The sequence below is a fragment of the Tympanuchus pallidicinctus genome, unplaced genomic scaffold (assembly GCF_026119805.1).
Source record: "Tympanuchus pallidicinctus isolate F22 unplaced genomic scaffold, pur_lepc_1.0 scaffold8, whole genome shotgun sequence".
Taxonomy (NCBI): domain Eukaryota; kingdom Metazoa; phylum Chordata; class Aves; order Galliformes; family Phasianidae; genus Tympanuchus; species Tympanuchus pallidicinctus.
This window is the reverse complement of record NW_026294802.1, coordinates 18,567,809-18,711,987: the sequence shown is the minus strand read 5'-3', so window position 1 is coordinate 18,711,987 and position 144,179 is coordinate 18,567,809. Positions and strand designations below refer to the sequence as shown.

General features: G+C 40.3%; 2 protein-coding genes across 5 annotated transcripts; one reads left to right on the top strand and one right to left on the bottom strand.

Moving 5' to 3' along the window:
• Window positions 1-28,202: 28,202 nt before the first annotated feature.
• On the top strand, window positions 28,203-61,416 carry ELK3 (ETS transcription factor ELK3). 3 transcript variants are annotated; one of them, XM_052667332.1, is made up of 5 exons: window positions 28,203-28,619; window positions 46,266-46,474; window positions 54,232-55,026; window positions 57,522-57,644; window positions 59,799-61,416. In XM_052667332.1, exons 2-5 carry the CDS (start codon window positions 46,268-46,270, stop codon window positions 59,895-59,897), a joined length of 1,224 nt encoding a protein of 407 aa, XP_052523292.1. In that variant the 5' UTR covers window positions 28,203-28,619; window positions 46,266-46,267; the 3' UTR covers window positions 59,898-61,416. The 3 variants fall into 3 exon arrangements, with proteins under 3 accessions (XP_052523292.1, XP_052523294.1, XP_052523293.1); XM_052667333.1 differs by lacking the exon at window positions 28,203-28,619 and adding an exon at window positions 45,615-45,724; XM_052667334.1 differs by lacking the exon at window positions 46,266-46,474.
• A 2,800-nt stretch (window positions 61,417-64,216) lies between these two features.
• CDK17 (cyclin dependent kinase 17) lies at window positions 64,217-141,825 on the bottom strand. 2 transcript variants are annotated; one of them, XM_052667330.1, is made up of 18 exons: window positions 141,473-141,825; window positions 118,853-119,001; window positions 114,530-114,568; window positions 105,851-106,015; window positions 99,133-99,266; window positions 83,600-83,725; window positions 80,228-80,284; window positions 78,253-78,367; window positions 77,632-77,726; window positions 75,849-75,911; window positions 73,385-73,508; window positions 71,961-72,081; window positions 71,408-71,505; window positions 71,002-71,107; window positions 70,250-70,292; window positions 68,931-69,021; window positions 68,104-68,181; window positions 64,217-67,882 (listed from the first exon to the last, which is right to left on the bottom strand). In XM_052667330.1, the coding sequence occupies exons 2-18, from the start codon at window positions 118,968-118,970 to the stop codon at window positions 67,845-67,847; spliced, it is 1,611 nt and encodes a 536-aa protein (XP_052523290.1). In that variant the 5' UTR covers window positions 118,971-119,001; window positions 141,473-141,825; the 3' UTR covers window positions 64,217-67,844. The 2 variants fall into 2 exon arrangements, with proteins under 2 accessions (XP_052523290.1, XP_052523291.1); XM_052667331.1 differs by lacking the exon at window positions 114,530-114,568 and having other exon boundaries at window positions 141,473-141,823.
• Window positions 141,826-144,179: the final 2,354 nt, after the last annotated feature.

Sequence of the window (144,179 nt, the reverse complement as noted above, 5' to 3'; positions counted from 1 at the left end):
AGAAGGATATCACTTCCATGTGCCAATACCCTGCCCAGTCCAGCCATAACCAAGTCTTCCTGATGGCAGCCAAGTGATGCCATGTACATATCACAGTTCTGGATGGATGTATTTAGTATTAAGTAGTTGAGTATTTCACAGGAAACTGTGACTGAATTTGCAAACTATAATGGCAGAAAGAGTGTTTTAAGAATATATTTCTCTGGTTACACAAAAAAGATGACTGAGAATTCAGAAAGATAGTAGGTGTCTATAAGAAAAGAAGTCAGCCATAAATCTTGTACTGAAGTATGTGCAAAAATATTCCTAGCATCCTCACTGTGTTATTATTAGATGTCCCTTAATTCACATTTGTGGATATGTGCAATGCTGGTTATTTTGTTTGGACTGTTTATCTACTACATAGCTATTGCACAAGTAACAGAAAAAAAAAATCCCTACTTTTCCTTATGGATGCCTCTCTGGAGAAACAAACAATTATATTTTCCAATTCAGCACATGTTGTTGTGTACATCCCAAAGATTTATACTCTGGCCATGTTTTTATTGGATGCACTGATTCATTTGGCTTGGATGCTGCTCTCTGTATAAAAAAGCATTTTGTATTTTGATGTCCTGATGGTGGCAGTAGGAGATTTTACAACAGAGTTCACAGAAAACAGTGATCCAGCAGTAAACAGCCTCATTGTGTCTTGCAGAGGAAAAGCTGCCTGAGACATCATACTGTTATTTATTTTGTTCTCTCCATCCAAACACGACCCAAGTGACACACACTTATTTACGCACGCCAGGTAAACAACTGTGAGTCATGAACTACTCAGGAAGCCCTGGTAGAAGTGAACTACTGCCTGAAGCATACAGAAATTTCCCTCTGTAAAGTTTTCTTGCAGAGAAAGGAAGGTGCTTAAAGCCTAGGAAGAGCACTGCAGACAGGGAACCCCCGTATGTGCTCTCTGTGCTCTGCAGCTCCCTTCAGGCAGCAGAATCCACCAGACAGCAACTCTCCATGAGTACTTCCCCACTTATGTAAAGATGTTCACCCTGCCCCTCCTTGTGGAACGGTGCGTGTTTCATCCCAGGTGATCAGAGGATGTTTGTAGGTGAAAGCAGCTGGGCACACATGGGATTGTTGTGGGAGGCAGCAGCAAACCTGCAATGCTGTGGATGTGCAGCACCAAGTGTGAACTTTCCCAATGTCCTTGACTGCTGTGCACAGCTAACTGCTGTGAGAATGAAGCCTTTTTTCCCTCTGCCTCCTCTTGCCCTGAGTTCTGGCACAGTTTCCAACCTCACTGACTTTCCCCCCTGTACTGCTTCCCATTGGGAACAGGAGATGGCTGGGTCAGCCCCATGACCAGGATGGATGTCCCCAGCAGCACAACCAGTGCCTGGATGTGGTGGTGACCTCGAGTCCTGGCATGCCACCAGTAGAGCAATGGAAGTCTCAGTCATGCAGACCTAGTGGTACAAACATGCCTGTGATGCAATTGAAAATGGATTAAAAGGGCAAAAAAAGCAGGTACAGGTACAAACATGCCATAAAGGGACACAGGTAGGTAGATGTGTGGTTGCTGCTTCTGCTGTCCTCTCCTTCATTGAGTCTGTGTCTCACATAGCAGCTGTGCTAACCAGGGGTGATTAACGAGACACTTAAGCAGCTCAGCAAGTCTGCTAGACTTTTTGTCTTTAAAAATTAAACTGTGGTAATTAAAAGTGGCTATAGGTCTTTAAGAGAGATTAGATAGAAAAAAAAAAAAAAAAAGTCTCTTTCCACTGAATTGCCAGAGACTCCTTAAAAATTATGTTACAGGAAATGAATGCCTGGAAGCCAAGTAGAATGGATATATTCACTGCCTGTGTCGCAGTCTGCTGCACGAATCCTTGGGAAGAGAAGTTATGAATGCTGACAGCCTGATCCTTATCCTGTGCTTGCCCAGTGTAAAGGAGGAGCAGACCCACAGAGAGCTCAGGGAGCTAAACCCACTCTAAAACCAATTTGTGTGAGCCCTGAAGCCCCATCCTGCCCTTACCCAGCCTGCTGAGCTGAAACCAGTAACACTGTTATTGCAGCTCTTGTTAAAAAAGAGGTCTTGGACAAAACTAAGATAGTACCATAAAGGACACCAAAAAAATGTAGCAGGACCGGAATTACTGGGAATACACACCAGCTATTGTTTCACCGACTGAAATCATAAACCCGTATTAAGGCTATCAGAAAATGAATTTGGAGCATTAAAAATGTATAAAGCTTTTTGAGTCCCTAGAAAGATCATTACTAGGCAACATATTGCTGCAGTTCCCGTCACAAGGCGCTGAGAAGGCACAGACCCGGCTCGTATCAGCCGCGCTCCCTCCGCCCTCTCAGCGCAGAAGAGGGGGCCCATTGAGCACGGCGGTGCCATAAAGTGCCTTTGTGCGAGGAGCTCTTGGCTGCCTTAAGGAGCATCGAGTCAGCGGGAGGTTGCTGGGGCACACAGGTGGCAGGTCTGAAGTCTGCCGTTGTCGGCATCCCTCTGGCTGAACTGCAGATAGCCCGGTTGTTTGCCACATTTGCTAATAATAGTGCGGCTGTGACCTTGCCCTTAATGTGAGTTAGCACTCTTTCCCTCTGTTTAGCAGGTTGAATCTGACTGAAAGCGCCCCACAGGAACACTTCACGTGAACAGGTTTCATAACAATTCTTTGAATCTGAAACGGGTTAGCATTCATAGGTAATGCTACCGACTCCGTGCCGTGTGACTGCCCTTTTTATGGCGCATGCAGTTTTCTGTGTTGCTGCTGGGTGTTATTGTGACAAAGGCACCCAAAGGAACAGCGGGCTCCTCCAGGCTCTGCCTTTCTCTTTCAGCCACTACATCGAATGTGACACTTTCTCTGCTACTTCTGTAGTTCTGAATAAGTAGAATAATACACCACCTCTCAGAAGTATTAAAAGCTCAGTTCCTTGTATTGATGAAGTGCTTCGTGTTTTCAAGAGAAGGTGCAATGTACTGTAAATGCAGTTTATTAGTAGCTATTACTCTTGAAAATAAAAGTGGATTTTTATTTGGCAGGTCTCATATGGAGAGGAACATTCATGTCAGACGTGTCCTGTGTCAGTAACAGATGGGAGAAAGAAGAACCAAGACCCAAACTGTCAGGATTGCTACCGAATCCACACACAAATGTACTGGCAGAGGTCAGCATTAGGTCTAAGCTCTGCTAAAAGTTACATAGGATTCATTAAGCTGTTGCCCTTTCAACAAGATTTATTGCCAAATGTCTGTTTTATTTCTAATGTCCTTATATCCTCAGCTTTATATTGCATCAGTTGTTTAAATATTTGAGTGCATTCAGGAGCAGCAATTTCATCTCTCCAGCATAAAAACGTTGCAGCTGGCAGTGGCTCAGGGCCAGTAACAGGATGTTAGCAGCCCTGTGTTCAGTGTTTCTCTGCCCCAGCAATCTGGATTGTGTTTTTCTAAATTTATTTGATCATGGCATTCATGAAAATTACAAATTAGTGTCAGCAAGTAGGAGCTGACATGGCCTCAGCATATCTTTGCCATAGCTCTCTGTTCAGCTCTGTTCTGGTGCTGATGGTGCAGCATAGAAACTACAGAAACTGAGAGAGCTGAAGGAGGACGACAAACCTTGTGGAGCTTGAGACCAGAATGAAACCCCATGAAGTTTCCTTTAATGGCAGGAATGTGAAACATTAATACTTCAGTGCTGTAGTAACTAACGAACAGATGAGATTTTCATAAAATCCACAAGCATTTAAGAACAAATTTAATTACAGCCCAGCATTGCAATTCGTGTCAGTTTAACCTCCCCAGATTGCCCAAACTTACTGATTGCCTTCATTTATTCTTCATGGCAAGTTACTCTTGAATGAAACTGTAAGATACGGTCCTTAGATGTATGCAGCATTAGTGATTGAAGACTGATACACAGCAGCAAAATGATGCTGTTTAAACCTGCAGAACTAATTTCACACAAACACACACCACATCAATCTGTGTTTTTTAACCACTTTAAAAAGTGACTCGCTCCTGCACTGGGGAAAATATTAGTCATCATCGTGGCTTTTAGCAACACCAAAAGAAAAGGACAACAAAAAAATTAGCATCGCGCCACGAGCCATCCACAGCCTACTTTTGCTAGGATGGCATCCTAAATGTGCCCCAGGAGGCGGCAGGAAAACGTGAAGTTGCCTCAGTGATGCCATTTACAGGAGCTACCTCAGAGAGTGCAAGTCCAGACGAAGCTCGCATAGCTAACCTGAGGAGAGCAAAAGAGATCAATAGGATCAGCTTTCACCTGCGCTTTCAGCATGAGAGCTTACAGGAAATTAAGTGGAATTTAATGTAACGCCATAATATCATACTGATATTTAATTGCATAGTAATATAAGACATAAAGCATTCCCCAAAGTTTATCTTGCTAGTTAATTTGGTTAATTAGGTATTTAGCACTTGCTCGCCCATCTCCCATTTCCTCATCTCTGAAAGAAATGTTGATCAATTTGTTCATTATTGGCTCCTGCTATGGAATAATTCACTCTCCTTTGTCAGTATCAGAGTATATGTCTGGAAAAGAAAAAGGTGAAATAAAAGATTGAAGACACAAAGAGAGGATTTTAACAGAAAATTACAAGCTAAAATTGTAACACTTGCAGAGACCAGTGCCCTTCATTAGTGTGATGGGCAAAATAAATCCCTCTATTGGTGTGCTGCCCCATCTTTGAACATGTGCTGGGACAGCTTGAGCAGTTCTTACCCACACCCATGGGTGTCAGGTGCTGCTGCTTCCTCAGCACCTCAAATGCCTTTTAGCCACCCTCTCTCCCTCCCCCCCCCAAGAAGTCACCATCCTCACAGGTGCTTTGCTTTGGGACCAAAAATTTTGAAATGAAAATCCTAGCGAAGTTTGACACAATATTTATCAGAAGAGCAGAAAAATTAGGAAGAATGAGGATTCATACAGTTGGATTTCCTGAAGGAGTTCCTTATCCTGGACAGAAATTCTACCCAAACAGATGCTGAGGTCTTTTTATGCTAATCTCAGATTTCCAGATCTTTGAAAGGTATGGCTGACTGTGCATCACCATCTCACATGGCCTCCTCTATGGAAGATCTGCCCGTTCTGTGACAAGGTGCAGTGCCACCAATAGCTGATGGGAACTAGACCTGCTGCTTTGCTCTGTATGGTGCTCTTGGTCTCTGTCCCATCAATGCCTCTACTGGGGAAAAGTCACCTGAGGGGATTCAGAGAACCACAGAATTATCGGAGTTGGAAGGGACCCATAAGGATCATGAAGTCCAACTCTTGGAGAGACAGAAAATTCACTGTGCTGTTGTGTACTGCACACAGAATCACAGAATTGCAGGGATTAAAAGGGACCTCAAGAGATCATTAAATCCAACCACCTGCTAAAGCAGATTCCCTACAATAGATCTAGATGGGTCTTGAATATCTCTGTAGAAGCACACTCTACAACCTCTGTGGGCAACCTGTTCCAGTGCTCTATCACCCTTACCATAAAAATAAGTTCTTCCGCGTGTTTATAGAGAACTTCCTATGCATAAGATCAGTGCTTCTCAAATGTTGCCCAATAATTCTTGTGAGGGTGGTCACATGGCCATCAGGTGGAAAACGGAAAACACTGCAAAAATCAGTTCAACACCACAATCATTTTTGTAAGTTGCTACAGAATGTAAGCCCTGCAAACGATGTCCACTCAGCTAACAGTGGGCAGCAGATTCTGGAGCTGCAAGCAAAATATTTCTAAAACCTGATCTGGGATTTTGCCTCAAATTTCATCTGCTTGTGTTGCACTAAAAGGCTCATAAAATGGCAGAAAGAAGAGACCGCAGAAACCACAACCAAAGCTGGTAAAGGAGTGCTTGTTGCAGGCAGCAAGTATGGACGTTGTGTGAGCTTCATAAGCACAACGTGCCACCTGTCTGATCTTCCTTGAGAACACCGGTCCTGCTATCAAGCAAAGACGTGAAAAAGACATTGCTATGTTGTTCCAGTGGCAGCTCAAGCTGTGAACAGCAACACTGCTTTTTCTTTTCCTTAAAAGACCACAATATATTGTTGCTGAAGTGTAAAAATCTGTTGTAGCTTAGTTGTGGCCTCTCTAGGGAGTCTTGGAACAAGACAAAAATGACTCCTCTGTCCACACAGGGCTGAGCGAAAACACACGACTGAACATTTGGAAGCTGATTCTGACCTCAGGGAGGAAACTCCAAGCTGTGTTTAGCTTTGTGCTCGTTTTCAGTTTTCTCAGTAGGACATCCACATCACAGACTCCTCCTGCAAGAACCCCATTCAGCCATGCTCCACCTCTGCTGTGGAGTGGAGCATCACTGCAGCAGCTATGGATGGACAGTCCCCAGTGCTGGGTCCGTGGCCCCTTCCATACAATCAAGCAAGAGGAACAGCAGCCTCAAAAAGTCTGTCTTCCTTCTCCTCTAGCTCCTGTAACTAAACTTTTGAATAGGCAATGGGATTCTATTGCTTGAGCCTGTCTGTATATTCCCAAAGAGCTATTTAAGGAATGCTGAGCTGAAGAAATGAAATTTGTCTTTGGTTTCCACCCGCAAAGCCTGCAGTGGTTCCTGTCTCTTATGTGAGTAAGGAGTATGGTTAAAGTCCCATTCCTGTGGACTTCCTCCTATTGGTAGTAACATCATTACTCAACGAGGATGCAAATAGATGAGAGGCAGTGGCCTCAAGTAGTGCCAGGGGAGGTTCAGGTTGGTTATAAGAAAACATTTCTTCTCAAAAATAGTGGTGCTTCACTGGCACAGGCTGCAGGAGGTGGTGAGGTCACCATCCCTGGAGGTGTTCCAGAACTGTGTGGATGTGGCAATGAGAGACATGGTCAGTGGGCATGGTGGGGATGGTCTGATGGTTGGACTGGACGAACCTTAATGATTCTATGATTCTATGATTCAAATGTTCAAGGAATGTACCATCATAGACAGAAAGCAGTGACCTGCTCCAGGAAGGGCTATCCTGTCTGCGGACCTGGAACTGTATTTTGCTTGGTGACAGGAGCTGAGATGAGCATTGGCATGATGTGGCTGTGCTGCCTTGGTCGAGAAGCAGAGAACCAAGCAAGCAAAATTGCTATGGAGGGGAATGCTTTGGCTATGAAGGGGTATTTTTGCACCTACAACAAACTGCAGCTACTGAATGAATTGCTGCTAAATTGTTAAAGATGCTCTGACACTGAGTCCAAAAGTCCAGTCTGCAGGTTTGCAATTTTCTCAGCAGTTACGAAGTGAAGTTAAATTTTAGCAGTCATGAATATTTGGGTTATTCAGAAGCATTTGGGAGACTAAATAGAACAAAAAATAATAAATGTTTAGATCTTACAAGCAGTATTTTTGGAGATGACATTGGTGTAGGCAGACATTATCAAGAACTGGGAGATAGGGCTGAATTTTTGTGCTGTGTATTCCTTGTTCACTCATTGAGTTCAGGCTAAAGGGAAGGCCATTTCCTGCTCTTTCTCTTCACCTCAGAGTGTCTCACAGAGAACGTATGCCCAGAACTCCTGCGACTTTCTGCAGGATAGGACTGGATAGAGATGATCTGACAGAGGTTGTCCACCAGCATTTCAAGTGTTGCCTCTGCACCACAACCTGGCTCGCAGGAATCCAGCAGTGAGCACGATGTGCCCGAGGCTGGGTTTTGCCACCGACAGACCTCTTGGTAGCAAAGCCTTTGCACAAGCAGTTGTAAAACAAAAAGGAAACAGATTTTAGATGTCCCTGAAGGAGAGGGTTTTATGGAAACAGCAGAAGCATACAATGCTCTCATTATGTTTAGGCCCTTTTATCTGTGCAAACTTTATTTTGTTTCCCAGTGGTTAGAGATAAAATCTAATCAGAATTGGCCTGCTGCTGTATTTGTTAAAATAAAATTTAGATCTCCAAAAGGTAGTAGACAAAAATATTTTCACTGTCTGTTTCATGAGAGTAAAGTACTCAGAAGTAAGAGGAAGAAACACAATAGACTAAACCAAAGCTGACGACTGGGAGAAAAGAAGCACTGTAAAGACAAAATGTGCTCATGTTCTGCTGTGTTGACTCGTTTGTCTGTCAGAATCCGTGGTTCTCAGATACGAAAATGTCAGATTGAAGGGTTTATAAATCACAGTTTAAAGGGTCTCCTTCGTCTGCCGTGTGATGAATCAAATGCTGTTTAAGCACTAGCTTGTGGCAAAAGGTTAAAACTTGCAGCACTCCGACAGCTGTATCATTATATGTATCAAGAGAAAAAAAATGTGCAGAAGAGCACTTACACTGAATCTGACACTTTGGCAGGGGCAGTTCTTCTATCATAAGGAGATGAAATCCTTGCACGTTATTATTTTTGATGTTTGACGGGAGCTGAATTATTCAGGATTAGGAAACATACCACTGAGCAGTTCTGCAGGTCTGAGTGCCTTTTCACAGTTATAATGTCCTAATTGTTCTTCAAAATCTGCTGTTAGGGAGGGTCGCACTGACTGAATGCTCTGTCTAATCTAAAATGGCCCATGCGAACATTTCCTGTAGCTTGCAAACAAAACGAGGAGGGAAAAAAAAAGGCCAAGAGGAGAAACAAAGGAGAAGGAGAAAAGCATGAGAGAAATTTGTTTGTATTTTTAATTGACTTGCTGCTTTTGATGATTACTTCTTGAGAAAAAAAAAAAGTAAAATGGGGATATGAGGGATATCCTCCTGTGCTTATTTCTAATATGCTTCAGAAACATATGCTGAGGATTCAAGCATCTGTTTCTGCAACAGAGATGTACTATAAAACAAACTGATGATGTCTTTGTGGCAGAAGAGGTTAAGTCAAAGCCTATTAAAATCAATTTTAAAATGCCCACGGTTTTCAGTGGATGAGGTACAAAGTAAGAGATGGGGAACCAGATCTCTCTGCCCATCTCTATCACAGTCCCTGGGTGAGACCATCAGCTAATTTACCTTTTGTACCTCAATTTCCCTACTCCCCTAAGTCCTCTAAAGTGCCTACCCAAAGGTAGAATCAAGCTTAATGGCTTATAAGGTGATTGGAAAGGCTTAGAAAGTGCTATAGAACTGCAAGGTATTCCTGGTACCTAGTAAATGTTTTCATTTAAGGCTGGTTAAACACTTAATGTTTAAGATATGAGGGGCTGCTGAACTTAAGTGTTAATAAAAGGTTCCCATAGATTAGGTTTTCTCCTGGGGGTCTACTTTGAACTTCATTCCTGTGTTTATTTAGCTGTGCCTATGTGTGCGTATTGCCCCGCATGTAGCAAAGGGCCAGGAGGACTGAGTCCCTCCCTGAGGAAGCTCTGACAGAGGATCTGTGCAAATGTGCTTCCTCTTCCTTTCACTCCCCAACCTTAAGGTCAGAGGATCTGGAAAATCCTCCTCCACCCTGTGACTTGATCTGACGATTGTAATAGTACCGCGGTTCCCCCTCGCCTTCCGCTCCCCACCCTTCCCTCTCGCAGCCTGGTAACCCTTTCAAGCCTTTCCCATGTTGGGAACACAACCCTGGCCCCAAGCAGGGGGGAAGGGGCACTCAGTGCTTGTGTTGATATGACTGAGCAGCCCCAGTGTTGCGCTGTTTCTGTGACCCTTCCAGGCCAAGACAACACGTGAAAACGGCGTCTCAACAACTATGCTGGGGCGTTGCTTCCTGCTGCCAGACAGACAGACAAGCCTCGAAAACACTTGTTATTAACTCAGTTGAAAAGAGTTAACTGCTTATTTATTTATTTATTTTCATGCTTAATCTCTGACATTTGGATTCAGGTCAGCCAAGTCAGGAATTCCTGCCTTTGGCTTCTAGCTCCACCGTAGCGTGAGGGGCCCCTGTGGTGGCTGAAGGCACTGGCACCAGTAGCAGCAGCACGGCTGGGAGGACACCGATGGAGTGCTCCTGTTCTGGGTGGAGCTCTGCCATCTGGAGGATTTTCCACTGTTCCTGGCACTGCCCTTAAACAATCGCTTTGAGGACTCTCTGAAAAGTCTTCAGGGAGGCCAGAGGGGCTCACAGGAAAAAGGGACAGTTGGCTAGAGGAGTGTCTCCATTTCCGCTGCACGTTTTCCGAGCTGGAAGCCAGGTGAAGCCCTGAGTGTTCCCATTGCTTTGAGCATCCATCAGTCCCAACAGGGCAGCCAGCTTTCCATTGCATGTGGCTCTGCCCACTGCCTTGCTGTCTCAGCACACAGAGTCAGCAGCTGTATTTCTCCTCAGGGAAGGTGAAAGCCACCGCACCCCATGCATGGTTCACAGTGCGGCCCACCTCACTGTTGTAGAAAACATGCATGCATGAGGCTTCCTTGGGTTTTTCCTTGGGCTGGAGATTTCTTAAGGAAGAAAAAAAAAAAAGAAAAAAAGAAAAAAGCAGTGTCATTTGGAGTTGCTTTGATTTGCCTTTTGGCTCCTGAACCTTTTTAGTCACACCAGAGTGACATTTTGTTGCACTCCTCAGAGCAAGAAAGTGACTCTGTTTTCAGTAGAAGATGTGATTTCCACAACAAAGGGCGATGGTGACAACACCCATCTATGGGCAGGCAGTAAAACCACCAGAGAGATCTGCGTGCTGGCCACGGCCTGTAGGCCCACACTGTGGCTCTAGATGGAGACCGTACCTCTCCAATGGTGTTCTTGGACTTGCTAACAGAGCGAGACTGAAACATGATGTATTCCCCTTCCCACCTCCCCCAAGCTGAACAAGCTTTCAGATCGTGAAATCCCAGCACTTCACTACATCTGAAAAAGACAAGGTGGAAAAAGGATCATGGTGAAGGCCTGGAGCTGTGAGGGAGTCCCTGGGGGATCCTCTCTGCTGGTCCTCCTGCAGGTTCCTGCAGACTGGCAGGCAGTGGCCTCCTGGAATCACTTATAAGGATATTTCTGATTCCCTCGGCTGCCATCTTTAATGCAGTGCCAGCAAAATAGGAAACCCAGCTTTCTTGCAGAGGTGAGAAGGGTCTCACTGTCCCAGTGGCATGGAGATGTCCAGTGCTGGGGGAGGAGAGGAGCGGCCATCAGTGGAGAGAGGGGAAAGCAGCAGCCAAGCAGTCCCTCTTGCCCCAGCTCCCAGACACCTTGCCTCTGGAGGAGTGGGTTGATGTCCCTCCTCTCACTGCATTTGGCTGCAGGAAGAGGTCTTATGGCAGCAATGTGATCCTCACCAAAGGATTCATGCTGCAGATTTGCTGGATGGCCAGGTGGCTTTTCCTGCACGGCTGTTCTGCCAGAAGCTATGGCACAGGAAAGGATGCTGGGGCCAGCATGACATTGGACCCTGCTTGGCACATCTCTAATGGCATCTTCTGCAGCTCTGTGGCCCATTTCATCCAGCAGAGTATCATGTAGGAAGAGACAGGAGAGGCCACAGTGCTGACCCACCTGCTGCTTTGGCCGGTGGGCTGGCAGTCGGCCTGGCAGTCAGCCTGGCAATTTCAGAGTCTCCCAAACTCCCTGTGGACCTGAAAGCACACACAGAGTCCTGACTACTTTATTCCCAAATTATTTTTAAAGAAGCATTTGGGACAGTTAGCATTTGTTGCTTTTGTATGCAATTAGTTATTTCTGGTGTCATGCATAGACTTTGCCTCTCTGGAAGGAGCAGAAAGTAATCCCTGAAGAGACCATGCAGCATGAGCTTCCATTTCCCCATTCAGTCTAGACTGAGTAAAACATTTTAGGTCCTATCAGTGTTTGTGGTCTGCAGTAAAAAAGCTAGGACAGATACAGGTTAGTCAAGTTCTTCTGCAGAATGATTTATTACATACACATAGGCCAGGGGCTGAGCACTGCAGTAATTCGTCTGACCCACAGAATAAGTACTTTCCAACATTAGCATTGACCCAGGCGAATTACACAGAGATGCCTGCATAATTATGCCTCTTTGAAAGGCCTTTCAGTAAACATACGTGTATGTATAAAGTGCCTTTCATTTAAAGAACACAAAGTGTTTTGGGTCTTATTCCACTCCATTTACTCTAAGGCCCTATTACCCTTCTGTGGAAGGGAAAATACACCGGGCTTCAGCCTCAGGGAAACCACAGATGTTTGTACCCTGCAAAATATGTTTCTGGGTGCCTACACTAACATTTGTGGAGGTAATCACTAAATGAGTTACCATGGGGCCACAAGCTTGGCTATAAATACATGCACAAATTTCATGTTTCCTGGAGCAGGAACTGCTATTTTTTTGTGTACAGCACCTGACACAATGAAGTCTTGACCTGGTTAAGGTTCCTGTGCTGTCCTGCAGAGAAATAGTAAATAAAATTGTAATAATGAAGTTTTCTCCATCCCTTCTGCACTGTGTTATTGCTGAGGTGTTTTTGCTTAGTGGGTCTAATTAGCAAACTTGTGGAGCTGATACTGAAGGAAAAGGATTTGGAAGAATTCATATTTTTGCCACTTATGAATCCTGTCTACTTTAAAACAGATCACATATTTCTCGAAATTTTCTAAGAAACAAAACCATGTTTTTTTACAATAGTAATGAATTCTGTGCAGTGCAAAAGGTCATATAAAAAGCAGCAGGAGGACAGGATGTTGGGATAAAACGCTGAGCAGATTTACTTCCTAAATTAACGTTTTTTCCCTCTGTTTTTCCCACTCTCCCTGGGACTTCGTGGAATAACAGCGTCTTGTGCTAGACAAAGGAAATGAAAGAGCATTAAGTACAGGTATACTGCAAACATGGTAGGCAAAATACTGGGACATTTCTTAAGAAAACCAACAGAAGAGCTCAACAAGGAATGCAGATTTAAGTGGAAACATGCAATTCAGCTTATCGGCAGCTTTACATTTTATTCACTGCCAAAAGACATATGTATTGGGAAGACATTAAGTAGACAAGTATATGTAAAAGCTGTCAAATATAATCAACAAGTACGAACTCACTGAATTTATGAGAAACTCGTGTACATTTATCCATACAAGTATGAAGCAGGGTTATTATACCTGGCTACATATTTCATGATTCTGTAGAGACCAGACTGACTTCAACCTTACTGCAGTGTCATCACAGCTGAACTTAAATTTGTCTGGTGTATGTGCCTGAAAATGAAAGCTCTGATAACGAGGCAATCCAACGGATGAATGAAAGGTTGGTTTAATAAATGCAAGGCTCACAAGTTCAGTCATCTGATATGTTTGGAAGAAGTTCTAATTAAAGGCAAGTGCAGCTCATGATTTGTTTGTATAAGACATTTGACTCATTGAGAGAAATCTGTGGCAAAGCACAAGGTGTCACTTTGAATACCTCACTAAGTTTACAGGAAAGGCACTTATATTTGCTGTTTTGTATTACTGGCTGGGCCTTTCTGCCTATTCCGAGGTTTAAAGAGGACTCTGCTCTCAGGTGTCCCAGCCAGCAGGGGTAAAGGGATACCCTGACAGCAAGTCTTCTTGCCCCCATCCTATCCTCTTGACAATTGGCAGTGGTGGGAGTGAGTTGTCTTACTGGCCTTCTGGGCAATACAGGAGGGGACCAGCACCACTCCTTGCCTTTCCCTGAGGAGATGTATAAAACAAACTCTTGACATCTCTGCTCATTTTTCTCTTTTAGCCTCTTGTTGAAGCTTGTTGTGTGGGAACTACATGGGACTCTGTTTTTAATTTCTTGCCTCACTGTCACACTTGCTGGGCGCACCCATTCATCCTCAGGTTCCTGTGGGAAAAAAGGAGGATTATGTTACCTGTTTTCTATTTCAGGCAGAGTTTCAGAGTCCCGTCCTGTTCCTAGTCCCCAGTATCCTGCAGTGCTCTGCGAGGATAATCTCTTGCAGAAGGGGAAATGCAGAGAAGGCTCCGATAGCAGCAGCACTCTTTCCTTCCGTCTCTCTCCATCTCTCTGTGTCTCTCTGCCTGCATCCCCTCAATTTTCATCTGCCGAAAGGAAAAAAAAGATAAGATTTGCCCTGTTTTCCTTTCCAACAGGAACTGGAAGATTACCAAGAGAGCTGGGAAGATGTAAAAAGAATAAATATAATTAAGAAAAAAAGAGAAAGAGCTGCAAGATAGAGAAGTATGCAGCTAACAAGAATGAGAAAGAGTGAAGAAGAGGGAGGTACAGAAAAGAAATCACAGTCCCAAGTATCTGAGTAGATGAAGCCTCCACTGTCATGTGCATTTCCTGGACTGGCACATCTGTGCAAAAGCATTTTGTGTTCCGAAACACTAATTTCACACAGGAGCTCCTGAAAGCATCACAAAACCTAAGCTTGAGAAAGCCTCTCTATGAAATGTGCTGGAATAGCTATCTCCAAGTTATGATTTAGGAGACAGTGAGAAAAAGTCAGCAGTAGTAGACTACAGTGTTTCCACATTGTACCTCCTAATGGGATAACTTAAAGCTTAGAAGATCTATGAGCTGTGCATACAAGTCACCTCCTCCTTTGCTTTTTCTTTATCATCTTCCTTCCAACCTTCCTCTTAGTCCTGTGGGTCAAAAGGGCACAACTTCCTGTCTGCCTCCTAAACCCTCTGTCTCTTCTTTTCTGAAACAGGAATGAGTTGCAGATGAATTTTATTTTGCAGATAGCTGAACATGAAAATATTTGTAATAAATAGGAACAGAATTTGAGTGCTTTTATAAAGGAAAAAAAAAAAGTAAGCAAAGCGATTCCCTCAGACTACTTGCAAAAAAAGAAACAGATGTGAAAAAAAAAATCTAAATGTGAATATAAAATAAAATCCAGACCTTTAAAAGCAATTTTATTTTTTGCAAAGAAAGCCAGACTCATTGATATACCCAGATATCTCCTCAAAACATGGAAAACACACATTTGAAAAGGGAAAAATAAAGGGAAAATACAGCACCATAGGTCTGAGAAGATCAGAGAAAAGGAGCAATAGAACTGCAGAAGCCAAAAAAGTGCTAATACAGCTTGAAAAGAACAACTAAAATAATTCTAGCTGGCAAAATGAGATATCTGCATCACAGCTAAAAAAAAGGCAAAGAAGGCACTTTAAAGATGCTCTATTATCTTCCACAAGATTTGCCATGCTAAGTTCTGACGATAATGAGGCCATAGTATAAATTTTCTTCAGCTGATCATCATGTTACTTAAAAGGATGTTTGTTTGTTTTTTATAAGTCAGAGATGAAGGCCTCTTTGAGGTTTTCAGATATTAACACCACATACACCTCACCTAAGTATGTTTCTTCCAGGCTGAAAGTTTTAGGAAAATGTGCAGCTGATCTGCTGAGCATAAAATTTCTTCTAATGAGATCTATAAAGTAATCAGTTTAATGTGGATAACAGAAACTGTTCCATTCTTGCTGTTTGGAGGAAGAGCATAATAAAAGCCACACCTGAAAACCCACATAGAGAAAAACATGTGATTAGAAAACATTCATATCTGATGAGCACTTCACACAAACACCTCCAATTTTTATTCCCAGTAGCAAATTAATCTTCACGCTCAGTGAACTTCAATGTTCAAAATGTAGTCTCACTCAAAAAATCCCAAATATGTATCTGGATAAAACCTGTTACTTGTTATCTGATTTTTCTTCTTCTTCGCAATTGTAAGACTTATAAGAGGTTGTGCTGCTGGAGATTCTAATTCTTCAATGCATTTGGCTTATAACACATGAGATGTCAACTGCTGAAATATCGGGATGAATATGTGGCAGCAGCTTTGATTTTTTTGGCAGTGATTTCACTGGTGTCCTTGACAAAAAAAGGCTGAGTCCTTTGGTTAGGACATCACTGCAAGGTCTTGATGAAATTATTTCAGCAACAACGACAGCCCAAAGCAACGACTTCTAAACTTTCTTCAGTTCACACCTTGAACATCATCAAATTTCAACAACTCCTAATGTTGGCAGCAGAGGCGTACTGTTATCTTACATAACAATAGCACAGTCAGTACACAGCCGTGTTGTACATAATTGTAAATGTTAGTGAACAGAGTTCCTATTGTCTGTCTAAGGCCATAAGCAGCTATATTTGAAGGTGTAACTCCTACTTTGGGATATTAATATAAGATGTAAGTTATCAGATCTAGCTGAACACGTTTTTAAATCCTCTGAATATTGTTTTCCCTTTCTCTTCTCTCTTTTCCTTTTGCTTTACAGCCTTTCTGAGCAGACCTTTTTCATGCTACACACAAGAAAACTGGACATATTAAACAGTTTTCGTGCCCTTTCCATCTTTGGCATTTTCTCTTCTATGTCCTGGAAGAATCCCATCTTCCTCTCAGTTACCTCTTTAAGTCTTGTATGAAGTCTAGTGCATAACTTATGTAGCAGTTGTGTGATGATATCTTACCACCACCAGAGATCGACTCCCCCTTCCCACTCTTCTAAGCAGTGTAATTGGAAAGGTTAGCATATAACCCTAGAAGCCCTAACTTAGTTTCCCAGGACTCCTTCTATTCCTGATGTACGTACAAATACCTATTTTCAGGCAGATGACCTTTTCCCACAGACCAAAGGAGATTGACAATACAGTAATTTCCAAATCTCTGCAAAATAATAGATCCTCTTGAAAGTAAGAAATATTTTCCCCATTCAGAAAATACCTCGAAATAGCCAAGTTCTCCACTCCTGAATCAGAGGACCATTACCAACAACTCTCACCAGTTCCTGGCACTCCTCCTATGAGACTCACAACATCACACTTCTTTCTTTCACCTCACTCAGTGATTGTGCAGAGCTCTGAAGAGAGGTGATGGGGAAAAAAAGCATTTTGGAAATGAGACACATACTCTGTTTTGGTACAGCTCTATGGAAATTAAAGAGTTTTGTAAGCAGAAAAACTCATTAAAAAAGACAGAAATGCTACAATTCCAGTTTTGTTTTGTGCACAGGGGTCTCCAAATGGGCAAAACCTGCACTTACCTTAAGACAAGCTGGCAAAGCTGTACAGAAGCAAGACAGAGGTTATTTTTCCTGGGAGAAAGACAGGCATCATAGAAGTTGCTGTTTCCTCTACTATACTACACATCCTCATGGGCATCTGTTTCTAGATTATTAAATTAATCTTCAGCCTGTTACTAATTTTTGTTTCTTCACAAACATAAACTCCCTTGACAGCTGTTCTGCTCAACTGAGGAGACTGTCGGACCCCAAAGGAAGGTTTTTGCATGTGGCAAAGAAATAGAAGTGGAGACTCTGGAACATGCAAGGGTAGATGCAGCCCTGCTCTAAATATGACTGATGGTCATGATTTAGTGATGTGACCCGTGAGTGTGTGCAGTGTATCAGGCTATGATAATTGGGGAAGCACGAGGAAGAGGAAGGAAACCTTTCCAGCATCATGGTAAATGTCCAACTTGGCTTGCTCCCACAGGAGACCCAAGAAATGATTCTAGCTTTGCTGCTTTCAGAATTAGACAGAGCACTCATCTTTTTGATGTGTCTTTCTCCCAGTAAAATCCTCATAGAAACAAAAATGAGGATTTGAAAAAAATCTTTTCAAACGGAAAAGCAGCTTTAATTTCTGGGACTGAGAAATAATCAAATAAAACCAGCTGCCTACTCATAACTCCACTTGTACTGATGTAAGTTTGGGAGCACAAAGGTTTGTACTTGTCCTAGAGGAAGCAATGAGCCTTCAGTGTGTAGGTAATGGGGGAAGCTAGTTCAGAGAGCCCCTGGCCTCAGCACTGTCAGTCTGGCTGTGCAACAAGAGAACCCTCTGGAGACTAGAGCAAGCTGTTCACTAAACTACTTATTTCTCTATTTTGTTTTTTCTATAAAACTCAGCTGAGACTTTCTTATCTAATAGAGTTGATCAGAAGGGTAACTGATAAATTAGAGTAAAATACACATTTCTTTTGTTTTCCGTGAATTTTCACCTTGTTTTTATCAAACACTGTTCTTGTTAAAATCAGTAGCACGTGTAATTTTACACAGAATTTTTCAAAAAAGGAAGACTCTTGCAACCTCTGGGGGAAGGTATCAAACAGTCCTGCATTGCTTTTGAGGTTAATCCATGGAGTATCACAGAGTTATCTACATCTTCTGAAATATCTATATTATTATATAGATATTATATAATATCTATCTATATCTTCTGAAATAAGGTCTCATGATGCTCCAATAAACAAACTAAGATTGTCTGGAGAACCAGAAAGACCAAAGAGGAGAGAGATGAGGAAGAAGAAACAAAAAAGCCTGTTTGATAATCTGTGTTATACTGGATAGTATGACTGGATAATGTAACAGCTCAGTCTTTCCTTGTAGCCTCGTGTGTGTGTCGAACAAGGAGAGAATTTATGTTTCTGTGGTGCTGTGCAAAAAAAGCCCCCAAGTTCTTGTAGAAGAGCTAATGAAGTCTGGCTTCACGCTGCTTTACATATTGTGACTGAGTTTTCTGGTTCCTAGTAAATGCAAACTACAACTGCCTCTAATCTCAGGATTTTTAAAGTTCTTAATAGCTCACCACGTGGACTCATGGGTGTCCGTGGCTTGTTGAGTCCAGTAATGCATCCTCCTAATCTAGCATGGTTTTCTTTCTAGGAGCTGATATTCATGGAATATTCACGGAACTTAGTGTTGGACTTTCAAGATAATTTCTGTCAATTTGGTTGAAATGGGAAAGCTGAATTATTAAGGAGAAATGGCAGGCATTTCCATGCAAACTTGTTAAAACCTATGAATCAACAGAGAGATATTCAGGCCATCAACTTAAGGTGTATGATCACAAAACCTTATTTCTTTAAGAAAATGTACCAAAGTTATTTCTCTCTTTTTGGGATTGGAAAGTCAGCGTTTCCTTCTGTAAAACCAATAAGAGTCTGACATTTTTCATAATTAGATCAGTGAAATTTCTGAGTACTACCAATGAGTTCAGCACAAGTCTGTTCATTTAGACATAAGGGAGCTCGAGCAGAACAGGAACTGGAGTCAAATCTGTTAACCACAGAAACAGAATTCTCTAACACAATCATAATTGATTGTCACATGCAAAAGTATAGTTCCCACTGCTATCTGTGGTCTTGTCATTTGCTTGGAAAACTATCGCCCTGATAATTTACAGTATCATTATATTAGTTTTAAACATGCGGATTTTTTGAGACCACTCATTGCTGCGTACTGACCTTGCACTAAATTATTTGTAATAAAATAAATAGTTTTTATAGAAATAGAGGTCAAGCAAGAACTTTATAATGTAAACAAATAAATGCAATTAAATATAATAAAGGATAAATTAATATATACTTAACCAATTTGATAATCAGTAAAGGCACAATTTTTAAATAAATAATTTTGTTGACCACATCCCTATTTTGCTCTTCATACTATTAACTTCCTATAGTCTAAACATTTCTCTCTATTCTATTTATCTGTTCTATTTGTCATGAAAGATAAAGAAATCAGTGAAATACATGTTATCAGAAAAGGTGAAGAGGAAATTAAAAAGCTGGTAACTATAAGAAACTTTTAACTCAAATCTCATCCATGCATAAATTGTGTTGTACTCTGTTTTTCTAAAGATAATTTTTAAAACATCTGCTTTGTATTTGCTATTTCAATAAATTGTCTGAAACATCTACAAAAGACCCTGTCTTTTTACATTATTTGAATTTGACATCTCTGTGCATCATTTATTATTTTACATTCTTAACTTCATTTGAAATGAATAATTGGTCATAGTCGACAAGATTACAGAATAATTCTCTTCAGTGCTGACCACCATCATGCCTTGATGCTACTGCAGGAGAAGGACTGCTAAATGGTCTAAACAAGAAGCATACACATGTATACATATGCATTCATATGCATGTAGGGTTATAAAACAGGCTTTGGACATTCCTTGGTGTAACACAGTGGGGAAAGACTACCCTGACTTGTCAGGAATATGTTCCATTGACATTAACTAAGCTTTTAAAGTTTTAATCCTTTTCTTGTTGTAAGTATTGACTTGTTTAGAATGAATTAAGGCATTGGGACTCAGATCAAAGGCCCTTACTAATTTTCTTATTTATTACTGGGAGTCAAGAAATCTATCCTGTACAATTCCTACAAGGATGCAGACAGAGTCGGGACAGACAGGCAAGTGAGAAGTGGGAACTAATGAATATTGCTCTGGTGTCAGACAGGTAAAGTACTCCCCCCTTCCTGTTAATTCAATCTGAACAATGAAGAGAAAAACCCAACCCACCCTTGTCTTGTTTGACTTAGACATGAACCCTTGATAAGGCTCTGGAAAACAAGAAAGTTTGTAGTAGATTTTAGCTACCTTTGGCTGAGTAACTCGTATGTCATAAAAATATGAAAATAGTGGTGTACTTCTGCAACCAGTGTAGACTCAGCTTGATATGCTGTAGATAACAGAGAATGACTGAGATAAAGAATAATACAACATTCTTACTTGAATATTACATACTTTACACTTCTCTACAGAAAGGATATCCCAGCAGGAAGGAGAAAGGTGGAGCACAATCCCTGTAGCATTTCTTGTTCTGCATTGTACAAAACTTTGTAGGGACACAGGAAGAGGATACGGAAGTCTCTGCAGGAAAACGGAGAAAAGTTCAAACGTAAACAGCATCCAAAAAATTTACCAACAGTGCAAAAATGTTTAAAGCCACTCACATTACAGTTCTCTATACATCCTCATGTATATGTATTTTTGCAATTTCTTAAGATCTTAATGTGAATTAAACAAGCCATATTCTGTGGACTAAAGTAAGTGACAATCTGGGAGAACATTCTTCTTGTAGCAGAATAAGCAAGCGTAGGACTAATAAATTTACACTGCAATCTCTATGAGACTTTGAAGAAACTTGGTATTAAAACATCATCCTAAAAACCACTTGCACAATAGATGCTCCATTGAAATCTCCTGAAGTCAAAGGAAACTTGCTGTAACCTCAACACCTTTTGAACATGGATGGGAAGCCTTTAGCAAAGCCCAAGAATGTGCTTAAATCTATTATTGCATGCAGCTGGAATGTGGATGAGAGCAGTCTGGAGCAGCTGTGCTTCACCAGATGATGCAAATGGTGGGCTACAGCCATGTTAGCTATCCTCATAACATCATTGCTCACATTTGTTTTTGTCTTAAGCACAAAAGTGAGAGCCCATGGTTATCTCTTCAGGGTTTGTTTAAGAAGGGTGGGCTTAGACTTGTGTTTATGTCTGGATATCAGAAGCCTACTGCTTGTGTCAAAAAAGGTTTTAATGTAAATATGGCAGCTGTTGATAGCAGCCAGATAACTGCACGTGACAAAAAGACAGAACAATATTTATACAACTCTAGTTTTTGCTGCATATTGGTAGCCTTCTTAGGATGACACTGTCACTAGTACGTGGTAAAGGGGGAGCATACAAGCAAATACACGTCAGATTTTCAATGTACTTGTTGTGTATGCTTAGGGTACGGGCACGAGAGCTGTCCTGAACTAATACATAGCAAACTGGTATAAGAAAGATTCATGGACTGGGAGTTTTTAGAATAAAATCCCACCATAGACATCTTTCCAACCCCGTTCCCTGAGTTGTTTTGCCCAGCAAGAAGACAGCTGTTATGGCACACTTCACCAACACAGATCAGGTGCTCCAAAACAGTGTATTAAATGTGTTCCGAGCAAGCTGTTGTACATATGATCTACAGTCACATAATTCTAAGTAAACAACGTATCAGCCTATGATTAATCAGTATTCTGCGGTGGGGAGGAGGAGGTGAATAAGGGTAGGTTGGGTAGGGTTATAGAAATTCCAGGAAAGCTAAGTTAGGGTAGGAAAGGTTATATGACCTGTCTTGTCAACGCATCTGTAGTGAGCTGGGGTCACGTGTCCTGGGGATGTCTCCAGGTGGCTGAAGGGAGCTCTGAAAGCTGCCCTCCATTGTCCTGGTTTGATAACATTTTTACATGTGATTTGCCATAATGAGCAAGGAGGACCCAACTGTTAGAAAGTATGCAAACTAAGATATGAGCAAGGGTATGAGTAACGCGACCTCTGCAGAACAGCAGAGAAAAGTCTGCTGGTTTCTTAAGACCTCATTTACAGTTCCCAAAAGCATGAAGGCTTGTTTGTATGCTAATTAATCATCACACGGTTTTATGGTCTCCATGTTTTTACCAAAGGCAGTACTTTCTCTTTTCCTTGACAACTTCTGGTCATAGTTTAGGCCCTTGACATCAGCACTAGGATGCATGTGGTTGGGCATAGATAATGTGAATGGAGGTGCTTGGAGGTGAGTGGAGTGACAGAAGCATTGCTACAGCCTTATCCGACCTGCACTGCACTTGTTTTCAACAAGAGCATGGCTACCAGACCTACACCCCATCCTGTTCTCCAGTCTTGCATGATTTCTCCCCTTCTTCTTGAGCCATACTCCACAACATTAGACAAGAAAATCCATATTTTAGCTGTACTGAAGGAAAAATATGAAGCTAAAGGGGCATCTGTGTCTCCTACCTTGAAGAACCTCTTTGGGAAGCTGCACAAGCTGGGAAGGCTTCCTATTGTTCCTGTTGAGCACCTCCAGACTACTCATGGCAGGAACCTAACTACATTCTTTTAAATGTTTTTCTATCCTTTATTGCACATCAAGAAAAATGAGTGTACAAGGACATGTAGGGTAGAAGTATTAACACATATTCATTTTTTAAATTGTTTTGTGTAATGTGACTGAAAAAATTTCACTTGCTTGCAAGCAATATTGTGCTTATGCTAATGGAAATCACGTCCCATAAGAAACACATAATGTATATACTTCATGGTCTGCACCAGTGTCTGCCTAGGGGATAATTTTGGCTGTAAAAACTCAAAGATATTTGGAAGATTTATTTGCTTTTCTGAAGCGTCTTTTCTATGAGTTTTATAATTGTGGTGATTGAGTATGAGAACAGGGAAGGCTTTAAAACAATGTTGATTACTTTATTAGAAAATGCACATGACCAAGACCATGGATAATTAACTTTGTTACTACAAACATGACAATACAATCATTGGAACATCATCATCAAACACACGGTAATTAAAAGAGAAACAAACACTGTCACTTGTACCTGACTGAACACTGTTGAGGAGAAATGTCTCCCCAGGCACGGGCCATACAAGGAAACACAAAAGTTTATAAGGTCACATATTGAAGACAAAATCTGCACATCATTTGCCATCAAAAGCTTTCAGAATTAGTGTGGGCTGAACAGAAGCAGCAGTGAGTTGTGTTCCTCTGGATCAAAACCGCTGAAGAACAGTAAAAGCTGTTCAATTATATTCAGGTGCTATGGTGATACTGGGCAGCAGCAATGCCTTGGTTAAGTTATATTTAGAGATTAAGTTAGAGTAAAATAGACAGATGGAAGACAGAAGAAAAAAAGGGATAAAATACAACTAAACTTTTAGCTCAGACCTTTAGTTAATTAGCCTGGGAAAAAACCTGCAGTAGAACATATTGAAAGATTTAAGAGACACACAGTGACCTCGCAATTAGTTAATCTCTGCAGCCAGATTTGACCATGGGGATATTCAGAGATTCATGGAATCCTCTTTCCCTGTTTTCAGGGACTGCTGACTTAGGTGCCATGGACTCCTCCAACACACCACGGCATGACATTCCTGAAATGACAAAAAATCATAGGCAATTACATTGCACACAGGAGGTAATTCCATATAAATCTTTCACTAAGAAAGCAAACCTAATGAAATAGCAGATGTGATGCTTGTAATCTAAACATGTTGGGTCATGTGCTCTCTTCCACGGCAACATACAGGGAACACAAAACATTCAGGGAAGAAAAAATGTGCCAGAGGAAAAGGAATGTAAAAGCAGTAATTTCCCCAAACTCTCCTTCCTGATCCAGCACCACAGCCTTCTTGGGCTGGGAAGAGAACAGGACGAACACCTCAGGGTCTCAAAACATCATTCTCTAAAGACTGAAGGCAGACTTCTAATTGCAGCCCAGCAGAAATGCTCATTCACAGCCTCTGCCATGAGGGACTGGAAGGTGCTCCCAGAGGAAGCAGAAGTCCCCAGGGACTCCTTGGTCGAGGTCTGCACAGGATATTTGCTTCATTGTGTGAAGAAGCATTTAGCCTGTCTCCTGCCACTGACAGGAAACTTTTTAGGCTGAAACTTGCAGAATTTGCTCCAGAAAATGTGGCACGAGATTTTTGGTGTAGGGAATCTGCTTTGGCAGGGGGGTTGGACTCAATGATCTCTGGAGGTCCCTTCCAACCCCTACAATTCTGTGATTCTGCGATTTTCAACCATTTGATGCTGACATGCAATTGTGTTTTTTCCCCCTCTAATCAGATCCAATTTTCAACAGCACGCAGTTTTGTCATTGTCTGCTGTTTAACCCTTTTCTAAAGGTTGCAGTTTTACCTAAGACAGCTCAGCAAAGCCCTGGAAGAAAGAACATTTGAAAGGGAACAATGTAAGTCCATTCTTTTGAGTTTCCAAGGGCTTACAGTCAGCATTACACCCTGGAGGTAGCGCTGTACAGTACTGCAGACAGTGCTCTGCTTGCCAGTGAAGCTGTCTGGAAGATGAGATAAAACCGAGGACCTGGCCATTCTGTGAGCAGAATGGATCCTCTGGGACTTTTTGCAGTATTGAAGTTGTTGGCTCTGAAGCCTGTGTTTGTCCAGCTACGGGGAAGTGTGAAAGAGGAAAGCCAAACCTGCAGGAAGAACGTTCATCAATACTGATGCAACATTTGTAAGGCGTATAAACAGAGTGTTGTGAAGGGCAATCCGAAATCCTGCACAAATTAGGCTGTTGTTCCAACTCTGGTGATCCATTTCTGTACACTCGCTTTCCAAAACCCCCTGGGAATCTCCTTGAAACTGGGCAGGTGGTTCCTCAAGCCAGAACTACGAGGAAATAAGCAAGAACGGTCACTACTGTTTCTGCCTCACAACTTGTGGTGCTATCAGAAACACAGATATAAATCTGAAAGCTCTTCACAGAGCCTGCAATCCGGAAAAAAACACAAAGTGTTTAGAGAGGGCAATATAATATATACGTGCATTGAATACACTTGCAGTTAAATTAGTAAATGAAATGACCATTATTTCCATCTACTTTCAACTTCATTTTTGATAATTACACACAACTGTAAACACAGATGTACTTTCAAAGAAAAAGGTGCGCTGCAAAGTGACCTTGTAATTACTTAGATTAAACTAATGTGGGCTCAAGACTGAGCGAATTTACACTAAAGCCTTGGCCAACACAGACATGAACCTCAGCCTGAAGAGCTTAAATGGAGCTCTACAGAGCAGCAAATCTGCCTATATTTTTTTCTTTCTTTGCTTTAGATAGGTTAATTATAGAAGCACATGAGATTTGTGAACAGTGTAAAAATACAGCAGAAATTACCTGAAAGGACCAAAAAAGCCTGGTTTCTTAATTGATGTAATCTAATGAAAATGAGGCAGAATTGCAGTCACTATGCTTAGGAATGCTTTGGGGCATATTTTTTTCTGCAAAAAGCCAGCTTTATAAACAAGGGCTCCTTCACAGACTGTACAATTGCAGGATGAACAGACCACAGGGACAGCTTGGGTCCACATGTTTGTTCAGGGCTGATCTGAACCCATCAAATTAGGACCCTGAGCTGTGGTGCTGTGCCTTCCTAGAGGAAGAAGAGCTATCTCCAGCCACTCCTCACTCCTTCTGAGTGTGACAGCTGTTGTCTGGACCAACTTTGAGTGACAAATAACAGTTGTGATGTTAAACCCCCAAATCTTCACAGCTTGAAGAATTCTAAAGCTCTTCAGGCTTTAGAATTGACAGTTGTAACATGTGCTGATGGGTGGCATAGGCAGAAACAAGTTGACTGGAGTCCCTACCAAACACATAACTAGCATTTTTATGACTACATCAACCAACAGGCTTCCTGAATGGAACTGCTTTTGTAGAACAAAAGAGCTCCTACACAGTACAAACCTGCAATTTTCTTCATTCATCATCTTGTATTCTCACATCAGCCAATTCTTAAGGACAGCCATAAGTCCGCATTAATTGAGCTAGGCAGGTATCATGGATGAGAGAATTTTAATAGCAACTCTGTAAAACACAGTATTTTTATCAAGTGCATAGATGCAGCTTCAAAAAAATATTTTCCAGATGACATCCATATTACAAGAATCAGTGGCCAAAAAGTTCGCATCTTCTTCCACCTTCAGCAGAGCTTTCTGAATTCTTCATGTTTCCAGCATATCCCAGTGGCTTCTTTCAGTTGAACAGCATCCTCACTTTCCTCACCATCCCCCGGGTGGTACGAAGCTCTCAGATGGTTCCTGCCTAGCCCTGAGCATGGCACCTTCATTTGGGTCTCAGCTTCTCTACATGGACAAAGAGGGACGAGTGCTGCAGACAGATTCCTAGGGCTCACAGTAAATAAAAAGAACATGTTTATTTGTCAGCTTTCTTTTTAGGGACGTAACATTATTTCTGTAAAAGAAAAGAAGTCACTGACTTGGTTCGAAGAAGTAATACCGGCTGTGAGAGTTTATTATCTTGGATCTCCATACTGCCAGTACTGGCCAAAGAAACTTCAAAATGTCTCTGCTTCTTCTCTGATTCACAATATCAGTGAAGGATGAATGCAGAAGATGAAGGTAGGCACCCCCAGCTGTCGGTGCAGCACTGAGTTACTGGTGCTGTGAAAGCCTCTTTGGCTGCCTTGCTGATGGAAATCGGGTCTGCAGTTGCACTCCCCAAAGGAAGGCTGATTCCTGTACCCTGATGACCTCAACACCTAATGCAAGGACTTAGTCCATTGCATGTTTTAATCTAAGTAATGTGCTCCCTAAAGTTAAATGTTCCAATGTTTCTTTGGGAAACAGGAAGCGAGCAGATTCCACATCTGTATTCTAAGATTCAGAGTGACATCTAAAAGGGCATTATTTAAAGAAAATCATAAAGCAACATCATATGGTGTGCTGGTAGGATGTTATGCTTGGTCCCCCATGCCATGTTAGAAGACAAGAAGGGAGAACCCAGCAACTTCCCTAGAGCCCATTTGCTCTCTGCCAGCTGTTGGAGTGCTGTTGACTCATGACTAGTGGCCAACAGTGGCAATCCTTGTTAGTTTCATCAGAACATGGAGCATACTTTTGTTCCCAGTGACACTGTCTGTAACATCGCCACAGGGCAGTAAAAAATCAGCATAGCTTCTGTGTTGTTTCATGTTGAGAACATTTTTGAGCTGTGATTAGTGTTTGAACGATAAATGGTGTAACTGTTAAAGAACAGCCTAGTACTTACTGATGGTAACACATTCTGTATTTAGTAGCATCACTGCATTTTACACCCTGCAGTCAGAAAGCATGTCCCTCATTTGGAGAATTTCCATATAAATTTAGAAACGGATAGTGTAATCATAGAATCAATAAATCTCCTAAGTTTGGAAAAGAGCACTTACATTATCCAGACCAACCATCAGCCCATTCCCACCATGCCCACTAACCATGTCCCTCAGAGCCATGTCTACACTGGTCTTGAGCCCCTCCAGGGTCCACCACCCTCCCTGGGCAGCCTATTCCAATCCCTGAACCTTCCCTGATGCAATATGAGGCCATTCCCTTGTGTTCTGTCACTGTTACGTGGCAGAAAAGGCTGACCGCCGTCTCACCATAACCTCCTTGCAGATCGCTGTTGAGGGCAATCAACTCTCCCCTGAGCCTCCTCTTCTCCAGACCAAACTAGTTCCCCAGTTCCCTCAGCCGCTCCCATCAGACTTGTGCTCCAGACACCTCACAGCTGTGTCGCCCTTCTCTGGACAACACTTCAGGGCCTCCTTGTTTTTCTTGCACTGAGGAACCCAGAACTGAATGCAGTATTCAATAATGCAGATATACGAGATAGGAGAGAAGCCACATAAAGATATAAACGCCTTGGGCAACACGTTCATTCTAACAAATCCAAACACACGGTTGAGAACCGAGGTCTGAAAGTCACCGGTCAAAGCTTAAATCCCGCTCAGTGCCTTTCTGCTGGTCTGTGCTATCTGAAGCGGGAACGCTCTGCTCAGATTCGATGATTTGAGCAGCCCTTGACTTTTAGCGCGTACTTTTCCTCGATTTTGCGCCACATCGTTCTGCCGCCTTCTGTACTTCAGTACCAATTTGAGGTCCACCCCGGGGACATCCACGCACGGCCCCAAGCTCCGCATCCGGACACCGCGATGCCACCTGCGGGGCCGCTCCGGGGCCGCCCCCCGCCGCCGGGCCGGGCCGAGGCTCCTCCCCGGGGGTGTAGCACAGGAAGAGGTGGAGGTCGGGGGAGCTCCTCGTGAGTGCTCGGAGTTCCCGTTAGTGCCGTGCTATGTGTGTGTCTTATGTTACAGCCATGCCGCACATCAGTGGCCAGAGCGAGGGGAGAGGGGAGGAAAAGCCTGTTTACACAGACTGCAAACCGCCTGGGGAATAATGCAGGAAAGGAAGTGAGCCGGCTCTCTGTCTGACTGCTCCGACTTCCTGCTCACACAGACACACACACACACACACACACACACACACACACCCCGACCGAAAAAAAAAAAAAAAAAAAAAAAAACGGGGAAAAAAATCAGGATCTCATTACAACAGCAACAGAGCGTTTGCAGAAGGCTGTCAGCATGGGAAAGCGGGGGGTTTTACCCGGCTCCCTCTGAACACCGCGAGGCAGCGGGAGGGACCCGCACGCTCTGGGTAGGTACAGCGCCGCAGCGCCGGGACAACAACCGCAAAGTTTCGGGGGTCTGCGGGGAGAGCGCGGGTCCGGGCGGAGGGCGGGAGGGGGCGGCGAGGAGCCCCGCGCGGATCGGGCTGCTGCCCCGGGTCGGGCGCTGTGAGTGAGGGGAGCGGGGAGCGCCGCCTCGGGGGCTCCGCGGAGCCGGAGGCTGTCCCTGGGGTAGGCGAGCCCCGAGCTCCCCGCGGCTCATCGCGTCCCCCCGGCCTCACGGCTCCGCTCCCCCAGGCAGCGTCGCCCTGGCGGCGGCGGGGCGGTGTCACGGCGGATATGGGGCGCCGGAGGGGTCCCCCGGAGCCTCCGTGAGGGCGAAGGAGGCCGGACGGGGGATTGCGGGGGGAAAGGCTGCAGCGGGAACTGCACGAGGGGCTTTAAAAAAAAAAAGTGTCGGGAGAGTTTCTGGCTCGTCTGGAAACAGCAAGACTAATTGCCATGCGCTTCCGGTTTGAAACTGGCAGCAGACAACATCTTGAAAATGAGTCACTGCTGCTCACAAAGAAACTCTGTGGTTTTCTCCCTCTCAGGTTTATGTATTTGCTCTTTTTACAGTTTCCTTTGTAGTCCTCTGCGTTCTGCCGGCCCTCCCCCTCCCGCTCTGTCCCGAGACCCCTTGGCCGCCGTCGGTAGTTTCCACCACCAGCCTAAAAACACTGCTAATGTTTGTGAGGAGAAAGAGAGAGAGAGAGGGAGAGAAAGGGAGAGAAAGTGGAGAGTTGTTTTTGGATCTGGCTGTGCTGAAGGTTAGAGGGACTCTGATGCTGCAGGGGGAAAAAGTTCCCTGAATTTTCCACTGGCTGCAGGAAGAGAGCCCATTTAGTCATGGCTAAGTAATGTCTGCACACACACCAACTAATCTCATTAGGAGTTTCCGTTCCCTAACACAGGAGGGTTTTGTGAAGCCCTGACAGCCCTTCTAGCGTTGCAGTTGAAAGGGAGACAAGTTACATCTTTATTTACTCAGGGGCGCAGTGCTGAGACAAGTATGCACGGTGCGGCGTCTTTTCAGTCATGGGGACTTGAAAAGTCAGTGGTTGCGTCCCATTTCAAGCAGAAGGTTGTGGTTTGTGTTGTATTTTGCTCTTACAGACTTCCCGATCAGTTTGGATTGGATGCGATGCAGTAAATGCTTGCAGAAGGTGTAGTGCAAGAAGTGGGATCCGTGCAATGCAGCTCAAGACAGACACACTCTGCATCCATGACAGTCAGTGTGGTTGTGAAAAGACACTCCTGTGCCCAGGTGCTGAGGCCTGAGCACGTCTGAACTGAGCATTCAGTCCTATAAGATCACCCTATGGGCACTTTGCATGTTGCATTGTCAGGGTGTATTTATTTTGTACACATCGCTTTTGAGTCGGTGCTTTGCGTAATTAGTTTGTGGTCATTTATTTCCATGGTAGTTATGAAAAAGTGCCTGTGTTCAGAATTAGAAAGGATTTTGATATGTCCCAGTGATCTTCAGTTTTAGCCTTTCGGGGGGGTGGGGAATGGTCTGGAGCAAACAGAAAATGGAGTCTCGCTTGTGTTTTTTTTTCCTTCATGTCCAAAAAATGTGACTAAAATTGCAAGTAATAGGAAATAATACTCAACTACTTAATTGAATTATCATGTGATACCATTAAACCTAGCAAGTGTTGTGCGAAGAAGCCGTGGCTGGATGGAGAATAATTGCTGTGCACCACGTGTTTACCTTTGAGGATCTTCAGTGTTTCCTGTACTTTCTGTATCCAAGCTGCACAAAACAGTTCTTCATTACTGTTGCTATATGGAGCAGTTCTATTAGTAGATTGGTGTCACAGCTTTCAGACTTGGATGCCTCTTGGTTTCATGGTTAAGCAGGGAAAAATTTAAAAAGAATACATGAAACAGAAAACGCCTAAACTCTTCCAGGTGAATGCAGTCATTGGGCAGTGAGGGCTGTGTTCTGGTTTTTTTTGTTTGTTTGTTTATTTCTTCTGTAAGGTTTTTGAGAGGGAGAGAGGAGCATTAATGGGCAGAATATTAAAAGTAATTTTGGGGTATGTGATGGAGCAGTCAGCAGACAGCACCAAGACTTCTAGTGAAGAGGCTTTGCTTGAAATACTGCCTCTGTAATAGGCACGTTTATTGTCCACTGCTGTGTTAAATGTTGGTGGGATTTCTGTGTGCCGTCTGCTGAATCAGTGTGGATGAACCACTCACATTTGTCCAGACAGATAGGAAATTTATGTAGTGTTCATATACAGTATTCACTCAGCATACGTTCTGTTCAGAAGAGAAAAAAATCCCAATATCCAATAGAGCATGATGGTTTTTGACTCAAATAATTCAAGTGCCGTAGAAGTTTTTCACTAAAAGTATGATTTTATTCTTTCCCTGTTTTAATTTATGAAGTCTATCATGTGTGAAAGGATTACATGCTGCTGGCTTAGGGGTGAGATAGGGGTGTCATAATTGCTTATATCTCAGTTTTCTCATCACCTCTGTGAGTTGTTCCTAAGAATAAAAACTGACAGGCCTTTATCGTTTTAGATACCACCAACTCTTATATGCAGCAGCTAAAACAGGCACAGGGGGAGAAACTCAGCACGGCTTTCCTTGTAACTGTGTTTACAAAACACAACGCACACGGATGCTTTCATATGCAGGAATAAAACTTTGCCTTTACCTATGATCAATTCTCACTGCTTACTGGTGTCCCTATTACTTAATATTTTGTTCAGCTTAAATAATGAAAACAAATCAGGTGTCTCACTCTGAAGGCCAAAGAATTCCCCTTTGCTGTGTTCTAGGTCTGATGGTCTAAACTTCACTTTCTTATAACGTTGTTCTTGGGACAGAGGCCAACTTCAGGGTGTGTTACAGTCAAGGTATTCCTGTAGGAAAGTATTACTGATGGAGTGACAGTATGACAGAAGCTGAAACCTGCTTTTATTAACAAATCTGTTTCAGAGGACTTGCTGTAGAAGGGAGGTCTCCTGGCAGGTTCACCAAAGTGCACTGGAGCTCAAGGCTTGCCCTGCAGGCCATACTCTTACATGTACTCATAGTGCTTATGGACACAGGGTTTCCGCAGCTGCATAACGAGTGTGAATCTTAGCTTTAGGAGTGCAATTACATGACATTAAGTTGCTTCAGCAAATCAAAGGAAAAAAGTAATGTTGAAATGAAAAGACATTTGGCCACTGAAGATTGGAGAGAGTGGAATGGGACTGGGAGAACCAAGGTCTGGCTGTTTGTGATGTGTGTATATGGTGCACCATGGTGACCTCGTGCAAAGTCTGTATGTTCGTGTAGTTGCAGTTATCTCTGTTTGGTGGCTCCAGTGTGCAGTGCGTCCAAAGGCAGCTTTTTGCATCCCTCGTAGAGCTGTGAGTCTGATTACAGGAAGGGACACTGATTATAGGATGTGTCGAGCCCGGGCTGGTTTCAAAGGGTGCTGTTGGTTTTGAGCTGCTGTCTTTGTAACCACACCCAATGGTTCCTGCAGAGGCTGTCACTTCTGGGCCCTTGGAAGCCATCCTGTGCCGTACATGCGAGGGGTGATTCGTCACGACTCTCCCCTCCGTGCTGTCCGCAAGAGGGAATCTTGCAGTCTTGAATCATGAGGCAGATGTTTACTTGGTGTGCGGCTTCTGAAGTGAATCAACTAATATTCTGGAAGCTGTTGAGAGCTCTTGAAAGACTGAATGTATCTGTTCTCATGTTGAAGTGTTTTGTTGAGTAAGGAATGATTAAAGAGTTAGTCATGATGTTCAGGAGAATATCAAGGTGTGGGTACAGGAAGGCCAGCTCACTGCTCTGCAAGGCGCCAGGCCACGTGTCTGCAGACAAAGCAGATGGAGCACAGAGTGCTCCCCGTCTCTGTGCTCCCTGCAAAGAAAGTGCACCATTGTCTTTACACCTTTTGTAAGCTGCTTGTGGATTTAGATATACCAGCAATCAGACCACAGTTCAGGTTCTGAAGGGTTTGCTTTCAAGAGTGGATTTTAACCCGCGAGCTTTTGGAGGGAGAGTTGCTTCCTTTCTAATAGCAAAAACTAAATAAAATTCCTGCTGTAAGCATTGGCACAGAAATATATTGATATGAAAATATCACATGCCAGTTAATTCAGCACCGATTGATAACTCTGCAGGCATTCTGCATGTTTAATTTTACATGGATACTGTGGTGGTTTCTGCAATACCAAGAAGTGCTCTGGAACTGCCGGTGTGTCTGATCAATGTAATTCATGGTCACTATCTCACAGGTTACTGAATAACTAAATATTCAGGTCATTGTTTCAAGTTATATTATACTTACGAACACTGCACCGAATTCTGTAATGCCATTAGCAAATGCAGCTCCACTGAAACTTTTTCTCTTCTCTGGTGTTACGGTTAGCAGCACCACCTCTGCCTTTGCCCTGTGGCAACCGTTGTGGTGGTTTGGGGATCTGCAGTTGTCTTTGAGCAGTGGAGTGGGGCAGTCTGTAGCAATGCCTTGGTGCCTGCATTCTGCCCCTCCTTTGGGAGGAGTCTGCTGATGCCTACATGCATGAACTGCGTGTTGGAAACTGCTCACCTGCAGGGATCACACCTATGAACTTCCAAGATGAATGTCTATAAACCATGTGAAGAAAGTTTCCTAAACTCTGACACATTCTCTTCCTACATGTGGGGAGTTAGATACAGCTTAGACCATTCAGGAGAAGAATTTCTGTAGGAAGCCACAGGCTGTGTTTTGGTTCTTTAAAGCACTTAGATGTGTCTTTATTTTTGAGTGTGTGAGTGTTTCCTTGAATGCACATTGCAAGTATTGATATGCATTGCTAAGCTGGGCCTTGAGTGTCACTAGGGCATTAGTGTTTGGCTCCTGCTAGCTTTGTGCCATTTGCCTGCTCTGAGCAAGTCCTTCTGCTCTGTCATAGCCTTGCTTTAAATTTGGCAGTGTCTACATGTACTAAGCATGCAAATGATGCAAATGATGCTGCCTGCTCTGTGAGATTTCCCCCAGACTCATTTCAGAATCATTTAAGTCATGTCTGAGTTTCTGCTTGCCAATTTACTCTGCTGTCATTGAAGACTGAAAATGTAGCTGGGATAATCTTATACTGATTACTACACATATTTGCAAACAACACTTAGTTTCTTCAGCTTTAAAGGATACTTTTTATATTTTAAATCTTGTGGATCCTAACTGAATCAATGGTGTGGGGTGCAATTTTTCCTCTTCTCATTCTCTCCCTATTTTAACTGTCTTTAAATTATATAGTGAATCATTTGATTGTAATTTTTTTGATTCTTACTAGTCATTCCAAATTGGTAAGGGCTTTCTAAGCACTAACCTAAGTATTAAATCCTGATAGGGTGATTTTACCAGATGGGTCTTCCTCCAAAAATGCTGGTGAAGCAAAGAAATCCATGTAAAATAACACTTCTGCAGTTGTACCGATAAGAATAGACTTGTGTTATAGAACTCATGGAATCATAGAATGGCCTGGGTTGAAAAGGACCACAATGATCATTTAGTTTCAACCCCCTTGCTATATGCAGGGTTGCCAACCACCAGAGACCACGCTGCCCAGAGCCACATCCAGCCTGGCCTTGAATGCCTCCAGGGATGGGGCATCCACAGCCTCCTTGGGCAACCTGTTCCAGTGCTTCAACACATGTAAAGAACTCATCTAAAGAATCAAAATGTCTACAGTTGAAGGTCCTCCTGTATGTTTCCCACTGTCATCTTGCAGAACAGTTTACAGCTCATCTGGAAAACATTTCTATTACACACCCGTTTGCCTCTAATGTGGTGACAGCACCTCTTCACTGTGTCTCTGTCTCCCTCTTTGTCTTTTTTTTTTTTGTAGCAAATTGAGCAGATATATTTCACTGTGAGCTTTTGGGGAAGGATGCTAATGAGAGTTATAGTTGTAAATGCTTATCTTGTGGTAACGTTGAGTGGCCTCTGTTGTATCAATACATGGTACAGCATAAACAAAAAGTTTAGAGACTCGAGCACTACTATTATCTCTTCTCAGCAATTTACGGTAATTCACGAGAAGAAATAATCTTTAAAAAGCACTTTAAGAGCAGATTCCTATTGGTGCTGTTAGCAATATCTGGAGAAAGTTGTCTGTGTTCAGAGCATTTCTTTTGTGATATGCTAATATGGCTGAGATGGGAATTGGGATTAACATAGAAGCCCATGAAGCCTGGTGACTCAGCCAGTGTGGTTTGGTGCACTCTGCGGGTGTCATGTGGGGCTGGTACAGGCAGTGTGTCTGTCCTGCCCTCCTTGCTCCCAACAGCACTTTCATTTGGAGGCTCTCTGGTGCACATACGTCCACCAAAGAGTATCAAAGCTGGACTGGTTCCTGCTCTTTCCTGGGAGCGGGATGCATTAAAACAGGTGCAGTCTGGTCCAAATTGAGGAGGGGGGATATCATCTTTATTTAAATGTGAACTCTCATCCTGGAATCAGTGTGCAGGTCAAAATCGTGGCTGTTGTTGGTTCTCCAGAGCAGCAGAGACACAAACAGACCAGTTGGTTTATTGATGTCATTTCTAAACACAGGCAGTCTAGGCTGTCCTTCTGAAGTTTGCTGTAGTTATTGAAATACTCTCTTGTTTCCCTCGCTCCTCCATAGCTTGCCACACCATGGCAGTTAGTTCAGATAGACAGGACATGGACAGTACAGGAGGCCAGCAGCGAAACCTTCTGTTGGCTGACATCTCATGTATTCTAAGGTACATTCTGTTGGGTATTCCAGTGGCTGATGGGTGATGATAGGGGAAGTGTGTGGGTGTGACCTTCAAGTTCTTGCTGGTGTTCAAGACAAGTGAGTAATCTTAGAAGCTAAAATAGTCTTTCAATTGGGTTTCAGTTTAGCTTAGTGCATGGTAAACATGCATAACAGAATTTTGATTAGCACTGAGAAGGGAGGAGATTACCAGATTATTGAGATTTTGACATGTAAGAGAAATTCTTAATTTGTGTTCTCATTATGAGACCTTTCAGAATTAATACCACTTAAAATGAAAAATAATAAGCCTTTACTGGCATTGCAACTAGTTGCTCATTAGTTATGATTAAGGAACTTGCACTGTGGCTCGTGCTCTGTGAACTGTTAAGATAGTGCTATTTGGAAAGGGATTGTCTGGGTGAAATGTCTGTATATGCACATATGTTACCATCTGCCCAGTTGCATGACACCGCTTTCAGTATAATGCTGTGACTGAATCCTCTTGCAATGTGAGAATGTATGGGCGAGCTGGTTATGTTACTGACTAGTTCAGTGACTCTTGTGCTAATCCTGTGCGTTCTGACAACTCAGTGCACATAGGAAGGGGAGCTCTGGCTGTAACCTTGCTGAGCTGCGGGTCTTGCAGAGACGTCCAGCTGCCTCAGTGAGCCTGAGCAGAGCTTGCATTTCCTTTCATTTTGACCAGCCTCCCCTGTCAGCACAGCATTATGACATGCTTGTCCAAATGTCAGAAAAATCCATTAATAGGGGAAGATGATTTAAAAAAACTGAAATATAAAATCTTTTAAAAGCACCTTGTGATCCAGCTGATAATATTAATACACCATCTAATATGTTACAGCCACTATAACTCACAGAGCATTTGGTCTGCTGTTGCAGCACTGGAAATTTTGGTACTTTGGTTTAAGATAGGAGTACTGACAAGGAAAAAGCATTCAGGAATGATCATGGCTTGGGATGCCAAGTAGACTTCTGGGATAGCTGCTGTTCCCGAAGGCTGCATCATCTTAGGGACATGGTTAGTGGGCATGGTGCTGGTGGGCTGACAGTTGGACGAGGTGCTCTAGTAGTCTTTTCCAGTCTTAGTGATATTATGATTCTATCAACCCTCTTGTTTTAGCTGTTTTTTCTTGCTGTTTTTCATTGTTTCTCTGTACGTATTGTCTCTGAATTTATCAAAGAGACTTCAGAAATTTTATATTGGACAGTCCAGTAACCGTGGGCTGCATCCTACCAATTTCAGCTGAAATCTAAGAGGAAGTCCTGTGGGGAAAATAAACACATAGAGCTGGCTTTGGAACCAGAAGTCCCTCTGATTGCAGCGTAGTGTGTTGCCAGCGTGCCACAGATGTGCGCCACATGAGGAGACAGAAAGCAATGCGAGGAGCCTGCACTCATTTTACATCTTTCCCAAGGTGCATGGCTGGGGCCACTGTAGATTTATGTTGTTCTGTTTTTGGCTAGCTTCACAAATAGTTGAGCAGGTTGTTTTTCAAGCCTTTCATTGGGAGGCTGCTAGCCTAGCAGTATTTCCTCCTGCTGTGGGCTTCTGCTCAGTCTGATTCAAATAGTTTCTTGTATCCTTATATAAGGAACTGGAGAACTGCATCCTTGTGGAGACTCTGCAAACAGCCCTGTTTTAGGGGCGGCATCATCACACCTCCTTGGCAGGCGACCAGTCCTTCCTGGTATTATTGTGTAGGCAGTGGAACTGAACTCCTTTGGATGCCCGCCTCAGCTTCCTTTGATTAATTAAGAAAATGAAAAACTGAAAAACACTGTATTTCCAAATATGCCTACTAGAACCATTTCTAGATGTGTGTTACAACACCAGTGCTTTCTTTTCTGCAGTGTCACTTATGTTAGCATGTTGTATTTTGCTGGGTCTCGCCGCTGTCTCTCGTGTTGCTCTTAGCTGCAGGACTCTGTTTATTTTTTTTAAATGTACTGAGGATGTAGCAGTGGGAATTCTTGCTTGAGTAGGAGACCCCATAACTTGCTACACTTTACTGTCAATAATCTCTTAAACTATCACATAGAAAGGACTATTACACAGGAGTGGTAGAGCAGGCATAGGTTGTATGGCTTTGCTGAGGACATCACCAGCAAAACCCTTTGCTTTTCTGGCACATCTTTAGACCAGTTTGGATTGATGTGGCAGTATTACTGTAGTGCAGATCGGAACTTCTGTGCTGGGGCACTCTCCATCTTTTTCTAACGTTTCCACTGGGTGGTGCTGCAGGAATTCCTATTTTTTTTTTCTTTTTCTTTTTTTTTCAGTTGAATCTGCATTTCCCAGAAAGACGCCTCTAAAGTATAATAGGAGGAAGTCCTGATTTAGAAAGTTTTTGCAGTTTCAACACAATAGATGAACTTAGAGGATGCTCTGGCAGGAAATGTCCTGGTTGCTGGATGTGGAAAATTGACCAGCGCTCTGTCTCATGCACCCAGCCAGGTCCCTCAAGTGCCTTGGATGCAGATCATACTTTTGGTTTGATTTATTAACCTTTAACAGAGAAAGTTCTGCATCATGTTAAAACAGGTATATTTACACACTTAGATGTGAGCTTATTTTTTCCAGGCCAATTAAATTAGCAGCAGGATCTCCTTGGATGATGAATAGTTGAAAACTTCCTAAGTAAACAAACCGATATTTGTTTTTCCTCCTTTCTGGCAGAATCATCGACTTTTCACCAACCACATCCTATTTATCACTCTGGAGGCATCTCTGTTGAGAAACAAAGTGTGAGGACTGACTCAGGCTTTTGCCTTGTGCTTTCAAATGTTTCTTAGCAGAAGTTTGGACAGATTTGGCAGCGCTCCGTAACCTCCCATGGTATATGTGTTGCTCTGCAGACTGATCTTCAATGGATTCTTGATTTCTTGATTATTCTGGGCTTGTTCAAACTGGAGAAAAGAAAGCTGTGGGGTGACCTAATTGCAGGTACCTTTCAGTACCTAAAGGGAGCCTATAAAGAGGAGGGGAGTGAACTCTTGGAAAGGGTAGATAGCAGCAGGGCAAGGGGAAACGGTTTTAAGTTGAAGGAGGGAAGATTTAGGTTGGATGTCAAGGGGAAGTTCTTTACAGAGAGAGTGGTGAGGTGCTGGAACAGGCTGCCCAGAGAGGTTATGGAAGCCCTGTCCCTGGAGGTGTTCAAGGCCAGGTTGGATGGGGCCCTGGGCAACCTGGTCTAGTATGAAATGGGGAGGTTGGTGGCCCTTTTCCTTTCTCTTTTTTTTTTTTTCTTTTTTTCTCTTTTTTTTTTTTTTTCCTCTTTTTTTTTTTTTCTTCTCTTTTTTTTTTTTTTTCTTCTCTTTTTTTTTTTACTCTGCTTTTCTTTTCTTTTCTTTTCTTTTCTTTTCTTTTCTTTTCTTTTCTTTTCTTTTCTTTTCTTTTCTTTTCTTTTCTTTTCTTTTCTTTTCTTTTCTTTTCTCTCCTCTCCTCTCCTCTCCTCTCCTCTCCTCTCCTCTCCTCTCCTCTCCTCTCCTCTCCTCTCCTCTCCTCTCCTCTCCTCTCCTCTCCTCTCCTCTCCTCTCCTCTCCTCTCCTCTCCTCTCCTCTCCTCTCCTCTCCTCTCCTCTCCTCTCCTCTCCTCTCCTCTCCTCTCCTCTCCTCTCCTCTCCTCTCCTCTCCTCTCCTCTCCTCTCCTCTCCTCTCCTCTCCTCTCCTCTTTTTCTTCTCTCTTTTTTTTTTTTTTTTAGAAACTAAAATGTAAAGGGAAAAAGTCAGCGTAGAGCATTTGTAAGGATTTCAGACTTCCATACAAATACTAATTGTAGAGCAATGTGTAAAATATATATGGCTGAAGCAGCTAGAGGTGGCCTTACTCAGTGGTTTTATTCCCTAAACACATTATTTCGTCTTTGATATGAGCCCTTGAGGAATTGAATTATTTTGGTAATTTCTAATGAAGTTTTTTAAAACTCACTTAACTGCTTATAAATATTACCACATTTTAAAAATGAGAATAGATTAGCAACATCTCAATTTCTAATACTGGAAATTAGAAATTGAAAAAGAGAGTGGGCATGTTCTTTCACATGTTGTTGCAGTCCTCTCAAGGGTTAAAATGAACCTGAGACAGTTAGAAAAATAAAACCAGAGCTGCTATTACAAACTGGGACAGATGTAGGAGGCCAGGTTTCCTGTGGCCCATTTTCCAGTTTCCTGGCTGCAACCTGCAGAAATAAAGGAAGCTGAATGCGAACGTGAATGAGAACCTAACAATGCCCCACGTCGCACTGCTCCAAAAAATGTTCTGCTCGCCAGAATTAGGGTACAAAAGCAGTAAATGGATGCACAAAAAATATACACGCGTTTCCTGGACTGGTTGAGAATGAAAAATTCGGCATTTGTTATGGAGAAATGCTGCGTGCTTGCAGGAGCACTGACTTCCCTGTGAGAGCAGTGTAAATGGAGGTGTGTGCCTGCTATGGCCGAGTGTAAGAAAAGGAGCTGGATCTTCCACAGCTGCTTTGGCTGCAGAAGGAAAAGGCTGTGTTTTTCAGACATCAAGTGACATTCATTTCCGTGCCCTGAGTCTGCGTCTTAATCCTTTTCACATACACGTCTGATCACCAGCTCTCTGTGACTACCTAAAGTGCATAATGCTGGCTGACACCTTCCTCATTTAATTGATCCCCAACTGAATTTTTTCTGCCCCTAGGCTCCCCTTGCCCCCTCTCCCACCCATCCATCCCCCCTCTACCCCAAGTGCCGTGCCCTGCTTTATGGCTTGGAGCACCAGGTGTATTCTGCGAGCCCTCTGAAGTCCCAAGGAGCTGGTTATGATCCTCATGCTTGGAGTGATCTCTGGTTTTAGGCTTCAGAGCTTGTTTGTATAGATTGTCCAGGATCAGCAGAATGTCTCTTAGGCCGCAGAGGAGCTAAATGTTGAGTGGGGATAAAGGATTTCAGTTAGGAGGCCTGGCATGTCTGGGGGGAGTGAAGGACGAGTGTGCAGCTGTAACGTGCTCTTTCTTCATGTGGAAGCTGAGGAACTGTGCAGGTATCCATAATGTTACAGGGCTGCTTTCTGGCTTCCTTGCCTTCATCTAGCTTTTCTTATGCAATAGTCTTACAAAACTTAATGCTTCAAAGAGCATTCTGCTTATCTCACTGCTCATGTCATTAATCTGATAGGGAACTCCTTTAGCTAGCTTTGTCTCTGAGCCTCCTGGTTTTCTGATGCCTGAAGATGGCTTGCATATTTGTTTAACTTTTTCCCAGTAGATAAATGACTTATTTTTAAGCCTTAATGCCACCTTACTGACATCTTATCCCATAGAATTTGATGTGTCTTGTCATGGTCAGGAAGTAGCAACGCAGCCCATCAGCACGCACATTTCTTTTGTATATCTGAACCATTTCTAGTGTGACTTAAAGTTTTTACCGTTCTTGCTGGTACTGGTAGAAGCCAGTCTCCTTACACTGAGCAGAGAGGCAGGCTTTGGCTTCCCTCGCTCCCACCTATCACTGTGTAGGAAAATGAGATCTTGGGTAGGATGCCCTGTGGATGCCTGCCCTTCAGGGAGGCCTTTCAGTGCTGACTTTGTTGCTGCTCCAAGTTCATGCATATCAGTCAGGAAACTGAGGAGTTTGTTTGAAACAAATAGGGGCAGTGTTGGCAGCACAGGTATGTCGAGTTGCCTTCTTCACACACCGGTCCTGAACGTAACATCTGACACACAGAGCTCACGTTGTGGCACACTGGCTGTGCGGTCGGTAGGATTCGTACAGGGGTACATTGGAAAGCACGCACCTTAGGAATGCAGACAGGGTGTTAACATGGTTGGCTGTCACCGTTGCCTGAGAAATGGATTTTCAGACCTGAAACATCCTTTGGACGTTGTATGCACTTCCAAGTGTAATTCGTTTCAGCTCAGCCTCTGATTTTGTTTGCATCAGTGATAGTGAAACGGACGACAAAGTAAAATTACCATACTATTACAAGTCCAGCAGATTTTGTTTCCTGAGCCTCAAATTCACTGTGTAAATATTCAAAAAAGAGCAAAGTTGCAAAACCACGGTAAAAATAACATGAAGAAATAAATTCTGACTCTGTTGTCTATATGAGGTTAGTCTTTCCGTGGCACAGAATGTATGTTTCTGTTCCATAGGTTGCCTGTTTCATTCTGTACCATAAATGAACGCCACTAAATAACTGCTATTTAAAAACTATTTTTCTTTTAGCCCATGTAAACTCAGTGTATAATTCCATGTATTATTTTCTGCCCAGCATTCAAATCCTGTACAGAGCACAGAAGTAAGAGGATTATTTATTGTTACATTTCAATACTAATAGTTGAATGAAATATGAAATAAATGCCTCATAGGAAGTGACCACTTTCCTATACACATTATGCATATTAAGGAGAAATAGTGGATTCCTTTTCAATCAGTAGAAGTTCAAAAGAAGTAAAAAATATGTAAATGATGCACAAAGTTTTCTGAAGATTTCTGATTCTTCCCAGTTACAATTTATAATAGCTTAGTGGTTAAATTACATGGCCTGTAATGCTTCTTTCAGATAATTCTACTAATCCACCACTCAAATCGGGTGCACGTGCACTGTGGGGCCATGTTGTCCTCCTAGGAGGAGAATGAATAATTTGTGAAACCCAAAAATGGTGCCCAGAAAGAAAGGCGAGTTTCATATTGTGGTTGAGCTGATTGGAAATCAAGAATTTTGGACCATTTGAAGAAGAGGATGAGAGTTTTTATTAATCCCCTACAAATTGTTTTAGGGAATGAAAGCAGGGCACCAACATTAACACCAGTTTACTACCTAGAAGGTAGTTCATTTGAAATGCCAAAGCCTCTTTTGTCATAATATTTAAGGTTTTACATCATCATTTATGCTGACCACAGAGTTTCCATTTAAGGTGGTTACAGCTGGGAATATTCAGTGCTCAGCACTTCAGAACTGATGGCATCAAGTTGGATGCTTGGAAGAAAAGGGGCATATGAGTAATGATGATCTGAAAATGTAATTTACCTGATTTGCTTCATGCAGGAATTATGCATATATAGTTGCTGTAAGCTTGTGAGCAATATGGGAAGCTTTACATAGGAACTCTGTAGCAGACAGGGGTTGGAGTGCATTGCTGCACTGAGCTCTTTTAATCTCACTTCAGTATGCACAAGCTTGGCTTGTATCTAAGAGCAGACTTACACAGGTACCAATTATGCACACAGATACCAAATTTTTAGGTGTACAGGTTCTGTATGAAGTCTATTCAGAGCCATAAGCATGGAGACCTGACTCACAACTTTCAGTGGGCAGAAGATAAGGCAAACAGGTTGGTGAGGAGCTGACTAAATTGATGCCCTGGATCCAGCACCTGGATTGCCCCCAGAGGTCACGCATGCTTCCCAGGTGGTTGAAGAACTGATCAGGACCCACCTTTTCCTTTAACAATGGTTGCAGTCACCTTTTATAGATGTTGCTCATTGGAAGAAGCCTCTCCTTTGTTACCAGGATGGTAGCACTGAGTGGGTGCCTGTGTAGGAGGTTCTGCTCACACAGCCTTGTGCTGATCCGCCCACAGCTGAGTCACCCTGAGGCCCACACTTGGTGAATACAGAGGAATCCAAAACTGTTTACATTTAGAGAGGAGATAAGCATCAAGAAATAGGCTCATAATGGCAAGTGTAGTGCAGTGTTAGCTGTAGGTTACCCAGTGAGGTTACCTTCTTAGCCAGAGGTGAGTGGGGATGAGAGAATCTGCAGCAAAGTATGCTTTACTGTGAGATCAGTGCCACCTGAACTCTCTGAAGAGACATGATTGCTGATGTGATTTGATGTGAAGAAGATGTGATTAATAGTCTGGAAGGGAAGGATCGCATCTCTGAGGACTGTTTTGAGTAATGTCATGGAGGTGGAGCTGTCGGTGATTGTATAACTCTCCCATCTTTAATTTCCTCAGTAGCAAAAAAGCCTGGGCAGGCTCTTTTCAGCAGTGGCCAGCGACAGGACAAGGGATGATGGACACAAGCTGGTACATGGGAAGTTCCATATGATGCTCAGAAAGAGCCTCTTTCCAGTGAGGGTGACCGAGCGCTGGAACAGACTGCCCAGAGAGGTTGTGGAGGCTCCATCTCTGGAGATACTAAAGATCTGCCTGGATGCTTTCATGTGTAAAGTATTGTAGGGAACTTGCTTCAGTGGGGGTGGTTGATGATCTCCAGAGGTCCCTACCATCCCCTTCCATTCTGTGACATTACTTACGCAAGTCTGTAGCCTAGGACACTTGTAAGCATTTTTAAAAAAATTTTAAAGGAAGTTATTTACCACTACCAACAATTTTCTGGAGTAAAAAAAAAAAAAAGAAAAGTTCTATTTATGATTTCTTGTTCAAGTAAGGCAGTATGATTCGAGCTGAAATGATGCAAGTATCTCTGTGTAATATATAGTGTATAGAAACTGATCGTTTTAGAGTCATGTGTCTGCATATACCTACCATGTATGGTAATATACATATTTTTAATTAATATTTAAAGCTTTATAATGTATGTGTGTGCCAGATGAATAGGGCCACTTTAATAATTATGACATTAGAGATGAATGATCTATAAAGGATGCACTTAACACTTGCACAGATGGTGTAATTTAGAAGAACTTAATACTAAAGGTTGTAAAGCAAATATGTAACTTCCAGGTATATTTCTAGCTGAATTCTAGCTGAATATATCTTTCTTGCCTTACCCTGGCTATAAAGTGATAAAAATAATTCAACAAAGCAAATGTAAACTCTTTGAAAGTGCCAAAGCAGCCATAAGAGGCAGTTTTGTTTCAAGAATACCTAACAGCCCTGTGAGGCTTTGCTATCTTGTGAAGGTGCTGTGAAGTTGTGTTACGCAGCTGGCTGTTGTAGATGTTTGTCCTTCTGTCATTCCCACTGCATTCTCAGTCATGTAGAGAAATGAGGCTTTTGTAAAGATAGTAACACCATAATTAATTCTGCAAAACCTTGTTTGGCCAGTGGAAATTGTTTGGAGCAAAACTCCAAATTCTGTTTTTCTGCAACACTGCGACCTTTTCGAGTATCTTTACCTTGTTTTTACCAAGTGAAGCGTATGTCATTTATTTTCCTTTTCAACTAGTGCGTGGTGAAGACAAGCATACAGCAGCATCTAGTGAGTTAGCGAGAGAAATAAAGGGTTTCTCTAGCTCTGGGGCAGACTGAAGAGGGAAAGCAGTCCCCTGCTGCACTGCTGCCTGCAGGGATAGCTGGAGGTCTCCTGCCCTCTGGTGGTCAGCACACCAAAGGCAAGGTGAGGCAGGGATCCTGATATGTGAGGGTAATATACTGGGAGCCAAAATGAACAGGGAGATTAAAAATCAAGAGTTTGTTTCGATACAGACAAAAATGTCTGTTGTTACACAAAGTTAAGTAATAACTGACCCCATTCACAGTGGCGTGAATTGACCCAGTAGTGCTGGCATCTCTGAATCTGCATTAGTTAGAGATAATGTAGAGTCATAGAGTGGTTGGAAGGGACCTTAAATATCATCTGGTTCCAGTCCTCTGCCATGAGCAAGGACACCTCCCACCAAGGTCCCATCCACCCTGGCCTTGAGAACCTCCAGGGATGGGGAATCTACGACGTTCCAGTGCCTTACCACCCTTATAGTTAAGGACTTCGTCCTTATACTTGATCAGAACCTGTCCTTTTTCTGTTTAAAACTGTTACTCCTTGTACTATCACTGCTCTCTGATAAAGAGTCCCTCTCCAGCTTTGCTGTAGGCTCTTTAGGTACTGGAAGGCCACAGTGAGGTCTCCTTGGAGTTTTCTATGCTTCAGGCTGAGCAACCCCAACTCTTTCAGCCTGTGTTCATAGGGGTACTCCAGCCCTCTGATCATCCTTATTGCTTTCCTCTGGACCCACTCGAACAAGTCCATGTCCTCCACATGCTGCAAGCCCCAGAGCTGAACAGTGTTCCCAGTAGGGCCTTATGATGGCAGATTAGAGGAGGAGAATCAGCATCCCCCACATATCCGAATTAAAAGTCAGAAGCGGCCAAGAAAAAATGATTTAAGATAGTATTAAACGTGCTGAGGCTGCCAGTGTTGTTGAAAGTGAGGGGAAATATTTTCTAGCTCTATAGTTCAAAAAGCCAGTTGCAGCTATATCTTTATTGCAATAATAAGTTGTCTTCAGTGCTAAGAGGCTCAGGTTCAGTTGTATATGTGCCTGTGCTGAACTAGGATTTATTTATTCTTACATTTATTCTTCTCTTGCAGTGCCTGAAAAAAACTTTCATCATGCCTGCAGAATAGGTTGTAGCTTTAGAGCTGACAGGAACAGCAACAACCATTTGAGGCACTGCAACAAGCAAAAGGTGTAAAGGCTGTGTGAAATAGGGAAGGTAGGCTGTGGTGGGAAGGGGAAGTGTGGTTTCTGGTCCTCAAAACAAAGGAACTTCTCCATGTTTTCCTCATCTTTCTGTTCTTCTTGGATGGGGGAACATCCAAGTTTAGTCTACCTGTCATGACAGTAAGTAGCAGTTTTGCAGTTGCTTCCAGCATGGGTTATATAAAATCTGTTCTGTTTGTTTGTTGTACATTCCTTTCAAAGGTAGCTGCATGCACTATGGTGTAGACCTTGACTGAAGATGACCCTGTACCATCTAAACTAAGTGGGCAATGCTTTGCTGAGTATTTGCTATATTCTTATATGTCTCATCATAGCAGTGCAAAAAATACCGAAACGGGAGTTTGAGACTTGCTGGTCTTACGGAAGTTTGGTTGTGAACAGTGTGGTTTCCTTTGCTAAATTATGTCAGATGATTCTTACCCATAGCTTATCACTGAACTGAGTGTTGGCTGAAACACCTGCTCCCAAATGTTTTTCACACCGTTGCTCTCCTTTGTCCCTTGTAGGTATGGAGAGTGCAATCACACTGTGGCAGTTCCTTTTGCAGTTGCTGCTAGACCAGAAACATGAGCACCTGATTTGCTGGACGTCTAATGATGGCGAATTCAAGCTACTCAAGGCAGAAGAAGTGGCTAAGCTGTGGGGACTCAGAAAAAACAAAACTAATATGAACTATGACAAGCTGAGCCGAGCGCTCAGATACTATTATGACAAGGTAAATTTTGTTCTTCTCATGCAGACTAAGAAAGTAGAAACACTACCGTTTAACGTTTCAACCCTGTTGTGGACACTTTTTAAAGTTCTCCTAATTAGTTTTTACAGCAGACACTACTTCCAGAGGCAATTGTGGAGGTAAGAAGGCAGCCAAGATGGACAGGAAAGCACTGCATGCCCATTTCCGGGGGCAGGGGTGGGGCAAGGTTTTGATTTAGGCTTACACTTACTGAAGCTTTCGTATGCTTCTCTGTTTGGCTACCTGATATTTTCTGTAGGTTTTGACAGTAATAAAATAACTGTTGATAACAGAGAGCTGTTTGATTACTGTAGCCTGCACAGGATCTTCAGAATGCAGGGAGGTGGTAGAAAGCAGTGATGATCCAGTGCAGCAGGTACTGGCAGCTATGCCAGCAGGTACCCCCTATGCTAGAGCAAGGAAAGAACACACAGACAACCCAACAGCATAGAGGGTGGGCATGAGTTTTCAAAGTTTTTGTGGGGCACAACTTTCAGAACCTGGATGCTGTTGGCCTTTGCTTTAACTTGCTTGAGCTTTGTAGTAGATTTTCTGTTTTATAATTGTATTGGATCATAATAATGTTAATCTGGGAACACAGCATTGAAAAACATTTAGAAATATTTTGACAGAGCAGCATTACCTTGCAAGAATCTCTCTGTAGCTCATCAGTTATTAATGCTAAGCATTTCCAAGGGTTGGGAATTTTTCCACTATATTATTTTAGGACACAATCCACATTAGCTTCCGCAGTAGTCAATCTTATATGTTGTTGTTATTTAATTAGCATTAATATATGTGAATGAGCAGTGATGTGGTGTTTAACTGGATGAAAGTGCAGAGTAAGAGTAGCAAACAGAAAGACAAGCAACCGATCAGATGGTGGGTGTCAGAGCAGGGCATATGTGTCAGGTAGCAGTTTCATGCTGAGCTCATTACAGTTGAAGACTACGCTTGCAGTAGGATGTTAGATTCACTCTGACTTGTGAATTTATCTTCAGGATATCTGAACTCAAAATAACGGGGTGTATGCTTCATTGTCTAATTTATTTGCCCTTGCAAAACCTGTTGAATTTTGCCCCTTCTTCATGCTGACAAAAAGGCTCAGAAATACATCTGTGGAGGTTTGATAGAACTAATCAGACCCTAAGGAGTCAGCATTGTTCAGGCAGCATCCTTGTAACTGGCAAGCTGTGTTTATTTGCCCCTCTCAGAAGCTGGTGACAGATGGGTGGTGTAGGCACATCCATTTTCAGCCTGTTTTTAAAAAACTGAATTCTGGAAGAAAAACTTGACCATACTAATCTGGAAGTATTTAGATCAACCAGCTTGCTTCTGATTTTCAGGGATTGTGACCATGCTTGTAATCTAGAAGAAGTCAGTAGAGGGTACTGTTGGCTGGCACGTGTGAAAATCAAACTTGTGCAGAATAGTGGGAGTTGGGAAGATGACTCTCACTCTCTTGAAACCATCCTTCACTTGGACGTTTAGTCCTTGGTCTTACTCTTTGACAGCAGCATGTGGCAACAGAATGCAAAGATGAGAACAGGGAATAAGCAGAATTTGTGTTAGATTGCTGCAACAGAAAGATGTTTGAAGGCAGTCTGAGATGTGGCAGGGTAATAAAAAGACAGAATTACAGAGCACAACTTTTGAGCTGCTAAAATAACTAGCATATTCACCTTATGCAATTTCAGATTTTACCAAATTCAAGGAGTTCACAAATTGTTTCCAACCTTTTTTTGGATGACATTTTATTGTTTCTATTAATATTAAATCATTTTGGAATTATTTCCCCTTAAATGGGTGCTTTTAGTAATATGTCTGAATTTTTGTTTTTTACTGTTCCTTGTATTCTTGAAGATTACATTAAAAAGAAGAACCATTAGAATTTTGTGTATTAGAAAGGAATGCTTCACAGCCATGCTTAGTGGTCTGTTCTCATCTTGGTTTAGAGAAAGGACAGTGAGGTGAGATTATATGGTGAGTAAAACTGATGCTCAACACAGTTATGGCATGTGTGCTACCTGCAGTGGTAGGGGAGCTTGATGCTGCAGGACTGAACTCAGAATACTTTTCTCATGCATTATTTGTAGTGCACTAAATCTTGGAGGCACAGTGTGACTGGGCAGCCAGTCCAGCACAGCAACCAAAACCCATTGGGATTGCAAATTAACTTTGTGCAATTTTCTGACCAGCCTTTTTGTTCCTCACGTTGGAATTTGAAAGACTGTATGAAACTGTAGGAATTTTTTAGATGCAGATTTAGAGCTCTAAGTATGACAGTAAAATGTTTTTAGTATTCTGTCTGCCAGAAGTCAGATTTTTCCACTTAACATCTTTCAAAGGTGGCCTGGCTTAGAAGGCACAAAGGGATTCAGGACACCGCAGCGGCTGTTCCAAGCAGCTGCTATGATGAATTCCCCTTCACAAAGTGCTAAAAAGGCTTCTGCTCAGCATGGGGAAATTCGCTTCACTATTTGACTCCGGCCTCTCCAATTATAAACTTAACTGGGATCAGTGGGGACAGAGAGCCTGCTGGTGGATGAGCAGCACATGCAAAGTACAAATACACCATTGTTGACTGAGCAGGCACTGCTTGAAAATAGGGGACAAGATATTTGTAGCACTCGTCCTCTAAGATCTCTCTGATCTCTTCAAATCAAAGGAATGTAATGGCTCTTTACTTGAGCCTCCCTTTCTCCTTATTCTGTTTCTGGTTGCTTGCTCGCTGCCACCCCCTTCATGCACACACCTTTGTCATCTCTACTGTCTCCACTACTCACCATCTGCCAGAGAAGTGGCTGTATGGTCTTCAGCATGGTATGGTTGTTGCTCACTGTTCTTACTGCTGCTTTCTTGACCTATGTGCTCTCCTCCATTTGCTAATTTTATCTAGGTGTAGCACAGGGATTTGGGCCATTTTTTTCAGTTCTGCAGCCCAGTGGAGTTCATAGCTCCTTGGTGGAGAGAAGGATAAGCTCTTCTTTCTCCATATATTATGGCCTTGTGTATCTACAGGGTCTTCTCCACCTTGAACTCCAATGATGTGGCAGCATGTGAGTTTGAGGCAAGTGCATTTGATCTTTGAGAGGTGATGGTGGCCCATGGGCTGGGCCTTCCTTTCTTGGGCCACCCTCTGCTGCTGTATGCGGCTGACACCAAGTGAGTTTGTCTTTGAAATTATTCACTGTGGAGAAATAAAAGCTGATCACTGGATAAGTGGGGGTTTATAAGCTCTGCCATTGTGCTTGGGGGGAACGCTTGCTTGTTAAAATTCATCATCTGATTCATCTGAAGTTAAAAGTAAATTAATTCCAGTGCTGGAGAAAAATAACACAATTAGGGCAAGTTCCTTAGCTTGGCTTTGAAGCAGATGATGTGCTGTTGAGGCTGATGGCTGGGTTTATGTTAAATTCACATATAAAACACCCCAGGAAATGTATGGTGTGGCATGTCTCTGTTTGCTGCTGAGATTCTGATTGCTAAAGGTTTGTAGATAATCTGAAGACTTTCCATTTCCTGCTTCATTTGTTACCCAAATTTCCCTTCACTCTTTGTGTTTAATGCATTTCCTGTGTTGCCTTAACAGAGCAATACACAGATGACAAATAGCACTAAGGGAAGGAATCCTGCACAACCTACAATCGAGCATGTTCGGTTCCCAAGCAGAGTACTTTTTCTTGGTGTGTAGAAACAAAATCCCAATTTAAGAAGGATTAGTACTTTTATTATTGTTGAAGTTGCCCAGTTGCTTTCTTTTTTGCTGATAACTGAAATGATGGATACTTTTTGGGATTCTCTATAGAGGTTTCCAGACTGCTAAAGTTCCCAATGAATATTTCAAGATGACACCATGTGATAAAAGTTTTGAGGGCCAAATCCAGGGAACTGCATCCAGATATCCACATTAATAGGATGTTAGAGTTGTGGAAGTCACGTCTTCAGAAGTTAGGCAATGCAGAAGTCATAGTTCCCTGCATAATGTTTGCATGAGTTATGCTGCTTTAATTACACAATCGTATACCATTGCAACAAGCAACTATTCAATATTTTTGAGTCCTCTCTGAAGAGCATGTGCCCTCAGGCTTTACTCAGCGACTGCTATTCAGTCTGTCTTCTAAAGACAGAATAAATCATTTTAACTTCAGTTAATGGCTGCCCTCTTTTTAGATATAGAAGGCAGCACAATGTGTAGTACATAAATAACATGCGTTCTTGTTTGTGCTTGCTGCAGCAGAGGGGACAGTGCTTCTCAGGTACTCAGAGGCTTCTGAGGTGCCCTCAGCCCTCCCTCCCTGCCTGTAAGAACACGTCAGACCCCATACCCTGGTTACCAGTTCTGGTATTTAATGCCCAAGTGTGTGTGGCAGTGTGGAACAATTCTCTTGGGAAAAGGTCCATTGCTTGGTCTGCTTCCAAAATTTCAGGATATAAAGTGAGAGCAGAAATTATTATTCTGCTTTTGTTGAAGTCTTGAGTTTTATTCATGGAAAGATGGAAGACGGCAGTGAAACTATAGCAGTATGATGGCACTAGGTTACCAGCTGTATGCGTTGTAGTGGTACAGGTGAGAGGGATCTTAAGGAAGTATTTGAAGGAGCATTAGGAAGTAGCTTTTTGGAGAATTGGAAAGAGCTTCTTTTGAGAGTGGGGGGTGGAAGTCAAGTAATACTTTATCTGAAATAGCATAAAAGTAGTTAGTTGATGCTGTCCTTCCTGAAAGATGAGAGTAAAGAGTATGGCACTGAGATAATGGGTAGAGGAGAAAACCCAAGAAACTCACAAAAAACTGTGGTGAACAGTGGCCTGGCCAAAGCCGCCTGGCAAGAGAGTGGTCTGTGTGTCCCTGGTGGAGGTGGGTGAGGAAGGGGGGATGTCCAGCTGCTGAGAGCCTTGCTCTGCCAAAGGTCAGAACGGGTGCATGATTTAGTAATACCTGTGCCTCTGTCACAAACTTGACAGAATTTGGCCTGTACACATGCAGCATAATAAGCACAAAGGCACGAAGTGTGATGTTAACAGTCTGCCTGCCTGCATGTGCTGATGTCCTGTGTTTTGGAGCGTTTCAGCCACAGCTGCCTTCTGCCAGCTTACATTCTTCAGACATGGGAGTGTGAATATTTCCTCCTGCCTTGTTTTTGTAAAGGTCACAGTAATTTTACCATTTGGAAAGAGGAGGTGATTATTTCATCTGCAGGTTCTGGTAGAATCCTATTCAAGTGGAAGACAGGGTGGAGAATTCATAGCCAAAGTGTTGCCGTGGATGTTGCATCCCTGGATACTCTCAGAGCTTGGGAACATGCCACACGTTAAAGTGGGTGGGAGCTAAGTGCAGCAGCTACAGATCTTGGCCCTTCTTTCCCAAGCGGGGTCCTTTCAGTGCCTAGGGGCATGTTCATCCCATTCTGTCACAGGTTTGGGGATTTTAGGCACCCTGATTATAGGCGTATATAGGAGAAGTGTCCCAGTCTGTCTTCATGTCCCTTGACCTCCTTAGTCTGAAGTTCTGCTGGGAAGCAGGTCTCAGTTCCAGCTCATGCTCCAAGTGGCTCCTGCATACTTGTGAGCTAACAGGCTGCTAAAATCCTGATGTCATGTTGAGAGATAGTTACACCTTAGCTCTAAATGACTCAATCAGGAAGTGTGGACATAAGTCGATGTAAAAACTTCAGCCACATTACAGCTTGGTTTCAAGTGCAGGAGGAGCCAGGCCACCAAGCCTTTGGCATCCAGCTCACCTGGTCTGTGGAGGAGGACAATCCCTATCCCTCCAGGTTGGAGCACGTGGGGCCCACCTGCTCTGAACTGGTGTTTGGAGTGCTGTGGGCAGTGCCTGAAGCGCTGTGGTGCAGATATGCCTGAGCTCCCAACACGCTGGTGGGGGCAGTGCAGCCATCAGGCAGCAGCACCCAGCTGGATCGGAGCCTTCAAAGAGCGGTGTGATGCCAGGTAGGATACCTAGAAAATCCAACCAACGGCACAAAGGGGCTGGAGGAGCACGTATACTCACTGGCCTGCCACTGAGAGGCCTATTCTGCCTGCAGAAGCAGTCAGTATCAGGAAACCTCCTTTGCTCTTTGAAACTGAGCCCTGCTTGTCATGGTGCCTGTCGCTGTCCTCCCTGGTTGGAACCATCTTCTGCAGCTCAGAATAATTCTGACAGATCACCAAAGTGATGTAAAAATAAGCTGCTTCTTAACCTTCACATCAGTCGTTCATCAAAAAATGCTTGAAGTGACAGCGTCATTTGAGAGGCAGTTAATTAATTTGTGTCCTTATTTTCTCTTAAATGCTGATGGAGATTTCCTGGGGCTCTTCATTTGAGAGAAGCCTGCAAAGTGCTCAAGGGGCTTACACTTGAATCCTTTTCATCTGCAGCCGTCATTAAGTAGGCTTGCTGCAGGCATATGGAGACAGAGGAGCTGCACTCAGAGACCTTCTGAAAATATGTTTAATAATGATGGAGGATATATACACTCTTCAACTCGTTTGGCTGCCTTTTATAGCAGTGGTTCCCTGCTTTAAGTCTGCGTCCATCTACAAGTTGCTCTGGTGCTTGGTGGAACAATAACTCTTAAGAGCAGAGATTATTTTGAACTAAAATGTATATATTAAAAGAAAGAGACAAACCAAAATCCAGTTGGGATGTTTCTGCTCATATGTGAATAGTTAGAAGGTTCTGTGTTTATGATAGTATGTAAATGAAACGGTACAGAAGAAGTGCATTCATCTGATGTTTCACCTAATTAACAGAAAAATCTAGGCCAAGGCCAAAGCCATGGGAATTAAAGGTACGCAGATATATTCCATGGGCTAAATATACGTCCTGAACTTTAGCACTGCAAAAATAGGCACTGAGGGATCAGCCAGGTGGGCAGAACATGCGTTCAGCTCAGCCTGGGAGAGAGCAGCTCTGTGCTTCCAGCCTGAGCTTGCCAAAGTTGGTTCTCCTCCTGCACCCTGCGTCCGTGCTGCAAACTTGAAACTTTCTGTGTGCTGCAGCTCTGACCTGGGGAGCAAATCTCTTCCTGAGATTCATTTTGTATTCAAGAAAGTGTCTGAATGAAGTGCCAGCCAAGGAACCTTTAGATGTGGTACTGAGGGACATGATTCGTGGGGAAATACTGGTGGTAGGTGGACAGTTGGACTGGATGGTGTTGGAGGTCTTTTCCAACCTTAGTGATTCTGTGACCCGATACAGAAGTGTGTACTCCTCTCTCCCCAGATCAACCCTGCTTTTGTGGCAGAAAAAAGACATTGTTCAGGCTCTGCGAGCACCCAGGATTGAGCCCTGTCCATATATAAATAGGGAGGACGCTTATGTTCCTTTTATTTTTATAAAAAAAAAAAGAATGTGTGTTTTCTCAACTGTTCTGAGAATCTGTGCCTGAATGAAAAACAAATGGCATTTTAGGAATAATGTAAATGTTCACATTCCCTTGTGTACAGCAAGGCAGATCTGGTTGTAGAGTGCAGGCAGGAGGGGCTGCAGGCGTGTGCCCCACAACAGGATCACTGCCTGAGGAGAGTTTTTAAGAGGAGGCTTCCAGACAAACCCTCTACCAGGGGCTTCAGGAAAAGTGAGATCACTTGAAATCTCAGGAAATAGTGCCCTTTGTTTCTCTGAAGGCCCTGAGCGGGTGGCGGAAGCCTCAGTGCTCCTTTGCTCTTTGTGTTTGCTGTACTCCGTGCCTCCATGATACTGATCTTCCTAGCGTCTGCTTTTGTATTTGCAGAACATCATCAAGAAGGTGATTGGACAAAAATTTGTGTACAAGTTTGTGTCCTTCCCTGACATTTTAAAGATGGATCCACACGCCGTGGAAATCAGCAGAGAGAGCCTTTTGCTGCAGGACAGCGACTGTAAGATGGCCGCCGAGAGCAGGGACGTGCACAAGCACAGCTTGTCGGCTCTGAAGAGCACAAGCCGCAACGAGTACATCCACTCCGGCCTGTACTCCTCCTTCACCATCAACTCTCTGCAGAACCAGCCAGACCCTTACAAGCCAATCAAAACAGAAAAACCGGAGGAGAAGTCGGAAGGAAGCACGCCGGTCGAGGAAGTGCGGACTGTTATAAGATTTGTGACAAACAAAACAGACAAACAAGTCATGAGGCCCATGGTGTCATTGCCTTCCACCTCCGAAACAGCAGCTGCTTCTGCTTTTCTCAGCTCACCCGTATCAGCCAAAATCTCTTCCTTAATGCTACCCAACAGTGCCAGCATCTCATCTCCATCATCATCCTCCTCCAGGTCGCCGTCGCTGTCTCCCACCTCACCCCTCCCCTCTGAGCACAGGAGCCTCTTCTTTGAGTCCAGTTGCCACGACTCAGATTCCCTCGAGCCGCTGAACCTCTCCTCGGGCTCCAAGGCGAAGTCGCCATCTCTTCCCCCAAAAGCTAAGAAACCCAAAGGCTTGGAAATCTCAGCCCCACCTATGGTTCTTTCCAGCACCGATATTGGTTCCATTGCCCTCAACAGCCCTGCTCTTCCTTCGGGATCTCTGACTCCAGCTTTCTTCACTGCACAGGTATGGCTGGCCAGCCTCACGTGCTCTTTCCATAGCCAGCTCTCTCTCAGTTTGGCCAAGGGTTTTAGTGCTCGGGGCATGTTGTCAGCCACTGCCAGAGCAATGTGAGGACAGAGGGTTCCTTGTGGCACTGCACCGCTGGGGTTTCCATGTGGTTGTGGGGAGAATGAAAGAAAGGGAGGACAGGGTTCTTGTAGGTTGGAAGCTGAGCATAGGTACTGTGAGGTGCTTGGTCAGAGCTCTGTGCTAGGTGTTGCAGCCCTTGAAATTGTGATATTAGGTTTCAAACAGGGAGTAAGTAAAAAATCTGGTGGATGTCCCACCAGACCAGGCTGTAGGGGCTCTGAGGACCCTGATCAGCTGTAAATGTCCCTGCTCGCTGCAGGGGAGTAGGACCAGATGGCCCTTAAGAGTCCCAACTCAAACAATTTTATAATTCTGATTGGTGTCTACAACAGGCTTTTAAGCCAGCTTTGATTTGCAAAGTTTTGCAGGTCCAGAAAGTACTTGGCGGAGCTCCCTTTCAGTACAGACCTGAATAACTTGTAGATTCTTCTGTTCTCTATAAAATAACTGCCAGTTAATCACATCTCTGTGGTAATGTTGATGTACAGTTCTGATTTTTAAGCAAGTCTGTGGAAAAAAATCTATTTATTCAGAGGTTAAGAGAAAAAAAACACATAACGGAAAATGATCCAATGTGTTCATCGGTGATTTTTGTTCTGTGCTGCCACTGCATCAAAAAAATCCTGGAAGGGAAAAAAAAATATTAAAGAAAGTTGGTGCAAACACTGGCATTGAATGAGACAGTTCAAGCAGTCATCTGTCGGGGATCAAACCGTGCCCAGAGGGACCCGCAGGCCTTCCCATGGGGCACGGCCCAGCTGGGATGCCCAGGGCACGTGCTGTGCCTGCTCAGCTTGGAGTCCTCATGGGGACAGGGGAGCAGAACATGTGCTTAGCCAGCGTGGTGCTTGCTCTCCCTGTGCCTTTCAGTAGGATGCAGAAGTTTGTGCAAAGCCACTGTGACTCGGGCACACCTGCAGGCCACTGAGATACAGGGCTGTGCCACAAAGAAAGAGGAAATCTGTGGTCTGCTATCAGTCATTTTGTGCACCGTAAAGCCTCTGAGTGATTTGATGAATGGCAGGAAGAACGGGAGTGTGGCAAACCAAAGATGAGGTGCATTGGCAGGCCCATACAGCCTCTATCTGTGCTATAACCACAGTAAGTGTTTTGCTTGTAGGCAGCAAATTTGACAAATCCTATCAGATGCCAGCTAGACAGAATGACAGCGTGAGTTATTACAGGCTTGCTTTAATCTACTGCCGCCACAGAACTCAGGATAAAGAGTGATTTCTCTCCTCATTTTGTAATCATTTCTTTGAACACTTCATTTTCTCATTCATCTCTGAATCAGAGTCCTTCCTACCCTGAAAGTCATAAAAGGGAATTAGAGGTGTCCAACCTTTTGGCTTGCCTGGGACACGCTGAGTGAAGAGGAATTGTCTTGGGCCAAGTAAAAAATATACAGTGCACTTGTATGAAAGTAACAAAACCTCATTTTTATTTTTTTCATTAAAATATATATAAAAAAGAGGGCAACAAAATATAAACCTTGCAGGCTGGACATGTGTGACCCCCTTCAGTAGGATGCCTCACTATGGCACTGATGGCCATCATCCAACTCAATGCCATTACACGGCTTTTTTGGCAGGTTGTCCCATCTCAGAGGAGGCAGATGGCACCCTCATAGGGTAGCCCTGGGTCTGTTTATTTTAATGTTTGGTTATGCAGCAGTGTGGCTTTAACTGTCTGTTTCCAGTGTGGATAAGAAGCATCCTGCAACGTAAAGAATTAAATAAAAACTGTACAGCAGCTGTGTGCATCTAACTGTAAAACCTTGGCATGACAGCTGTAACATAGGCTGGAAATGGGCTCAGGTGCTGCCCCTTCGTTGAGCATCACTGCAGTGAGCTGCCCCACTTCAGACTTGGTGTGCTTAGATCAAAAGGAAGGCTTTTCGCATCCAGCACCAGCTGTATAGTGGCGTGAGGGCAGGAAATGAGGATACATGAATTTCCACATGTAACGTGAGGCTAGCCTACACTGTCTGTGCTTAGGTTTCCTCGAGTGGTTCTGATGCTTGACTGATGGTGATACTGCTCTATTTGCATGAAATAAATGTGGAGAGGTTGAGAGGTTTGCTCTGGCTGGCACTTGGCTGTGTCACAGCTCACAGGTACAAGCGCCAGCCATCGGGATGCGAGCTTTGGCTCAGCACTGGCATTGAGCACACATTTGCACACCTGCAGATCTGAACGGAGCACAGCTCAGCCTCAAATCCTCTCGCTGTGGCTGTACCTACGTATGAAAGAGCACCTCCAGGTTTTCTTCAGTATTTCCTTATTCTTTCCTTACGCTTATGTATTATAACTCAGCAGAGGTAAAACCACTCCTCGTATGACAGAATATTGACCTTTTCTGTCTTGCAGACCCCAAGTGGATTATTGCTGACCCCGAGCCCGCTGCTGTCCAGCATCCATTTCTGGAGCAGCCTCAGCCCCGTTGCTCCTCTGAGTCCTGCCAGGCTGCAGGGACCCAACACTCTGTTCCAGGTAGGTCTGTCTAACACACAGGTTTCACTTCTGGAAGCACATGTGGAAGCTGTGTCAGGGGAACATCTCATGTTGGACTGGAGCTTTTCAAATGGTTTGAGGAAACACTGGAGTTGATGAGCATTTCTAAGAGAAGTGTGTTTGCCTGCACCACCTTTAGAGCACTGGCAGCACAGCCAGACTCTCCTGGGCAGCATCTGCTCTGAGGTAGAAACATACACATTGCATGAAGGAAACAGAGTAAGTGCTGTGTACTGGTAGGAATAAGAGAGCCCTCAGAGCTCTGAGGAGAGAGTGCAGAGCAGGAGAGCATGGGAGAACCAAGAGCAGTTCCACAGCACCTCGCTATGCAAGGCCCAGCTCATCCTTCTCTCTCGAGAAGGTACTTCTCACTCAGAAGACAGGATACAGTTGTATTTAACTTAAGGGCACTCTGAAGGTCGTGTTTCCAGATCTGCCTGGGTGGTTGCAGACAGGTCGCTTACCCCTCTGAGCACCTCTCTGTATTTACTGGGAGAAAAGCAGCGCTGTCCTCTTGTATGGATACTGGGGTTGTGAAAATCTGTTTTATGGAGATGTCATAAATATCAAAGACATGAAGCAAACAGCAATGGCTGTGGAGCTCAGGGGCAGTGCTCTGCGGCTGAGGAAGGGATGGTGGGCATGGCCTGAGCAGCTCCAGCTGCAGTTGATTGAGTGAGTCACAGGAGGAACGGGGCTGAGCAGCTAATTGGCAGCAATCAGAAGAAGCCTACGGTCAGCCAAGCAGCTGAAGAACACAGGGAAAGTCTGGGAGTGAAGGCCCTGAGTGCTGTGGCTGGCACCAACATCGGAGGGTGCTCTGAGCCCTCAGGGGGTGGCTGCACTCGGTTGGGTGGCAGTCCTTCAACTTCCAGATGCAAAGCTCGGAGCCCCGGAGCTGTTTGGTTTTCACCTGAGTTGAAACGAACATTTACTTGCTGATAAAGGAGCCAAAACGCTGCCGGCAGCCAGAGGCCAGCACTGCTCTGCGACTGCCTGCCTCACCCCCTTGCCTGCTGACTCACAGGGAAGTGGGAGCAGGCTCTGTACATCATCTTTCAGGCCTGTGCTGCTATCTCAGCAGTGCTGTGCTCAGCCCTGGCTCTAGCTCTACAGTGTTAGCGTTTTTATAGGACCAGGAATTCATCAGCAGAGCAAGCCCGGGACGAGCCTATGGGAGCAGTGCAGTCCCTGCTTTGGTGAGCTCGTGGCACGGCTGGGCCTGGCTGTTGGGTTGCTCATTACCTGGTGAAAGCTCTCCTTCCATGCCTACGAGTTGAAAGCAGCTCCCACACACCGGCGCCCATGCACCCTCACAGCCTCCTTCCGCACAGACGGCCTCGATACTCGGGCCTACCTGGAAGGTCTTCCCTTTGAAGTCGCGCCGTTGCACAGTTAATTGCAGCAGGGCTGATGTTGTGCAACGGGGGCCTGGTGCCGCAGCCCCGCCCTGCTGCTGGCCTGGGCGCGTTAGGAAGGCGTCAGCGCCCGCGTGGCAGGGCGTGGGCATGGGCCGGGGCACGGGGCAGGTGGTGAGTAAGCACTCTGCACAGCAGTGCAGAAAGCCTTTGTTAGGACAGGCTGCCGCAGAAGACCCTGCTTCAAGGACTAAATGATCTGGCATAGCGACCGGCTGTTTCTTGGATGAACTGTAACTGCTCGAGCCTCCTTTTCCCAGTGCTCTGTGCTCACAGTTGTGCTTTTTCGATCCTAAAACTGCACCCTGACTTTCACTTTTGCGAGGATCTTCCCTGCGCGGCTTTAATCAGATGAAAAGCGTGGGTTGTAATTAATGTTCTGTAGGCTGAGAAAGATATTTGGAAACGGAACGGAGGGCACCTGTTTCTCCACGTTGTTCACTTCTCCAGTGTGATTACAGCTGCCGTGTGTCAGCTTTTATATAAAATACAGCCAACAATAGGCTCGCCCATCCCCGTACGTTTAGAAGCGATTCAAGGTTTCACCCCTTGCTTCGCATTCCTGGTGTCTGACGCAGGCATGTGGTATCCATCCTACTGCACAGAAATCAGCTCTCAAAAACATCTGGGCTCGGCTGCTAGCGGGAAAGGCGCGTGCTTTGGGGCTGAGCACTGCGAGATAAGAGAGTGATTTTTCCCTTTTGGCCTCTTGCAGTTTCCAACTCTGCTAAATGGTCACATCCCAGTGCCACTCCCCAGTCTGGACGGAGCCTCTTCTCCAGTACTGCTTTCACCGAACGCCCAGAAATCCTGATGGTGCCTCACGCGTTAAGGACGTTTGGTGGATTTAACACTTCATTCCTATGGGCTAGTTTATTCCTGTGTCATGAGAAGGACATCGTGAAACCCTCTAGTACTTTGGTTTGCACTTTTCATTACATGGATAGTCTACTTTTATTACGTTAGTGTTTTTAAACAGTGTTTATATATAAAAGTATATATAAATCTGTTTTGCATTAAATGAATTATAATTTTTTTATATCATAGCTCTCAAGTGTTGAACACTTCTGTTGTTGATGAAGTACTTTTCTGTAATGGATTGCAACAATGTATCTAATAAGGATGTGAAGCTTCTTTTTAATACCTTTTTCTGCCTATTACGCATTGTGCTTGTGTAAACTATAACCGGCTGTGCCTTCTTTTGCATAATGTCATGTAAATGATTTATATATTTTCTAGTATTAAGATGAAAAGTTGAAAGACAAAACTAGTATTGAGCAGCCCTACGGTAGGATGTCAGTATTTTCTCCACGGATAGGCCATACGACGCAGCGTATTCATGTAACTTTGTATTAAGTGCTTTCAAGTTGTATAAAAATAGCCTTATAATTTTTCTTTGCTGAAGTGAAAAACGTAATACACGTTACAGTCAGGAGATGTGTTCGGGAGTAACAAAGCCACATTTACACGTGAGTTCTTCTGTGGAGTCGCAGCAGGGAAGAATCAGGCCGTGTGAACTCGTGAGACGTCGCCAGCATTTGAAAGTCCTTCTGTCGGAAAGGAGACGTGGCTCAGAATCTGTCTGGCCCAATGTCTTACGAAGCATCAGCGCTACGGCTGCAAAGCCTGCAGGTAGTCTCTGTCCTCCCTCAGTAAGGATCACTGCCACCAGTTCCCCGGTGCTTTGTTTCCACGTGCCAAGTGCCTTCTACCACTTCCCTGAAGGATCCTTCTTGCTAACGGCTCAAGGGCCGCACTTCCCCTTCCCCCGCAGCTGAAGAAGCTAGAGGACTGCAAATGTCTGCTGCTTGTCAAGAGGCGTACTATACTGCACACGTCTGGCATGTTTATGTAGAAACATCTCAATTCTGGACGAAGAAAAGCAGCACTGTGTTACCATAGACTTGCAATTTGAACTTAGTAGGTATGTCCTCTGCCTTGAGGTGATGGCTGAGTCATCTAAATGCCAGGTTAGGATGAGGCCAGACTCCCTGGCACCGCAGATACTAATCTTGGCAGGGCTTGTGCAAATCATCCCGTTTTCTGAGGCGGCTAAATTGGGTTGAATGCTGTTTTGCTACTTGGGTCTTTCAGATGAGACCTCCCGAAACCAAACCAAAATGAGAATCACGTTTGCTCCAGGTCAGTAGAGCCTCTGCCTTATTTCTTGGCCAAGCAGCTGGTTGCAAGCCTGTGCGTTTTGAAACCTATGCAGTGAGTTGTCTGCTGATTCTCTGCTTGGATGCATTTCATTGATGATGTGTGTAGCTAATTGTAAAGTGCTTTTGGATCCTTCAAACTGAAAGGTGCTAAATAAACATTTTATTACTGCAGCTCTGATGTTGAAAAGCCATTTTTTGGGCAGAGGAATTCTGGCAAGAGTAAGCAGGAATTTTCCTGGGGCTCCTCAGTTTCACTCAGAATAATTATGCGAATCAGAAACCTCTGCATCTACATGCGACACCAGTGCTGATAACCAGGGCAATTAGATGCAAGATGTAAGGAAAAAGAACAAAACAACAGCGCTGTCATTTACTTGATTCAGTGGTGTAAGAGCTCCTAGACGAACCATCCCAAAACCAGAAGATGCAGCATGTATGTGTGAAGGGTGATTTTTTATACTAATTAAAACCAGAACAGATTGGAAGAAAAGGCAGCATATAAGTAATGGGGTTGGCTGGTCTAGCACAGATTACATCACAAAGGTTTGCAGATCAGACATTCCCCTTTCAACAGCAGCTAGGTGGAATATTTTGCAGGAACTGAAAGTTACACGGAAGCAGCTGTTCACACTCCAGAGCCAACTCTCTTTTCTCAATTTTAGAAAAGCAGAAAAGCCCACTTCAGTACTCTCACCTGACATATACCAGTACAGTTAATAGGTGAGCAAGGCATAAAGATGAAGCTCTTCTCACTGCTCAGTTACTCATGAAATTTTAGTCTTTCAATCAATAAAGATACTGAATACCACACTGAGAGAAAGAAACAGATTAAAAATGAAGAGAAAGTAGGTAACAGAAAAGATTCTTGAAAGACGAAGCATCCAGGTTCTTATTGCTTTATTCCTTCCAAGGTTTTACTGTTAATGAGGCAAAATTATTCTTTCAAAAAAGCTCAACACGAAATGAAGCTACACGCAGCACCAGCCCTACTCTCAGCCTGCAACTCTGGGGCACTGGGGGATGCATCAGGTCTTCCAAGGAGTGCTGCCAAGGCAGGGAAAACAGTGATGGGTGCTGAAGTACAGAAAGATTGGAAATGCGTGCGTTACATCAACACAGAACAATTTGTTTTGTCTGAGTAAAAGTAGTTCCATGAGGCAGATGCTTGCTAACCTGGAAACAATCAACGAGATGAGTGTTTAAAGGTGAGACAGCCATTAGAACAAGCAATGGGATTTAAATTGAGTTTCTACATTGAGAGGCTGTGTGATCCTGTGCCTGTAGGAAGTATCTTCCAAAGTCATCATGGCCAGCAAATAAATGTAGAAAAGGCACAGTAAGTACAGATGTTTTTGTATGTAAAGGCATCATTGATCCCTTGTCATCTTGAAGTTGTCTACATGTCTTTTATACACACAGGTCACTCAGATGTAAGCATACCTCTACAGAGCTACAACTTTTGAAATCCCTTCTCGCCTCTTTTACATTAATTGTAGCTGCTCTTTCCAACTAATACATAAGTGCTCAGCCTACACAGACGGAGCACGAGATTATTGCTTGAGGGCAAAGAGATTGACAGCATTAGTGAGGAGGAACATAAATTTATTTAAATGAGAAAAGGAGAATGAACCTGAGGCAGCAGCTCTGGAGCAAGCAGTGCCACAGCTTGCCCAGCGGGGTATCTGCAAACAGCTTCTTACAGGAGAGGTCTCTAGGAGGTACGGCTGCAATTTCTTCCTCTGAGAGATTCCCGTCAGTTCGTTTTGCGTTCACTCTGCAGTAAGTGCAGGGGGATAAATGCAACCTTAATTATTCCTAATCTAGCTCCAGGCCAGCTCCCACCTTTTTCAGATTAAGGAAAAGGACATGGAAAAGCGGGAAAAAAATTAAGCCTTTGGAAAAATGAGCTTGAGGGGTGAAGAGGAGGAGCGAGCAGCGTTGGCACTGCTGTGCGGGGCATGGAGGGAGGTGCTCTGCAAGAGCGGCTTGGAAAGGAGATAGAGAAGTGTATCCTCCCAGGTTTGCAATCCACAGCATCTCCGTCAGCAAGAAGATCCCACTGCAACAATGAAGGAGGAATAATTTGTTTTGAGGTATGGCCTGAGAGCCAAGCAAGACTTGCATTTCATTAGGAGGACCATAAAAGTAATCTGCTTCGGCAGGACTGCTTAACTGATTTTGGAGGATGCAGCCAGGATGAGAAATGGAACAGTTACTTACATCAGTAAGTCTGTGCACGTGTGTGCATTCACATCTTAAAGTTGGCTCAGAAATCACAGGACTTGAATGAGTTACAGCATTTCAGAGAGCACGTGAAAATAATGGAAAAATGTATGTATGTGCTTTTCCACTGACATCAATCTTCCTGGTTAATGAAGGAAAGGCAGCACAGGCTAGTGAAAAACATGGAAGATTAAAAAAATCTGGAATAGCTGAACTCTAAACCCAGTCCTGCCAACAAAAACTTCCACAGCAGCCTACAACAAGAGATTGGTCTCCGCAACTAAACTGCACAGGCAAGGCCATGCATCTTCCTAGTCTATCATACTTTCCAAAATCAAACCTGAGCTAATTAGCTAAACACCCGTACAGTGTTTCCATTCTGCTTTACAGCCCGCGCTTGTTCTCATGTCAAGCTATTAAATTAGTTGCTGGTGAGATACAAGTGCTGATCCTTGTGGGCCACAAAGCAGCAGTAGATCTCTATCAGTGCAATCTGTGGAAGGGGGGGAAAAAGTGTAGAAAGGAAACCCAAAGTTAAATTCATAAAGATCCTGCATTTGTTTCATAAAGACCCAAACATCACAGAAGGGAAAAAATGGAACTGAAATGCATGAACAAGGTACAAAAAATAATTTAATCTCTGCCTTTCAGTGACCAGACAAAATGAACACATCCGGGACACGTTGTCCAACTAAGGTGTGATTTTTCTCAGTGTTGCCATAGGCTACAGTTCTGCATTTCCATACCCTAATTTATTTGGACTTCTTTCAAGTCTTACTTGCATTCTGGGTATTTCTTGGCTCTGTAATAGTTAGCTTGTGGATATTTACAACATGCCTTTCATATATTTTGTCCTCAATAACTGAATGTATTCTTAACCTTAATTCCATCTTAACATTGCAAAACAGAAACAGTGTGCTTTTATTGAATTGAAAAACTCACGCAAACAAGCAAGCAGCCCCAAGAATGCTACCTTGCAGCTTTTCAAATGATTTGCAGATACAAAGTACGCTGATTCTTTAATAATTGTTTATTTTAACTTTTATTGCCCAATTCAGGGATACACTCTGGCTACTTAATGCTGTGGTAAAGCAGCACAAAAATAACACAGCTGTGCTGAGATGCATGTTTCACTAGAGCATTGCCGTGCAGCTGGGTAATTCTCTTCCATTTCTCACTCTTTCCCAGCCTGTAAATCCCCATCCTCCACCCACCCTTTCTCCCCTTCAGCCCTCACCTGCCATGAGCACACGACCTCCTACCATCTGCTTCTTTCTGGTCTCCAAAGCCACCTTCTTCCTACACACCCCTAGACGCACACCTCACCCTTTCTACCTCTGGGTAGATGGGATACAACGGGTATCTTCTACAGATGATTATTTTAGATCAGCGACAACTCACAGGCCATTTCTCCTTAACCGATCACCCATCTTCAGGCAGAGGATGACACACCAAATCTTGACAGTCAACTACTTTTACAGAGCATCTGCCTGGCTCTCACTGTGGCTGAGGTTCTCCCCAAATGATCAGCACTCCTTGCATTCCTAGCGACAGCGGAACCAAGCCTGTAGTGCCTGATGCTGTCAGCCAGAACAAACTACACCAAAACAATGTCAGAGAAGTGCCCAGTGACTTCACACTCACTATTGCCCCAAACAGGCATCTGCCACACAACTGTCTCTGCCGATGCAGGAATTATGGACCACAAATAAAAAGACTCCAACAAAACTGCCTTGACCGCAGACGCCAAGTTGCATTCTTTAAAGCTACTTCCCAACGAAGCAAACCAATTCACTTGTAGGTCCTTTGAAAAATCTCTATGTATGCAGAATGCTCTAATTTTATGGAATATCTTTTCACCTGCAATAACAAACCTGAACGCCTACTTAAAATGGACACCTCCTTCTGTTAGCTGCAGCTGATCCCCTTCCAAATTTGTTAATGCACTTCATTTTACCAGTTAAACCTTTAAGTCCTTTTTTCATTAGCATCACATTATCGTTGTTCTTTTATGACCTAGAAAATATTATTGTGTTCTAGAAATGCTAAACCCCACATTTATTCACAATGAACATTTACTCTATATCTTCACTACTTCCGTAGAAAAAAAAAGCTGTTTTTCAGACACTTCTTCCTTCAACACCATCACATCTACAGCGTATCTCCTACAAAGTTAATCAGTATAAAATCTAGATCAGATCCGTATCAACTATAAAAAATATATTAACAACTATTTCAGGACAAAGGTTTCTCATTGGTGCCAAATCTGCCTCTGACACACACACACACGACGCTCCCACTGCTATCAGCGAGACCAATCCATGTATCCCAGACACGTGTCACCTCCCTAGAGCTAGGCAAGACTTACGAACCCAGGTGACACGCAGGACTTGACTGCTAGTAATTAGACTATGGACCATGATTACGGTACGATCCTGAACGGCCTCATTGCAGGTGAGTCATGCCACCTCCACTGCCACTGCTTCTTTGTTGCAACAATTCCTAAGCAGCTCAAGTTAAACCGCTGACTCCCAAAGCACATGGGTCTAGCTGTTTCCAACAATGCCCCAGGAACTGCAAGTTCACTTAGTCTGTATTTTTAACAACACAGGGCCTTTGTTATTATAAATTTCAAAACAAAACCAAAGAATTCCACATAATATTTATACTTTCAAAAGTACAATATTAATACAGGTCGGTCAGTTAGAAATAACAGCAGTTTGTTAGGTCTACAAGATTTAACGTAAAACCGGTTTACAAATGCTGAAAAGCAGTAGTGGTCCAATAGTCACCATTACACGTGAGTTCCTCTCTTTCAGAAAATAAAAAAAATCCCAATTCAAATTTACCAGTATCGATGAAATATTAATAAAACACCCCCAAACATGCCACGATCACTATTCACAAATAAAGTTAAAATGAAATATACAAAAATTCACTTAATACTGTTAAATAACAATAAACTACAAGATTTCCTGAACAGAAATGGTAGGACCCCTGAATGTTTTACAGTGAATGTCAGGAAAAATTAAGTTACCTATGACAATTTTCATGATATACCAGCCAAAGATTTACATGACCATTTCAAAATATACCAATAAAGATTTACAGTCTCTTTAAGATGCACGAAACAAATAGGTTCAGAAAGGTGAACACAAATGCTTAAAAATACTGTAACCATCACCAAGGGTGTACTTATGATACTCACTGAGATGCATAAGCGTAGTAGTAACATGTTTACTATCTCTGGTAAACAGATAACACCTAAGATCTGAAAAACTCTCTAAGTTCCCATTTTAAAAGTTTTCTAGCATAGTGAGTTCTTATCAAGTACAAACTTGCATCTTTCCAGTTGATTTCAAGTGAATAATGCACAAATGGGAGAGAAACGAGGTGGGAAAGCATCACATTATTCCCATATTCTTGTAATTAGTCGTCCCGTTCCTCTGTAATAAAAGATTCAAAATTTCAAAAGTAAGTCAGGGTCCAACATGTATGAATCTTTTTTTTTTTTTTTTCTTCTTCTTTTTTTTTTTTCTACTATTTGTATTCCTAAGTTAAAAACAAGGTAAAAAAAGTCATTGCTTCTGCAAGTCATTGCTCCTGCCAGGCCCAATATGCACAACAACGTGCAAATACCTTATACTGGAGTAAGCCTGACAAAATGTATCATCCAGTCTCCATGCTCTAATTCATCAATAACTAGTATAGGATCTGAGAGCAAATAACAGTTACTTTTCACTTGTTTGAATCAACTTTCACACCGTGTGCTTTTCAAAAACATAATATGCATTATAATTTTTCAACTATTTCAACACATACTTTCAATGTTAAATAAGGAATTAAGTGCCATGAACTCAGAGCATTAAAGATGGTTCACCTATAGCCAAGCAAAGCTATGCTTACATTCCAGGAAACACTGCAGTTTACGAAATACAAAAAAACCCTGCAGCAGTAGAACATTTTATGAAGAGAAACAGATGCATTCACATATTATAAAGCCACTGCAACTTCTTCAGGCATGGAACTGTTGTGTTAACTATACAGACAGTAGTTATTTAGCAGCAATGATTCCGCAATAAATAATGCACTGTGTTTCTCAGTCCTGCACAAAAATTGCAGCTACAGTTACATCAACAGCTGTAACCTACTGGCTCTAGTGGCAGAGGAGACCTTAAAACCAACTGTACAAAAAATTGTCACACTGTGACAACAAATATAAAAACATAATCTGCAGGTTGGAAATAAAAAGACTCCACTGTGAAGAGGACAGTGTAGACAAACTGCGATTCCAAGTCCACCAAAGAGAGCACTGCCTTCAGATCCGAGTCCTTGACTGAGAGGATAGGCTTGGGCTTCACTCTGGACCGCCCTCTTTAAAAAAGCATGCTCTGCCTTCTGTTCTTCCCATGTCCTACAACAGAACATGGACCATGGTGAGAAACAAACGTTCGCACAGCAGAGTTCAATCACTATTCTTCTGTCTTTCTGTATCAAGACAACAGCCCTTCCTCCTGCCTTGTGCAACCACTGCAGGATCTTTTTTCATTTTTATTTATTTATTTTTCCTCCTACCTGCATTCATTGAACTAGCAAGCAACTTGCAAGTACAAGAAAATATTCATCTTCCCATACCTGTCTCTGGGTAAGTGGAATTTCGAAAGCCAGGGTCTTTCTGCAGCTGAATCTCTTTTAGACTGAATATTGAAACACCTAGAATGTAAGAAATAAATTAATTTATATTCAAGTGCTTTAACTGAGCAAATTCTATTCTTAATTTAGCAGCTTGTGTGAAAAAAAATCCCTTTTCTATTTGCATAGTTAAGTCAATATACACTGGTCATCTGTAACAGATAAGGAGTTTTCCATTAAGTTCTTGTGAGTTAATTCTGATAGATAGCTAGGGTACATAGAGCTGCTTGCTCAGTTCCCCACACTTCCACTCTGAGGATGAGGAAAGATAACAAGCAAGAAAACTTGTGGACTGAGGTTAGAATTGTTTAATAAGGGAAGGAGAAGCTGAGGAAGAGAGAAAGAAAGGAGAACAAAACAAGCTATGCAAAGGCAATCACTTCCACCTCTCGTGCAGACCATTGCCTGGCCAGTTCCTGTGCAGGAGATGGTTAACTGCCCTAACAACGTTCTATGGCATGGAATATCTCCTTATTGAATTGAAGTAATCTGTCTCTCATGTCTCCTCACTTTTTACACATCTTCCCAGCCACCAATAGTGGAGAAATTAAGAAACAGAAAAGGCCTCAATGCTGTGGAAACATCATTTAGCTACAGGTAAAACACTGGTGTGTTATCAGCAATGTTTCTGTGACAAATACATAAAACATAACACCATACAGGCTGCTGTAATAAAAACTAATTCCACCCCACCAAGATCCAGTACAGTAACACAGACAGCTTTCACGTACTGTCTCAACAATATTCTGCTACTTTACTACTCTTCTTACTTTCAGGCAAAGTGTGTATCCTTGTTCCAAGACTCCTGAAGTATGCATGTTTCATGGCCTCTTCTGCTGAAATTCTCTTCTTTGACTCATACTATTAACATAAAAGGATGTGTGTTGGTTTGCATTAAAGAATTCTTTGCATTAAGTCATTTGACCAAAGGAAGAGTTCAACTTGCTCAAATCTTTCCTACCAACTCATTGGGACACCTTTGTTTTCTTCACTGTTATTTCACACATGAAACACCTAGCATATGCTGTCTACATTAGAACTGTCAACATGCATGCATGGTTGACAAAATACTTTAAAAAACAAATTGCTAGAAATGGATACAAATAATTTTTTTTTTTAATTTTTATATTTATAAAAAAATATGTACAACTTTTTTAGAGTTGTAACACCGATTAGGTTATATATTAAATGGCAGTGAAATGCTATTGCAAGAGATCACAAAAGTTTTCTACTTCAGATGGACTATGCTACAGCATTTTGCATAAGAAGAAACTCTAGACAACATGTTCTCATATGTGCACTGAAACTTTGTGTCTGGCACATTTGGACAAAGATGCAGACATTAAAAAAGGTGCACACAAGTAAGAACAAAGTTCAAGCAGCAACTGCAAGTGCTGTTCAACACAACATGCAAATAGATGAAGATCTGATATAGAATGGCTGCAAAACAAAGAAACCAAATTCCTAATACACTAATGCTTTTTAACACAGTGAAGCTACAGGACTTCTCCAACTATTCAAACACTTAAGAGTCAGTCCTCCATCTTGCTTCCCCTTCTTTTGCTTCAAGCTCTTTTTTAATGCAGATTAAAAGATTAAAGCCACATACTACTTTACCTTTTGAGTACAGACAGTTTGAAAGATCAAAGAGTATCTTTACACCTTAGTATCTGATTCTCTAGTGGTAAGCTAAATCTGTCTTTACAGAAACACAGCATCTGTATTCAAAAATCCTGTTGAAATGTAAGTTCAAAAGTGCTTCAGTTTTTCAGAGAATGGCTAATACAGAATTATGCAGATTTTATGTTTTTACTAACAGTAATCAGAGAAAAAATTGCCTCTGGCAAAAGCAGAAAAAAATCCCACCACCACCAAAAGCTACAACCAAAATCATCAGCTTTTAAACTCCTGCAACATACATTCCTGCCTAACACTCTTTCTTCCCATGTCTGTATCCACCACAGACTCAGCAGAATGCTTCACTTTAACTTACATCTGTCAGTTGCTATGCTTGCAATACATTTTTTTAAAAATATATTAACATTCTAAACTTGCACATATATAAAGTAAAGCCACAAACATATCTTACTTGAAGGAACTTTGCTATCAATTCAATTCCTTCAGTGTCTAACCTGAAAAGAAAAATATTAAAAAAAACACATTACAACAGTTGTTGAACTATATTTGCAAAAGCCAATCTGCAAAGTAACTAATTTCATTAAAGGATATTAAAACTAAAATTAAATTTTCATCTGAACAACTTCTTTGCTTGCGAAAATGTATACACACAAGTAGCAGTATCTCAGAACAAGGCTACCTGGAAAACACTGGGAACAGAAAACTCTTGAGCTCTGCATTGTGGTTTAGTAGGTCAACTCAGGTCATTTACTGGAAGGACACAATGTTAGATCTTTTTCTTCTGAGTCACTAAGAATGTGTTAGGCTTTGTTATACAGTTTATTTATAATCTCTGTGCTGTTAACAATACTGATGCAGACCCTGCAAATTCTTCATAACGTTTTAGAATGATTTCAAGAGACTGCTCAAGGAAACCTTGCCATTTTAACAATGAGCCTATTATATAGCAGAGGAGAATTTGGAAGTGCTGAGTGAATACTCCCACTATGCAGGCATTATTAACGGGATTTTATAGTTCTATAGGTCATTATGGAGCCTTGAGTGATATTTGACAAAGTAAGCACAGAATACCAGCAGTATGCTTTGCATTAATATCTGCCCACAGTAATGCAACTGATGTATCATACTTGGAAATTTGTCCACACATTTAAAAATATTCAAAGACATTGGGATGCATATATTATGTTAGTAAAACACAAGTACCTTGGTGCATGGTTGATTAGGGGTTGTGGTTTGTATTTGGGAAAGTTGTAGTTTCTAAATTCATCACTGGAAGAAATGCCTGGCCATGTTTCTTGACACGGGGTTCCTGTATTTAAAAGAAGTAACAAATTAAACTTAGAAAATGAAACACACCAAACTGTAAAAGAAACCCCTTCTACATAAATAAGCACTTAATCCTGTAATCTGAACAGGAAAAGAGAAGGCAATTCTGTGCAAGCTCATCTATGCACTCAACTTGATAATTTTCACCAAGAAAACAGTCATTCACCTTAAATACAATGGAACGCAGAACACCATTTTTTTACAGATGTACAGTTCTCACAGAAAGAGCATTTAGAAGAATAAGATTACAGCCCTGACAGCATTGCTAGAAATACATATTTACCCAGAAGCCTGAAAATTAAGTGCAGTTCGTCTTCAACAGTCGAACCTGGGAAGAGAGGCCTTCCTGATGCCATTTCAAAAAATATGCATCCAACACCCCTTTACAGAAACACAAACGAAGATAAATCAGAAAAAACCAGCAATTTTAGGTTTTTAAAGTCTTCTGTAACTTACATCTTAAATATAAGCAAATTATTAACTAACCACACATTGCTATTAAAAATACAGTTTTGAAAGAAGAGATACATCAACAAAAGAACTGCCAAAGACCAAATATACCTTCAGATGTCAAGTTAGTCAACTGTATTGTAGCTCACAGTAAACACCACGCATTATGTGTGATTTTTTTTCCCTAGAGATGTCAGCCTGATGCATGTTAACTGGAAGTAATAAAAAGTTATTCAGCATTCAGAATTTCTCTGAAACCTAACTTGGTTGTAGGCTTCCAAAATTCAAAGAATTAGTATTTGAATGCTACTATACAGTAATGAAGAGTTGGCATCTTTTCAGCTGGAGTGAGAAGAAAACTTGAAACTTGACAAAACTGCACAAACCACATGTCAATCTGAGTTGAATACTCTGAAGATCCGAGGAGAACATCAGGTGGTCTGTACCATAACGTGACAACTTCGTTGGAATAGGTCTTCGTAGGAACAGATTTCGCTCTAGCCAATCCTTGATAAAAAAGAAAATAAGGGGTGATGTGCTGCTTTTATGCAATGCTGCTTTGCTTAAATCTTATTCCACGTGGAATTAACAAAGGATTTTTATGAGAAATCAACCTTAACATACCCGTTAAATACGTTCTGAACTATATTCAATTAAAGAGTCCTAATTTCTATCATTTGTCTCCCACTATGTGCATTAACATAATGGGAAGTGTTTTTAAGCATAGAAGGTAAGTAAGCAGATCAAAACCTGCACTCATTCTATATATTACATCAAAACAACAAAGCATTATATCAACACAGTATCATCCCTCATGATCTGTGAAACCCCTTGTAGCACACAAATTTTTAAGGACTTTCCTGACATAAAAAATAAAACTGTGAAGGTCATGCTCTACTGCAAGCGCTCAGTGGAAATCCCATAAGAACTTGGTGTCCTACTCAAGTGATAGAGCAACATCTAACAATACTGTAAGAAGACAGAGCTTTTCTCTTGCTCACTTTGGTTACTTCTATGCTTTGGATCTACCATGGAACATGATGAAAAAGAACTTGAGCTCCAACTTAAGGATGTGACTAAGTGCCAATTTCAAAGCAGCAAAACTAGTTTCAAACCTCAAGCAGCTGTCTGATCTGTAAGTACATTTTCTAATACCCTGTAGAAGTCTGACTTTCACTTTTTGAGAACATACAAATTTACTACAGACTTGATGTTCTGTTTTTTCTTTGTGAGTGCAATTGCACACTCTTCTCCCCTTTGCCTCATTCAAATGAATTCCAGCAACCACGATGACAGTTTCCACTAACTTATTCAAAGGAAAGACAGGAACTAAAACAACAGCTTGTGGAATATCTGTATTCACGACTGAAGTAATAAACAGACTAAGTACCAACTTCTAAAGAACAGTAAAACTGACGGAGTCTTGGGTAGCAACCATATGCATCAATGCTGATCTCACAGCTACAGTTCAGAAGCTACTACAAGGAACACAGTGCAGCTACTTTACATCACAAACAGCAAATTTCTTCCCTACTGATTCTGACAAGGGAACATGCCTTTTTCTGGATTCTGAGATACAGCAACAGCAATAAGGACAAGGTCCTGAATCCCAGCCTTCTAAACTGACAGGGATGTACAAAGAAGATTAATTAATACACTTCCTAGTTCATATTCCCAGCATTCACAGTGCAAATGTGCAAATACACACTCCCAGTTTCAAAAGATTCCAAAGTTCTGTATAGTTTACATTCAGTATTTTCCCGATGCTAAACAAGGAGAATATTTATTCCAGAAGAATTCCAGTCCATACCAAAGTCTGCTAGCTTCAGTTCTCCTTTCTCGTTAATTAGTAGATTTTGTGGCTTCAGATCTCGATGTAGCACCTTTCTCCTATGACAGTATGCCAAACCACGAAGAATTTGGTATAAAAATAGCTACAAAAGAGAACGTTTAAATAAGTAAGACCATAAACATTAATCTTCAGATTACATTAACTACAGAAGTCTACTTGGGCACTGCAGAGTTAAGTCGCTGTACTGTAAACAAGACAAAGATACTTCACAAGAAGTGAATTAACTTTCCATACGAGCACACTCTTGAGTATCAGATTTAAAATCCCTTTATGCTAATGTACTGCTTTTCCACGATACTTTACAACAAAGATTTTGAGAGATTTGTTCTGCATAAGAGAACCACAGGGCTATTTATTTTTTTAAGCATTTACCAATGCTGTTTCCCACACTAATGTCTTTAAAGGTAACCACCTCTGACTATACTCAAGTTACTTTCTGCCACAGGATCCCTTATTAAAATGCAGCTCAGCACTCTTTCCATCCAACTGTGCAACACTGTGTAAAGAATATTTTGGCAGGCTACTGGAAAAATACAACAGGATTCACAAGCTCATGAAATGTAGAAAAATGAAGATTACCAACACAACCCCACTGCCTCTGGCATTTATATTCATCCCCTCACCTTGATACACACAGGTTTGTTTTGGTCCTTTGCAAAAGCCAGCCAGCCAGGCAACTCCAGTCATACATATTAATGCTGCATATATGTAAACTTAGAAGTACTAAGGGATGAAGAAAGGTTTAGCAGTGGTAGCCAAAGCAGTTTACTTTATCATTACAGTTTCTGTAGGTATAAAAAGGCTGAATTTGAACATGAGACTTTTGGGTAGCTTTTGCCAGCATCAATTATTATATGACCATTTCCTAACATTTCAGCTTATTTTTGTACCAGGTAACACTAAAAATTATTTTTTCTCTAAGCTGGACAAATACACAGCAGGTGTAGTTTACATGCATCTGTTCTCAGTTTGCTTACCTCAGATTTATCTATATGAGAAAAAATGAAATTTGTAGCGATCTGTAGGATTTCTCTTCCTTTTTTTGAAGAGAAAAGAAATCAAACATCTTTGTTCAACCTACTTAAGCCTAGATTGTTGCAAGGGTAGCCACTTCAACATGGTATTACCAGACCTGCGGTAGGCATCGATAGCCATTCCTAGTGTGCACTGAGACAGCAAGGGCTGGTCAAGAAATGCAGATTATTTTACAGAAATTGTGGATCTTCCTGACAGTTGGCATGGATTTTTCTTTAAATTCCCAGGAAAATACATACAAGCTCATAATTTTGTTTCAAACAGTAGTATCTGCTGAGACCTAACCAGTGACCAGTGTCTAAGCTAAACCCCATATGCAATTCAACAAAATACAGATTTCTCAACATGCATCTAAGCCAAAAACAAGGATGACAACTCTACTGGTAAGTAAAAGAAATCCATCACTTCCTGTCTAAGAATAAAAGTAGCTTTCCCATCTCATCTGTGAACTCATGGTTCTGTTCAGTAGGATTCACAGATTGCAATCAACATTTCTCAAGAGACATGAAAGACTTTCTCAGGTATGCTTATTATACAAGTAATAACCCTTATATGAATTACATACAGCTTAATTAAGCTGCTTTGAAGGTACAGCACAGCAGAGGTTGCAAGACAGGAAGTCAATACTGTGTTAATCCAGCCTTCACTGAAATTTAATTGATTTCAAGTTAGTATTTTCCTCTCTTTGGAATCTTGCTCATAAAGCTGTAGTATTAAAAAACATAAACAGATATCCTACATTTCCAAATGACAGACTGCTTTTAGAAGAGACATTTGAAACTGTGTCAGTCTCACCAGGCCAGATTTGGAACTGAGTCATGGGACTCAGCCACAGCAACAGTTAAAAGTGACCGTCAATTAAATCTTAAATAAAATAATTTGTTTTATTACTAATGGAGAGGAGAATTTATTGTTAAATACAAATTAAAGCATCTTTCTTGTGTTACAGACAGTAAGTAACACAAGCAATCCAAACCCACAATCATGACTGAGGTCACATTTTCCTTGCTGAGTACACAGACTTTGAGGACCAAAATAAGGACTTACCCCAATGAGTACACGATAATGGAAAGATGTCAGTACAGTTATAGATATATTAATTTTAAGAAAATTTTTGTTTTAAATATGTAATGTCAAAGAGAATGAAATCCTATATAAAGTTATATAGATTCTTTTTATTGCTTTAAACACTTAAAGGTTATCAAAAGCAAAAAGAAAGACTCCTCCATTTGATTAAATGTAGTTGAGTCAGATCCAATAGTCAAAATAAAGGTGGTTTTTTTTTTTGAAAGCTCTAAAACTCAAATCTTACATCTCCTGATTATTAAGTTATCTGAAATTCTTCAGTCAGAACAGAGAAACTTGGAACGCTCACTAGAATACTCACCTTTACATTGTGCATACTCATGATGTTACCACAGTCATCCATGTACTGCTTCAGATCCTTGTCCTGTCAAAAGATCATTACTTTTCAGTAAAATTATGGACAACATAATGTGAGCATTATTTTTTATTACAAGAAATCATTCATTAGAAAACCTGAATTTTTTGAAGTTCAGTATTTGGTAAAAAAAACAAAAACCAAAAATCAAAATAACAACAACAAAAAAACCCAAACCAAACAAAAAACAAAACAACAACCAAACCACAGAAGTTTGAACATGGAGAAAACTGTCTTTTCCAGGGGGCAAAACCACCCAAGCTTTCCATCAAGTTGCATTATCCTACACAATGTTAGTTGTTATTTCTTTACCTTCCACCCAGTGAGTGTCACAATTTGTTTTTTAGTGATTTTTTTTTTTCTTTTAAGTGAAACTGCTACATTCTCCACTTAACACTGGAAGTAAGCTTTTTTCAATCCTCTTACAATGCTTACATATATATATATAATGTTACACAAAAATATCATTAAAACTTCAGTGAGAAAGCAAAAAGTATACAATGGAAAAGCAAACTGTGAAGTGAGAGATGTAACTGTGGATATTTGCTTTAGAAGAGTGCTACAGAAAGACGGAATGCGAAATTGTTTACTCCAAAGTATGTTTTTTTCCTAATTATAGAATCACAGAATATCCTGACTTGAAAGGGACCCAAAAGGTTCACTGAGTCCACACAGGACCACTCAAAATTCAAACCCTATGTCAAGAAGTGTTTGGACAACTCACTCTGAACTCCATCAGGTCTGTGACCACTGCTGCGATCACTGCCCTGGGGAGCCTACTCCAGTGCCTGATCATCCTCTGGTGAAGAGCCTTTTCCTGAAGGCTCACCTTTTACTCTCACTGGCTCAGCTCCATGGTGTTTCCTTGGGTCCTGTTGCTGTCACTAGAAAGCAGAGCTCAGAGCTGTCCCCTCCACCCACCTTGTGAGGAGCTGTAGGCTGCCATAAAGGCCTCCCCTCAGCTCCTCTTCTCTGGGCTCAACAAACCAAGGAACCTAACCTGCTCCCCATTTGCACTGCCCTCTAGACCTTTCACCACCTTTTACCTCCTCTGGAGGCTCTCTGATAGCTTTATGTCCTTCTTATAAGCGTGGTGCCCAAACCTGCACCAGTACTCGAGGTCTGCCTGACTGGCAGTGCTGTGCCTGGTGCACCCAGCATACTGTTGGCCCTTTCAGCTGCCAGGGCACCCTGCTGAACCCTCATGTTCAACCACAGCCCCCATACCCCCTTCTGCAGGGTTGCTCTCCAGCCTTTCATCCCTCACCCTGTAAATGTATTCAGGGTTGTTCCATCCCAGGTACAGAATCCAGCACTTGCTCTTGTTAATCTTCGTGAGTTGGTGATTGTCCAACACTTTAATTTGTCAACATCTCTCTGTATGGCCTCTTTACCCTCAAGGGTGTCAAAAGCTCCACCTAATTTAGTATCATCTATCTTAAGAGACTAAGAGCATTTGCAAAAGTTGTGAAAAAATCCCTGTGAGATAACGGCATAATTATCCTTTAATAGTTACTGACTTTGGTATGAGTTGGTATGAATCAGAACAGTATCTGCCAATTTACAGCGCTCTGAGAACTGAATACAGCTGTATAATTTTCAGTCTAGTAAGTCTATATGCAGGATAAAAATAGAGTATTAAAAAAAATAATTTTCTGTGTTTGTGTTACTCAGTATTTTTAAGGAAATAAATGGAATATAAAACTCACTAGTTGTTTTAAAAGCTTACCAGATATTCGAAAACAAGAGTCAAAGACTTGTCTGTGTGAACAATGTCATGTAATGTAACGATGTTTGCATGCTTCAGGTCTTTTAATAATGACACTGCAAAGAAGAATTTGAAATATAAAGCAAATTAATACAAAAGATGCAGTAAATGCATTTCTAGTAAGTTCACACGTAAGTTAATTTTTCAAAAACAATTAAAAAGCTATTTTTGAGACCATAACATTTATATAGAATTAAGTTAATCCAAGTAAAGGAAATGTACTTAATCAAAATATCAGGCACATCTAGGTAAAAAGCAAAATAAAATTATTTCCTATACAGTACTGTTTGAGCAGAAGCAGTCATTTCATATAATGTATTCAGAATCCCTGAAAATGACAGTATTAGTCTAATTCAGTATAAATTCATCCATTTATAATATTATGCTTGAAAACACAAACATCTCCCATACCGTTTGAAACATTAACTCTTAACATGGCGAAGATTAAAATTTTCCTCATCAAAACAAGTATCAGTTTTTTAATGTCCCATATAGATGATGTATTTCCAAGCCCTAACAATGCTTAAGTCAAAAAGAAAGCTGGAAGTATCTGATATTCTAAAGAGTAACGGAAGTTACCACCTTCTCTTATGGCTGTACAAGGTGCTCCCTCTTCGTGTTCCAAGCGAATTTCTTTCAGAGCCACCAGGTTCTCTGTCAATTTACTTCTCCCCTTATAAACTGTTGCATAAGTACCCTACAAAATGGAAAAAAGAAGTTGCTTCTTCATCGAAAACTCAAAAAGAAAAGAAACTTCCATCTAAGTTTGAGATAGCTTTCATTTGGCCTAAGACTAGCTTTTCCTTTTTTTTTTTCTTTTTTTTTTTTTTAAATAGAGGTTAAACTAGAAAAATATTTTGTAAACATCTGAACACACAGAAGACAACAAGGGATGCACATGCTTACTAACTCTGAAATTACACAAGTAGATGTACACCATATACCTATCAAAGAAGTTTGATGAACTTGTATTGAGTTCACTGCTGTTATGATTTATCACCTTAAGCAACCAGAATTATGATTCTGCAGCTCTGAGTTTATAGTCAGGAGGGAGACTGATGTTTTACACAGTCTGACAGTGATAGCATAAGGAGTAATGGCCTTAAACTAAAAGGTGGTAGCTTCAGATGAGAAATAAGGAAGAAATTCCTTAGTCACAGGGTTGTGAGGCACTGGAACAGAGAAAAGGTTGCACAGAGAAGCTGTGGATGCCCCATCCCTGGAGATGTTCCAAGGCCACACTGAATGGGGCCCTAGGCAACCTGTTCTGGTGTCTGATTTAGTTGGTTGGCAACACTGTCCAGAGGAGCTGGAACTAGGTGGTGTTTATGATCTCTTCCAGCACAAGCCATTCTATGAGTCTATGATTAAAACTATCTCAGGTATGGCTATACTGTGCTTCAGTGAAGCTTCCAATGGCAGCTGACAAATTCTACCACTATTTTTAGAAAAACATAATTCCTTCTGGTCACCGTTTTTTGTCTTTGCTATGTGTTTTACATGAGAATGTTTTGGGAAGAGAACAAGTCAAAGTTTTGTTTTTGCTGACATCCTGAACGTGAATATCATGAAGCTCATCTTTTTCAGTTTTTGCAGACACTAAAAGACTCAAACACAGCAAGAAATTCCAACAAAACAGTGAGTAAGCATAACTAACATCATGAATTGCAAGAGGAAGAAACAAGTTAGGGAAAGTGCCTTACATTTCCACGGATACATCCTGTACTTTCCATTACTTTGTTACTTTGTTCCATTACGTGTTACTTTGTAACACGAGTGGGATAAAATGCACAATTAGGACTTGATAGCTACTAGATTAATAATTCTCTAAAGCTGGACAGCATTATGTCTAGTGAGGCATTTAACAAGTACTAGAGAAAAAATGGGGAATGAGAATGCTGCAAATGGAGGACTAACTGCAATATTCACACTATGGTTACTTCTGCAACATTCTGTGCGTCCCATCTGTATCCTTTTTTGATACTACTGGTCACTCTCAAACTGGTCCCTCCTGAATCCTATATTTTCTCTGAAAATCACTGGTTGGTTGGAGTAGAGATAAGCCATATTACTGCCCTCCCAAAAGAAAAGGCAAATAGAACTCAGTATTACTTAAATCTTGCCCTTTTCCAACTCAGCGATGTTTTTCCTGCTTGTTTTATTATTACATATACACAAAACATTTCTGTGATAGCGGTGCTTGTACGCAATGTCAAATGTTTGATTTACTGCAAAGAGAAATTGAACAGGTATCTCCAAGGTTATAGAGAATTTCAGTTAACGTTTATATCAATTTCACATAAATCACTGCTATCAGACCACAGAATCACAAAATGGCTGAGACTGGATGGGACCTCTGGAAGTCATCTGGTCCAACCCCCTTAATCCAAGCAGAGACACCCAGAGGAGACAGCTTAGGACCACATCCAGATGGTTTTTGGAGATCTCCAAAGAAGGGGACTCCACAATCTGTCTGGGTACCCTCTGCAAGTGCTCAGCTACCCAATAATGAAATGTAAGCAAAGAAGGAGTCATTTCAAAAGAAGTCTATACATACCTCTCCAAGTTTTTCTAACTTGATATAGGTTTCCATTTTTCCAAATCCAATTTCTGACTGCAAAGAAAATAAATGAAGATTGAAAAAAAAAATAAAAAATTGACATCTTTATTCATTTAACCATCTGTCATTTACATAATTTAATCAATGAACTGAATTTTGTTTCAGAAAAATATGAGTTTTACACCGAACTTCAAGGAATCCAGTTATTTTAAAAATGATTCAGCATATTATGATACAAAAGCATCCCATTATCCAAGCCTAATATTCAGACAGTCAGTCAGCCTACTGCATATCCTGGAAAAACTACCCCCAGTTTACCTACCTGTAAATTGTCCTCACTCTTCTGATCTGATTACTAATGAGCCTATTATACTTAAGGCACAGAAGTCATCCCAATTCCATCTTTTCTCTTGGTTAGTATATCCATGTGCAGCGGCTTCTTTCAAACTAATTTTCATTATTTATTTTCTCTCTTCAAATACATGGAACACACTGAAGATCTCTGCTGTTGGTCTCCTCTTCCATTCTGACCTCTCAAAGCCTTTTCAGTCTAACATTCCACCAGTAAAATCCTTAAACATCATCCCTCATTAGACGTCAGCTTTTTTCCCAAGCAATTTACATTTCATGACTCATAATTCCAAATCTTCAAGTATTCTATTGGGATCTATTCACCTTCTTTATTTTTGGTCAACGACTTACCTCTATAGCACATGTCAAGACAGCTTATCTGTCTATGCCTTTGGAAGACAGCCTCAAAGATCATTATTTTTTTTCCATTTAAACCTATTGCCACTCTCATATTTAATAGTTGTCTATTAAAGTTCTTTCTGTTTAAGACCATTCTCAGTTACTACAAACTTTTATATTGCTCTTACAGCATAAGAATGTTGAAATCAGATATAAAACATGACACTTTTAAACTGATTTACAAAGCGTGTGTAGCCTGTAGCATGCCAAAATCCCAAACTCACTGGTTTCATGAGGATTTGCCTTACAGACAAACAAACATACTGTAACACAAAAAAAAACAAGTTTTCTAGCATCACTTCCTCCATCCACTTCCACACATAATATTTCTTTCTAAGGAAAGATACTCTGACCCCTGACTGGTTTCAGCAATTATATCCGCAGGTCAGAGAAAGCTGATTTGCTCCTAAAATCCAAAGGATGTTACAATTCTATGTTATATCACTGTGTGCAACACAAATACTGTTGACTGGACTAAGACTTGACAGCAACATACCACAATGGTGTACTAACACAAATACCCCTGTTCATTTTCAGAACACGAAAACACAAAGTAAATTTAAGACCTTGTCTACAAATGCTTTTGACATACCTAAGAGAAAACGTTTAATTTAGTTAACATGAAAGTACAAAGAGTAATTCTGGTTTCTTATATTAGTGTTAAGATTGAACTGTTTTAGCATCAAGCTTATTTAGAAGCTTGGTGTGAAGCTTTAGAAGCTTGGTGTGAAGCCCGTTTATCTCAAAATACAAGCAAAGTTGATACTGACAATTCTTACTACTCCAGTGAGATTCTAAATGTACCATTTAATGCAGGAATAATGTTAGCAAAGTAAACATTATGTTTCCGAAGTGTATTTTGACCTACAGATATACTGTGAAGTGGTATCTGAATTAAAAGATGGGACTCTGAACTGAAAGGAGAAAATAAATGAGACCTTGAACCCATTAGTCTTATTATTGCCAGAAAATTGGAAATGCAGCTTCAAAAGCCTAATTTCTTAGAATCTTTAATGCTAATAATTTCTGGAAAAAAAAATATTCTTATGCAAAAATCATCTATTCATCTCGATCTACCCAGAAACACTGACAGATTCTATTTACGATCTCTTATTTAAAGAGGTTGGTGCATAAGAGAAGCATCTTTACTGCTGTGAATGCAATACTGTACCAGTATACACAAAATAAAATTACCATAAAAGCTCATTTTTCCAAAGACCTAAAGCATAACAAGTTCTCAATAATTTCTACTGTTTTTTATTTTGATATTTTGATACCTACTAAGCGTTGAAGAGAGCAGTACATTTTAAAGCAGCAAATTATATTTATATATTGTAAATACTAACTTGATAGCAAGCTTTCAGTGACAATCTCAGAATAATGATTCTAGGTTCTCTCATTATTTCAAAATAACAATGCAGAGAATCCAGCATTGCTGGCATATTTAACTTGGACCTTCAAGCCCCGAAAATCATTTTCAAAATTCAAAACAAAACAGCCTTGTGACAGGAAGTTGATTCCATACTCACATCATATTCATTAGAGGGCAGTGTTTTTCTTTCATTCTTCTAGAATGGAAAGAGGAGGGGACTCCAATTGCTCCATGTTAAAAGAGCAACAAAAATAAGATACGCAGGAAACTCCCCTAGCCTTCAAACATTACATTCTACCACCAAAAGGACTCTACTGAAAGGTCTTTAATACAGTAACATCTGAGAAGAGAAGATTCTGGAAAATATAGTCCCCTTTTCAATGCTACATCAGTAAGTAAGTAGTTTTAAGCTTGCTACATTACTATTACTTCCAGTGTTTTGATACAATCAGCCCTTCTTTTAATAATGTTCTTCCAAATGATAACATGCAGATCAGGGCTGTAGTCTACCACAACAATTAAAATCAAATAATGGCTTAAATTTAATGGCCTTTGCAAAAAGAAGAAAAAGCTAGTTTTTGGACTATTTCAGGGTCTTGCATATTTAACACTTAACCAGGATTTCTGGTATTTTTATCAGTATGTAGGAATTCTCCTTCTGCTGTTCACAAAGAAAGACTTATTATTTGAAACAACCCAATAAAAAGATACACCTGAAAAGGTAAATATGAATTTATTTATTAATATTCTTATGAATTCATATATACTTCCCAAAAAATATAATCATTTCAACAGCAAATTTGAGAAAGAAAATTTGTTGAAAAATACAGAAAGAAAAGTGAATAGCTGTCTTCACATTATGCTACTTTAGAGCCCTCCTACTCTGTGACAAGACACACCGTGTGGACCTAAAACTAGAGAGGCTCTTGGATCAATTGATCATCACTGCTCAAAACAGTACAAGGATGTACTATGGGAGTAAAATTTAGCCACAGATTTCAACAGCTCAAGACCCTCACTAAGAAATGACAGGGAAAAGTCTGCAGAAGACAGAAGGGGAAGAGAGTGAAAGGAAAGTGTGTTGTTTAAATGGATTTTAAAGGTGCTCAGTACACACCAATCTCCTCTGTCCTTCAGGACATACAACTCAAGGTGCAAATGAAGTTGAACCACATTTCCAGTACAGGGACATCTGCATTAAATGGAATCTTAAGACCCAGGAGGTCAAGAAGATGCATTACACTTACTAGAGATGCTCTACGAGATCGTCTGCTCATGGGCTGATCAAACGGCGGGCTGTTAATCTGTAACTTTTCAAGATAACCATCGGGTATCCTGATATCAGCAGGCAGGGACAAACGCTTGTTCAAATCCTGCAGTAAGTAACATTAAAAAGAGAAGTGTCATGTATAATTCAGGATTTCCTAAAGCTGGTTGGTGTTAGCGTTACTGTCCCGTTACCATTACCAAAATGAAATTGTTTTTTAAAACCACACTCTCTTCTGATAATACTTCAAATTGTTTAATACAAAATCAAATTTATTTTAACAAGAAGAATGAAATACTAAAATGTAATTAACTGCATTGTGGACACATCCGTTGACTTTATTAGAATACTTATAAATACCTGGAATGCTGGAAAATGAGAATTCAAAGAGTAGTTAACACATTTATTTTGATATTACAATTACAGTAACAATATACTGCCACAATTCAAACTACATTACTTTCTCTGATTACTGAAGGTTATAAACTTCTAGATTCTTATGACAGTGACAAGCCTGTTCTGTTCCCCTCGGCCTTGGCCATGTGTTTCCACTCGTGTCTTTGCAGCAGCTTTGAACTATTTCAGCATGCTAAATCATTGAGAAACTATCTCACACAAAGTGTGTAGCTTCCTGCCAACTCTGTGCTCAAAAAAGGTTCAGTGTAAGGTCAGACAAGCTCACAGCCTGAACACGGGGCAAAGGAGGCAGCAGGGCAATCCCAGGAAGCCAGCAGCTAAATTGGCTTAGGCTGCCAAAGAAGTGGATCATCAGACTTCTCAGGTCTTGAGATCTGAGTAGACAACTTGCTAAGCTTTCAGCGTTGGCTCTGTATTTGATCCACGTCTATGTATGATCTACATGCGTACCTATAACAACAGCTGAGTAAAAATTGTAATTTAAAATATATTAAAGAATAAATTTATTCTTGCATTTAACTGAATTTCAGGCAGGACAGAAGTGCTAACTCACAACCCCTTCAACCTCCAAATTAATTGACCTACATGTGCTATTTCACAACAGCCACCGCATACAGACAAATTTTTGGAGTGCTGTCAAGAAAGGTTTAACTTCTGACATTCGACCCTCTTGTTTTCTTCTCAGCCCTCATACCTGCTTCAGCATGGAGCACAAAGTCTCTGTTAGCTTCTGCTTTGTTGCTCAACAGTAGCCTCTCTGCAAAACTGGAAAATTCAGTGTCTGCATTTCGTACTCTGTACAAAATTTTCAAATTGGAACCACAGTATTCAAACAAAAGGAGTACTGTTCACAGAATGGAAGCTTTGACCAACATTTTGAAGATCAATTAAAAGAAAACAAAAAGATCCCTCACTTCTGGCAGCTTACCGTTTCTTTACTAATTTTCAACTTTGGCATTTCAAAAATGTTAAAACATTGGCAATGTTAAAAGTGCCTATGTGGTTTTGGGAATAGTGGAGGAACTAATTAATTATAATGAGAGCAAGCTGTAATCCTTCAGTAAAACTGTATTTTCCACTAAAGAACTTTCCTTCTTCTCGAATAGCTCTGCTATTTTTTTTGTAACAGGCAATTGAAATTCAGTAGAACTAGAGTCATCTGAAGAGAGAACTGCCCTACTCCCCTATTTCAGAGGGTTTCAGATTATTAAAAAAAAAATTAAAAATTCACAAAAAAGCATTTCACCCTAATATTCATTGTATTCTTCAGAAAATTCAGGTAGCTCATCAAAACAGGTGAGCACAAAGGAAAAAACTGGATCATCTCACTGTAGTGGGAACCCTTCCAACTGCTGGAACAGACAGGAATGCCAAGAAGAGGACCAGTATCAGCCTCTACTCCACCTTCTTATGATTCCAGACCAAACTGTGGACAATGTCCTAATTTTCTTTTTCCTGTTGCTGAGGGACATAAACTGAAACAGAAATTCCAAGCCAAGAAAAGGAAAGAACACTGGGTTGTTTTTAATGTAACTTGCTGAACACAGTACATATCATCATTATCCTATATGCCCCACAGCAAAATAGCTCTCCCCTACTCCTAGCTATTATCACTACAACAATCTGTTGCAGTGTTCTTATTACTGTTCTTGTTGAGCTTATTTGATAATAAGAATTTTAATAGCATCTGTTTGTAGGAGTACTCAAATTATGGGCCACAAAATTCAAATGCCTCATGGAATACCAAACTGACTGTACCCAGAGCTCTCAGTCTGTATCTTCGCCCATAGCGAACTTGGTAATTGGAACTTGGTAACTTCTGTTACCATCTTTGAGGTAACAGAAGTGGTCTTTCACAGCTAGATCCACAGCCCTGAAGAAGCATTTCCAAGCATACAAAGTTGATCAGTGTGTGGGAAGAACAAAGCCAAGGTATCTTTAAGCTCTGACAACAACGTGAAAATACGCCCATACTGTACACAAGGCCTGCTGTCAATAAACACATGTTTATTTTCCAAATGGAGAGAAAGGGAAAGGAAACAAATCTAAGGTTCTTAGTAGCTCTTACAAATTTGTTAGTTTGGAGTTCAGCCACTATAAAAACTGGAGACAACATTTTAAGTACCAGAAAATATTATAATGGCAGCTAGCACTTACATATGAGCACTCTCCCTTCATTGTTTGTAAAGCTCCAGCAGTGGCACTACTGCAATAAGCAATTGCAAAACTCCCCATGACTTACTCCAGAGATGTGACATCCTCAGTTCTCAACTGACCTTAAGCTGCAACCTTGTGCTTTGTGCTCCACAGTGCGTTTTGAAATATACTGTTTTGAATATAAGGACTCAATGACATAAAGGCCAAAACTTCATCCAGTTACCAAAAAACCCCTCAGCAACAACAATCTACTTTAGGCACACAACAGCCCCTTGTGAGCTTCTTTAAAAAACATCAACATTAACAGAACCTTATGGAAACAGCAGAGAGAAGATTTCATCAAGAGAAAGGTACCTGTTTTTAAATATAATTTCAGTGCTTCTGATACATAGATTTAAAAAACTCTTCCCCCCTCAGTTTACTGTTTTTTGCTAGAGGTGTAACATTTTGGCATATCATATATATAAACAAAAAAAACCCCAACAACCCTATCTGTTCTCCTTAACTTTGTAGAGCTGAAGAAAGTCTCTTTTCTACATGGAAACACAATGACTTCATGGAAACTACAGGAGGCACTTCACAGATATTTTCCCTCTAACAATCTGCACTCTACTTCTATTTGTTATACACATATTTGGCTGTGTTGAAACGTCTACTAAGCCACAACGTTTTTTTTAAACCTTATATTAAAATCGTTACCTACCACAGTCAGAAGCCTTTTATGGCACCAATGTTTGAAAGATCATATATATAGTTCGACAGAGAAAGTCTTTTCAGCAATGTAATTATCCTTTACTTAACTACCTAATATAGACAAAATTAAAGAAAGTCACTTAGATTGCAAACCCAAATGGCTGAAAGGAATTAATGCATTTTTTCTGCCTGTGTCACCTTAATCCTTCCCAGCTTTTGTAATAATTGAAGCAATCACCTCATTAGGGAAAAAAAAAAAGCCATCATAATTAAATGCTGCAGTGCAACATAAGTGGGATCCATCAGATGTGCAAATGAGCACGTTTCCTACTGGCTAAGTAGCAAAGCTGAAAACTGAAATTTATCATTTCAATACAGCTAAAAAACTCACTTAACTTAAGAGATGATAAAAAGAAGTCCAAGAGCAACCCTACCAGTCAAGTGCAAGCCTTTATAGCTTACAGACAGGAATGTGATGCGAAGGCAACTTGCTGTCTGCCAGCAGCCAGACATGCCCACTGCCCTTGGCAGGATGTGTGTCAGCCACACAGTCACCACCCACACCAGCAGGATGGAGAGAAAACAGAAGGAAGGTGAGCAGACTTGTGGATCGCGGGACTGCTGCTTTAATAAGGGAAGCAAAAGCTGTGCGTACAAACAAAATTGAAAGAAGTAATTCATTTGCTGCTGTCTACTGGCAGGCAGATGTCCAGCCACTTCCTGGAAAGCTGGGCCTCAGCTTGCCCAGTGGCTGCTGGAGAGCAAAAGACAAACACCGTGACCACAAACATCCCCTTTCCTCCTTCTTTCCCCCACCATTTTTCAGGGAGCACAATGTAAACGGCACAGAAAATCCCCACAGTCAGCTGTCCCACCATGCCCCATCCCAGCTCTCACCTGCCCAGTGCTGCTTTGATGTAAGGGGCAGCATGGGGAACTGACGAAGTCCTGAGATCGTGCCAGCAGGGCTCAGCACCTGCCCCAAACCCCCTGGGTTATTGCCTCCACGTCAGCCAGTGGCACAGCTACTGTGCAGCTCCACAGACAGGGGCTGCTGTGATGGAAGCGGCCTCCGCTCATCCCAGCCCAGCACACCCACAAGGCAGCATTATGTACCAGGCAGAGAGTGCTGCTGAGGGAAGGCAACCTGTTCCCCTCTCACGGGGCTGTACGGCACAGGGCAGCCAAAGCTCGAGCCTCAGTGTGTGCAGGCTGCGCATTAGACACAGTCGCCATCTTCACTCCCTCGTGCCACTCCTGCAGCTGTGCCCAGACGTGCCCATTAACAGCCCTAACTGTTACTTCAGCTGCAGCCAAACCTGCCCTCTCCAGCTGGGCTGCTTGCTGTCACTTTGGTACGATGCCAGGCTGCACCCGTGGAATGCAAGGAACAGTAGGAAATGGTGATTTTTAGGAATTTCTAATTCTCTTAAACTTCTGCGGAATTCCATGAAGCAATAAAAAAGGACACTTCAGAAAGAGGACTTTGTCCAGACTAATTTCAGTGGCCAACTGAACTTAATGACATGTTAACATTCCTCAGAAGAGGAAAAAAAGCCCTAAAACACAAAGACTATAACAAAAAATATCTTTTAGAATGAAAATGATCAGCAGGCTGTTAAATATGTAGGCTGTTACAAGATCCTGTCACAGTGCTGTTTAAAGTATTAATAAGGAAGCGCATAAAATTAATTGCAGGATTATTTTCCCAACATTAATTTTTGATACTTCAGACTTTTAAACTTGTCTGTTTAGCACTCTAATACTGGTATCCCTCTAAGAATATTTTAAATTTGTTTCATTTTTAAGGTAGGAAACTAGAATGACTCCCTATCTTATGTACATTTATGTACCTCCGCAGCTATTTTGTAACTCCAGCAACTGAAGGACTACCAGAATGCAAAACATTTGCTTTCAGAGACAACAAAGTGCTTCAGGTAAAATAAATCATCTTCTAGAAAACTAAAATGATAGCATTTACCGGTATGCATGACTGATTTATGAAAAAGCTGTTGTCAATCTGTATATTTTCTAGTTTAATTTTTATTTTTTAATTGTTATCTTTAAGGCCAACTTGCAACAGTATAAATCAGAACTGAGTAAAAATACAACTGCTAAATGTTCTAAAGCCTAAAGTAAACTATATGCTACTAGTGAGCTATTTTTTGATCCATCTTCAGAATATATTCGGAGAACACATTCAAGCATCAGTTGCTTTGCTACGTTAACCAGAATGCCGATGGCATTTCCCCCTCCCTCTACATTTTAAAAACACATTTTCTATCCTCATGTGCAATGCTTATTTCTCAGTCTTGCTTTATTGCTGGCATACTACTTTTATAATTTGCCTGAAATGTGAATCGCATTTGTTCCACTCTGTGTGATGGGAGATAAACATATAAGCACTTGTGACATTAGTATTACTGTGTTGTCTATAGAGATAAACTACCCCAAATTGTGCTTATCTTTACTATTTCCAGCACTAGATACATCAAATGCTCTGAGAAGAGCTACACAGTGTGGAGTCTTTTCTTGTGTCTGGCTAGTACTGCATTATGTCTTACGACTTACACAGCACGTTCAGACATTAAAGGTGAAAATTTAGCACAAAATAGAATACCAACAATCAAACGGAAGGTTGGAAGAACATGTTGAGGTATTTGTAAGTTCAATTCTCACTACCCTGCAGTGTAGCATATTTTAGCTGGAAAACCAGAAAAACAGAGACCTTTACTATTCATGGTTGTGTCAATTTGTAGATTTTCTTTCTAGCAACAAGAATCCTTTCCCAAATTTATCAGACTACAAACGCTGCCAATCTTTCAACTTCTGGACAGTTTCCTTCAGGCTGATAGTCTACTCACAAACAGCACTGAGAGAAAAGAGATTTGGCCTTCTGCCAGTGAAGCAGAAGGAAGTGGGGGGAAAAAAAATAAAGGCAGTCCTATATTTCAAGAAATAGGTCAAAAAAGCCAGAAGCAAAACCTATGATATGTCGTCTGATCATCCTCAGTTATTTCTTGAATGCTTCATTTAGACAATCTAACAGCCAACTATCTCCAGGACTGATATTCCACTGCCTGTGGCCACACGTTCCTTGGAGAACAGGCTCAAAGCTAATGACTCAGCAATGTGGTTTGAGCAACTCAACTGGCAGAAAACTACTACCCCTTTCAAACAACATGAGTCACTACCTGCTGATTCAGGTTTAGGAGCCAAGACAAGAAGGAAGTTAGCTCTGTCAGGAATAGCTAGTCAGCGGAGTAGCCTAATACTGCCAAGCTGCACTATTATATGAAAATCCTTCTCACTTTGGTTCTTCAGTTCATTCTTGATAGTTACGTTTCCAGAACACAATTACTATATTCTAACAGCCAACTCTCCCTAAGATTTTAGCTTATCTTTCAGGAGTTGATTTTTCTAAATAACATTACTGAAAAAATATAATTCATCTTCTGAGTATACAGACATCACTCTGATATCCCAAACAATCTATTACAGATCAAACAAGTACAATTTGCTCTTGTGTAAGCATCAGTTTGAATTAGCCCCCTCAGTGGTTTTAGCAAGCAACAGCAAGACATGTCAGCTGCAACCACAAGATGTTTACTAATAAGTTACAATGCTTTTTTGCTTTTTTGCTTTTTTTTTTTTAAATTTTTATAAGGGAATGCTTAATGAAATCTAAAATGCTACATCATATAATCCTCTATGCAACACAATTCAGCTTCAAACTCACTATGAAAAAACCTACTTTTACAGTACATTCTCATTGCAGATTTTAAACGAAAAATGTGCATGGTATAAACTACATGTTACGCAAAGCAAACATGTTGAAACACATTTGCTTATGCCTATGAAAACGTAAACATGCTACACCACTTCAGTTTTGAATACCATGTAGATTTTTTTCCCCCCTGAATGCTGCTTTATCAAATTTCAGTGCTTTTTTTTTTTTCCCTCCAAATGACAGCACAGTTCAAGCCAACTTTATCCTGTACTGTATTATGACATACTGCAAGACTGCTAGAGGCAAAAGCAAATGGAAAAAAACAGCCTCTAATCACAGAATAAATTTGTACAGATTTTTCTCATTTGGTGACAGCACTGCAGACTTAAGAGACTGGCAAGGTCCTGAAGCAATACACCAGCATACACAGGCACCAAAAAACCTGACATCATTCATGCAGCATGCTATTTTCTCAACTTCATAAATAATTACTCAATTACTATAACCAGAGCCACTCTTCTAACAGCTGACATGAGTTTTCCTACTAGGTATATAAAATCCTAATTACTTATCCTTTTTTTTTTTTAAATGATTGTTTTAATATTATGTACTGTTGACGAACAGCTTACTAGGATTTCTTCTTCCAATTATTCATAATCTCACATAAAAGATGGCTTTGCACATCTTTAGTGCTTAAGAGAATTAAGAGCGCAACTTTCTAAATATGCCTGTAACACAAACAATTGTCTTAATATACCACCATCTATCACAGCTGATAGAGACAGCAAACATAAGGACAAAAGATTTAACTAGTCTATACTTTCTGAAGTACGCAGAAACAGGCTACTGCTTCTGTTCTACTTCCACAGCACACTGTGAGCAAAAATTCTTCTAACAAATTTTAATTTTTTTTTTTTAAAGCACCACTCAAAAATGTACAAGTAGCTGGATGAGTATCTGACTCTCAGTCTCAAAAAATCCTCAGTGCAAAAACATGGACTACATAGCAATGAACAAGTGCAACTGATTCCACTGCAATGCAGAAAGTGTGTCTTTTCTGTCTCCTGCAGCATTTTGCACTTGAATACTATGTGTCTCCTTTACACGTGAATGCTATTATTGATACATATTTTTCCCCTAAAAACATTAAGCAAGGGATCAATTTCTATGCTGTTAAATTTGAGGAAAGGGTCATCAAAGTATCCTTTACTCTGTTAGAATCAGTAAAAAAAAAACAGAATGATAGATAGATAGATCCATTTATGAAGGAATACTGCTATTTCTCATTCCACAAATGTATGCAGTTTTTAGCCAGTCTACTGAAATTCAACATAATTCAAATTCAGCACAATTGATTTATGCCTGGAATGGAACACCTCTCCTACGAGGACAGGCTGAGAGAGCTGGGGTTCTTCAGCCTGGAGAAGAGAAGGCTCTGAGGTGACGTGGTGGTGGCCTTTCAGTATCTAAAGGGGAGCTACAGGAAAGAAGGGACAGACTCTTAAGCAGGATCTGTGGAGACAGAACAAGGGAAATAGTTCACGCTAAGGGAGGGTAGATTTAGATATAAGGTAAAAATCTTTTATGGTGTGGGTGGTGAGGCATTGGAACAGGCTGTCCAGTTATGTGGTCGATGCCCCATCCCTGGTAGACTTCCAAGGTGAGGCTGGATAAGGCCCTGGGCAACCTGATCTAGCTGTGGATTGCAGGGGTGCTGGACTAGATGGCCCTCAGAGATCTCTTCCAACTTTAAGGATTCTATTATTCTAAGAAAGCATTCAGAAATGATGGAAGAAATGGAATTAATTAGCCAATTAAATAACAAAGATTTTTCTTTATTTTCCTCAGATCAAGTACTCAAAACATCCTCAGGAATATCATCACATCAGGAAGACCACATGCAGCTACATACTCAGAATACCAATGACCACAGACATTTCTTAGTCCCTGCCTCCACTCCCAGCGTAACAAAATTAATCAGTTTTTATGGTGGGTTGCTAGGCAAAGACGAACATACAATTGTAATCAACAAAATATCAGTAATATTAAAAATACAAAGATTAGTCTCTATTTTGGGACTGGGAGTCACAGTTTCCCAGCACATCTATTTTCATCAATCAACAGAGCAAGGACTTCACTGCCAGTTCAAGAAAGTTATCACCAACTTCCACAGTAGCTACAGCCACTGAAATAAAAATATGTAGTGAATTTTCAAAGACCAGAAACCAGAAGTGCTAGCAGCTAGTTTTGTTTTTATTTCCTTCAGTGCAGTGAAATCGTATACATATTTTACAAGTAATGTTTGTAGTGTTTAGTGTTTTTGAAATAATGGAATTAGCTACCTAGATCAAAAAGCAGATTTTTTTTCCCACACAATCACAGATATGCATTTTAACCATTTCCTCACCAAAATAATTTTTAAAAGAATCTTTATTCCATGGATGCACACTTCAGACTACTGATAAGATGAATAGAAATTGGCTTTAAACAAACAACACAAGGAAGTTTCTGATTTATTTCACACCTCAGATGTCAGTGAAGCAGTTTATGGTGAAAGGTTGAAACTACTTAGCACTAATACAGCATTTAGAAAGTGCATTCCAGGAGCTTCCATTCACAACTAATGAAAATGAAACAGATAAGTGTGATAAAAAATCTGAAGATAAATGAAATACAGATGCGAGATATTACTTCATTTTAGTCAAGTGTATAAATACACAAAAATTCCTCTCTTACAGGTTTTTGTCACTAATTCATGAAAAAGTGAACTTGGAGCATAGGGGAGAATAAAGAATAACAATAAAAAAGCCAATCTTCTGAGTTTGTGTGTTTGACTTTATCACCTAACAAGATACCATGTCAGCCTCTTAACATAAACCCTGCCGATGCCTAGGGTCTAGTGGCTATTTGACTCAGTGGTAGGTGCTGGGAGGTAACAGATGCTAATAAAGCAAGCTCTGCTCCTTTTATCCTTAATCTTCTTGATTGTTAAAAGTAGTTTTCTGTATGTTTTGATCTATTTCTCTAACAGAGCAGTAGGACAAAGCGCCCCAAAGAAAAAGATAAGCTGATGAGGCTTGCAAAGCAAGGAAACGGCACTGGAAAAAATACAGTGAGAAACAGATCACTATAAAAATCAAGCTTGGAGCCTTGATGGCACAAGTCAAGATTCTAAGAGATAACAGTATCTTTTCCTTCAAATGCAACTCTTCCTGCAAAACTCTAATTTCTAAATTGCAAGAGTCTCAAAAAATACCAAAAGAAGAACCAGCGTACCAAAGGAAATCACAGCAAAAGCAGTAATGTATTTAATGTTAACCTGAGCAGTCTAACAGAGTAACTTTCTATTGTTAACCCCTATCACCAAACATTCGTGTCAAGATAAAGCAGCAACTATCAGAGGAAAGTCGCATAGGAAATTCAATTATTCAAAATAAATTGAAATCAGGAACTGAACATTTGACTTTCCTGGACATAACAGTGAGGCTGGAGTGCAGGGCAGGAAACTGCATCCAAATTCTAACTTTTCATCTGCTGTGTACCCATAATCCAAGTGAGATCTGATTTGTAGATGGCTAAATACATCTAATACGATACCAAATTACTTGTAAAGGGAACTCAGAAAGGAAGGAACTTACAAGGGCAGCCAAGTTATTGATGAGAAAAAGCAAAAAAGCAGATATTCCATCCTTACAAAACAGGTATCGCAAAATGAAGTAACTTTTCTAAGGAAACAGCATTTGTAAGGGGAATGCCAGGACTTCTGGGATTACAGAGACTCCTAACAGAAGGGCAAAAAGATATTTTCTGCTGTTACCCGACAGTAATCCCTATTCCTAGAAAAATCTATTAAAAGGAAAGTTCCAGAAGTCCCAGCTGAAATTATTTTTCTTGTAGCAGTGACTGTTTCTGACAGGAGAAGAAATGAAAGTCAGCTAATCAAACACATCAAAAGGAGCCCCATCACTTTCATCAACGCCATGCAAGTCATTTAGCTTGTGGACTTGCATTTTTTGAAGCGGGATTTCCAATGAATCAAGTTTTACGTGAGCCTCAAAGTAGGAGCCTACAAACGTAACAGCACATTTTCTTGTGTAATGTTGCATAAGATCAGACAGTTTCCAAGTGCAACTGAGAACAGATAATACAGTGACCATGTTACAGGAAGTAAACATCTTGATGGTAGTCAGCTTCATGTTATTTTTTTCCTCTCTACCTACTGGTAGGCGATCACAGACTCATGGAAGAGGTGAGCAGGAGATCTTTATCATCTCAGAATGCACAGAGAAGGGCATTAAACAAAATCCAGTAAATAAGGCAGAAAGGATTATCCAGCTAACAAGAAGCGGGAAGAACCTTTGCTCACTGAAGCCTTACACAAGAGGCACTGTTGCAGGGATCCACAGCACCCTGCCAAGTAGTAAGAGAAGCTGGGATGAATGCTCATGCTCTGCAATGCTTCCTGCAGTTTTTTTTCCTGCTCCCAAAACTAATGACAGGAGAAAATACTGCACTGCCTCTAACTTAAAGCCTGAATCAGTACTGCCATCCAGTCTACTGTTCAAGAATTTAAAATGAATGGAGGCTGATTGTGCCCTATTTACAACACATTGGAATGGGAACTTCTGAACCATGTTCTAACTTGAAGCCTACAAAGAGAAAACTGTAGCACTACATCTGCTTACAGGTCAATTTATTTTGTGGGTTTCTCTCTAAAGCAGGTGCATTTCCCTAACCAGGACCAGGAGCCAACTCAGTTATTCAAGCTGTATCAATCAAGATTTGTGCAGCAGTCATAACCCTGGTAAAAGTGTAGACTCACCAAAACCTTATTTTTCAACTACGTGCATTCTTTTTTCTGAAAGTAATCAGTATAACTCACACCTAACTATAAGATTGCTTTACGGCCTTTCTGTTCATCTTCTGAGTTAAAAGCATTAAATCTGCAGCTAATCCTCCCAGGGGAAAATTATACCCTACAGCAACGTGGTAGGAGCAGTCTGATCTGGAACAAACTCCTGCCACTAATGTGACAGTCAGATGGATAAGAACTGTTTCACAGGATAAAGTATCTGGGAAACAGGCTGGTGAACAGTGGGTTATGGCCCTCTGCCAGTTCACATAGGAAGACAGCTTACAGACTTTGGATTTCTGGGAAAGGAAAACAGATGTTTCAATTTGCACAGACTGCATCTCCCTATTTTTTACCCACTATTGTACTTAACGAAGAATTCACTATCCAATGCATGGGCACAGTGCCTCCAATGAACACGTATTGTTGGAAGTCAAATTCTCCACACAATACATGTTTGCAACTACTGTCAGTATGATTACTGAAAGGGGGGAAGCAACCGCGCTGTGGATCACTAGTAGTTTATAGGTTACCTGCAAAATACTTTTTATCGAGACAACAAAATGAGATTCTGGCATGTTCTCTTCCAAATACCCTTGACAAGGGAATCCCTCAATGGTTTGGTTTTACTCTGGCTCAGAATTATTTAACAATTACAGAGAAAACAGTAACATGGTGGACAGTAAAGATCAAAACGTATATTCTGACATGCAAAAAACATCCCAAGAATGCTAGGACACAGACTTGGTAATCAGCACCAATTACTGAATGTTTTTAGCAAACATTTATTATTATTATTATTTTTAATGGGCCACTGCTTTGCAGAATTTTAAGGAAGTTGTACATTAAATCTTGCTTGTATAAAGTTCTTAAATATAAAAAAAGATTTTTTCCAGAGTTTCAGTTTTACCTGATTAGTTTCCTTAAAAACAAAACAAAAAACAAAAAACCCAGGACTTCTGCCAATTCAGTAGAAACAAACATATACAAGAAATTATATTAAAAAATATTACTAATACAGTAAATATTAGCCAAAATAAGCACAAGGATATAATGATATTGAGACTGGCACATTCATTCTAACACAGAAAAATAAAGAATATTAGTTTGTTGAGTTTAGCCAACTCTGTATATTTCAAATATATTTTGCAATGGATTTAATATATGATTAATGACTTCAGCAGACTACAGCAAATAAAAAACTATCACACATACTAATTAACTTGTGTGTGCAGCATAGTGTGTATGTATATATACGTATACACATTTACAGAATATAAAGGGAATACAGCTTCAAGCTTCCTAATCGTGTTCTAAAAATGACAGATTTCCACACACTAACAAAACAAAATTGAAATAACAAACACTTACTTCTGAGCAAAGATCATTTCTTTATATAATGACATTACTAGTAGTCAACTAGGCAGCTCCATGATGCAAACCACTCAAGGCAGGGCAGGCAATATTTGGACTAAGAAGGAAACCCATTATTTGGCTCCCTTGAAGACCAAGGAAGCAATTGTTGCTATTTGATGGGGAGCAAAGCCAGGAAAAAACTGTGGATTCTGCAGTATTTAAAAGAGGCTGCATCTTTCCCAGGAGTGCATAGATTAGTAGTCTATCCTAATTCAGAAGGCCTTTTTTTCCCTCAGAAACGAGCAGAAAATTATCATCTGAGATTCTCATCCGTCAAAACTGACTGAAAAAAGCCCATGGGAAAAACTGGATGAGGGAATGACAGGCAGACGATATAATCACTTAAGGCTTTTTTGCTTAAGAAACCAGATAAATTGCACTGAAATGATTACAATTAGAAAGGCTTTTTAATCAAGGATATAAAGATGGTTACAGCTCCTTTTCTGTGGCATGTACAAACAGGTTTAAAACTGCACCTACCATGCTACAGACCACTTCAAAAGTGTAAACTTACGTCAGCTAAAAATATCCACCAGTGACAGATGTGCATTTTAGTGAAGAAGTGAATTCATTATCTTGAAACCTTCTTTTAAAAGCTGCTAAATTAACACTGAAGTAATTTGGGGGAAACATTAAAATCCTCATAGAACATACAGGAATAGCTGCCAGAAACTGAATGCTCTCATTGACTGGGTGAATCAACTGAAAAAAAATAATGTTCAGGAACTACAAACAAGCACTTGGACTGTGGAGAAAAATAACAATATCAGCACTGAATAAACCAAACTGAAATAAAAACTTCTGAAAGCCACTGGAAGTGTAATATTAGAACTTCTTCACAATGTTGGGAGTCCACTAAAAGGCTGCTTTTATTTGATGTCTCTTGAAAAAAGTACACACGGATTTCCTAAATTTCTATGACTTTTCCTGAGTTCTTTTATAGTTTCTTAGAGAGATACATTAATCCTAATTTAAGTGAGAACCCTTTGGCGGCTCTTTCTCCGTAAGTCTCAGCATCTTTCCACTTCAGTTCGTTAACTTCATGATCTGCCATTAACTTTCTTATTTCTTTCCTGATCTAAATGTGTATTTCACATGAAATGCAGAGGAAATAGATATTAAGCAAAAAAAAGTAAATAAACTTGTCTGCAAATTTCTTCAGTTTTGAGTTTATCCAGAATACATTCTGATATGCAAGCTTTAAAGATATTTTTAAAGCCTCCTGCACAGATCAACATACCTACATTAGTTCTCCTATGTAAAAGGTGCAGCTTTAACAGTATTTAGATTAAACCTGAGATTAATATAAAAAAAATTCAGGAATTTCTAGAGAAAAAAAAAAAGAAGCAGAAGATATAAATAATGAATACAAATAATTTGTAAGTTCTTGGAATCAGACCAGCATTACATGCTTGGAGTCCTGGAATTCCAAGCATAGCAGAATGCCTCACCAATCAAAATTTTTTGGCCTTTTCTCCCTACTGCAAGTTACACAGATCTGCTTCCCTAGTCCTGTACATCGTATCATGCTTTGAAAGAAGATCTAAAATCTTACAAACTATTCATATCGGTATACACACTGCTATGGAGAAACTGCAAAATTTTGCATGCTTCTGTAACAAAGGGACCATTATCACTTTTACACACTCGAGAAACAGGGAAGCATTTTGTTTTTCTTTGCTAAGGGAAATGACAAAGCAAGCACAAGGGTGGCTAGTGTTCATAATGAGACTCATAAATAAAGGAAATTATGTGCACAGTTATTCATAAGGTACTTTTTCCTCCTTTTGTTTACCATCATGTAAAGTTCCGTTCATTAAAAAACAGGAAGAGAGAGAGAAAGGCTCAAGCAGTCTGGACCACTGCTTCTGCAAGATTTGTTTTAGAAAGGTTACACAACAGTTTTAAGAAAAAAAATATCTGAACACCACTCCTTCAACATACTTAATGAATGTACAGAATGTGCAGATATTCTAAAAACTACATATAATAAATTCTACCTAGATTCAAGTTTCAAAACATATTTAGCTTGCAAAATAAGCAGCTCATAAAAATGCAAGCAAGACAATTGTCTTATTTGTGTGTGACAAATGGAGCCAGACATTTAAGCACTATTATATTAACTCTCTCCACACTAAGTATGTCAAAATGTTTAAAGATGTTTGCAAAGACAACCAGTTACAAAGAACGAGAACAACTCCATTCTCTCTTGTCAATTTAAACAATCCTTATATGAAAAGTAAATTACCTCCATTGAGATTCGTCTGTGTATTCGGTTTCTGAGACAAACACCCGTGGGAGACTGAACTTCATCAGATGATGTTCCAGAAGCTTGGTCACTTTCACCATCTGACCCCATTTTCAGATTTTCATGAACAATGTCTTAAAGATAGTTAAAAAACAAACAAACAAACAAGTCAGTCAGTCAGTTTTCCACTAAATGATCTCTCTTGTGCAGGCAGAAAACAACTGTGCAATGATTTTTATTCCAAAGGCTCACCACAGTAATAATAGTCTCAATGCACTTTCCATGGCTCAGGGATCCCAAAATGAAAAAGGAATACTTCATAAAATTCACATACAAACTTTAACATTACTTTTCTTAGTTTTCAGCAGAATAGAATTTTCCAAAACAAAAGACTGTCAAATTCCTATTTTAATTCCTACAAGCCACCTTCCCATCAGGATTTCAGCTCCTGACTTTCCTCATTATCTCTTCCTTCTACTATTGGATTAGAAAAACTTGTGTTTGCAATAGGAAGCTGAGATTCACTAGAAAATATATAAAATATGAAAATACTTAAGATTTTCAGACTACTTGCCTGGCAAGTGCCTTTAAATAGAAAACTTTAAATAAATCAACACACAAAACAACTGAAAAGTATAGGTATCATTTTCAGAAGTGCCAAATGTGGAAACTCTAGCTGTAGAAAACACACTCATGTGGAGGAATAAGATGTATTCTGATTGCCTGAACAAAGGTCTGCAATGTGTAACTAGATTCAGAAAAGGACCTGAGATTCAGAAGCTTTTCAGTGAAATTTATGTTTTTATGTGAGAAGATTAGGTAATAGTCCTGTTGGGTTACATGCTGTTGTAGGATCATTATGAAAACTGTAATTAGTACTTTTAATATAATCCTGTAGATTCATCCACATACAACAGTTCACATGTCATGTATGTACCAAACACATCACTTTTCTTTACTGCCGCAGAATCTGCCAGACTTTGAAAGACTATTACTGTAAAAAATGAGGAGAAGAACTGAAGTGGCATCATTAATAGCATGAAGAGACAAATGACATGCAAAAATACATGCAGCGTGAAATTGGTCATACAAGCAAGTTACTCTGAGTAATGTTCCATTCTCACCTCCAAAATATTTGAGCTCCAAATTGCTACATAGTCTTGGGTTGGAAGGGATCTCAAAGATCGCCTAGTTCCACTCCCTATTGCTGGCAAGGTTGCAGAATAAATACATACATATATCTAAGAGGTGACAAAAGACATGAATTTCCTCACATAGGGAACCTGCTTTGGCAGGGAGGTTTGACTCAATGATCTCTGGAGGTCCCTTCCAACCCCTGTGATTCTGTGATTCCCTGACCTCTTCTGTTCCTATTACTACGCATTATCTTGGACAGTGTAAAAGAGAACCTGACAAACAAACCCAACCCTGAAAAAAAAAACTTACATAAACAAAACACGCAAAGTTCAATATACCTCAAAATATTTAGCATTTGCTCAGAACAACAGCAATTAAAACAAAAACAAACAAATATCACACAGCACACACAGAGAGAGGGGGGAGGGAGGGAGAGAGAAATAGAATGTGCATGTTTTATCACTACCAACAAGAAAGAAAACTGGCTTTTCAAGAATAAAAAACCCTTCAAGCAAAAGTTTGGATATCAACACATCTTCTAAAACATTTGTCCTGTTTAGCTCCTGCAGGATCACATAAACTTCAAAGGACTAAATTCTTTCTTAGTACTATGAATTTCTTTTTACAGAAAGCATAAAGGATATAAAAAGAGTAACTCTACTCATAAGGTACTTCCACTTATTTTAACTTAAAGAATTGTAATTAAACACAAATTAAGTACAAATCCCATATACAAAGCACAATTTTCAGCAGTAGCGTGGGTCTAAACTGGATTTTGATTAAAGTCCACAGTGTATCAGAATTTCCTCAGGAAGACATGCTCAGATTTGAACAAGAGAGAAAAAAAGTAAACTGCATTCCTTGCAGCTTGGTTTCAAACCAAAGGTTCATCAGTACTTCTAGAGACATGTTAGTTTGAACATGAGGGAAAGATTTAGAAATTAACTCCCAAATATCAACTTTAACCTTAGGCTAAAATGATAAAACATTACTCCTTTTTATCAAATCTTTGTAAACTTCATCTCCTTTTATGACAGGCTGACCAACATACTTGACCAAGCTGATGAGATCTTTTGGATTTCAGCAAAGCCTTTGCTACTGTTTCTGAAGGTATCCTTCTGCACACAATGTCTAGCATACAGCTAGGCAAAAAACACAATGCAATGAGTGAACAACTGGCTGATGAGCTATGCTCAAAGGCTTCTAGTTAAAGGAAAGTTGGCAGACAATACTAAACTGTGAGGAGTTGCTGACTCCCCTAAGAAGAGATAAGGCTAAGCAATCACCAATGGCATGAAGGTTTAACGGCAAGTGCCAGACTACATCTGGGATGAAACACTGATGCACAGCCAGAGAATGAGAAGCTGAAGAGCAGCCTCACAATACAAGAAGGACACAGAACTATCAGAAAGCGTTCAAAGGAGGATTACAAAGATGGTTGGAGGGCCCAGAAAGCAAGAGACTTAAAGAGAGGCTGAGGTCCCTTGGTTTGCTCCCATGAGGGGAGGCCTCATGGCGGCCACAGCTCCTCACAGGGAGTGGTGGGGCAGCGCTGAGCTCTGCACTGTGGGGACAGCAACAGATGCTAGACAAGACACAGTTCTTTGGACAGCTTCCATGAAACTAAAGAACTACTGAATTTCATGCTGTGAAGCAATTACATCATTAAAAAGAGAGGAAAAAAAACTAAACCTGTTACATGAAAGTAATCATATGATTGATACTGTCATACATTTAAAATACACAACGTTCCACTTGTGAAAGAGAATGTATCATGAAATTGTTTTAAAAAACTTTACACTTCAAAAAGCAACATTCACAATTATGAAGAGTACTCTAATTGACAAAGATAGTACTTCTACTTAAAAGAATACCTACCAAAAAGAATGCAGTAATACACAGCTAAGGAATATTTCAAGAACACGTAGCAGAGAACCATGCATTTGGGACAGATAATAGAGATGCAAGAAGACTCTGCTTTTTACAGATCAGTAATGAGAAGACAAAGTGAGTCTGTCTCATTTAAGCCTAAAATGTAGCATTTCAGACTTACATAAGGTAATGATGACCAATCTGTGTTCAAAATTACTGTGACGTGACTAATTCTGGTACGTCTGGACAAACTACATACCCATGATGGACCAAAATGTTCTAAGTAGACTATTTACTGATGTTACAGAAAGTATCCTATCATGAAGCACGTGACTGAATTTCTGATATGCTGACTATCCAACTGCTCCTATTCAGAAAGGTCTGCATATGTTTTAATTGTATTCTAAAGAGGGATACTTCAAAGTTGTTTTTTTATATTTGTATTCTTTATACTAGTATATTTTATATACTTTACATTCATATTTCAATAGCATAAGAATCAGAATGAAGCATTCTGATATTTTTATACAGGTGTGCATGACGATAATATTTGATTAGCAAAGCTGAAAATCATGCAAATACTTACTTAATTACACTAAGCTTTTCTAAGACAAGTTCATCTGCATCAAAACCAACTTGCATGGTCTTCAGAGGTTTTAATAATGTTTAATAATAATGTTTAATAATGTATTCAACTGCCATCATTTAACAACACAGCTGCTCTCCTACAAAGATGTTTTAGTGTACTCTACGTACCTAAGTGAATACCCAGCATGGCTGTGCTATGAAAAGGTGTAGATCACTACAGTATAACAAGAAAACCATGGAAGCATATTTAAAAAAAAAAAAGGCTATCCTCATTTCAGTTGAGGACCACCAAAAGAAACTGCATGTGGGGGAACCTTTAGTGCAGCAAATGAAAATTCGTCTGTGTGAGCTAAAGCAATATCCACAAATTAGTCTGTAGTCAGATTCCATGATCTTTATATCTTATAACTGTTAAAAAAATTCGTGCACTTCCAAGATGCGCTTTTCTAAAGCCTACTTTGCTATTTTTTTAAATTAAATTTTAAAATGGCTAAATTTTATTATTAATTTCCCTAGTAATTCAAAGTGAGGAAGGCAATATTGAGAAATTACTTCTGCTGTTGACAATAACAAACTATGAAAACACTATGAAAATATAATTCCTTCCAATTCAGATATTTATGACAAAGAAACAGATCCTCATTACTGTATTGTGACAACTGGCTAAAGCATGGGAGAGTTGCTGCTCCTGTTGAAGATGACCAGCTTGAGGCCCATGCTGGTCAGAATTGGTTTTGGGTATCCCAAGCACCTCTTCAGCATTCCCAGTAATATAAATATGGATCAAGGACACCTGAAGTTGGCCCTGTATTAAGCCAAACAAGGTATGTAAACTGTTTATTAATTCTGTCTCTTTAAGGGTCTACATGAATTAAATATTTCTGGAGGTGCAGGACTGCAGGAGCTCTATAGTTATGAGTTATTTGCAAGTAAGAAAAACTCATCTGGACCTGCATCAGTGGCACTGATAAGTCACAGCTTGCCATGAGGGTCATCTCTACTATTGAAAAAACCATAAAAATAACTGAATGCAAAACATTAAACAAAGACACAATTCTGTCTTTACAATTCCTCAAATTAACGAAAATATTTTCATGTACAAAGGTCTTAAAAAAATGTTTTGGGACTTTACATGTTACCACAACAGCAGGAACTCCGCAGCATGTTCAGTGCTCAGAAAACAAACAAGAAATCCCCCCCAAGTCTCTCAGTGAATTCTCATAGTGATAATCTCATCAAAAGCAAGCTGTTTGAAGCTGTACTTGTGGCAGATCTAGTTTTATTCTGTGATTATTTTTTTAACCAACTCACCCTTTTACTACTACCACTTTGTGCTATTTCTAATATATATTATATTAGAATCTAATAGCATGTTCCCACACCGGAATAGAAAAAAAATGAAAGAAAATAGAAGGAATAAAAACATGCATACAAAAGCCTCAGGTAGCATGGGATATTTGACCATTTCGTTTCTGATCTCATCCCAATGGAGAATACTTCAGCATCCTGCTGAGTAATAACCATTCCCATATGCCAGGAACAAAGGGAGAAAAGATGCAAAGAAGCAGCAGAGAGGACATTAGTAATTTTGCTTGCATAAACGGAAAAATGCTACTAAATAAGAAGTAGGTTAAATTTTCATTAAATGAGATGATAAATAAGTGAAATATCAAGCTTTGAGTGACTAATCATTCTAGAGAGAAAGAGGGAAAATGTGATGAATAAGTAGCACACTCACTAAATCTATTCTGTACACCTTCAATGAAATGATAATTCTACAGAAATCTGTAGATATTTAACATGTGGCATTACAACATTTTCTACAAATTGTGAGCATTAAACACGCAAAACTTGATCACCTTAAGAAGAAAACAGATGCTATTCTTTGTATTACTCATGTACGGTATTTTTTTTTTTATATGTGAAAAATTGAGAAAACTGGAAGATCATTAAAAAAACACAACATGTTCAGGATTTTTTTTTCCCCCTCAAAGTTGAATTTTGTACTGGAAATCTGACAAGGAACAACTTATCAAAAAATCTGACCTTAAAAAAGGCTACTGCAGCATTTAAAGGCAACACACAATAGAAAACTATACTCTGCTGCTCTTTCTGTACACGTTTCACATACACTTGATTTAACAAATTGCCCATAAAAGATGAAATACTCCTAATCAGAGATCTTTACACACAGATGCTTTGCTTAACAAAACAAATCAAACAAACCAACCAAACTAACAACTTTGTCTTCCTATTACATAAATGTCAGGAGAAGAAAGAAAAAAAAAAAGAAAAAGAGAAAAAATACCATGAAGTAGCTGAGTGAAATCAGGAATTAATACTGCAGTCAAAATTTGCATGAGTGATAACAAGGAAGGGAGGATGTAAGATGTAAGTGGTTCGATGAGTATCTTGAAAACTCATAGCTTAATCTTGAACATGATCAGTTTAAGTGTCACACACTTTGAAACAAATTCATACAATTCTAATTAAACTGACTTGTTCTCATTCAATTAATTACACAGAATTTAAAACAACATAAAAGCAGGGTAAAACATTAACGGTGACTGAAGGCAGCAACACGACAAATTAATTGAAAGAGAACAAAACGTATTTGTAACTCATCTGCCCCACAAATATAGCACAAGACACCAACAAAAGACAGTTATTGTTGATTAGCCTTATTTTATCATTGAAAAACATTTTTTTTCTTGTATTATTGAAAGGTCTAAGTAATGCATCACATTTTTCAATTCCAGATACAGGGATTATCTTCCATTTTTATATATTCAGTTATAGTTCTCATCAGTTATTTTAACTGAGCAGGACACAAGTTTCCTTGTAAAGTATTAAGAGTACTTTGCAGCTTTTGTAACTTTGTAACTTGTCAAAAATTCCTGGGTTCTTTTAATTGCTCTCTTTCTAAAATTCTTTGAGATATTCAGTACCTTAAAAGAAAGTTTTCCCAGCAACTCCAGAAAAAAAAAAAGAAAAGCATTCCCTGAGATTTATTAAAGCATTAGAATAACTGTGTCCCTTGCTAAGAATCAATACAGACATCATTTTTCCAGAGGAAAAAAAAAAAAAAAAAAGAACGTAAGCAAACGATGTAGTAAATTACCTAGTCTGCTCCCATTTCTGGGCATTGCCATGAAAGAGCCGAGGCTGCCCCCTATGACGCTATGTGGTCTTCGTAAAGGGGGCTTCTTGAAAGATCCTGTGTATTGGTGGAGAAATGAGTGCATACTGTGAGACGTTGGAGGCCTGCCATTCTTCACAATAGGCTCTAGAATTCACAAGGATCAAAATATTCATTCCCACAAGCAAGTAGGAGTGTCAGGAACGTGCCAGAAGGAAAAACAGAAAAAAAAACAAAAAAAGAAAAAAAACAGTTACTAGACAGGAAATCATCATTCTGGTAAGACTGTTGTTCATACTAACAGTAGACCACAACACTACAGCCATTTCTCTATTAACAGATTAATACTAAACGTGGCATTAAATGTTTCCCAGATTTCATCTATTAAATTCCGTCATTCTATACAGGATCAGTAAACAATCTGAACATAAAAGTCTAAACATGTAAATAAGAGCACAAAGTAGCCTTTAATGGTTTTTTTTCTTCTGAATTAATTGTTTGATTGCACAATGTCTCATCTTCACTACAATATAAATAAACCAGCCGTTAGATCAACTCTCATGATAAGCAAATTGAACAGCAAGCCTTTAGAAATACTCACGCTCTCAATACTCTTGAGAGTCACTCGTAGTGAGGTTTTTTGTTACTGGAAGTCCTTAGAAAGAAAAATACCTGTCCATACACACACCACAGGAGGTTATGCCATAATTAAGGTTATTTGTTATTCTGACATCATTTAAGTATTAAAACAATTATTTTGGCTTTCTTGGATTATGTCTTTAACAGCCTACTACACTCAGACTCAAAACCAGGATTGTAAGATGTTTTTTTATTATAATTACTGATAATTACACTTTCTAGAAGAGAGGTAACAGGAGAAATTTTAAAATCTGATACACAAATGCACACACAAATCAAATGTTCGTGTTCTCCCAGTATCCTGATGGCACACGTGAACTGGATGCAAAGGATGGCTCAGGATCTGAAGAGGTCTCCTCTAAAAACAGGGGGGCTTTCCTACTCCAGCAAGAAGCAGAACAGAAAGCAACTCACATTGCCTGGTCACAAAACCAGACCCATCAGTCACTAAATGAAGCCACTCATACAAGATCTTAACACTGTCACTACAGAAGAAGTGCGCAGGGGAAAGGAAGCTACCTACAAGCATAGGGAAATGCTCAAAAACAAAGAATTTGAGACTGTGTCAAAAGGACACTTCAGATTCAAACGATTTTATTTTTCTACCATTTGATTCTTGCCATCATTACATTTACAGCTGGTTTGGTGTTATCTGGAGAACAGAAAAGCCAGCAACCCTGCACAGAGCAACTGCAGGTGACTGCTGCTGTGCAGAGCCTCCCAGGTGCTTCTGGGGCCACTGCTGTGACAACGAGCAACCTGAGATGCAATTTCATCAGCGTGACTTATATCTGTACACACAGGCCTTCTTTTTCCTTCCAAAATAAGCAACATATAGCTAGGAGACAGAATTTTATAGCAAGCAGAATTTCAATGAGGAAGGAACACAACAACAAATAATTCACAACCTAAGCAATTAAAATGGGACTTTGAAGGGAGTCCCATCCCTCCCCCACAACTGCCACACATGTACAAAAACCTTGCAGATAATTACCAAGATTGGTCTGAAGGAAGAGACTAAAGTACAGACAAAAAGGCCAGCGACTTTCAGAAAAAATTATGCAAGAAATGTTTGCATATAACATGAATAATACATTAAGACAAAAACAGCTTTAACCCAGCTGCTGCAGGAAACCAAACTGAAAAAAGGCTTCAGTCAGAAAATTTGAAAGGACATTCAGCACGTCTTACACACAAAAGTGTAAACTTTGCATCAAAACAACGGAGTTTCTCATTACATGGAGAAAGGTAAGACGCTAGGATGCACCTCATGAAGGACCCAGAAAGTACTGAAGGAGTGACAACGAAGGGGCACAGCCACACGACTGGAGGCAAAGATGCTTACAAGCAAGACAGTGCATCATCTCAGTCTTGTCAAATTGCAACCAGCATCACTACATTTGAATTCAGTGATGATTCTGCTATCATTAATCACATTGCAGTGTACCCACGCATGCAGACCACATTTGCATTCACGTATGTGCAGAGTCAGTAATCTTCACTGTATATTACGGTTTTGTTTACTTGTACTAAAATTAATCTGCACGAATCATGGAGCACAAGTGAGCCCCCAAAAAGGTCAGAATTTACAAATACACCACATGGCGTTAAGTAGAGATTAAGTTTTATGCTCATTACAAGCATGAAAGTGTGATGAACGTGATATGTTTATACCAACAATGTGCTTTTGTCATGGCACTGGTAACTTTGCGTATATCTGACAGTTTAAAACAAAGCTAGCATCCTAACATATAAAAACTCTGCTTGATGATAAACTCTGCTTGAAGATAAAACTAACAAACTGGAAATCATACAGAAATAACTTTTCTCATCACAGACAACTATTATCTTTCTGTGTAATAATTTAGTACTGTTCTTAACCATGGAGCCCGCTATAAAATTTAGCAAAATTAATTTAAGTCATGTGGTAGGCCAGATGTAACTACCCTCAAACAATGAAATGAACTATTAGTATTATCATGACTAAAAAAAGCATTAATAGTACCTAACTACAAGATTTTGGTTAGTTTTTGTTTGTTTGTTTGTTTTTACAGTCCCAACAACATTAATTTAGGAAAAAGGAAGGATCATATGGAGTTTTCTTCTTACAAAGGTATAACAGATATTTGCAGTCTGATAAGTATTTTGTTACAGATAACATATGTAGTGTAATCTGCACTGTGGTATGATGTCAAATCTAGAATAATGTCCATGTGAATGTGTGCTGCTTCCTCCACACAAAATTGACAGTAACATGTAAGAACTGGAATAAATACTGAAAATGATCAGCAAAGTCTTGCTGGAAATTAATTTACAAGACTGTTACTTATAATTTTTGCATATTTTTAAGATACCAGCACTTAAAGGAAGTGCTTTCAAAAAACGTATTAGCTTTCTCCAACAGTCACAAAGATCATAAGAGAATACTAAATTTCACCTACTCTGATAATTCATTTTTTGTACAGCTATTAATATTTTGAATCATTACATTTCAAGGGTAACACTGCAGCTTTTATGGTGAGAATTTAGTGTAACTGATTCTTTTTGAATTAGATGAGACAAAACTATCTGTAAAAGTTATGTGCTTTTATTACACACATTTATAAACTGCCTCATATAACTTTATCGCTGTGGTTATAGGTTTGGTTTGTCTTTAAAAAAGTGCTTCACTATATAAAACTCATATTCCTTAAGTTAGCATCACTGTACTCAATAAATGTAACTCAGTAACTCCCCAGAGGCTTAGTTGACATGAATTTCTGGTAGGAGAAATTTTCACAGCACTATCGCTTTAATAGTTTGAATAATCAAAATAATAAGGGAGTAGAGAAACAGAATAAAAATCACCATGAAAATGTACGGATCTGTTGCACTCTGAGTATCATACGCTCTCAAATAAATTAAAACTATAAAGAGAGGGCTCTCAGAACAACAACAAGGATGACCAAAGGCGGAAAACAGTTGCTGTGTGAATGCTTGCGCAGCCTAGGACTCCTCCTCCTCAAAAAGTGACAACTGGAGAAGACGTGGCACAACCTTCAGACTCGTCGGAAAGCAACTTCATCAGCTGTACTCACCTTCTCCAGCACAAGAGCAGGCCTCTGCAAGAGCTGATGTAAAACACACGGAAGTGGTTCTTCACCACAACACGTCTCTGGAAACTCCTCACCACACAGGATGTGACGAGTACCAAGGCTTACAAGACACCAGGGGAGACTGAGACCTTCTCAACATTACTAAACACACAGAAACACGCCTGGTTCGGGAAGCTTAATCTCAAACTCTTCCTCAAACATCACCTCCAAAGGCTAGAGGACAGCAATCCACAACTCCATCCATCCTCACACAGCATGACCTCTGCTGCAAGGGTACAGCTGTGAGGGTGCAGCTGTCCTCCTGCCACAGCCATTCCTGCACAGGCCCAAGTAATCATCTCTAGCACTCTTTCCTCACTTGACTCTGTAAACTTTAATTCCAAACTGATAAACCTCCCAATGTGAAAAGCAAGCTGAAACAGAGATGGCTAAGTAGTTCTTTTTGAATCATGTTTTCTCAGTAAGTACTATATACTCTTCGTATTCTGGTCACATAATCACTCCAGTTTCAGCTAGTCTTTCAAGAAGCAATGACAAAATTCAGTTCAACTCTTAAATTTCTTAATAAATTTCATTTCATTAAGAAATGTACTACCTGTACATTACACTAATCATGCAAACATTTTATTTGAATAAGAACAAAGTTAACTAAATCATCCTCAATAATACTTCTTGAAACATGAGTGTAGCTGCTTTTGAAAAACATATATATAAAATATATGTACAATATGTGCTTTCATATATCTACATATAAATATGTAATAGTATATTTGTATTTACACACACACAATTTTTTTTATAAAGCCATATGCATGCTATTGTGTTAGGTGTCCATCTCAGAAAGTCTCTCAGTTAAAAATTGGGCAACACAATGCCTATATACTATTGTACTACTTGATTTTCAAGTTTGGTTTACGCTGAGCAGTTTTATGCAATTTGGATTATTTCTGTCGTACTGCTTGCATCCTATCACTCAAACTTCTGTTACTACTGGCACAGCACAAATCAACTACAACAGCACTATCAAAAGTAAATACTGTTCCACACACCAGCAGTCTGGCTTACTGATGTTTTGAGAGCTGCTAAACCACGCAGCTGACTTGGCGTAGAGCACATGCATATATTTTAAGAACATGCAGTACCCAGAAAGGTACCGCTGTCTTGCTACATTTGAAATTACGTAAGTGCTAACAAACATCTGAGAACAGAAAATAACTCAAGTTGTTCAAAATTTTCAATTACAAAGCAATATAAATTTATGCTCATAATGATGAGCATTGCCAGTGTAGAGTAGAACAATAGACTATATAATCAAGAACACCATCCAAGGAATTAATTAAAACCAACTATTTTATGAGGCTATAAAGATGTCTTGTCTTTTTCCTTTAACTGTAAATTTAAAGAAACCACAAATTCTGCCCTGAAATTACTCTGAAATTCAGTATTTTTTCAATAAAACCTCAATTTTTCTTCTTGTTATCCATCTGTCTTAACAAAGGGCTGTACCACTTCTTTCTTTCCTGTGCTGGATTTATTTAACTGGATTTATTTAATCTGAGCTCCAGAGACACTGCAAATTGCTTGGCATTTTTCTGTGCAAGACCTCAGCCACTGTCACATGCCACTCAGTTCGTGGATTAAAGAAGGAAAGTGTTTTCATTAGGAATGTAAATGCATTTTAAAATACATTTTATGAATATCTAATAGCAGATATTCAACTGTCTCTTTTTATTTTTTTCATGTCCCATGAGTATCTCTATTGTGTGACTGAAAGACCAGGCTGGCTTTCATATTCCGCTGTCTAAGTTTTGGAATATTTTCTTCATCTAGCTTTAATAAAGAATCAAAATCACCTGTCATACACATGACATCTTCTCATTAAATCAGGCATCACCAGTAGAGCTGAATTAGTCTACAGGAAAATGCATTATTCAGTAACTGCTCTCCATTCTGGAGATAAAAAACATACTAATGAATAAACATATATTTTAATTTCATATGAATAAAGTAAACAATTGGAGTTTCTGCTAATAAAAATAAGTTAGATGCTGGAAACCCAGACTCAAGGACCTCTGACCTCTGAATTTGGTTTATACTGAGGAATGAACCCAGCTGTGCTCCGTATTTTAAGTAAAGATAAACTTACGTGACAGCAAGCATGACACAATTCACTGATGCTACCAAAAAGATTGTCCTAGATCCTCCTCTGGCAAACAGAAGAATAACTTTGATTTAGACTTCTGAACTAGGCCATCACAGTGCTAGCTAACACAGGGGAGAAGGCAGAACCTCACTCGTCACTTTTAGCTGTGGAGCCTGACTCGGGATTGGCTCAACTACAGCAAGGGCTCACTAAACACCCTGAGAATCAGCTACTGGTTTTTGTAGGACAACATGCATTCTTTTCCACCCACCTTGACCTTACCCTTGCCCCAGAAAATTTCTAGGTTCTTTTCTTTGTTGTTTTTTTCTTTTCCTTCCCATTTTAATAAAGAGCAGAGAAGCATCAGAACTCTACAAAAGCGAAATGATATTTTCAATCTCTAGACAGCTCTGCTTTCATGAAGCCTGATCTACCACAACCTTTAAAAAATATTACCAACTGATTCAAAGTCGTAACTGCTACTGCTGTATACCTGAATTATATTTCAGCATTATCTAGTACATGTTCATTTAATTAATCTGAATGTATTCTGTATTAATGACCACACAATTTTTATGTATTTGTTGGCAATAGTGACCTATTTTTAAGACTCACAATATGAAATATTACGAATAAACTGCTTTTCTGAAGAAAATAAGTCTGCAATGTAAGCACGTGAATTTCTGACATTGTAGAGCTGGTATTCTGCATGATACAATATTTAATTATACTGCTGGAAGGTTGTCAGACTCACTTAGTAAAATTAGTTGATTGCAGGTGATGGCTGTTACAGAAGTATTTAGATAACTTGAAGTAGCTGCACATTTCCTGTTATCTGCACTCTCGTAGAGCAGTGTAAAAACTCATGTAAACTTACGCATTATTTTATGGGACTGATTCTACAGACTCCATTAGGTGATAACTAGGAAAACACTAGAGAGCTCTAAAAATAGAACAGTCACTCAAAAATAATCAAAACAGTATTTATTCTTTAAATAATAAAACGAAAGCTTCAAATGTGACTATAACAACATCACAAACTAAGCATAACTCTACAAGAATTCCTCCCATTGCTCAAAGTTAATCCATTTGATTACAGAAGTCAAGTTTAGAGCAAGTTTTGTCGCTTGGAAGATATGTGGCAAAAAATATAAAACTTTTGAAATGTTTTCTAATGCTGACAGAAGGCCAGCCTTTGAGTTTCTCCTGGAAATGAAGATAAAGTACCTTAATAAATAATAAAATGGCACATAAGGATCCGGTTTGCTTTTATTTTTACATTTTGCCATGAGAATGGTCAATTTTACCATGGACTTTTTTAAACCACAAAAACAACAGACCACAAGATACAAGGCAAAAATAAGATCATAAATGATGTACCTAAAATACACAAGAAAAAGTATTTAAAAGGTGAATTTATGTACAATAAGTTTTTGCCTTCAGTCTAGATGAAGGAGATCACAATCAAATGAAAAGATACTCAAAGCTGAAAATCTGCCTTTACAGATTTATTTCTTTTTGTTTAAAAAACACTTCTAGAGAAAATACTTGTGGCTACCAGAATTTGAACACAAGCATGGTAGCACTGCACCTTCCTACCATATGTGCATGATCTATCACAAGTACTAATCTTCCCTTTAAAACACAGTTCCAGAAGGCATCACATAACAAGAAATCCCTCACACTCTGTTTCAGGTACAATTTAAATCAACATGTCAACACTCAGTCAAGATAAAAGCATCCCTTGCCTCCATTCTTGCCTTCCCACACACAGCTACCCTCCCTGTAGCTCCCAACACAAATACCTGTGAGGCCACACTGCCAAACAAATCAGGAAAAAGAGGATCTAGTTGCCTACTTGTCCTACTTTCAGGAAAAAAATAACCACCACACATTCATTTCATTTTTCCATACTCCACAAATCCATCTGAATGCCATTTAAGGAGAAATTTCTACCTATTCATCAGTGAGACTACGCTAGCAGAAATGTGCCATATATACACAGAGTCCACTTCTGCATCCACACACCACATTCTTCTGCCAAAACTGTTCTCCAGTTGTGAAGGAAGAGATGAGTGGACAAAAACAAGTCTACAGGTCTCTGAAGCATGCTTTCAGGTACTCAATGCTCCTGCTGATTTCTACTTATATGCACTTCCACGTATGAACAGAGCCTCCAGGTTTTGTGGGATGAAGCAGATGAAAACATAAGGGAGGAAAGAACACTACGCTGTGTGGCATATGTGAGATGTGAAAAACATACTAATCAGTAGTAACAAAAATTGATGTATGCAACAGCACAAAAGGGTAGATACAGATAAAATAAAACCACTGTCAGAATAGTGTAAGGAAGAGTTCGTGGTTCAGAATTTAGCTGTGACAACTCCCAGTTATTCGCAGTAATCTGTAGCTCTAGAATGAGCTCTATCACTTTGGTGTTCCCCCCCTCCCCCACTTGAGATGTTTATATTGATTCTTTCCTCCAAAACGAACAAAAAAAATGTACTGATTTATTACTGGGAAGTATTTTTGTGCTCATATTTTCAACTCAAGCAAACTGTTTTGAAAATACATTGCAACACACAGTTTTCCTTACATGCAAGGAATCACACACACCAGATGGGAACTTCTCAGCTGTACTGAAGATGATATGAAATGATGACAGCTACGTAAAGATTTGGGTGCTCTACAACAGTACTGCAATGTGTCAGTTTTTACAAACATTGATTCTTTTTATCAGAGCAGAAACTAGTCATTAATGCCTTAAACCTACGAAACACTTACGCACTTTACTGTAGCTGATCCTTCCATTATTACTCACACCTGTAAAATTACAAAAAAATTATGGAAGTGTTTGTGAAACTGTATCCTATGATCATATCACTGAGCTAAAGCAGATTAAATGGAGATAAATGTTACTCTATGATATTCAGGAAGTCAATCATATCAGAATCTCCTTTGTTTTGTTTTAGCAGGTATGTATACATATACATAAAGAACAAGTTGGCATTATATAGTGGCATTTCAACTGAATTGTTACTTACATATTAACATGAGCTATGGATGTATTTATGAATATATCTTATAATTAATCTTAAGAGCTTATAATAATGCATTTTATAATTTTAGACAATACAGCCCCATTTTTCACTTTCATTAGAGAGCATACTCATATGTATTTAAAGCATTTGCATAAATTTTACACTTAATTGAGCTCTAAATATGCATGATTTGGATGTTACTTCTGGCCAATTTTCATTAGTATGACATTGGCAAGGAAAAATTTCAGAAGCAAATTTAGTTCTTATGTGCTACAAATTACCACTTAGTATTTTTAATATTAATCTGAATAAATATATATTAATGAACCTAGAATTAAAAGAAATAGGCAGCAAATTGTTATTGTGCTAGAATCAAGACAGAATTAAAAAATACACAGCAAATCCAACTAGTTAGTTTTATATGTTGAAGCATTAGAGACCACAAAAAAAGATTCTGTTTCAGCCCACAGTAAGGCTGCAGATTCATATTAGGTATTTCATTGGTCAATCTACTTTTATGGCTTATGCACCTGATTATGTGATGTTTTCTCACCCAAAAGCCAATTATTATGAATGTAATTTGTAAGGCAGATTTAATCATATATAGGTTTCAGGTCACAAAGTAATTTGATGGTGTTCTAGAAACAATACTGTTGATTATTCTATGTTCAGTGCAATACTTCTGTGCTACGACATTGCTATTGCACTGAACAATGTGGGTTGATCCGTGCAAATCCCATTTTGCTGCTGCTGATGGGTAAGTGCTGCATGCTGAGACTGTACTGACATAACACGATGAAGGAGGCTGCGTGTGAAATGGAACTGCATACAAAAGGTCAGCTGACTCTGTGGTATCAATGCATTGCAAAGAAATCAAAAGTTACGTTTCTAATTTTACATTTGTGAACTACAAATGGGACGATTTGTTCTGCATAGCAGTAATGTTCTTTTAAACCAGTCTTCAAACAACCCACTCAGAAGTTGGAGTTAATGACAAGGTAGGTCTACAGAGTGCTGCAGCTATTGGAATCAGAGGCAATTGTTGTAGGAGAGGACAGGTTTGATGGTGGGCTGAATAGGACAGTCTACTGCAAAAGGGGGCCATGGTGAAAGGTCCGTGGTACGATATGCGTGTCATCTACGTTCAGAAACAAAGCTGAACTGGAACTTCCTAATAAAGATTTCATAGAACAATATTATGAAAAAACATATGGATGAGTGTGGACTGTAGGTCAGCAGTTAAGTGGATTTTTATGGATGTAGCCTCAGCAGCCCCCAAGGTGTAGTAAACCAGACATTTTTTCAGGAAGGAAAAAAGCTAGCTTGTACAATAATATACATGTTCCAGTGAGTATGGTATCAGAAGGGAATGACAAGAGACAAGACAGGTTATTCTAAAACAAAACAAAACAAAAAACTGCACAACAGCAGTGGAAGAAAATTCTGTAGAGCCTTCAGTATTGGGGCAGTACCTTGCTTTTTGGCATAAGAAATATAGCTGAAGAGACACATAAAACTTTCTGAAGACTGGCTGTATCCTTGACTTTGATTCTCTGTAGCTCAAAACATTGGTTTGCCTTTGATTTACTAGACAGAGCTTTTAAAGTTCTATTAAGAAGAAATCCAGAGCCTGCAAACTAGTCACATTTGTGTTTCTCTGTACATAGGGTTAAAGAGCTGTTTGTTCTTTTAAAAAGTTGACCTGGCATAGAAGGCTACTTCTATCTTCTGGGATCAGCACTCCCACAGCAAAAGATCCACTTTTCATGATCTTAATGTATCTGCAGACTCATAAGCAGTTCTTTAAGACACTACATTCTCTCGTGTTTCAATTTGACATTTACAACCAGTACAGGCTTTTTTACACTATATACATATATATAGTGTGTATATATGTGTGTGTATATATATATATATATATATATATATATAAATATAAACACACATACACTACATATATATGTATATACACACACACATATATAAAGATTGAGGCAAATCTCTCCCATTATATTTGCATATATGTCATATATATATACACACATATATATGACAGCATTTGTTCAAATCCTGACTACTATGATCTGCATGAAAACCAAGATCTCCTAAATTGTGCAGCAAACATTTTTCCAATTTTCTAGTTTTCAAAGGAAAATAAAAATACCCCAAATAGTATCCTGTTCATCTCTGCAGTTCCAGAGTTTGAACTGATACTAATGTAAGCACTCTAAAACTGTCAGAGAAGAAAATGAGGGTGTAACTTTGTAAAATGATTAAAAGTTATGAGTTAAAGATAACATAGCAACAGTACAATTGTATTTGCTATTCTTCCTCTTTGGAAAGGATCGACAATACTTAAATGTTTCCAAAGGAATTTTACAATAGCATTAACATCTTGCAGTTCCAAGCATTGTACCACACATTAGCATATTAGCATATATGCTTCCTTTGAACCAATGAAATAACGTGGAAAGCAAAGTAAAATGAGCGCTGAAAGCCAAGTCCTTCATTTGCAATTAGAAACATTTAAAATACCTACAGACAAGTTAAGTTTGTCAAGGTTTGATGATAAACATGCAGAAGACATCTAAGTTGCTGGTTGAGATAATTCTCAAATATTAAAAACTGCCAATACATGGTCTAGGATAGCATAAACTCACACCTTCGTGAACTAGTTACTGTGTCTTCTCTCCCTTGAGCTAGCATCCAGAATGTCACACAGATGAAACTTTCTGGATCCAGTTTTCAAGCAAATCACTTCAGCAACCCAGTTCAGTACACTCGCTGATGATGGTGCAGTTTCCCAGCATGAATGTAATATTTCTTAACATTTACTTGCACAAAGGAATCAACCTATCAGAAGTATATACAGGTCTGAAGAAAATATGCTTCAGTAAAGGCTAATACAAATGAAACCATGAGGGACAACTACTTAGAATGTTTCAGAAAGTGTTTCATACACATTAGTGAGAAAATACTAACTACAATTATAGTTTTGGAGTACATCTGCTGAATAAACTCAAGAAGTTATAATAGACATAGTTTCCAAAACTCTCAGACATGGCCTATGATGAAGACAACAGCAATGAATAAACCAAGGATTAAGTGTAAAAATGAAAAATATGAATTGTTTTGTTTTGCCAAAGGTAAACCCAGCTTGGTATGAAACAGATCTTGGATGGAGCTTACAAGTCTCCAGGGCAAATTCCACTGCCTCTACTTCTGTTCAAACTTCCTGCCAATTCTGAATATTCAACAGGAATATTAAGAATCATTTACTGGTGTGAGGGGAAAAAAAATAAATCAGATCTCTTGATACTTGAGAAAATCTTAGATGTCAGTAGAGCAATAAATAATACTAACCAGCACAGAAAATGCAATGTGACTTCAATGCCACAGCCAAGAAAACAGACCAAAGCAAATAAAATCTCCTCTAGTCATTATTATTGCAACGCGGGTTCAGAAGCAGTACTATCACTACTGCAGACTTCACAGCAGCCAGTATGCTTATGGGATCAGACAAAGACTTGCATAAGAATACACAGACAAGCTAGTTATCTCTGATACTTCTAAATGCCTTCCTATTGCAGAAAAGTAGTACTTATTCCAAGTAACAATTAGACTACCATGCTACATCACCAATGATAAGGTAAACAGTTACTTTTATAGTACCTAGGCAATTATTATCAACATATTACAGAATACAGAATTTGGGGAAATAAACTTAATTTGTAGCAATAAGAGGTTGTTGCAAGACCCACTAAATTCATACAATAATGGGTTTGTTTACTGTTAGACCATCTACAATCCTTGCTGCTCAACACATTAAAAAAGCAATTCAGGTAGTTCTTGAAAAATATGTATAATAATTTGATATTGAAGTAAACCAGTATGTGACAAGGTATCAGCCTGTTACAAGAACCAGACTAGTCAAATGTAAGGTAAATTAGAAGAACAGGTTGACAAAGATGTCCATGCAACTATGAATCCTTTAATAAAACTCAACATCACTCCCTCATGTGAGATCTGATCAAAATTCTTATATTTCAGTGAAAGACAAGCTTACCATTATCTTTGCTGCTGTTTTCTTCAATTGTCATTTGCTCTGCTAGCTCAGACAGCGACTCATCAATGGTCTGACTTCCACGCAAGGTTAAGGAAAGTCTCCTCTTAAACTTTTTCATTCTATCAATATTACGGCTGGCTTAAGGAAGCCTAAAAAGAAAGATGAAAAAGCAAGAACAAAATTATTTAATCAGAAAACGAAGTAACTTACATCAAAATGAAGAAAGAAGCACAGAAATTATAGTCACTATGCAAGTTATCCACAAAACATTCACCGTCCTTAGACCAAGGTTTCTCCGCTGGTCTGAAGAAGAATGTCAAGACATTGTTCTGCAATGAGACATACACTTCTGCTATTTTGATTTATTTTAGAGAAAGTAAGAATCACTGCTTAAGAAAAACCACACCAGTTGATTCAAACAGTACTTAATTTTACAATAATAAAAATAGCAGTTATTTGAAAACTTGATGACATTCTCATTACCTACTTTACTGCCTCTTCACACTCCTAAATCCGTAATTCACATAGAAAAATAGAAAACCAGATTCTCCTTGATATCCACCTCCAAATAGAGAAATACAAGAAAAGCAGCACTCTAAATATCTACATTGAATAACAAATTGTGAATATGACTTCTTTTATTACATTGACAGAACCCCTCAAAATATACACTTTTCAAGTGCATAGCTTACTCTTTATTTAGATGTTAGATTACAAAAGGAGAAGAAATTAGTGGCAGAGGTTGGATGTGGCAATTGACCGTAGGAGAATGCAGATACAGCCTAAGTCATCTAAGAGCCCACTGCTCATTGCAGTAAGTAACAATAGATTAAAAAAATGACCTTTTTCAAGGCCAGATCAGATGAGGCCCTGGGCAGCCTGGGCTGGTATTAAATGTGGAGGTTGGTGGCCCTGCATGTGGCAGGGGGTTGGAGATTCATGGTCCTTGAGGTCCCTTCCACACCTGGCCATTCTGTGATTCTTTGGGATTTGAGTCTAATGGCAAATGAATACAAAAAGTGACAAAGAAAGAATGGTGTCTAAGGGGAAAAAGGTAGGTAACAACAGAGGATTAACACTGTAGGCAACCATAGTTCCTATAGGAGTAGGGGTAGGAAATATGTAGGAAATAAAAACAGAACTTCTGGAGATTCAGTTAGATTAGCAAAAAGAGTTCTGTTCTTTCAAATGCATTTCTGCCCATGCAATTCATACCTTAGCATGAATAATTTCATCTCTCCTCACTCAACAGCACGATATTCTGACTGTTAAGGAACCAAACACACAGAATGTTCCAAGGGGAATATTTACTTTTCCTGTTCAGGATTTGCTTTGAAAAAGTTATCTGAGAACGTTATGCTTAACTTTTCCAAAATGACAGCCTATGATTCTTCTTAAAAACTAAAGAAAAAATAAAAACAAAATAAATCAGGACACATCTTTTATTTTGGTTTTATTCAACTCTCCTTCAGTGTTTTTGAAGCCTGCATCTTCCTACATGTACTACTCTCAAAAAGGATACATGGAATTTTTAGCTATGTAATGCCCTAAAGCTAAGGGAAAGCACAACAATTTCTTTCCAATTTTCCACTTGGGCAGTACTGCAAAAACAGATGCTTTTATATGGAAACAGGCCATTCCTGGCTTTTAATCTTGCAAATATTTAAGCCTACACATTTTTTTAATTGAAAAGGTCTACCGCAAAGGAATATCACATACAAATTAAGAGACACAGATTAGAAAATTTTATACTTCAAGATAGCATAGAAGTAAATATTTTGTTAACTACAGTTTCAAAATTCTCCCTGTTACATGAGGCTTTCATGGGATGTTGAAGCACCACTATTATCAAGATTCTGAGTAAGTTCAGGATTGATTTTGAAATAATTTAGAAGAATGAGGAGTGCAAATCAACATGTGCGTAAATGCTTCCTTCCTGCGAAATAACTCAGATTTTTTTTTAAGGATGCTCATTTACATGAAAACAAATTTTCCTGCTTTAAGTACCAATATTCTTGCCATTTCAGTCATGAAGAAATATGTACTACACATATATCTAGAAGTGGAAGGCAACGTATAAGGAGTGACTGTCTCCAGCATTTGGGAATGTCCTGACTCTCTGACTCTACATTCTCACTTCTGCAGCCAAAGCTGCAGAACCAGTTAAATCTTGCTATCTCGAGAAAAGGTCCCAAAGTACAAAATTCCAAAAAACAACCCCTCAAAAACTACAATCCAAAGCTAGAACTGGTTCTCTAAAATGTGTAAAACGTCAGAAATATCAGAGAAAGGCTGATTTTAAGTCACTTGAATTAAAATTAGAAGGAAACAGTCTGAATTAGCTTTAAACAGTTCATAACAGGTTCATATTTATTTCCTCTTTTTAATATGTAGCCTGATTCAAACCTGAAATGGAGTTATTTGATTAGTAATATACAAGTAGCAGCTATAATAAGATGAAGCAAGACTCATTATTTTCTCCTAGGTTCTTACTATGAGATGAATGTGCACAGTTATGTTTATTTTGAAACTTTAGAAAGGAACTGAGGACCTCACTTCTCTGTTCTGTAGATTAATCTACCCTGAATTTCAAAGATTGTATCCAAAGCAACTATTTTAGATGTCAAGACGTATAGATGCATACAGCTGAATGCAACTAATGCAAATTCTAGTCTTCTGCAGACAGAATGAGGACAAGCAATCTGACACGATACTATCTGTTACAAGTCAGAAAAACTGGCAGAGACATATTTGTTCTGTCCTTAAACTGATAGGAAATGAAGGAAAAACAACATATTAAAAGAGCTGCTGCTTCTTATGAATGACCTCCAGTCTAATCCAGAATAGTTGGTACGTTTATCGTTGGAAGCAGCACAACTAAATCCTCAGAAATGATACTAAAATTAATCTTTCATACATATTTTTCTCCCTACAATAAAAAAACCAAAACGTTTTCAATAATCACTGTCACTGACTGTTTGCTCCAACAGCCTCAAGCTCCCACTTCACTCTCCATGTCATTTAAAAGTAATTCCCACAATGCAGTTTTAAAAACAAACATCATATTTTTAAAATCACCTAGGTGAAATCAGATTTAAACACGTGGGTTCTGGCTCCCTTATTCTGTATCAGACCAATCCCTCTCGTAACGTCTGTAATATGGCACCTTTGCTTTGGCTAAACCAGATTGAAGGCAACACCTTGGATATACTGCAGGCACACATCAAAGCGTCTTCATTCTAAAGTAATACCTCAACTAGATTCTGCACTCATCTACTCAGTAAAAATCAAGGCCTTATAATGCTGATCATCAAAATCCTTGAAATAAACCCTCACTACTTCCCTTAAGCTCCCAGCCCCCTGACATGTTGAAGTAAAGACAAGGAATTAAGGTCTTTATTTGCAATTAACATACACTGCGTGCTTAATCCTTGTAAGCTTAACCAAATTCAGATAAAGTTTTCAGAAGTGCTGAAGTTATTAAATTGCTTACATGTTAGCCATTTATTTCAGGAGGGTCACAGATTCTGGCGGCTGATTTGGCTGATTCAAAGCCCTTTGAAGCCAATGGGAACCTGCCTTTCCACTTCAGTAAGTTTTGGATCAGACTAAATGCTGACTCTCCAGTTTCCATATGTTAAATTGCATTAAAGTGCGTCTTCAGTGACATTAAGCATTTTAACATTTACTTTCCTACTAAGGCGCGAAATGAAGTTACTACTTGACTATTTTTACAAGCTGCTTTACAAGAGGGAGAGGTGTTTCCCAAACATCTGAAGGTGGAAAGAAAAACTCATTATCCAAGAACAGCTGAAGTGGAAGGGAAAGACAAGCCCAGAAACTTCGTGTAACAACAGCCTGAGAACAGCATGAACATGGGACAGGCCTTACTGAGGTGCTCAGGAGTCGCAGGCGGGGAACATCATAGTAAGAAGAAACCACCACAGCCACAGGGCTAGCTGTCCACCCTGGAGCTCAGGATGAGCCCTTGGGACTTCCATTTTTTTTAGGAAAAATTGAGCACAGTATTACTAGCTGAGAAATAGAAATAGTCCTAGAAAAAAAGAATAGCAAGAACCATGAAAATCCCTCTGGTGTGATCCTCAGTGTCTCAGCTCTCAGCGACTCTCAAAATGCAGTGCCATTCAGTCTATCTTTCAAATCTGAGCAGCTCATCATTTAACCTTCCACTAGTGTCTTAATTACACCAGTTAAATGTCTTATTTTCAAGCAGGCAATAAGCTGTGTGTCATTTGTTTGACTGCACGAATAACTTTAGATGCTTATCTTTCATGAGCATTTCTGCAGGTGATAACCCCTGCTTGTGTCAGAAAGAAAAACCTGGACTAATGTAAATGATGTTAATTAAAAACACAAACAAGGAAAAGTCTGTCAAGGATATCATTCTCTTAATCTAAAAAACAGCTTTCTATAGTGTATGTATCTATTATTCTCAATTTATATGAATTAAAAAAAAAGGAAAAAGAAGATGGAGAAAAGCTACTGATGATACAAGCATCTTGCACATCAAATACAAAACAAACTATGTTACACTAATGAAAAATATATGGCTAATTTATCTAGGATCATAAACCAACAGTTCTATAATTGTAAAATTCACATACAATACTTCCTTATAATCACAAGTCTACTTTAAAATAATAATTATAAATATGGCATCTTACTGCATCTGTTGGTTTTTTTCAACTCACATTTGTTCACGTCCATGAAAAAAAACTACAGCATTTTTCCTTGCCTTTAGAACAACACGACTGGCCAACTACTCTTGTTAGGAACAGAACCACCTCAGAGGTTATCTCTTATGCTGCACTTGGTCAAATAAATGACACAGCACAGATCCAAGTGATACATCTGAGAAGCAAGAGCCTTGTTACTGACTAAAAAACAATAATTACAGAGTCAAATATAACAGCCCAGTTGAACTCCCAGCAATAATAAGGGCAAAAGGACTCTCGCCGCCTTTTCCTTATTAACAAAACAATATTCCACATGAAATTAATCTTCTGAGGTGAGGCCCTTTTATATATTTACAGATCACAAAAAATTAATTACTGAAAACTGCAAGCAGAAATGTATTCACAAAGCTGTACTTCTTATCAGAGGTTTGTAATATAGGCAAAGAGGCTCCTCCCAAAGAGAGTAACAGCATATCTACATTCAGTTCCTGATCTACATCAACTGGAAGAATATTTGCATACAGAGGAAATGCATGGAAATTAGCTGAATTGAAATTGAATTTATATTTGGAATGCATTTCCTTTTCTGCCTCCTCCTAATTCCTTTACCTTTAAAATGTAATGAAGAATGGAAATAAAAAGAAATTAAAAAAATAAATCACAAAATCTTTAATTAAAAAATAAAACAAAACTTGAGAGTCACTGCTATACATGTATTTAACTACACCATCGGTACAGAAAATAATGGAACAAACCTCCTAGGTCTTCTGAAAGGGTTAACCCTGGCAGTCCTCTTTCATATCATATACTTACCTTTCTCCTGGATTCAGCTTTCCTTAGTCTATCACAGCAAGTTTACATATTTTCAAATGTACACACACATTCCCCCCCACAGAGATACAAGCGATATCAAATAGCGAAAGAATCATTAAAGACATTGTATTTTATATCTCCCTAGATTAGATACATTGTACTAATGAATAGCTTCGTGTTAATTATCAAAGGTTCTGTTCTCTCACCAGCCAAGTGAAAAAACATAGTATGACTCTGGTTTAACTAGCTGACATTTAAGCCAACAAAATGAATGAGCTGACAGGCAAAGCTTCTTGCATTTGCTGTTGGACCCATAAACTGAAAATCCTTTTTCCTCTTGGACAAAAAGGCAAAAACCAGAATGCTACATGAATGTAACATATTACCAACGACCAATGGAACTTTCCACCTCAAACGATGTAAGGAGCACTGGAAAACAAGATGTCTGCATTTTACAGGATTTTGATTAATACGCATAAATTGCCTTAACGTGGCTTCAGAAAAAAAGTATCTTCAAAATTGTGCACAGAAAGCATTCTATCCCCTAATATAGAGATTGATTCAGTAACTGACCTACAATGGTGCGCTCATCTCTTCCAGGACCACCATCTTCAGCCTCGTAATGAGCCAGCCTTGGGCAGAAAACTGAGCAGAAATCCTCTACTAAGCTCAAGAATGCTAATTCTAAGATTGTAAAAGAAGTGCACTCTTCTGAGGACCCAAACAACGTTATCTGTAGAAGGCACAGACTTTCAAATGCCGAAGGTATCCTTTATTACCAAGATTCAAGTACAAATTTGAAGAGTCTCACATAGGAGGACCTTTGCTTCATCTCCACAGCTCTCAATCTACCATCACCTGTCCCTGAAGCATCTGGCCTCTCATGAGCAGGCCTCAACATTAGGCTTTTGCTGTGCACACATAAAAACGCATATTTACAACTCAAGGTTTGAGATGATGAAGAGCTTTCAACTCATTTTGATATTATTGAATCAAGCATGCTGAAACACAGCATTGATATAAATGAAGATAAAAACCAAAGAAAACACTGATACGGCTAAGCAACTAACTGTAGCACAAATTTCTAACCAAATCTAAAAATGTTTTGGTCTTTTGCTCTTAAATCAGAAATTGTTTGGGTTCGTTATATGCTAAACCTGTACATGTTTTCAGTATCTGTATGATGTGAATACATACACACAAACACACCCAGAAAGACTTCACATTCAAACCCATAACAAATGAAGTAAAACCAAACTATCTCATAATTATTGTATGCATTCCTTTCCACACGAGTAACATCAGAAAGTCAGGAATGATTTTCAGACAAATTTGGAAGCATTCCTCTCACTTCTATACGCATGCAGAAGGCAACTCAAAAAAAAACCCCAACACTTAGCTGTTTCAATGTAATTTATGAGTTGTTTTGTTGTTTTTTTCTTTTTTTAAAAGAAAGCACAGCATAAAAACACAGGAATGATTTTCCATTAGTGAAAAAGAGACAACATAGGCATCACATTCTACAGTACTGCCAATATCTGTGATATTTTCCCTACTAAGAACAGCAGGCCACATTTAATATCAAATGCACTGATGCATTACAATGAGACACAAAGCAAGATATTAAGAAAACGCTGGCGTAACAGAACTGACTGTATGGAGTCTTATTTAACACAGAAGAAGTGTTCTGTGTTTTTCTAGAGCCTTCTAACAACAGCAAACTGTGGTAAAATTTCTATTTCTGAAACAATACAGTGACGGAATACCTTGGCTAAAACAAAGTCAGTCACTCCTGACAGAAACAATGACTAAAAGAGTTTCTCACAGTCAAGTTGAGTATGTGTAACATCTCCACAGAGGTATTGTAAAGACAATTCCAAAGAGAGAGTAAATAAACTCATTCTGGCAATGCACTTTCTCTCAACTACGGCCCCAAAATGCATTTGAGTTAATATGTATTACCTAAATAAATTTACAATTTTTTTTTTCTTTTTTATGGGTTGAAAAGGACCACAATGATCATCCAGTTTCAAACCCCCTGCTATGTGCAGGGTCGCCAACCACTAGATTAGGCTGCCCAGAGCCAAATCCAGCCTGGTTACTGTCTTTTCTTCCCTTCTCCAGTTCTGTAACTGATACAGCTCCCAAAATTCCTCACTAACAGCAAAGCTCTGAACAACAAATCAATTACAATTTTTTCTGCTGTATTAATTTTTACACAGCAGTCACATTGTCCCAGCATGGGACCAATTTGTTCTGTTACAACATTCAGACAAATGCTGCTACATCTGCCTGATGTTCACGCTGCCATTTAAGGGTCAACTGGATATGCACACAGGGACTCAGAGTGCTCACTCATTTCAGCACCCAGTGCCAAAGATACTGAACACACAAAGCACTATGCAAATGATGATCTAGCTGACAACCTGGGAAAGAAAGAAGAGTTCTGACATATGTTTGTGGAGTGGATTCACAAATAGTTATATTGGCAACAACAAGGTGGTGGTAATATGTAATGCAAGGCAGAGGAGAAAGAGCAAGAATGTGCTTAAGCCATCTTAATACCTTCTTGGAGGTAGAGCACTGATCACTGATGTGCATCAAATGCAATGTCATACCGTCTGCACCAGGAGTACCGTGGTATTACTGTTGAGTACTAGAAAAACAGACTGAAAAACTCAACGATTTTTACCTTCAGCTAATTTAGCCTAGTTAAAGAAAAACTGAGAGATGACATAAATGGAACTTGTGAACAAAACAAAGGACAATGGCAAATGTTGTTAAGGAAAGATGACATCTGATAAGAACAAATGCACATGAACTGAAAAACAAGCACTCAGCATGCACCTCTGCTCTCCGATAGTTCAGACTGTTCCTACCATGTAATAACCACATGCAGGTTTTTCCCTTTCAGACGCTGTGCTTCTCCTGCAGTTACATCCCACTCTCTCATTAAGCCATCCTACCACATCTCACAACAGTTACTTCCCAGGGTACTTTCCAGGAACATATAAAGAAGAGTACCTCTTCATTTAAGCATGCAAACCAAGGCAACTGCCATGGATCAAGCTGTCACAGCTGTCACCATTGGTGTAAAGACAAGATGCCTACAAGGAGACTAACAGATCCCATGCAGACAAGGATTTCCAAATTCTGGAACAGAGCAGAACTACAACTTTGTAATCTGGGTGAATCTGGTAATCCAGCTGGAGAAGCCTCCCCTGCTCCAGGCAGGGCAGACAGCACAGCAGAGGACACTACTTACAGTTCTTGTCACTCTCTCGGTACAGGCCATTCTCTGCCTGATGGCAGCAAGTCCTCAGGGCCTGCAGCAAAGCCAGGACTACAGAATATGTCCCTTGGCACTGATAAGAAGTCAGCCAGACTCAGGGAAGTGGAGACATGGCAACAACCAGTCACATGGAAACAGGCTAATCTGTAAGTAAATGACGGGTCAATAAGGTGGTTATTAGGATATGGGGAAACTGGGAGAGTAGCAACTATTAACATTAACAAATAATACTAAACTAGACATGAGTAATTAGCAAACAAAAACAGAGTGACATTTACTCCCCAGAAAATGTTTTAAACAGAACTGAAACAGATAAAGTCAACAAAAGCAGGCACACACGTTGGTGACTGGAATCTCTCTGGGATCCTTTAAGCCTGCGTAAACATAACCAGGTATTTTATTACGAAAAGAAAGCAGTAAAAGGATCCCCTCGTCCGTACGGAGAGCTGCTAACAAATGCATCACTGTGCTGAGCAGACCCATTTGCTCTCTTTTGTTTGTCTGGCAGAAGGAGGAAGTGCAATTTTATATTTATCTTCAAAATAATTTGTCCACTAGCATGATCACTCTGCTGTTAGAACCCAGCTGTGAGGCAGCCTTATCCTGCCACAGCCTAGCAGAAGGTGAGCACCTCCCCCAGCAAACTGATTCACATTCTCCATCTCAATTGCCTTGCAGAGGCTGAGATTGCTGCCTGCTGTCAGTGACCTGGGTAATGCTGTCAAGCTGCAAGATTTGTCTCACAAAGAGAAAATCCTTTGTGAAAAGGAAAATCTGAACTGCTGCCCATACAGAGAGATACTCAGCATTCTCTAGAGAATATTACTTCAGAAATATTTAATGTCAGAGTCGAATACAGATCCACCTTGAAAGCAACTTTCTCTCTCAGAGAAATACCAAACCTGTTTTGCTGTAAAACTCCAGGGCAGAAAATAAAGGAGCCCTAACCATTTTTAAAATGTTACCAAATGACAAAGGCCTCAGAACACTCCAGCAGAGTTGCTTGAGGACATGTAGCATCTCTATTTTGCTACACCAAAAGAGCAGTCCAAGTTCCTCTAACTCCTTCGCCCTTTCTCCAAAAATGCTCTTGAAGCAACCTGGCACCCATACTGCTATTTTCTGTCTGCAGTCTCTGTGCCAGGAGATGCACATACTATAAAATCTGTTTTACCAGCCAAGTATGCTACTGCTGAAGAGCAACCAGAAGAAACCCCTCCACTGCAGTTCACTTTGTTTCAATGACTAGGATTAATAAGTCTGAAATTAAATACTTCCAGAAGTTTCTAAGGAGCAACACAGTTTTCATTCTCAGTGCTTGTACTTCTGCAGTTTCATCTTCTTCAAAAGCAGTTTACATTTCTGTTTAATAAAAGGGAACCCAAGAGAAGATCTTCAAAAGGAATCGTCATCTATGCCTTGTTAGCAATTCGTAAAAGCCCCAAATAATCAAGTTATGATACCGTTCCTCCATTGTCTTTTTCTGATCGTAACAGAGGACTCAGTGAACACTTTTTGAAGGGATTTTGACCAGAGTATCACAAAAGTGGTATTTACATAAGATAACCTGATATAATCTGGAATCTTCCTGGCTCTTGTAGATGATCATCACCACCTCAGCAATTCTTTCACCATAAAGGTATGGTGCCCAGACTGTAAGACTCCTTGTGAGAGAAGGGCTGTGGGGTGACAGGATCATCTTCCCTTTATTTGACCAGGCAAACATTCTGCACGACAACTGATCCCACCAAAGGAGTTTTTAAGATTTTCTTCTTTTACTACAATCAAGAACTCCTCCTTTTGGGTCTTCAACAGAATCACTTGAACCTAATTGTCTCTGCTGCCCTCAAAACACTAGTGAGACAATTTCAAGACTTCTAAGGAGGTAATTACAGATACTCCTACAATAAGTGTTGTTAATTCTTGAGACTGTCCCAATAACTACTTTTTCCACCTTTATGAACTGATTCTTATTTGAGGGTAGAGGCTCCAATAAAAAGCTGATGAAAAGCTCAGGATATTGGCTAAATTATGAGAACCTAAAAGCGGGCAATAAAATCGACTGCAGAACTATAAAGATGTCATAACGTAATAACGAAAAGACAAATGTTTACAGAATTATTTCATAAATTAAGAGAACCATGTTCTTCACAACATAGCTATCTCAGCTACTTGATACAGTGTCAAAAATGTAGTTATTGAATATGAAGGAAGAAGGCAGACAGCAATTTTTATCTGATTATAGAAGACTTCCCTTCTTAATTCATTAACATTGAGAAAAGAGCTCTAACAGGAAACTGTTGACGGCAGCAAATGTGGTACATATGAAGTGCCCTCTGACTGCAGAACTGCAATCACTTTTGCTTTACACACACACAAATAATAATATATGTGTACATATATATATATATATATATATATAAAGCACACTCAATTATTGAAAACAAAGGTGATTTTTGAGAATTGAAGCTGATTTTGCTAAATTACATGTTGTTAAATAGTGATTTAATCCATTTCAATTTCCAGAGAAATAACAAGCCCAAATACATACTATCTTGGTGTACTGTTACTGAAATCAAACAAAGATAAAAGAACACTGATAAAGAAATCTGATACAGGAATCTATGGAAGTGGCAAGCAACCAAGTGAGCATACAAAAACCACATAGGTTACAAAGGCCAAAACAAAACACTAACCCCATTTCAAAGATTAGTGTTTAACAGCTCTAATTTGTTCTTCACTGCCCACATTACAATTTATGTAAAAGCTACTTCAACTGCCCATTCTGCTCATTGGTATTCAATTAAAGCCTATGAGCTGCTAAAGAGAAATGTACTTCTATGGTCATGCAGCCCTAGGGGGAAAAAAAAAAAAGTATCAGTTATTGTCATTTCATCTGACCAGTATTATTTCTACAAAAGGAAGAAAAAGAAGAAAAAAATTGGAAGCAGTACAGTAAAAATTGCTTATGTTGGGGAAGTCACTCCAGAATACGCAGGTTTAAAAAAAAAAAAAAGAAAAAGTTGCAACAAAAGAATTTTTATGGTTAAAAATAAATTGATGCTTCCATTATGAAGCAACTAAATCCACTGGAGAACGTTTCAGCACTGAACTGCAATTGGCAGTGAATGGAAGACACATACAAACATTAAGAAGTCAAGAGAGGAGAAAGTAGAGACGATTCACAAAGTAATTAGAAACAAAAGAGAGAAAGGACTAGAGTAACCTACGTGCAACAAGTTCTCTCACCCACAAAAGCAGAAAACTATGACAGAGACTTGGTGTAAATCTTAAGGCTACTGGTTATTAGGCTGTTTAATTACTAGATCAAAGTCCCATACATTCAGATGATACAGAGCACCAGAGCTGAAAAGCAACAAGATGGTGTGTTCTGATCAAGTCAACAGAAGTGCTATCATTTGCTGATGCTTGATCTAGATGAAGTTGGCACTGATGTGCGATCCTGCAGTGAGCATTAAGAACAAATCTGCTATCATTAGAGATGGAGCTGTGACCCAAGGTACAGGCAGCTGGTGTAGGACTGGCTGTACAGAGCTCTGCAGCACAAACAAGAACAAAACAATCGTACTACAGACATCACAGAAATGAAGTGTTTCCACTTCAGCCAATTACAGCTAAATATCCTTACTTTTTAATCTGCATAAAGAAATCTTTACACCATTATTTGATTTAGTAAGTGCTTTATGCTTTTTTTTATTATTATTACTATTTAAATCTCCTATTATTGATCTAATTATTTTTCCACTGAAGACATAAGAACTCCACCAAATCCCAGGAGCACCATTATTCCAACATAACACACCTCAGAGACTGAAAGGCTTGCTTCAAATTTCATCTGTGAATGGAAGTTTTCTGAAATTTGCATATACTCACAAAGACTCATAGTAAAATAAGAAATGGTTTTTACCTTCCAAACCTGTATATTGCAGTTTTCACAAATTTAAAAGAAAGAAAGGTTTAAAAATGGCGCCTATTATTTCTCAGGACTATCCTGAAACTAAAGCTTTGTCTTAGCAAAAATCCATGCATTCAATGAAGACATCATTCTCTCCTCCATTCACTGTGAAGATTACGACTTTTTACATAACTGCCAACATTAGTTGTGTATCTGTAAAATGTACAGCTTGAAGAGGTTGTTAATTCAGAGGTACTTGAGAGGAGCTTATGAACAGGAGCAGGATAGACTTTCAACACCGTCTGATAGTGACAGGACAAGGCAGAATGGCTTTAATCTAAACAAAGGGAGAGTTGGGTTAGGTGTCAGGCAGAAATTCTCTACTCACAGGATGGTGAGGCACTGGGATCTGCCGCTCACAGAAGCTGTGGGTGCTCAATCCCTGGAGGTGCTCAAGGCCAGGTTGGACAGGGCCCTGGGCAGCCTGAGCTGGTGGGTCGCAGCTCTGCCCATGGAAGGGGGTTGGAACTGGATGATCTTTAAGACCCCTTCCAGCCCAGGCCATTCTGTGAGTCTATAAGTGATTCTTAAGGACACTTAAGAGTAATGAATAAAATCACCACTGTGAAATCTTCTTTTAAAAAAACATCTGAGAAAGGTTGAAGATTGATTATCACTTCTGCTCTATCACAAAATATGCTAGTGATTTTCAACATCCAATTAGAGAACACTCACGTGCACACGTCAGTTTTCATTCTTTAAAGACAATGAGAGACGAGACCTCTGGAGCTTAAAAAAATCTCTAGTTTCCTTTATTACATATAGGAAACTTTATGTCAAGGAAGAGTTACCATCTGAAAATCTTTTTAGCAAAGGAATACTGTCTGAAATTGGTCTCATTCTTCAGACACACAAATTCACCATGCAAGTCGTAGTTCTCTGTCCACTTATCCAATCCTCAGAGACAGAGGGAGCAGAAGTATGATGAAACCAGAAGTTGGGCCACGGAAACTGATATAAATAATAAATAAAATCTAAGAACAACTTCTCAAAAGTCATCCAAACCAAAACAGAAATCTTGTTTTACTCAGAAATAAGGTAATATGCAAAGCAGTTGAACATTCATCTTTACTGATCCCCTGCAGGTAAATTGATAATTCCTTTACTTTTCAGGAAGAACAAAAGAAATGCCATAATTTCCATGAGGAAGCATAGGAAGACAACTCCTGCACAGAATGAGAAACACAAACTTCTTTCTTCCACAGTCTAGCTAACATTTTCAACATGTTGTACAAAATTGTATTGCATTGTTCTACTTATTAAATCAGACATATTCAAAAGCTATGAACTCAGTTTCACTGACCCAAACTTCTTCACTATAATGTATTCTACTGTTATAAACAGTTTGCTAGAAAAAAATTTTGAACTGCTCTCATCTACATTTTTTAAACTCTGTTTCCTTTTGCACATGAAATTAAGCTAGTTCTCTCAGCTATGAAGAAGATCACTAGACAGCCATTAAATGACTCCAGCACATGCATTCAGCCCCTTAAACTGGATGGCCAATTTAAAATTCAGGCAGCTGAAACTATTCAAGTAAAAATACTGAAGTGTGCTATTATTTCTAATTATCTCTGCATAGGAGTTTCTTCAATTTCAAATACCTTCAAAAAAATAAAATTAAAAAAATGAGTGAAATATGTGACTCAGCCAGTTTGACAGGAAAATTTGATATTTTACATAATTCAGTTGTCACGATGCATGCTCGTATTTTGTTCTGCAGCAATTATAATTAAAATTTCAAATACTATACATTACTAACCTGCAGCAACTTTTTAAAATCCTTAAAATAAGAGAAATACACTTAGTAGCTTCACACGGCCCTTAAGCTCAAATGAGAAGTTTTTGTGGAGCTGAAACATGAGATATGTTCAGGACAGTTAAGCATAATAATCAAACACATACATTATAGTATCACAACATGTACGTGTAGTATATCGTCGTGTGTAAGCCAGTACCATCAAAACTACTTTTGTCTTGATTATTTTAGCACAGTTTATAATGATTTCAGTTCAACTAAAATCCCAACATAAAAACATAACACATGAACTTGGGCTTAGGATCTATTTTTTCCATCTTCTGTTATCTCACTTATAATTATTTTATCTTGTGTAACTGAGTAATCAAACACTAAAGCCATACCTAGAAGTTACCATTTTGCTATTCCAACAATGGAAGCACATCAAAACACTTTTCAGTTGCCTCTGCTCAGATCCAGATTCTACTAAGCAAGCTTGCAGAATCTTGATTACGCCTTCAAGGTAGAGCGACTTTCTGTGCTGTGTTTCTCCTTCTCACTTCCCTTTTTTTTCTTTTTGTCTTCTTTTTGTTTGAAGCTGCCCTATTACAGCATTCAAAAAGGAAAACCATAAAGCTCCTCCAAACCACGTGCAAGTATAGCTTGACTTTCTGCAGTAAAAACAATGACAACAAAAAACCCAAAATCTTTCAAGCAAAATTAGAAAAAAACACTGACAATGGATTTAAATCTCTCATCTGTTCAAGATCTCTACAGAATCAGAAGGCTCACATTCAAGGTAAGACCATGTTGTTTTCTTAACTGCGTATGTTTATAAGATGATGTAAGAACGCCTATACAAAATCCACATCACTAAGCCAGAATAGTTTTAAAATGAGTGTACTTCAACATGCATTTCTATTCTTCAGTTTACTCTTCCTTTGTGTGAGAGCTGATCTGCCACTGCACAAAATACGTGAAATACCAGTTTTCCAGCTCTGCCCAGAATCAAATATCTGTATGTAAAAAAAAAAAACAAAAAAAAACCCACAAAACAAAACTATCTACAGCCAAGCAGATAAAGGCAAGGCAAATAAAGACCTGAGAGTCAAAGAACTATGCAGTACTTAGTGACTGAGGATTTGACTGAAAGCAATAAGAATGGTCTACTATATGGCAGAAACCTTTTAACAAAAGGTTTTAACAAAATGTTTTAGAAGTCATTTGATTGCAAATAAGTAGTAGTCCTATTCTGCACACTTGGACAGTGCTCTTTCTGGTGAGCACTACTTGCCTTCTCTGTATTAGCTTTCATCTCAGCACTGCCATCTAACTGACAACAAAGCAGTCAATTCACGTTAACTGTCCATGTACTTATGGACACTCAGTATCTATAAAATAGGCAAAACAATCAAATTATTAAAGAAAAAAAAGGCAAAAGTGAATTGTTGAGAACCAGTGACTTGATTTTCCAGATGCTGAAAAAGGAAGGCTTGGTCTGAAGGCAAGAATTTACAAGCAATTTTCTAGTTCAATAGAATTAAGTGTCAGTAATGCCACATAACCTGTTTTATAACATAAGTCTCACTGATGATTCAAACAGATTATGACCACTTAAGCACATATATTCACCTAAATATATAAGGAAGTTACAAGCTGTCTACTCCCACAAGAAAAAAAGCACTACACACAATGGAAAGAAAGGAATATTACAAGGATCATCAAATATTATTTCCCATAAATCACACAGCTATTCTTTCTTTCAATATGACAGTGGAATACATTCATAATAGTTCTGAACAACCATGACAACAGGTGACCACATCCAATGAAACCCAATGTTTTAAAATAAGACACTGCTTCACAAAGCTTCCACCACAACATGCCAGTCAAGCACCCAAACTTTAACTCTATATGTGTTAGTTTAACTCTGCATGCATATATTGTAGTCTACAGTTAAAGCAGCAAATTGACAGGCAGGGGGAATAAATATTCACTCATCAGTCGCAGACACGGACTGAGGATCATATTAATTGTTGAAAAAACAAAAACGTTTGCCACAGTCACTGAACGCTAAAGTTAAATGGAATGTGAAAAAGTGTAAGGGAAATGCTTTCAATCTGCAGGGAATAAAAAAATTCAAGTAATGGAGGGGAAAGACTGGAAGACTTCACAGAAAGATTTATAACATTTTTCACAACTAATTTCAAGGAACTGCTGCTGTGGGTAGCAGCATGCAAACCAATACTCAACAGCTACCATCGTATTTTCACTGCTGTGACTGCAGTGCAGACAGAATCTGAGATGATGAAAAAGATGCATGAGTCATCACAGCGGAGTTTTGACAAACTTTCCTCTCTCATGTTTTTGTTTGAAGTGTCATTGCCTATACTGTCCCAGTGCCAAAGCACAAACATCCACAAGCTTTCACAGCTTATGCTCTTCCTAAAGTTCAGAAGCGCCTTCCCCTCTTTCTGTGAGGCAATCAGGTATCATGCGCAACTGCTTCTGAACTGCAGAAAGCTTTCCGATTCAAAAAGCCTTCATCAAATATGGAATGCCAGCACATGTAAGCAAAATCAACCTATTTGGAAATGTTCTCTGCCCGTTAACACGGGAGTTGCCTGGACCCCCAAAGATACCACAGAAGTGAAAATGATGGGTTCGGTTTTTTTGTGAGTTTTTTTCGTTTTGTTTTGTTTTCCATTTGGTACGTACAGAAAGAATTGCTCTCTTGCAGAGTTAAAGATTAGCCTGGCCTATTTCTTCTCAAAATTCTTTTAAATTTAGCCTCTATCACAATCTAGTTTTCATGAGTTTTTTTGTTGTTTTTTTTTGTTGTTTTTTTTTTTTCTTCCTTGGGTGTAGGAGGCAATCCTACCCCCTGCTGACAAGAGAGTAGGAGGTAGAAATTACTAATGAGCTAACAAGACAAGCTTTTTATTATAAAGCAACAATTTCAAGAGAATCTGTAACAAGAGAAGTATGAGCACTTTCCTTTGGTAGCACAGTAAGGAAGGAAACTCATTTTGGCCTCCCAAGAGACCTAACTGCATTCCCAGAATGATGCTCCTGTTGTCACATATCTCACACCCTGGAAATCTGGATGAGAATACACAAATGCTTGCACTCGTATTCAGAACATGTTTTCCAGACTAATACCAATTAGTTCCTTCCCGTCTGTTTCCTATCAGTAAAATGAAAACATTGGGAAAGATCCAAATAGTGACATTTTGACAGCAAAAAAAAGCAAAGGCATTCAAACGTTACCAAGGCAAATCTGAAATAAGTGAAGCATGAAGATACCTTTTTTTTCCCTGTGCCTAATTTCCCCATGATATGCTTCCATCAACTCCAATTAACTCCATAAGAAGAATCTCACTTACACTTCCCCTGCGCAACATCAATTCTGTATAAATAGATCGAGTGCCTTCCCAAGAACCAGTCTGTACCTGCAATAAGCTTAAGAGAGCTCCAAGAAGCCGTTAGTGACTAGACAAAAATATACACTGAATATGCAAAGACAACTCTAGACAGCTTGCATGCCTCCCCAGTTGCTAGGTCTTCAGCTAGATCCACATAGAGAGCAGGATTTGCGTCAGTACATTCATACCACTCTTGGAAAAGCGATGCCTGAAGAGCACCCTGCTCTCTTGAGCAGGGCTCAGAACAAATTAAGGTGTTTGCAAACTTGACTTCTGAGTTGAAGTAGCTAAGCATGCAGCTCTCTTCATACAGACAGCCCGTTAGAAAAAAATCTAAATACTAAGCTTGAAAAATTCGAAAATTAGCACAAAACTTATTACTTATCCCCCATGTACTTATCAGAGGAAGAAAAAATGCTAAGTTCACAGGCTGAATGTCAGACACAGTGTCATCCCAGGGCATCCTCATAGGAGCTGTTTTTTTTCCCCTGTGTACACTGTCACAACTCTTGCTCACTCAGTGACTATCCACAATAAAGATCTTAGTATCCCCTTAAAGAATCTGCAGTTATTGGGGTTAATAACATTATCACCAATTTATTGTTCAAATACATCTTACTACTAAATTTTTATAATAAACATTACAATCTGATTCACAAAGGAAGAAACACCAGGTCCAACAATTTTAAAGTCTATTCTTGCTACACATACTTTCTGCATGTTGCACCTATCTATTATAATAAAGTTACATAAACCACATATCCAGTTTCCTACCAGACTAGGTTTGTTCTTACTTACCATTCAACATGAGAGCGTAACAGATGAGTATAAAAGTCAAGCAAAAGAGACATTCAGTGGATTAAAGGTTTCAATATAAAGCAAATTAACCTTTCAAAAGGCAAATATATATATCACTGCAACACGATACAAAATATCAAAAATATAGCAGATCAAATTAAACTATTTTTGGTAGAATGAACAAAATTTTGGAGGAAAAAAGTATCAGATTGGAATCTAAAGGATATTAAATTAAACTACACAGACACAGGACACCAGTGTATACTAAAGTATACACTGAAGTCAAGCAGACGTTTTAAGCCAAATCTGATGATTTCTGAACACTTGAAATATACTCTACATTTTGTATCTCTTTTTCAAAATATACAATGTATTTTCCTCAATATAACACAGAGCAAAGTGAACATAAACTAAAAATAAAAAAAACAAGGAGAGAAATATCCTGAGGACAGACAGTGGCTTTCATACCAGCAAGAAGTCTGGCTGAACTTCCCATTTCTCACACACAGTTTAACCACTGTGCTACACCCCCTATGCCAGGATGTTCACAACAAAGCAAAAGCCTTTAAAGTTACCATTCTCCATATAACTGGATCAGAGAAGAGAAGCTGAACCACTGCAGTTAGATATCCGAGTAAGGCAGCTCAGCTGAAAGCCACAGCTGATGCTTCTGCTAAAACGAGGCCAGGAAACCACCAGCTCTATAGGAAGTACCGATCCACAGCGCAGTATCAGCACACTGCAGTATCCCTACATTAAGGGATTTGTATTTGATACAGTTATTGCTAGTCATTTGGCTAAATGAATATTAACTCTCACTCTGCAGAGAAACACCTACCAAAACTGGAATCACAATTCTCCACAAAATACATGGAAAAAAGAAAACACCTCTTGTCATTAATGACATTTCTGTGAAATTACTATTTCTGGAAGTATTATCTGTTAATCATGTTTATAGGGGAAAAACATGACTAGGCTCTGAAAGGGCATAACACATTTACTAAGTTTATTAACATAACATGTAGCCTCAGATTTCTTAAAAGTTTCTAAGAATTCGATTACAATTACTGCCTAGTAATTAAAGCATTCAAATATAAAACACTTTTAGTTTTAACAACCACGTACAATGATCTCCGTATCAGCGTGTGAAATGGCACCAAAATAATTCAAGTTCTACATTCAGAATGAGAATGTCATCACTACAGTGACATGCACTGCAAAAAAAACAATGGTCACCAGCAGTACAGTGTGTCAGTCTGTTCTTTAAATGAGAAGCACAGCACTGGGCAGCACAAACAGAACGAAGACTGTGGAACCGTCGAGCAAACATCTGGCATTTTGAAAGCATTTCTACAGCACAAGTTGTGGAGGAGAGTTTTGTATCAGATTCTGAAGTGTCACCAATGACAGCGATGTGCAGCTGAGTCATGAGACATAACTGAAACTTGCTGCAAAAAAAATAAAAACTTAAAAACCACGTAGCGGAGAACTTAAGAATTGTAACCAACAGTCAGCCTGTTTACAAACACCGAACATACACTAGAAAAGCCTGATTTTTAGACAATTTTCAGATTTTAAGACTATTTTTCCTCCCTAGCTACAAATAAAAGCAGACCAGTCCACAGATCACCCACTTCTTCCACTCCACGTGGAAGCAGCAATTCTCAAGAAAGGTTTTAATGCAGCGCTCATAGAATGAGTCTCCAGCGAAGCCCTTCCTGACGGCACTTAGGTTGGCTTACTCAAATACACTGCATTGAACCAGAACTTACTAAGATTAGTGAAACCTGTTTTTTTCCCCTCCAAGCAGCAGAATCCTATTTAAGAAATCGGAAGAATGTGTATGTTAACAATCCAGCCAGAAATCTTGGCATATTATTCGTTGTTGGTACTATGTGGCACACCAGGCATACGGGATATCTATGCCATAAGCAATCTCCTATTTTTATGCTGCAGCGCTATGCAGAAATCGAAGACGTTTTTCCCCATTCAGGGGAAAAACAGCTGGTTTTCAGTTACTCTAAGTCTATACTGGAATTATATATTATTTCTCTACAAGCCAGGGGTGCTTTCTATATTAAATTGATGAATTAATGCACAACATCCTTGGCCAAGCTAAAAATAAATGACCTCGTGCTTCCCAACTACCATTTGCTGCAGACAACACAGGCTCCGATTCGAAAGAAGCATGGATGCAGGCAGACCCCTACTGATCTGTGTGGAATTCCATCCTGGGAGGACACCAGGATGCACCAACACGCAAAGCCCAGGCCTGAGCAGTCCCACGCTATCCCATTAAAGGTGCTGTAAGCCAGACTGCTCATTGACAGGCAGGATTTACATAATGCCATCAAAAAGGGATGCTTTCATCTCTCAAATTCAAGCGGCCTTTTTAACGCCAAGTTAACACTGTAATGACTTCTCTGTTGGAGGAGGAGATTGGGTTTGTTCTTTCAAGTATAAATAATTTTTAAGGAAAATTTTTCACTCTGCATTTCAAACATATGATTCCATGTTTTTGTATCTGTTACTTCTGCGTTAATTATTCAAAACAGGCCTTTCTCACATCACATCGAGTGCAGATATAAATAACAAGGGCTGTGCAATGAGCACCCAGGATTCCTACAACAAAGCAATATGGCAATTTTTTTAGTATCTTACGCACACAAAATACCAGGTCACCTCCTTCACTTTTACATAGTTCTAACGTGAAAACAAACCCGAATCTGGCACTGTCTGATTTGATAAGTTTTCTTCTGACCCGTGTCTTCCACATATTTAACCTCTGCTCATCTAGTCTGCAGCTCAATTAGTACCATTCAAGAAGGAAAGGAAAGGAAGAATATCAAACCCAGCTTCCTCTCCTCATATAGAAGCCACAATAGATATGAGCAAGTTTTTATTGATCTTCTGTTAAATTATAAAAGGAAGAAACCACACACACGTAAGTTATTTACTGAAATAAAATGAAGGAAATAGAGGTCTTTGACATGAAGTAATTTGGAGTATGATGCACTTCAGCCCTGTTTTCCTCACCATACCCATAATACCAGTAACCATCATTATAAAAGTGCCAGAGACAGCTTAGAGCAGAACACAACTCTGTTTTGCTGCTGAAATTGGTGCAGAACAGAGACAAAGAGGTCTGTCAGCACACAGCTCAGCAACAGATTCACAGCAGCAGAACCGGAGCGTGGGTACAGTTCCAGGGGATTCACAGGGCACCAAAGGCACCCATGGACATCCACCCCACCTTCCTGGGGAGGGAAGCACCGCTCTGCTCCCGCTGGCCTCGTGCCATCACATATCTGGCAGAGGAAGGGGAAGAAGAAGAGGAGTTCACCGAAGTTCACGGTCAGCCAATGTTCACGTATCCTGTCATGCAGCAACACGGAGGGGCGCAGGGCACAAAAGCTCTTATGCCACACACACAACCGACAGATTTTGGGTGTGCGTGCGTGTGGGGGGAGGGAGGGCCGCAATAGGATCGAATGTGTCATCTGTGCGGAGGCTGCGAAGCGCGGAGCTGTCAGAAGAAAGCAGCAGAGGGGGCGGCGGGGAGGGAGGGAGTCTACAAGCGCGGCCGGGACCGCAAGCACCGCCGGGGCCGCCCCGCCGCCCCCAGGCCTCGCGTTCTGGCCAGGGCCGAGGAGCGACGGCAGCCCCCGGGAGCCGCCCCCGCTCGGGCCCCGGGGCCGCCCGCGGACGGCGGAAATCCCCCGCAGCCCCTCCGCGGCGTCTGCGGGTCCTCGGGCGGCCCCGGCCCCGCCGGGAACCCCCGGCCCGGCTCCCAAGCCTCCCGAGCCCCCGCAGGCCGAGGCCCCGCTCCGGCGGCCGGCCCCGCAGCCCGGGCACGCAGACAATGAGCGGCCCCAACTCACCAGTAGCGCCGGGGCTCCGCGGGTCCGGGGGCGGATCTCCTGCCCCTTTTCCTTTCTCTCCTCCTCCGCCCAGGAGCGATATCCGGACGCGCCGGGAGCCGAGCCCCCTCCTCCCCTCGCCGCCCAGAGAGCTGCCGGCCGCGCCACCTCCTCGAGCGAAGTCACTTTATTCCCCGCTCCAACATGGCTGCTTCCCCCGCCGTCGCCTTTCCGCGGCTCCCCAGCGGAACGCGGCCGCGGGCCGTGCCGGGAGCCGAACGCTACCGGTGCCGAGCGCGGAGCCTCGCGTCAGCCGGTCCGGGCCGAGCGCCGCGCGCGGACGGGCCGAGCCGGGCTACGCGTCTCCGCTGCGGGCTGCCGCCTCCGCCCGCTCGCAGCGCACTGAGCCAGCCCCGCCGGCAGCCCGAGCGCAGGAGGGGCCGCGGGGGAGGCCGGACGCCGGCGACACCTAGCGGCTGCGGAGAGCGCTGAGGGGGGGCGGCCAGAGAGAGAGCCGGGCGCCGGGCCGCGGCCTCGGGAAATGCCCTCGAGCGGCGGAGGGGAGCTCGGGCCGCCTTCCCTGGGTCGGGGGAGCCGGGCCCAGCCGGACGCAGGGGGCGCTGCTGCTCCCCGCGCGGCGGTGCGCGGCCTGGCCTGCGGGGCGCGGCCTGCGGGGCTCCCCCCGGGCTGTGTCAGCTTGGGGAGGGGCCTCCGCTCGCTCCAGGTGTAGCGGCCGCCGGCGGCTACCCTTGTGGTGCTTGGCCTGGGGATTGCGGGAGGGTGGAGGCCGTCTGTGAGGGAGCAGCCGCCCCCCTCGCCTGTTAGGGGTGGTGGTGTAGCTTCTGCAGGTTTCTTGCTCAGTAGCGATGAAAACGTCCTTTCCATTATGCCCTGGTATTTTCTTACTTCTGCTGCATTCGCAGTCTGTGTGCCATCCCTGTGCTCATCCTGCCCGCAACAACCACGTTTCCTCCTGGCTCTTCCATTCATAATCTTTTTTTTTCTTGTTCAAAATGATCCAGTTTGCATTCCCTCACTTCTCAGTCCTTTCTGCCCCAAAATGTCTCAACCTTCCTGTACAGAGCAAAATCTACAAGTTACCCTTACAAGCAATTTGTTTTGCACTGTATCTTCTTGTCACGTTTCCACCAAACGAAGAACAAAATAGAACAATATGTCCAAATCTGAAGTGATCTCAGTGATGTGTGTTTGAGCTTCAAGTACCAGGTCACAGATACGCTTAGGGCACACTCTGGCCAATTGTTTGTTTTTTGTTTTTTCATTTTGGACACGTTCTGATTTTTGCTTTTATTTTGTTGGCCAAAGTTCAGTGTCACAGCCACAAGGCCTTTTGTCCAAGCAGACCCACAGTCCTCTGGCTGAATGTGAAACCAAACCGTGGTCTCCTCAGGAAAGCTGATAGGACATCCATGTTCGTGCTTTGTGGTACGCCCAGGCACACTGAGGGAGACCTGCCTGAGGGAGATCTGCAGGCAGCTCTGTGCTAAGGTGGAAGCTGCAGTGCAAGCTCCAGAGCTTAAGGAGCTCCATGTGCAGCTCATTCCAGCCAGCCTTTCTCCATAGTGGGGCCAAGAGGGAGCTGTACTTGCAAAAGCAGTGCCAGCAAAAATTTCCCTTGCTTTCAGCTCAGTTGCAACCTTCCAGCAGTGCAAATGAACCAGAACACTGACGAACGTTTCTCAGTAAACAGAAGTAACTTGCTCTTGCCTAAAAAGGAATGCAAGCATCAAGCCACTTATTAGTGCATACAGATTCACTTTGCTCATGCTGATATATGCTCCTAGTGAAATCAGTTGAGGATAAAAAGCAGTAAATATGACTCAGAAGCACGCTTGAAGTCTACGTAGACAAAACATGATTATTGAGCTCATTCTGAATGTGTTCAAGACATAGAATAGCAGACTTACTTTTGCAAAATATGTGGGATTTTTAATGACAGAGAAAGCAGACATTTGTGCTTTGAACTTCTGACAATGCAAAGATATCCCTTACTGATCTCTTCTGCTGCTCAGGACCTACCAGTTCTTGCTAGACTTGCCAGTTCTTCTCATCTCTGAATGCTAACGAGATGATCTGTGCTTTGTTTTTATCTTACTCAATTTGAAGGCTATTTTGGCTAAGTAATATCATTATAAATGATTGTGTGCAGGTTTGTTATTACATACATGAATTGTAGAACAAGTTCCTGAGACAGCAACAAGTGCGCTTACTGCAGCACACCCAAGTAAACTACGTTTAAAAGGAGGTGGGCTGGAAGTTCATGAAGCTGTGCTTTATTTTCAAGGACTAAAATATTAGTAAGGTAGTAATGCTTCTGCTGTGCTTATTTTATTTTATACACATTCATGACTGTCACAATTCAGTTATGACAGCATAAGCAGTCGTGACAAGATGAGAAACTAAAAACTGAGTGGTTAGGATGAACTACCCAAAAACCAAGGTGTGAACAGTACCAAAGCAAGAAAGATTGACAGACTAAAGTTTGAAATGTAAGAACTGATTTTGATTAATGTATCCCACGAGGCTGTTTTTATAACTCCAGCTATTGATTTTTTTATTATTTAGTGGAATATGTAGCGATCAATCATATTTCCATCCAGCTAACCGTGATTATTAATATTTTAAACTAGTTTTGAAATGGATTGGCTGGTGAGTACAAGAAGTCTATTATGAAGACAGCAAGAACAGAGTATGCCCAAGTTCCATG

What these genes read in the sequence shown, in the direction of transcription:
- ELK3 (XM_052667332.1), top strand. Translation starts at nt 46,268, where the DNA reads ATGGAGAGTGCAATCACACTGTGGCAGTTCCTTTTGCAGTTGCTGCTA. An exon ending in CAGCTTTCTTCACTGCACAG is followed by an intron (nt 55,027 to 57,521) that starts GTATGGCTGGCC and finishes TCTGTCTTGCAG; the next exon opens with ACCCCAAGTGGATTATTGCT. An exon ending in GACCCAACACTCTGTTCCAG is followed by an intron (nt 57,645 to 59,798) that starts GTAGGTCTGTCT and finishes GGCCTCTTGCAG; the next exon opens with TTTCCAACTCTGCTAAATGG.
- CDK17 (XM_052667330.1), bottom strand. Translation starts at nt 118,970, where the DNA reads ATGAAAAAGTTTAAGAGGAGACTTTCCTTAACCTTGCGTGGAAGTCAG. An exon ending in CTAATCAACCATGCACCAAG is followed by an intron (nt 70,293 to 71,001) that starts GTACTTGTGTTT and finishes TTTTCTTTTCAG; the next exon opens with GTTAGACACTGAAGGAATTG. An exon ending in TTCCACTTACCCAGAGACAG is followed by an intron (nt 67,883 to 68,103) that starts GTATGGGAAGAT and finishes GTTCTGTTGTAG; the next exon opens with GACATGGGAAGAACAGAAGG.